Source organism: Myodes glareolus, chromosome 9 (assembly GCF_982192425.1).
Source record: "Myodes glareolus chromosome 9, mMyoGla1.1, whole genome shotgun sequence".
Classification (NCBI taxonomy): domain Eukaryota; kingdom Metazoa; phylum Chordata; class Mammalia; order Rodentia; family Cricetidae; genus Myodes; species Myodes glareolus.
Genome location: NC_142034.1, coordinates 23,386,774 through 23,528,656, shown reverse-complemented (window position 1 = coordinate 23,528,656; position 141,883 = coordinate 23,386,774). Strand labels below are relative to the sequence as shown.

At 44.7% G+C, this 141,883-nt stretch overlaps 7 protein-coding genes across 8 annotated transcripts in view; all 7 read right to left on the bottom strand.

Moving 5' to 3' along the window:
• The window catches only part of Krt24 (keratin 24), a 5,898-nt gene extending 3,951 nt beyond the window's left edge, over positions 1 to 1,947 (bottom strand). The window contains exons 1-2 of the mRNA XM_085695776.2: positions 1,200 to 1,947; positions 198 to 280 (exon numbers count right to left, since the gene is read on the bottom strand). Coding sequence (XP_085551902.2) covers positions 198 to 280; positions 1,200 to 1,895 — 779 coding nt within the window. The 5' untranslated portion in view covers positions 1,896 to 1,947. The remainder of the gene's footprint in view (positions 1 to 197; positions 281 to 1,199) is intronic.
• Positions 1,948 to 35,140: 33,193 nt separating this feature from the next.
• On the bottom strand, positions 35,141 to 41,486 carry Krt25 (keratin 25). Its single transcript, XM_087910012.1, has 8 exons — positions 41,016 to 41,486; positions 40,463 to 40,545; positions 39,805 to 39,961; positions 37,235 to 37,396; positions 37,024 to 37,149; positions 36,440 to 36,657; positions 35,837 to 35,904; positions 35,141 to 35,508 (listed from the first exon to the last, which is right to left on the bottom strand). Exons 1-8 carry the CDS (start codon positions 41,430 to 41,432, stop codon positions 35,399 to 35,401), a joined length of 1,341 nt encoding a protein of 446 aa, XP_087766138.1. The 5' UTR covers positions 41,433 to 41,486; the 3' UTR covers positions 35,141 to 35,398.
• A 7,405-nt stretch (positions 41,487 to 48,891) lies between these two features.
• On the bottom strand, positions 48,892 to 58,436 carry Krt26 (keratin 26). The gene is made up of 8 exons (XM_048450638.3): positions 57,994 to 58,436; positions 56,963 to 57,045; positions 55,856 to 56,012; positions 55,562 to 55,723; positions 55,353 to 55,478; positions 54,124 to 54,341; positions 51,656 to 51,714; positions 48,892 to 50,169 (listed from the first exon to the last, which is right to left on the bottom strand). The coding sequence occupies exons 1-8, from the start codon at positions 58,429 to 58,431 to the stop codon at positions 50,018 to 50,020; spliced, it is 1,395 nt and encodes a 464-aa protein (XP_048306595.2). The 5' UTR covers positions 58,432 to 58,436; the 3' UTR covers positions 48,892 to 50,017.
• Positions 58,437 to 65,488: 7,052 nt separating this feature from the next.
• On the bottom strand, positions 65,489 to 71,324 carry Krt27 (keratin 27). Its single transcript, XM_087910011.1, has 8 exons — positions 70,618 to 71,324; positions 69,856 to 69,938; positions 69,359 to 69,515; positions 68,874 to 69,035; positions 68,664 to 68,789; positions 66,744 to 66,961; positions 66,480 to 66,529; positions 65,489 to 65,812 (listed from the first exon to the last, which is right to left on the bottom strand). Exons 1-8 carry the CDS (start codon positions 71,029 to 71,031, stop codon positions 65,658 to 65,660), a joined length of 1,365 nt encoding a protein of 454 aa, XP_087766137.1. The 5' UTR covers positions 71,032 to 71,324; the 3' UTR covers positions 65,489 to 65,657.
• Positions 71,325 to 85,623: 14,299 nt separating this feature from the next.
• Positions 85,624 to 99,905, bottom strand: Krt28 (keratin 28). The gene is made up of 10 exons (XM_087910010.1): positions 99,823 to 99,905; positions 96,321 to 96,502; positions 93,894 to 94,466; positions 93,395 to 93,477; positions 92,591 to 92,747; positions 91,345 to 91,506; positions 91,140 to 91,265; positions 87,653 to 87,870; positions 86,211 to 86,266; positions 85,624 to 85,954 (listed from the first exon to the last, which is right to left on the bottom strand). The coding sequence occupies exons 2-10, from the start codon at positions 96,498 to 96,500 to the stop codon at positions 85,812 to 85,814; spliced, it is 1,698 nt and encodes a 565-aa protein (XP_087766136.1). The 5' UTR covers positions 96,501 to 96,502; positions 99,823 to 99,905; the 3' UTR covers positions 85,624 to 85,811.
• Positions 99,906 to 107,218: 7,313 nt separating this feature from the next.
• On the bottom strand, positions 107,219 to 111,449 carry Krt10 (keratin 10). Of its 2 annotated transcripts, none has more exons than XM_048450746.3 (8): positions 110,831 to 111,449; positions 109,910 to 109,992; positions 109,417 to 109,573; positions 109,165 to 109,326; positions 108,945 to 109,070; positions 108,481 to 108,698; positions 107,877 to 108,193; positions 107,219 to 107,596 (listed from the first exon to the last, which is right to left on the bottom strand). In XM_048450746.3, the coding sequence occupies exons 1-8, from the start codon at positions 111,431 to 111,433 to the stop codon at positions 107,490 to 107,492; spliced, it is 1,773 nt and encodes a 590-aa protein (XP_048306703.3). In that variant the 5' UTR covers positions 111,434 to 111,449; the 3' UTR covers positions 107,219 to 107,489. The 2 variants fall into 2 exon arrangements, with proteins under 2 accessions (XP_048306703.3, XP_085551904.2); XM_085695778.2 differs by having other exon boundaries at positions 107,897 to 108,193.
• Positions 111,450 to 141,159: 29,710 nt separating this feature from the next.
• Positions 141,160 to 141,883, bottom strand: part of Krt12 (keratin 12) — a 6,587-nt gene continuing 5,863 nt past the window's right edge. Inside the window, exon 8 of the mRNA XM_048450610.3 lies at positions 141,160 to 141,613. Within this exon, the coding sequence (XP_048306567.3) occupies positions 141,516 to 141,613 (98 nt within the window). The 3' untranslated portion in view covers positions 141,160 to 141,515. The remainder of the gene's footprint in view (positions 141,614 to 141,883) is intronic.

Sequence of the window (141,883 nt, the reverse complement as noted above, 5' to 3'; positions counted from 1 at the left end):
AAACCAAAGCCAAACCAAAACACGAAAACCCTTTCCAAACCAGGCAAATAGTAAAACAACTAAAAGAAAACCATCCAAGTTTACCCCTGGTTTCTTTGTGAATTTAGTTCGTGATCCCACAAAGGGCTTTTTCCTCGGCAATCGGGCTGTCTTTTATTCCCTATGATGCTTGTTTTCAAGTATTTCATGTTTCTTACTTCATCCTGAAGTCATCGGCAGCCAGTCTAGCGTTGTCCATCTGCAGAGTCCTCCTGGCATTTTCAATGATGGCTGAAATGACCTAGGAAAGAGGAAGGACAGACTCCTAGCTGATTTTTCTGTCTTTTAATACCTACCCAAAAGGGTAGACATCACCTATGTCATTAACTCTTAAAGGTGGCTTGGCCTGCAGACTGGCTCAGTAGTGGCGCGTGTACACTTAGCACCCCGTATCTCCGCAATGGGAAACTGCGTGCGTAGCTGTTGGGGTAGACACGGGACACTGTTTTACAGAATGCCATCCTCTGCCTCTTTCTGCTGTTCGGAAGATCAGCTATTTCCTCGCCAACTGAAGAAACTAATGTGAACACATAATTCCCCTTAAAAACATACGACTCATACGTAATTTCCCATTTCATGACATTATGCAATATTTTTACCAGATCCTGTAGGAAGAAAATAATTTTAAAGACGAATCTAGAAAGATGCAAAAGTATACTAACCAGTCAGAATGAGTCATGAGGTAATTAGGTCACCCTAATTATCATTCAGTATTGCCCCTCTTACAACCTGTCAGGTGGCTATCCGTCGTATGAACTCGATTCTCACGTTTGAGATTCAGACAGAATACTATTGTTGTATGTCATATGCAGGATGGCCACAATCAAGATACAGGAGGACCCATTTTGCACACAAACAATTCCTCGACTTAGCATTTCTTTACAGGGCCCTTGAGCTGGCTCAGCTGGGGCAGGCACTTGCTTGCGTGTGTGTGATGAGCTGAGTTTGATCCCTGGACTCACATGGCAGAAGGAGAGAACCAACTCCTATAAGTTGTCCTCTGACTCCGCACTTGGGCCATGGCATGCATGCCCCCTCTCTGTACATGTAAGTGCACACATGCACACACACACACACACACACACACACACACACACACACACACATAAATGTAAAAAGAAATTCATCATAGTCTATGACCCGGAACTATAGAGTCCCACCTGGTTCTTCAGATCTTCCATGACTGGCCAGTATTTGCTGTAGTCTCTTCCACAGTTGTCTTTTCCAGACCCGTTCTTGCTGTACCATGCCTCGATTTTAGTCTCCAGGTCAGTGTTAGCCTCCTCCAGGGCTCGCACCTTGTCTAGGTAGCTGGCCAGGCGGTCATTGAGGTTCTGCATGGTTTGCTTTTCAGTTCCAGAGAGAAGGCCCCCATCACTGCCACCGCCACCGCCAAGGCCACCTCCTATGCCACCAAATCCAGAGCCCCCACCAAATCCAGAGCCTCCACCAAAGCCAGAGCCTCCACCAAAACCAGAGCCCCCACCAAAGCCAGAGCCCCCACCAAAGCCAGAGCCTCCACCAAAGCCAGAGCCTCCACCAAAACCACAACCCCCACCAAAGCCAGAGTCCCCACCAAAGCCAGAGCCTCCACCAAAGCCAGAGGCTGCTCCAAACCCACCTGTTACCACGCAGCTACCAAAGCCCCCTCCAGCACCACTTTCAAAGCCGCCCTTAGGTCCCCCACTCAGGCCACAGCTGCTGCTGCTTCCCTGGAAGGCCCAGGAAGGACTTGCCCCAAGCCCACAGCTACTCCCATTGCTGAAGAGGCTTCCACCGGCACGCGCTCTGCTGCCTGTGGCCCCGGAGGAGGAGACTCGGGAGGAGCAGGACCATCTCTGAGTTGAGCACTCCATACTGCTCCTGCCAGAGCTGAGCTGTCTTGGGAGACTGGAGAAGGTGGAGTGAATTGTTCTTGCCTGCCTCTTGGCTCTTATATACACCCCAGCAGGGTGTTCCTTTTCTCTGTCATTTCCTAATCCCTGTTACAGTTTTGTTAATCCCTAATTGGATAATTTCTTTTCCATAAACCTACTCTACTGGCTCTTTTTATGAGACTGGGTCAGGCATTAGAAAAGATGAAGTGGAGCCATATTTTTTTCTTTTCTTTTCACAATTACTGTTCTAATCTTGGAGAGGTTTTCATGACTGATAATTTCTTCAGAAAATACAGTTCCATTCCATTCAATTTGCTGCATGATTTCCCAACATCAGAGCGTATCCCTGATTATCAAATGTAATTAAAACCCTCGGTGTGATGAGAGGGAATGTTCCTCAACGTGTAGTTTTTTGTTTGAATTGTTATCAAAGTCATAATTGGTGATAGCATTAGAACTGATTTCGCCTTTAATGGCTCTTTCTTTAATTTGGTAATTTCTTTCTTGCTAATTTAAGAGGAACTGTTTTTTTTTCACAGTTAATAGGAAAAGTTAATCATATACTTCCCATGAGTATTGTTGACATGCTCATTCAGGTAGATACTGACTGAGAATGATACAACAAGGTTTCGGATTGTTCTAGCATGAGACCCGGGCAAGGCTGCCAATGCCTTATGCGTGTCTTTCCGATTGGATTCTGCTTCTTCTCGCCCCACTTCCCACCTTGAGATAAAGTCTTGTATAGCCTAGGCTGGCCGAGGACGCACTGCGCTTCTGGTCCTCCTGCCTCTACCTCCGGAGGTTTGCGACTGTAGTCATGTACCACCACACATAGTTTTATACTGGTCTGGGGACTGAACCCAGGCCTTTGTGGTCTCCAGGCAAGCAAGCTATGAGCAAGCATGCTACCAATGGAGAGACACCTCCAGACCTCTGCTCTCGTTTTAAAGTAACAGCAAGATCTAAGTCTTCAGAAATGGAGAGGAACCGAGGCTTACCATCTGCTCTGTTCTGAAGGCCACTGGGAAGAGGAATCTGAAACCGCTGTTAATGCGCAGAGGAGTAATTTACACCTGGGGAGATCTGGAATTGTTCCAATCTGTCCAGTCTTAATTCAGGTTTCTGTTTCTGTCTAAAGGATATTTAGAAAAGAGGACCTTGATTTCTTTCTTCCCCCTCTCTCTCTTTGTTTTTTGAGACAGGGTTTCTCCGTGTAGCTTTGGTGTCTGTCCGGGAACTAGCTCTTGTAGACCAGGCTGGCCTCGAACTCACAGAGATCCTCCTGCCTCTACCTTGCGTGTGCTGGGATTAAAGGCACGCGCCACCACCGCCCGGCCGAGGATTACTCATGCTATGATCAGGGTTATCATATCTTAGGATCTTCATTCTGGGACCTTCCCCATTCATTTTCAGCTTTGTGTTGTTCTGTCCTTTTGTGGTATAGATATTTCCTTTTATCTTGGCTACTAGTTCCTCTAGTTTAAAAGTATCACTTTAAAAGACTAGCAGTTCTGGGCAGTGGTGGCGCACACCTCTAATCCCAGCATTTGGGAGGCAGAGGCAGCTAGAGCTCTGAGTTCTAGGTCAACTTGGTCTTCCGACCGAGTTCCAGGACAGTCAGGACTACACAGAGAAACCCTGTCTAGAAAAACCAACAAGACACACACACACACACACAGAGACAGAGAGAGAGAGAGAGAGAGAGAGAGAGAGAGAGAGAGAGAGAGAGAGAGGGAGGCAATGGGGCTGGTGAGATGGCTCAGTGAATAAAGGTGCTTGCAGCCAAGTCTGACCACCCAAATTTGATATTTGAGCTCACATGGAAGGAGAGACTTGATTGTTGCAAGTTGTCACCTGACCTTCAGAGTTCCCCACAGCATGTGCACACTGGAGGGCATGCACAAACACAAAACAAATGTGCAAATTAAAAACCTAAAAGATCATCGACGTTCGACTCCACTTGCATTAAGTTCCTGGAGGAGTCAAATCACAGACATAGACTGGAGTGGTGGTGCCAGGGCTGGGCGGGGAGGGGAGTCCACAGCAGCTGTTGAGTTGGTAGTGTGTGAACCTTGCAGGTGGGAAGGCTTCAGTAGGTCACATGCACCGACAATGTGAGTGCATGCCACACTGTTGAACTGTATATGTCAAGTGATTACGACGGTAAACTTGATGTGTGTATTTTATCACAATTTCAAAAAGGTGTTGTTTGTGAAGGTTTACATGCTTATGAGCCTTCCTTGGCTTTATATTCAAGTGACTGGGTTTTCATATTTGAAATGTTCTTCCTTGATGGTCTTTTAAACCCTGGGTATGCTTTAATCTTAATCCAACTTTCTTCCTTCATTAGCTTTTCCTTAAGCTGACTTTATTGTGTGTTCATTATTAAATTAGGTGATAATTATCTTTATTATTTGTATGTGTGTGTGTGTGCACGCACACACACACACACACACACACACGTGCATGCACATGGACCAGACTTGTTGGCCAAAAAGCCTCAGGGATCTGTCTGCTCTGCTTCCCCTCCCTGTGCCTTCCTCTTTCACATGGGTTTTGGGAATCAAATGCAGTGGCTGACAAGTGAGCAAGTTTTTCTTCCTTTGTAAGTTATGAAGTGGAATCTTTCCACTCTAATAAATTGGGCTAAGGCGGTTTTAAGAAAGGAACAAAGGTAAAGTAGAAGAAATCTGATGGAACTGAGAAGCCAAAGAGCCTGGGGCAGAGAGCTTTATGTGAAAGACCAGGAGAGACAACGTTCAAAGGGGTCGAATTTCTCCACTGTGTGTGTGGCAGTTTCTGTAGCTGCCATCTGTACTGGAGGTGTTTGATGGCTTCATTTATAATGTGTTTTGGAATATCTGAACTTTCGGGTCTTAATCGAGGAAGTATGGGATGGTAGAGGTGTTCTTTTTAATTTGTTATGGTTTTTCTCTTGATATCTTTTATAATGCTGTTACCCCTCCCTTTCCCTCTCTCCTTCCCTTTTTCCTTCTTCCCTTCCTTCTGTGGGTCTCCTTCTTCCTTGGGATCTTTGGCACAATGGTCCACGAGGATGGAGGGAGCAGAAGTGAGGAACAGGGTTCTGATGGCTGTGGGTACAGCGGAGACAGGAGACAGCCCTCTGGGAGTCTCCTTTATCAAGTCAGCTCAGCTTTATTCCAGAGTATAGGGACTACACAGTATTGGGGAGCCTGGGCACATCCTAATTTTCATTAAGTGACACATTCCTATCATAAGGCTTCACATGTGGCCGCAGGGTCCTATAGCAAAGCTCCTAGTGTATATGTGTAGCAGGGGAAAGGCTTCTAGTAGCGACTGTGCCAAGGGACACCCTAGAGATAAATCAGGCATCCAGGCTTCAAGACAGCTTTCAGATAAGGTCAATCCTCTGGGCCCAGAGACATTCCCTAGATAATGGCAGGTAGAAAGTAGAAAATCTTGATTGGTGGGGGGTAGGGAGGGGAGTTCTCAAGTTGTCGAACTTTGGAGAAAGACGTCAGGCCATGAGAAACTGCACCCTCTGATCAGCAAGAAAGCCTTCCAACTCCTTCCTTCCTTCCTTTCTTCCTTCCTTCCTTTTTTTCCTTCCTTCTTCCCTCCTTCCCTCCCATCCTCCCTCCCTCTCTCTCACCCTCCCTTGCTTCTTTTTGCTTTGCTTATTTGTAATTCTGGGGCTCCAGCCCAGGGATCCAGGGACTTGCAAATGTAGGCAGTGTTGCACTAGTGATCAGCATCCTTAATTTTTTCTTTCTTTTTTTGCTGTTCCTGTCATTTTAAAAAATTTATTTATTTTCTATTGATATTTATTGAGCTCTACATTTTTCTCTGCTCCCCTCCCTGCCTCTCTCCTCCCCCTTTCAATCCTCCCCCAAGGTCTCCATGCTCCCAATTTACTCAGGAGATCTTGTCTTTTTCTACTTTCTACTTCCCATGTAGATTAGATCTATGTAAGTCTCTCTTAGTGTCCACATTGTTGTCTAAGTTCTCTGGGATTGTGGTTTGTAGGTTGACTTTCTTTGCTTTATGTTTAAAAACCACCTATGAGTGAGTACATGTGATAATTGTCTTTCTGTGTCTGGGTTACCTCACTCAAAATAATGTTTTCTAGCTCCATCCATTTTCCTGCAAAATTTAAGCTGTTGTTATTTTTTTCTTCTGTGTAGTACTTCATTGTGTAAATGTACCACATTTTTCTTATCCATTCTTCGATCGAGGGACATTTAGGTTGTTTCCAGGTTCTGGTTATGACAAACAAAGCTGCTATGAACATAGTTGAGCACATGTCCTTGTGGCACGACTGAGCATCCTTTGGATATATACCCAAAAGTGGTATTACTGGGTCTTGAGGAAGGTTGTTTCCTAATTTTCTGAGAAATTGCCACACTGACACCCAAAGGGGTTGTACCAGCTTGCATTCCCACTAGCAATGCAGACAGAAGTGTCCCCTTTCCCCACAACCTCTCCAGCATAAGTTGTCATCAGTATTTTTGATCTTGGCCATTCTTACAGGTGTAAGATGGAATCTCAGAGTTGTTTTGATTTGCATTTATCTGATGACTAAGGATGTTGAACATTTCCTTAAGTGTCTTTCAGCCATTTTAGATTCCTCTGTTGAGAGTTCTCTGTTTAGGTCTGTACTCCATTTTCTTATTGAATTATGTGATCTTTTGGTGTCCAATTTCTTGAGTTCTTCATATATTTTGGAGATCAGACCTGTTTGATGTGGGGCTAGTGAAGATCTTTTCCCATTCTGTAGGCTGTCGTTTTGTCTTGTTGACAGTGTCCTTTGCTTTACAGAAGCTTTTCAGTTTCATGAGGTTCCATTTATTAATTGTTTCTCTCAGTGTCTGTGCCGCTGGGGTTCTATTTAGGAAGTGGTTCCCTGTGCCAATGCGTTCAAGTGTACTTCCCACTTTCTCTTCTATAAGGTTCAGTGTGGCTGGTTTATGTTGAGGTCTTTGATCCATTTGGACTTGAGTTTTGTGCATGGTGATAGATATGGGTCCATTTTCATTTTTCTACATGGTGATATCCAGTTATGCCAGCACCATGCACATTCAAAATTCCAACCTTGAGTTTTCTTTTTTTGTATGTGTGTATGTGTGTGTGCAACCAGTTGTGCAGAAGGCTGACTTCAGAAAGTCTTTTTCTATCATGTCTCTACATCATCATCATCATCATCATCATCATCATCATCGAGGCAGAGTCCATTACGGAACCTGGAGTTCACCATTCCAGCTGCATCAGCTGTCCTTTGATGCCCTGGGGTCCACTTTTCTCTGTCCCCTCAGTGCTGGGGTTCCAAGTGTGCACAAGTATGCCTGGGTTTAGGGCATCTGAACTAAGGTCCTCATGCACATAGGAAGCTCTTTATCCATGGAGCCATATCCCCACCTCTCAAATTAAGTTCTTAGGAGATACGTCCCTGGGTCTTTTTGGAATGGACCAATGGGCAGGCAGTTACTGATTAAAACAGCCATTGTTGCCTCCAAAGCTCTGGGTAGTGAGTCAGTGTGGAAATGAACACACAGGCAATCTGCAGGGATTTCCCTCTCTTTGTCTCCCTTAGGTGCATTTTTGTGCTTTCTTTCGGTTGCATCTGTGTGGCTTTTCTTCTGCCTATGGCATCTATTCTGGAGACTCACCTGGACTCTGAGACTTGCAAACTGTCTAGTGTATTTAGTGGATTCATGGCCTTTAATCACATGTTTAAACACAGCCCCATTCTGGACTGAGGTGCTAGGATTTGCTAGTAAACAGTGCTCCCTCATATGGAGTGCTCCCTGGATCTGCAATAAGGACCTGCCAAAGACGACCGTTTAGTTCTCGGCGTCCCCTTCAACTGCAATCGGAAGCATCAAGAACCTACTGAGTTTTCAGTGGACTAGAACATTCAGAAGTGAGAGTTTGGGTGTCTGGCAGTGAGCCAGGGGTTGTCTGATCCACAGAGCTCAAAACAAAGAACCAAACGAGCTGTCAGGCCAGTGCTAGGCCTAAGTTGTGTGCTATTTTGACCAGTAAAGAATTGAACAAATGACCCTTCTTATAGGGTGTGCTCTTTGCAGAATGACTTGTAAGTAACAACTATCTTTTTTTTTATATTGTTGGCAAATAGATGCCAGGTATCTTCATTTTTAAATTTCAGATATTTATGTTGCATTTTTTTTTCTTCTGAGACAGGGTTTCTTTGTGTAACAACCCTGGGTTTCCCGGAACTCAGGCTGGCCTCGAACTCACAGAGATCCACTTGTCTCTGCCTCCCAAGTGCAGGGATTAAAGGCCACCACCACCACCATTTGACATGTTGCATGTTTTTAGATTAATAAGAATTCCACCTTTGGATGGGCGTGGTTTATTGCTCATGATGAATCTTTGCATTGTCGAGAATGGAACTCAACTTCTATGTCCTGCCTGTCCCAGAAAATATTCTAGTGTGTATTTTTCACACAAGACGCATGATCAAGGTAGGTACGGGGAGTACTGGTTCAGAGAATTTATTGACTGTCGCTAGAGCTTTTGGAGGCAAAAAGTACGGTGGAGGGGCGCGCAAACGGGACAGGAGAGGATGAGCAAGGTCACTGAACCACTCCTGTGCAGAGTCACTGTTTAGAATAGCTTTTGGTTGGTGTCTCCATATTTGACAGAACAAAATGTTTTTGTCACAGTCTAAGTCTGGGTGCTTAGAAGCCACTCAGGGGACCTAGCAGTGTCCGTCAGTTAATTTCAGTCCAGTGCTACTGTGGGGCACTAGAGGAGTTACGAACTACCAATAAAAGGAGAACAAACGGGCCAGTGAGAGGGCTCAGCAGTTAAGAGCACTGGCTGCTCTTCCAGAGTTCAATTCCCGGCATCTACAGGATTGCTCGGTGCATCTGTAACTCCAGTTCCAAGGGATCTGGTGCCCTCTTCTGGCCTCTTTGGGCAATGCAAGCCTGTGGTGTACAGACGTACAAGTAGACCAAATGCTAATATACATAAAATAAGAGAGAAACAGACATTATACCTCTTGATTGTTTCTCCTCTTTCACTTCTTTGCCTTATTACATTCTTTTTTCATTCTTTATATTTACTTGAGTCTTTTAAATTTCTCTTAGTTTGCCTATTTATTTGTGATTTTATTCTTCAAGAAATGGACTGTTACTTTGCAGCTAATACTCACTTATAAGTGAGTACATACCGTGTTTGTCTTGCTGGGTCTGGTACCTCACTCAGGCTGATTCTTTTCAAGTTCCATCCATTTACCTGCAAATTTTCTGATGTCATTGTTTTAAACAGCTGAGTGAGTCATACTCGATTGTGTAAATATCCATTCTTAGGTTGAGGGGCATCTAGGTTGTTCCCAGTTTTCTGGCCATTATGAATAAAGCTGCTATGAACATAGTTGTGCAAGTATCCTTGGGTAGGATGGAGTGCCCTTTGGTGTATGCCCAGGAATGCTATAGCTGAGGTAGATAAGTTCTCAATTTTCTGAGAAACCACCATATTGATATCCAGAACGGCTTAACAAGTTCTCACTCTCACCAGCAGTGGAGCAGTGTTCCCGTTGCTCCACGTCCTTGCCAGCAGGAGCTGTCACTTGTGTAAGGTGTAAGAGGGAATCTCAAAATAGTTTTAATTTGCATTTCCCTGATGGCTAAGGGTGTTGAATATTGCTTTAAGTGTTTCTTGGCCATTTGAGTTTCCTCTGTTGAGAATTCTCTGTTTATGTCTATACCTCACTTTAAAAATTGGATTATTTGGTTTGGATTATTTAAAAATTGGATGATTTGGGGCTGAAGAGATGGCTTAGTGATTAAGAGCACTGGCTGCTCTTCCAGAAGTCCTGAGTTCAATTCCCAGCACCACATGGTGGCTCACGACCACAGGATCTGATGTCCTATTCTGGCATGCAGAGCACTCATATGTAAGATATAAACAAATAAATAATTAAAAAAAATCTTCTCACAGCCCACTTAAGTGAGCCAAACCAAATAAAAAAAAATTGAATGATTTGTTGACATCTAGTTTCTTGAGTTCTTTATATATTTTGGATATTAGCCCTCTGTCAGATGTGGGGTTAGTGAAAATTTTTCCCTATTCGTCCTGATGATGATGTCCTTTGCCTTACAGAAGCTTTTCAGTTTTACGAGGCCCCATTTATTAATCGCTGATTTTAGTGGCTGTAAATTTGGTCTTCTGTTCAGAAATTTGTCTCCTGTGCCAATGTGTTCAAGGCTATCTCCCACGTTCTAATCCACAGAGAGGCTAAGTAACAAGGAGGGCTTAATAGGGGAATGCAAATATCTCCCCAGGAAAGGGAAATAGGATAGAGTTTGTGGGTGGCCTGTGTGGGTCTCTTTCCTCCTTGGGGATGGTTGACCCCCTGGCCTGCGAGGGAAGAGGGAGGTGAAGTGGCAAGCAGAGTTCAGAGAACTCTGTGAGTATGACGGAAATAGCCTCCCGGAAGTCAGCTTCAGTGAGACAGCTCAACTCTATTTCCGGGTGAGAGGAATATTTAGGATGGGGACAACGGCTGAGGCACCACCTCATTTGCATTTGGCAGTATGGTTTTATCACACAGCTGAAGCACAGCACCTAGTTATCACGTGGGTGGCAGGGATAGGGGGGAGCATTTTCAGGGAACTGTGTCAAAGGTCACACTTAAGACGAGTCAGGCACCCAAGCCCAAGGTCAACTTCCAAATAAGGTAAGGCACCGGGCCTAAAGACACTGTCCACATAGGGTAGAGAGGGAGTTCTGTGCAGGGGAGTCCTCCATGCTACACCGAGCTCAGAGAGCTATTTGGACATGGTGAACTTTGACCTTCAGCAGCAGGATCTTCCGATAGGATGGGCTAGGAACAGGAGGGATCAAATGGGGTAGAGAGTCAATGCTGGGAGTAATGACTGAAATTGTGGGGGCATTTGGGGAGCTAGTTGGAAGAGTAGTGCAAGGGAAACTTCATGGAATGTACGAGAGTAACCTAGCAAAGACTTCAAGCAATGGGGGACACAGAGCCTGAACTGGCCATCTTCTGTAACCAGGCAAGTGGAGAGACCACAGAACCTTCACCATACAGCTGGTCCTGCCTGCGGAGTGTTCTGGGACTGGAGCCTAGCAGAATCATCATCAAAGAGACCAGAGAGACTTCATCCAGCAGCTGATAGGAGCAGGTGCACAGCCTCACAGCCAAACACTAGGCAGAGATTGGGAGTCCTGGGGAGGAAGGAGAGGAAGGACAGGAGGAACCAAAAAGGAGGCAGGGACACCAGGAGAACACTGGCCCCAGAATCGATTGGCCAGGACTCATGGGCGCTCACAGAGATCAGGGACCTTGTAGGGGTCTGACCTACATCCTCTGCATATATGCTATGACTGAGTAGCTTGGTGTTCTTGTGGGACTCCTAACAGCGGGAGTAAGGGAGGTTGATGACTCTTTTGCCTCCTTAGGAGACCCTTCTTCTCCTACTGGGTTGTCTCATCCAGCCTTGGGATGAGGGTATGTGCCTGATCTTATAGCAGCATATTGTACTGTGTCTGGTTGATGTTCTCTGGGAGACCTGCTCTTTTCTGCGGGGAGACAGAGGGAGGGTGGATCTTGGGTAGAGGGGAGGTGAGGAGGTCAGGGAGGGAAAACTGATGTTGGGATGTAATATATGAGAGAAGAATAAAAATGAGAAACTGTAACACCCGATTTTGTGTTACCCCCTCGGTACACTGTACCGTTTGGGCAAGGGCCTGGAGATTGAAAGAACACACAAGAGACCTGGGTCATTCGAAAAGAGATCAGCCAAATGCCTGTGTAGTAAGGAGTTGCGTGCAGGCCTGCTTTTCATCCTGCCCAGCTCCCGCACGGCTAGCTTAGCCCTAGAAATAATAACACATAAGTTGTATTCATTTAAATACTGCCTGGCCCATTATCTCTAGAGAGTTAGTTACTGGCTTGATTAACCCATTTCTAATAATCTAGTGTAGCACCACGAGGTGGTGGCTTACCAGAAAAGATTCAGCATGTCTGACCTGGTGGCTGGCTCCATGGCTTCTGCCTCATTGCCCTCTTCCCAGCATTCTATTCTGTTTACTCCGCCTACCTAATTTTATGTCCTATCAAAGGGCCAAGGCAGGCTCTTTATTGACTAATGAAAATAACACAATAGACAGATAACCCTCCTCCATCATTTCCCCTTTTTCTGTTTAAACAAAAAAGAAAGGCTTTCATTTTAACATAGTAAAATTACATATAACAAAACAGTTATCAAGTAAGAATTACAGTCACAATATTTATAACTATATCTTTATCATAATAATGGAAAACTATAACTATGAGTATCCATTCTTCAACTCCATCAAAGACTCCAGAAGGATATAATATTACCTAAGTAACCAAGAAGTAAGCAACTTCCAAAACTCTAGAAATGACAGAGACATCTCGCTGTCTGGACAGTCACCCAAAGTTCCTCTGTATCATTGGGGCACCCATCTTCGGCCTTCAGGCCCATAATATCCAGAGACATTTCCATGAAGCAGAAAATTTCAAAGGCAGTTCAGTCACTATCTGCTGTGTCCTGCAGAATGTCTCGCAGACTCTTTCATGAATCAGGAACCCCGAAAGATCATCTCACCTTTAGGCAAGTTCAACAGTCCTCTCTCTGTGGGTTCTCTGTGTCCAGTTTATACAACAGTCCAGGCAAGAACAGTTTCTTGCCCAAATGGCTAACCAACTCCATAAGGAGCCTCTTCGATGCCCTTCTTCCTCTTGAAGTAGATTGGTGCTGCCAGGAGCAGATGTGTCTCATTGTCATGAAAAGTCCTAAGTTATTAAAACATTAAATGCCATGTTCTGTAGTCTTTGAAAGATATGAAAAATGCATATCTGAAATATATATATGCACCTCTAGAAAACCAAACTAACATTACTACAAGCTTGACTATTATCGATAATTATCCATTAACAACCTATATTTTCTAATTAGACATTACATTTTTAAAATGAACTACACAATCACAATACATCAATCAAGATCAGAAATATATATACATATAACAAAATTGACCTTAAAATCCATAACAAAGAAAATTATTCATATCTATACCATATCCCCCTTTAAATGTAAAAGAACATTTATAAACAATATCTGGGAATATGGACGTAGTTATTTCTCTCCAAACTTCTTCCTGCTGAATAGGGGCGCTGTTAATCAGGTCTTTCACAGTAAACCTGTTTGCTAGCTTCATCTCAGTTGACAGTTGAATGAAGTAATTTTTTGAGGGTGTTCACAGCAACCTTTCAGGAGGGCGTGGTCTATCATACCATATTGGGATAGAAGCAATCCACAGGGTCTCATCCTCTGTGAAAACAAAAGAAGAACCTCCTTTCCAAAGTATCATATGGCGGATGGCAGGGGTTTCAAACAGCTTGCTGGAACTTCAAAGGGAGCTTGCGCTGTGAGCTCTTTGACTCACGTTGCAAGGAAAAATTTAAAAATCCGTGCCGAACAGGGCAAAGTAAGCCGGCAGAGACTGTCCGGACCTGTGTATCCTGGGAGGCCGAGCTGGGGGTGGGGGGTGGGGGGGCGGTTCTTAAACCAAACGTTGGGCGTCAATTATCGGCGAATCAATCCCACACCAGTTATGTTTTAAGGGGTTATTTATTTTGGGGGGTAAAACTTACATACACCATAAACCATCAGGAAGGGAGCCTAGTCGCTGGAGCAGGAGCCGGGAGCAGGAGCCGGGAGCAAGCACGGGAACCAAGAGCCGGAACCAAGAGAGCCTAATCCGGATCTGCTTCTCTTTTTAAAAGAGAAATATACCACGCCCCAGTGGGCTGGTATTTCAGCAGCTATTGGCTGACGGAGCGGAAGTTGCTCCCCGCTGCACTGTGGGCTCATATTTCAGCGACTATTGGTTGAAGCAGCGGAAGTTACTCCCACAACATGCCTGCCGTTTATTCAACTTTGGGGAAATCCTATTAGACCTAGCTGCTACACAAGGATTTCCGCCCAGGCAGGTGGGAAATTACCATACCAAAGATGAAACAATACCCTCCAGCTAATCACCAGGGGAGGCAGAGGGAGCACAGGAACAAACCTGATGTTTTAGCTGGCTGACCAGAAACTGTCCTCAAGATGCACCCTAGGACCTAGGGTAGACCAGGGCCCTGCAAGAAATGGAGCTGCTAATTTTATTCATCTTTTGAAAAAGTTAATATCAATTAACTTTTTTGAGGTAGGGTCTCCTGTAGCATAGGTTGGCCTTTTCTAATGTAGCCACAGATGACTTTGGACTTCTGATTCTCCTGCTTATACCTCCCAAGCGTTGGGATGGTGGGGCACGGTCCCAGTTTGATGGCGCTCTGAGGTTCTAAGCCAGGGCCTTGAGCATGCTTGGCAAGCACTGTGCTAATGGAGCCCCATGGGGCTCTTGCTGATCGTCTCTGTGGTTTTCTAGTCTCCACTCCATATTTGTTATTTACATCTTCTGCTAACTTTGATCTTAGTTTGTTCTTATTTTACTAGTATCCTAAGCTGTGATTGATCTCAGGTTCAGTATTAGAGATATTTTTTTTCCAATTTTTAAACCAATTGGTGACCGAGTTCATGCACACGCAGGTTTGTGTGTGTTTGAACATCCATTTGCCACAGTATGTGTGTGTGTGCGTGTGTGTGTGGTCAGAGAATAACTTGTAGGAGTTAGTTTGAGTTTGGCCATGGAGCTCATGCCATCAAGCTTGGTGGCCCTTACCTATTGATCCTCTTTTAAGACAAAGTCTCACAGGATAGCTCATATTGGCCTGGAACTTATTATGTAGGCCAGGTTGGCCTCAAAATTGGCATGCCCAACCAGACCTCTTTATCTAGCTACTTGCCATTGTAAACTTTTCTCTTAACTATAGTGACATTTTATTTGTTTTAATAATTAAAGTTTGCCTGAAGATCTGAGTGCAAAGCTAGTCACACTAGTCCGCCGTGTAGGCCAGGCAGTGGTGGCACACACCTTTAATCCCCGCAGCTGGAGTTGGTTCTGATTTGATTGTAACTATGCCTTGGTTCTTCCTTCTTAAAAGTAAGACAGTATTTGACTTATTTTTTGATTTTTCTGGAGGCTACAGTTGAGAGATTTTCAATTTTAATACTTTGGATTATAAAAGAGATTGGCCATTTTTAAAGGGACCGAAATCTTAACGTGTTCGAATTTGTAGCGACCGTGAGTCTTTTAAAGTTATTTATGATTTTAATGTGAGCTCTTGAGGACAAATAAGAAAAAAGCGGTCGTGGCTTAAACAGTGATGTGTTCATGTGTCAAACTGACAAGGGTCACTTGTGCTGGCTGGTCTGTGTAAACGTGATGCAAGCTAAAGTCACCTACAAGGAGGGAACCTCGACTGAGAAAATGCCTCCATAGTTTCTGGCTGGACACAAGCCTGTAGAGTATTTTCTTAAGCAGTGATTAATGTGGGAGGACCCAGCTCCCCAGGGGTGGGGCCATCCCTGGGCTGCTGGTCCTGGGTTCTATAAGAAAGCAGGCTGAACAAGCCATGGGGAGGAAGTCAGTAAGCAACATTCCTCCATGGCCTATGCATAGCTCCTGTCTCCAGGATCCTACCCTGTTCGAGTTTCTGTCCTGACTTCCTTCCTGATGAACAGGGCTGTGGAAGTGTAAGCCAAGCAAACTGTGTCCTCCTCAGGTTGCTTTGGCCATGGTGTTTCATCAGAGCAATAGAAACCCTAACTGAGACACATGGTTTCTGGGGCTGCACTCAGGTCAAATCCCCAGGCTGGGGTGACAGTCTCCTGACTGCTGAGTCATCTTTCAGTCCCGTCATTCCTTTTGGCGTTTCAGGGATTCCTATCTGTATGCATCCTTCTCCACTGCAAGTCTGACCACACTGTTTTGACAACTTTCATTCTGGGAGAAAATGACTTTGTACTCCTTGTGTGCGGATGCTGTGACTGAGAATTCCTAGAGAGAAGCCGCATCTGCAAAGACTTCTGTGGTGTGGAGAGGTTGGATGTTGCTGGTCCAGCGGCTCATGACCTCATCCTGTGCTGGCTTCAGCCCTGACCCCTCAGTCCCAGCACATAGCCATCCCTTGCTCTGTGTAGGAACTAACATCCTGTGACCGATAGAGAAAAGCGTTTTTGAAATCTATTAACAAAGCAGATCGCTAGCTTCCATCGACCCAAAGCTAAGGACGTCATCAGGCAGCGCCTGAGGCCTCTAGGAGAGATTCCTTCATCTTGCTATGATGGCCTCTCTGATACACCCACCAATGCCATTTTCAAAGGCCTTGGTTTGTCAGCCTTGAGACCTGCTTCCTCCAGGCATGGTTGGACTATTATTGTGGATTAGCCCAACACTGGGGGTGAGGGAGGAGTGGGGAGAGGAAGCAGAAGGCAGATCCTGCGCACCATGGGAAAGGACACCGGGAGACCATGGCAGAGGACAGCCCATTTATTTGAAGCAGGCAGGGGATAGTTATTCTCTAGGAAGATTGGCTGGTGATGGTATGTCATTGGTCCATGTGGTGGTATGTCATTGGTTGGGACAAAAAACACTGAGGGTGCTTAATTTGCATACTCAAGAACAACAGGGGCCAGGGGAAGGAGCCTTATAAGGTCATATAGAAAAGAAAGGAAGTCCAGATTGGGATGTTACTGTGGTCAGATAAGTAGCAACCAGTTCCTGTAGCCTTGGAGATATGTGAATTTATCACTTGCTGTGTGCACTGGGGTATGTGTGCGCTCAGGGAAGCCTAACTGTGGGGTCTGCTGTCACCTGAGCAAGGCTAGGGAGCAGCCAAATTCCTGCTGCTCTCAGGATGAGAAAATTTCGGGGTTTTAGGCATGCTTTGCTCCCTTCTTAGCTTCAGGCCAGCCCCACATTAGTTTATGACTCTCTTTGCTCTGTTGCTATAAACCTTCATGAAACTGCTTCCATATGGGGACGTGGAACCTGGGTGACCCAGCCCTGTGTTACCAAGGCCATACTCACTCCAAGGAGAGGCTGCTGCTTTGGCCAAGCCTTCAGCCAGGGTTGGGAGCTGGCTCTCGGGTTAGGATGCCGGGCCCACCTGAGGGTCACCAGAATGTGAAGGGAACCAGGAAGAACATTGGCTGTGCAAACAGAGCCCTCCAGGAAGTGGGAAAAGGAACAAGACTCAGCCTCCAACCAATCCAGGGAGGAGCAGGGCCCAACAAGCAACTGTTCTCCTTTAGTGCCTGTCTCTAGAATAATCTAGAAAAATCTTGTTTGGAGCATTCCAGCTGAACCTTGTGCCTTTCCTGTAGCCGTGATCAGCAGCAAGTCTGAAGGTTTGTGGAGGCGCACAGGTGTGACCTGTTCACCTTGACTAGAGATCAGACACTTTGAGCTTATTTTCACTCTTTCAAAGTTGGCTACAAACAAGAAACCTTGACCTAGGTTTTGGACGTTAAGAGGGCCCATAAAGATGGATCTGCTCCACCCTGACCAAAGGTTAGAGAATTCAAGCCTATTTCTGCTCCTTCATTTTAAAATAGGAGGTTTGACATAGAGAGTGGCTACCTACAGGATACTTGGTCTAGGGTGTATTTGCTGCATATCCTGTCCAAAATATCAAAATGCCTTACTCAGGAAACAATGGCTTGATATCTCAAGTAATGAAGTACGTGACTGTTCTGGTTGTCCTTTGTGTCATGTTAAAGCTGTCTTTTGCCCTCTTCCCCTTCTTTTGTATTGGGGTATAAAAGCATATGAAAAATAAACATGGGCGAATTCAGTATTCAGTATTCACTGAGTTACCCTCCCGGTACTCTCCTGTGTCTGTGTATTTCTTTTGTATCTCTATCTGTTTTGCCCAGCACTTCTAATCCACATGCCCCTAACTGGGAACATACTAACTCGTCAAGGCTGGGCCACAACAAGGTTCACACTCCTGCAGAGAAGATGTAAATGTTTCTTTGGATGATAGGTATGGTGATCTGTGCTAGCCTGTCATCGTTACAAAACGTTTCTGCAAGTGCTTGACATGCCGAGTTCTGGGGCAAGGGGCCAACACCCACCCTACTCTTCCTTCCATGAACCCAGACCTAGCCACTTCCCCAGGACTAGCTCTTTTAGAACATGTTTCTTGTTCCCAGTTCAATTTCCAATCTATCAGTTTCCCCACCCTTAGAATTTTAAATCTTACTGTTCTTATAGCTATTTTAAACTTCGTTACTTATCGCTTGGTTATTCTTGTAGTTTGCTTTGGAAACAAAAGAAGTCCCCACCAAAATTCCAACACAAAAATTTTACAGACTTTGAAAGGACAATTCTCAACTTCATATGGAAAACCAAAGAAACCCAGGATAGCCCAAACAACTCTGAACAATAAAAGAACTGCTGGAGGTCTCAGCATCCCTGATTTCAAGTTTTTTTATTGGCACAAAACCAGACATATTGACGAATGGAAATGAATTGAAGACCCAGACATAAATCCACATACATACGGACACCTAACTTTTGATAAAGAACCTGGAAATACACACTGGAAAAAAAGACAACGCCTTCAACAAATGTTGCTGGTCAAGCTGGTTGTCTGCCTGTAGAAGAGTGCAAACAGATCCCTACCGCACAAAACGCAAGTCCATGTGGGTCAAAGACCTCAACATACAACCAGTTCTGCTGAACATGATAGAAGAGAAAGCGGGGCATAGTCTTGAATGCATTGGCTCAGGAGAAGACTTTCTGAACAGAACACAGTAGTGCAGGCACTAAGATCAACAATCAGTAAATGAATGGGGCTTCATGATACTGAAACTCTTTCATAAGACAAAAAACAGTATTAATCGAACAAAGTGGTAGCCTACAGAATGGGAAAAGCTTTTTATCAACTCCACCTCTGATAGGGAACTAATACCCAAAGTATATAAAAAACGCAAGAAACTAGAAACCAAAAATACAATTAATAAAATGAAAAAATGAGATACAGCTTTAAACTGAATTCTCAGCAGAGGAAATTCAAGTGGCTGAGACACAGTTAAAGAAATGCTCAACATCCTTAACCATCAGGGAAATGCAAATCAAAACTTTGAGATTCCATCTTACACCTGTCAGAATGATCATGCTGGAGAGGATGTACAGCAAAGGGAAGACCCTTCCACGGCTGGTAGGAGTACAAACTGTAATTAATTTCTTTTATTCTTAAGGGCCTTCCACCCAGCTCCCAAATAAATACACTGAGACTTATTCTTACTTATGAATGCACGGCCTTAGCTTGGCATTTTTCTAGCCAGCTTTTCTTTTTTTTTTTTAATTGATCTTTATTGAGCTCTACATTTTTCTCTGCTCCCTTCCCTGCCTCTCCCCTCCCCTTCAACCCTCTCCCAAGGTCCCCATGCTCTCGATTTACTCAGGAGATCTTGTCTTTTTCTACTTCCTATGTAGATTAGATCTATGTATGACTCTCTTAGGGTCCTCATTTTTGTCTAGGTTCTCTGGGATTATGATTTGTGGGATGGTTGTCTTTGATTTATGTTTAAAAACCACTTATGAGTGAGTACATGTGATAATTGTCTTTCTGGGTCTGGGTTACCTCACTCAAAATGATGTTTTCTAGCTCCATCAATTTTCCTGCAAAATTCAAGGTGTCATCATTTTTTTTTTCTGCTGTGTAGTACTTCATTGTATAAATGTACCACATTTTCCTTATCCATTCTTTGGTCGAGGGGCATTTAGGTTGTTTCCAGGTTCTGTCTAGCAAGCTTTTCTAACTTAAATTATTCTGTTTCTCTTTAACTACATTTTGCCTCTGGGCTTTTTACCTTTCTTTGTCTATATCTTTCTTTCTTTTTTACTCCATGGCTGGCCGGGTGACTGTGTGGCCAGCTTTTAGTAATCCCAGGCTGCTTATTTGTTTCCCGGCCTCCCAGACCCGAAATAATCACTCAAACTATATTAATTGCAACACTGCTTGACCTACTAGCTTAAGCTTCTTATTAACTCTTATATCTTAAGTTAACCCATTTCTATTATTTTATGTATTGCCACAAGTCTCGTGGTTTACCAGTAAGGTTCCAGCATCTGTCTCTTTCAGTGGCTACATGGCATCTCCCTGACTCTGCCTACTTTCTCTCTATATCTCTGGATTTCGTGCCTGGCTTTATTCTGCTCTGCCATAGGCTCAAAGCAGCTTCTTTATTAACCAGTGGTAATAAAACATATTCACAGCATATAGAGGGGAATCCCACATCAGCCCCTGGCATCCTCTTCTCCTTTTTTTATTCCTTGCTCTTTCTCCTTAGATTTCTCCTTCTATTTATTCTCTCTGCCTGTCAGCCCCACCTATTCTTTCTCTTGCCTAGCTATTGGCCATTCAACTCTGTATTAGACCAATTAGGCAGGCAAAGCAACACAGCTTCACAGTTAAACAAATGCAACATAAAGAATGCAGCACCTCTTTGTAGGGCTAAACAAATATTCCACGGCAGAAACGAATGTAACACATCTTAAACTAAGATTCCACAACATCAAACCTCTACGGTCACTATGGATATCAGGATGGCAGTTCCTCAGGAAGCTGGGAACCGATTTACCCCAGGATCCGGCTATACCACTCTTAGACATATAACCAAAGGACACTTCATCCTACCACATGGCTACTTGCTCAACCATGGTCAATAAAGCTTTATTCATAATAGCCGGAAACTGGAAACAACCTAGATGTCCCTTGAGAGAAGAATGGATAAAGGAAATGTGGTACATTTACACAATGGAGTACTACTCAGCTGCTTGAAAAAATAACATCGTGAAATTTACAGGCAAATGGATACAACTACAAAAGAATCATAATGAGTGATGAAACCCAGACCCAGAAAAACACATCTGGTATGACTCGTTTAAAGTTGTCTTCTTTTTCAGTGGTTGCCGCCATTTAAGCTCTGGCTCTCCCGGTCAGCAACTCCAACTCCGCCGCTCCCAGCTGCAGCCTGAGGAAATTCTGTTCTCTCAAAGCTACTAAGAAAATTTATCTAAATCTCTGTCCTGCTAAAGAATGCAAGGTTCAAAGGTTGAGGTAGAATCCTGCTTCCCAGAGAAGCTGACTGGCAAGCAGCTCACCCAACTCGTCTTCCTGGTACATAAAAAGACTCTCCGTTGGGAAGACATTGCTGCATAATGTTTTTGATTTTTATGAACCTGTGTGTAACATGTATGCAACTGTTTTCTTACAAAGCAGGGTCATACTGGGTCTCTACTTTTCATTTCTCAGTGAATGGCTACTATCTTTCTCACGTCAATGAATGGGCTTGGATATTCTCAGTGGCTGCACGATGTCCTGAGATGGACTTTTGACTGGTGCTTTCTGAGCGTACTTACTCGCTGTTGGTTGATAGACATATTGTGGCTCAGGTTTCCGTATGATAAAGCAGTTAGGAAGAATGGGCAGTCATTAATAACTGATTGGGTAAGGACAGATTCCTAGAAAGGCAACCGTTGGCTCTAGGGAAATGTGGAACCCGTCGCTATGTTGTTCTCCTGATGATGCTGCCAGCTCACCCTCCATCAGGCAAGGTGTGCGGGTCTTCTCTACATTCTCTTGATAAAATGGGTATTTACTGTTATTCAACGAATAGGGATTGTTTGATACTGAAAATAGCATCTCTTATTTTAAGTTGTCTTGCTTTGTTTCTTAGCCGTGCTGGGTGAGGGCAACATGCAATGCTGTAGGGTCATTCCTAGTCCACGAATTGTTCCTGAGCATCGTGGGTTCATCTCTGATCCTGACACCGCTGGCTTATAGATCTGTTCTCCAACTCACATACTGAGGAGTTCAGCCTGTCTATTTTCCACATATGACAAGAGTAACGAGAACCCTTCATGTCTTAGGATACTGTGGGGGAATTTAGACCTGCAGAGATAGTTTCTTAATTTTCATTCTGCATTCAACCCTAGAGATGATTCGTTAATGTAATTATATTTTTCAGGCAGCAGGTGGGGCCAAGCTGCAGCTAAGACAATTTTTTTTGTTAAAATTAATGTCTATTAATCATTTAAAATAGTGGATTTCATCATGGCATTTCCATTTTGTGTGTGTGTATATCTATATCTACCTATCTATATATAATATATAGTAAACTAATATATGTTTACTTTCATTTAATAGTCTCAATTCCCAACTTTTATTCTTTTTCCCTTTCCTCTCCTGCTGGTTCTCTTCTACTTTTATGTGTTTTTTTTTTTTTTTTAAGTTTAGTTTTGTTTTTCAAGACAAGGTTTCTCTGTGTAGCTTTGGAGCCTGTCCTGGAACTTGCACTGTAGACCAGGCTGGGCTCGAACTCACAGAGATCTGTCTGACTCTGCCTCCCGAGTATTGGGATTAAAAGTGTGTGCCACCACAGCCCAGCATACTTAACATGTCTTAACAGCTTACCTTTGTTAGTGTCTGTGTGTGTGTGTGTGTGTGTGTGTGTGTGTGTGTGTGAGAGAGAGAGAGAGAGAGAGAGAGAGAGAGAGTCAGCATCAACAAGTGTGAGTTCTTGGGTGTTGGTCTTCACCTTCTGTCCTGTTTTCTTTCAGACAGGATGTCTTGTTTTTCTGCTTCCTCCACCGGGTCAGCTGACCAGACCTCCCATCTCCTCCCAGGAGTGCCAAGATTACAAACGTGTGCCACCACCTTCTGCTTCATTTGGGTTCTGGAGATTTGAACTTAAGCCCTCATGCTTGTGTGGCAAACATTTTACCTATGTTGAGCCATCTCCTCAGCCCCTACTTTTTGATTCCACCAATGAGAGAAAACACTCGATGCTTGTCTTCAATGAGTCTAGCTGATGTGGCTTGCTGTCGATGTGTGATTCCACCCATTCTCCTGCAAAGGACACAGTAGCAACCTTTATGGCCAAATAATGCTGTACCGTATGTAGATGTCACAGTTCACTGTCCATCCTTCCATTGCTGGGCACCTATGCTGATTCCACTGATAGCCTGGGAGTTAGACAGACACACTGGTAGGCAGACAGACAAGGAGAGGGGCCACAATAAAGTAGATGAATTTACAATTTACTTCTTTCTCACCCTCCTGACTTGAGACAAAAGCCTGTCGGCTTAAAAATCTAGGCCGCTTTTGTCTCCCACCAGCAGGCCCTCTGATGATGGACAGGCTCAACAAGTTCAAGGCCTGCTGAGGCCTTGTCACATACAGTTCTGGGCCACTCAACCATGCTAGCTTTCTTCACACTGACTAGCCCTAAATTAGCAGAGGAAGCCTCTGCAGAGACTTTAGAGCCTCCGTCCTCCAGAAGAGCCCGGGAGTTTTGGCTTTCCAAGGCTCCCCTCTGCTTTGCTTTTTTCTCTGTGTGCCTGCTGTCTGTGTGTGTGTGTTTCCTCAACGCCAATCAACACCTTGCTTAACTGCTGATTCTGTCTGCTGCCGTCTGTGGTGTTTGAGATTTCGTTGTTGCCACCTGTTGCCGTCCAGATTTTTCTTGTTTTTTAGTTCTTTAACTGGAAGAGAAAACAAACCCAATCAACCCCACTAGATCAGAGGTTCTCAGCATCTGAGTCTCTTTGGCTGACTCTTTCACAGGGTTTGCCTTAGACCATTGGAAAACACAGATATTTGCCTTATGATTTGTAACAGTAGCAAAATTGCAGTTATGAGGTAGCAATGAAAATAATTTTATGGTTGGGGAGTCACCACAACATGAGGAGCTTATAGCATCACAGCAATAGGAAGGTTGAGAACCACTGGTCTATACTCTATCACCATGACCTTGCTTTTGCAAAGTGTGTCACAATAAACATGCATGTGTGGGTTTCTCTGCCATAGGCAGTCATAGTCATCTGAGCTTGTGCCCAGGAGTGGTCCAGCTAGATCTTATGAGGTTCGCCAAAGAACTAAAAATAGGACAAGATGGTTTAACACTGCATCCCTAATCTGGAGTTTGTTTTCTGGCTAGATAGAGTTTCCTTGATGTTGGACTACTTTCTACTATTTTCCATGGAGGTTTAAATGTTTCCTTTTAATTGTGTTCTCCTGTTACATATTCTGTTGTAGCATGATTAATAAAAACCCAGAGACAGATACTGGGATTCAACCCGAAAGCCAGAAAAGCAAAGCAACCAGCCACTGGCTCTTACCTCCCCCTCAGTCCGAAAATGGTGATCCTGCCTCCAGGAATCTTCAGAATGAGACTGTGAGAGCTGTTTCCTCCCGTCTTATAGTCCTCTTTAGGGCTGGGATTAAAGGCATACACCACTACTTCCCGGTTTCTATGGCAAACTAGTGTGGCTACTGGGATTAAAGGTGTGTGTCACCACTGCCTGGCCTGTAAGGCTGACCAGGGTAGCTTTTTCACTCTCTGATCTTCAGACCAGCTTTATTTATTAAAAAACAAATGAAATACCACTACATTCTGTTGACACAAGTCTATCTTCTTGCCCTTCATGCTCCATCATCCCTAAAACATAAACATTCTCTTCATGTGTGTGCTTGTATGTATGTGTGGTATATGAATGTATATGTTTGTGTGCATGGGTAAACACACACGAAGGTGGGTGTGTGGGGACCAGAAGTGTTTTTCTTGATCTCTCTCCACCTTACTCTTAATTAATTAATTAATTAATTTTTGGTTTTTGTTTTTTTGAGACAGGGTTTCTCTGTGTAGCTTGGATGTCTTGGAACTTGCTTATAGACCAGACTGGCCTCAAACTCACATATAAACACCGCCTGTGCCTCCTGAGTGCTTGGATTAAAGATGTATGCCACCACCATCTGGTCACCCCCCCCCCCTTATTTTTTTGAGACAGAGTTTCTCATGAAACCTGGTCTGGTGCTCATGAGGTGGTCAGCAAGGCCCAGGGCCTCTAGTTTCCATTTCCCCACTTGTTGTAGGAAGGCTGCTTGTTCGTTCCCAGCTGCCCAGATCCGAAATAATCACTCAGAAACTTTATTATTTAAATCACTGCTTGGCCAATAGCTTGAGCATATTGCTAGCTAGCTCTTATATCTAGTATTAACCCATTTCCATTATTTTATACTTTACTATGAGGTTCGTGGCCTACCGGCAAGGTTCTACCTGACAGCTTGCATCTTTCCCCTCTGGTGGCTACATGGCAACTCCTCGACTCCTCTCTCTCTCTCTCTCTCTCTCTCTCTCTCTCTCTCTCTCTCTCTCTCTCTCTCTCCCAGCCTGGCTATATTCTGTTTAAGCCATTGGCCGAAAGCAGCTTCTTTATTCATTAGCCAATACAAGCAGCACATACACAGAAGGACTTGCCGCACCACCCGTGCTGGGATTGCGACCGTGCTGCCGTGCCCCGCCTTTTATGTGGGCCCAGCAGATCTGAGTCCAGGTCTTTGTACACGTGTGTGCCAAGCAGTTCACTGACTGAGCCGTCTCCCCAGTCCCTGTGTAAATATTCTCTTTTTAAAAAAACTGAGGCATTTGAAAGTTTGCTTTCTCGCATTCCTGTCATCTTGGTGTGACTTATTCTGGTTTGTGAGTGACCGGAAATAACATTTAATTCCCTCTTCAGCCCCACCCCGCTTCTCAGTCCCTGTCACGTGGCCTTCCTGGAGCGCTCTTTCTCAGAAATGGCTAGAAGGGAAGCTATCTAAATTCTATTGTTGCTCAGGCTGGGGAACTTATGCTGCTGTTACCCTAAACCAAGTTAGAACTCAGAGCGCTAAACTGTCTCTGTGCTTGCCTGTCGTAGAGTCTCTTCAAAGCGGAGTGTGCATTTTTTGTAGTGTTTTATACACGCACAGGAGGACTTCTTGCTTGCATTTTCACAATATTGAGAAAGTGTCAGACACTCCCCGTGTCAGCCACATTCAGAGAATCCGGTTTGATCACGTGCTCATTCAGTCCCAGTCCAACTGACCTTGGTGAGCTCTCATTAGATCAGTCCCCTTGTATCAGTGGGTAAGCTCACCCCTCACGGTCCTGATTTCCTTGTTCATGTTCTCCCTCCTTCTGCTCCTCATTTGGACCTTGGGGGCTCAGTCCAGTGCTTCCATGTGGGTCTCTGTCTCAATCTTCATCCATCGTCGGATGACGGTTCCCTCTGATCCTGACTTCCTTGCTCACGTTCTCCCTTCTTCTTCTTCTCATTTGGACCTAGGGAGTTAGGGACTTGTTTCCTCTGCATGTACTGGCTTTTTGGGATCCTAGTCTGTTTGGATGCTCACCTTCCTAGACCTGGAGGGAGGGGGGAGGAACATGAACTTCCCACAGGGCAGGAAACCCTGACTGCTCTTAGGACTGGAGAGGGAGGAAAAGAGGGAGTGGGGGGAGTGGGAGGGTATTGGGAGGAGGGGCGGAAGTGGAAACTTTTATAAATTAATAAAAAAAAATAAATGATAAAAAAGAAAGTGTCAGAAGAGCAACCCGCCCCCTCCCCCACATAAGAAAAGGTGACTCACCGAGCGCTAACCTAGATGTTGTTTCTTGGATGCAGATGGCCAGTTTGCTAGCTCCTCTTGCTGACCAACCACTGCCCTAGTTAGAGACCCAGTTTCCGCAGGGCTGGCCCCAGAGGCTCCCCTTGCCACCCTACTTCCTAACTCCACACCTGCTGCCCCACACTTGCTGCCCCATCCAGTGACCCAGCAGCAAGTCACAGGTCTCTACTGCCAAGCTTTCCTGATACTCTCCTGCTGCTGAACCCAAGACCCACTGTGTCACTTGCCGTGAATGATTTGCCATCCTGTTGAAATTCCGTTTGCCATCCTGTTGAAATTCCGTTCACTACCAACTGCTGAGACCGGTCTGGGGAATGAGGAAGAGGAGGCTATGTAGGTTCGTGTCGCTATTTCTGTGTGCTCCAAACTCTTCTAGAGAGCTAACTCCTAACGGGGGTCTGTTCTGTGGCAAACTCAAAGAACACCACCGAGCACTTCTGAGACAGGTACCGAGCATGGCCATGAACAGCACTTCCACGGCGCTACAGAATTTCAGCTCAGCACCATGTGGTGTAAGTAGGCTGATATGGAACGTCATAACTTTATATAATTGTGTCCATGGGAAATATCTTCGGATTCCAAAAGGTGAGCACGGCGTGACCCATGAAAATCCTGGAGCTGTATTTTTGCTTTTCTGTTTCCTGATATACTTAGCTTTTGACTAGCTTTGTGGCCATGAGGAAATGTCTTAATGTTTCTGGACTTTCACACCCTGTCTATAAAACAACGACAGCAGTCCCAGCTTTGTAGGGCTACCATAAGGCATCCATACATTTAATCTGTAAGGACAGGAACAATGGCTGACATACAGGAAGTGTGAAGTGTGGAAAATAAAAACGTTTACAAATCAAGGTGTGGTGCCGCACGCCTTTAATCCAGTGCTCGGGAGACAGAGTCAGGCCTGTGAATTAGAGACTGGCCTGGTCCTGAAGGTCAGCCAGAGTCACATAGTGAGATCCTGCCTCAGCAATCATCACCATCACCATCACCATCACCATCATCATCATCATCATCATCATCATCACCATCATCATCACCATCATCATCATCATCATCAAACTACTCTTGGACAATATGACTCTCCTTTAAACTGAAGACTTTTTAAAAACGTGTGTGTGTGTGTGTGTGTGTGCACGCACGCACGTGTGTGCAAGTGTGTGCAAGTGTGCATGCCATATAGCACAGGTGGAGGTTAGAGGACAACTCTGCAGAGCTGATTCTCTCCACCAAGAGGTTTCTAGGGATCAAACTTGGGTCGCCAGGCTAAGCCACAAGCACCCTCACAAGCTGAGCTGTCTTGCCCTGCCTGGGCCTTTGCTTTAGTGATATACTGGAGATACGGTAACCATTTGGTCCTTTCCCACTTAAAAATAATTAGGGAGTTTAGACACTAGGGTATTTACCTTTAAAATAGTAATAATAATAAAAGGGTTGTAATTTTTAACTCTCTGGAAGCCATCATCTCTGGACCTCCCTGGACAGTCCCAGAAGGAGGGAGTCAGTGCTGAGTAAGAACCCCTGAAGTCTCACTGTGTGAGAATTAGGGAAGCTGTTTCCGGTCTCTCTAACATCTCAGTGCTAATCTTAAAGCATGAATGAAGCCGTAGATCCCTTTGTCAACTGTTTGGCCCAGTTGGTTCTTTTGGCAGTTAGGCGCTATTTTCTTGTATACTTAACAAATATATGTGGTTATATCTTTATGAAAAATAATTAAACATACCAATGTCTGTGCCTGGGTCACAATCCCACTGTTTGATGTGGTGCTGGCTGCCTGTTCACTGGGGTCTGAAACACTACACTCTTCAGCAACACAGTGAGTTCTGAGATTTGTGAACTATTTTTATTGCCCTGTTAGGTTTCTGGCCCTGACTGTTGTATTCCTTCATTGGCCCATCCCCAAAATAATAATAACAATAAAATATTTAATACATTTTAGACACCTTTGGCCTTTACTTGCAACCTTTTACATTTGGAAATTGCAAACATCACAGGGACCCAAAGCTGCTTTTCTGTAGCAACACAGAATAGCCTCCCCCTTACCGCTGCCTCCTTGTCCCGCGCTACTGTCTCGCCAGCAAGAACAACGCAGGGCACGTAGGATCCTTCTGCAGAACAGCTTTTTAATGCATCTTGAGAGCGAGAGCATAAGCCAACATGGCGGAGACCCAGAGCGAGGTGAACCCAGCCCTTATATAGGAAACAGTCCCCGCCTCGGACGTGTCACTCTCAGATTGGTCAGCTACCCATCATCCCAGATGACACCTCGGGAGAGGCAGGGACAACAGCGTTGGAAATTTACCAACACATGCGCGTTATCCTGTTCACCGGGTGGGGGAACCGGATGTCAGCGCCATCTTGCAATGGCGAATGTGGTTGTGGTCCTCTACATCTCCCCCTTTTTTTACTTCTTTGCAGAAAGGCAACTCCCTCAGAAGGCAGAGATAGAGGTCGCACTTCCCAAAGTGGAAAACATTATAATGGGCTTGCATGGAATCTTCCCCTAGGTTCATGACACCTGGAACTTATCCGGCCTGCCCTCTGCCATCTTTCTGGGAAAGGGAATATACGACAGGAAACCCTTATGCAGGGCGACATATCTCTCAGAGAGGGCCATTCTCTGTGCGATGCTCTTTAGCTCGACAACCTTCAGGGCTAGCTAAGCCAAGCACTCCACCCTGTGCAATGGACAGAGGTGTCCTAGGGGTGCAGGAGCTGGTTGGCATAAACTTTACTGCTTCAGCATAGATAACCACATCAGTAGAGGTTCCCTGTTCCAGGACAGCCAGCGCTTGTGCAATAACCACACTTTGTCCCTATGACTTTGGGATTTGAGTCAGCAGACCATCCAGAGGAGAAACACTGATCCACAGCATAGGGCTGTTCCAAACATTCCCACCCCCACCCAATCTTAAAGTAGGAGATGGACACAACCCAGGACTGGAATCCTTCGGCTAAGCTTATAAATAGAAGGTAGGGGAGCCCCAGAGTCTTATTGGTTGTAAAATAAAAAAAAAACGAGGAAACACTGCCACTCTATGGCTGACTGGTGTCGGTTTCAGGAAGGCTGAGAGTATCCCCCATCGCTGCTCCTTCGTAACCTGCTCCTTCGTAACCGTTGTCATCCATCCGCAAAATGGTAGGAGGAACAGAAGCCAAATCTTCAGGCGAGTCCGCGTGTTGTGGGTCACCCCTCACCGTTCGGGTCAGTCTTTCTGGCACCCAGAATGGATTTTCCTGGTCCTGCGGGAACACACAAACAGCTCCCCTGGATCTCAATAGGATGGGATCCGGGCCTTTCCATTCATTAGAAAACACATCTTTCCATATAACCAAATCCTTGGGCCGCTGCGGATCCGAACTATGTCGTGTTGCAGCATTCTGGCCATTATCATCCAGATTTAAAAAATTTATAGTGAACAGAGCCATGGCAATGGCTACTCTTGGTGTCGGGGGTAATTCCTTCAATATTCCCCCTTTTTGTTTAAGTAGATAAGATTTGAGTGTGCGATGTGCTTGCTCTACAATACCTTGCCCCTGGGGGTTATAAGGCAGGCCTGTAATGTGTGTGACTTGCATCTGTACACAAAATTGTTTAAACTTTTGAGAAGTATAGGCAGGCCCATTATCCGTCTTTAAAGATGTGGGCTTGCCCCAAGCACTCCATGCCTCAAGACAATGTTGAATGACATAAGAGGTTTTTTTCTCCTGTAAGTGGTGTGGCATGAATAACGCCAGAGCATGTGTCAATCGACACATGCACATACTGAAGTTTTCCAAAGGCAGTGATATGAGTCACATCCATCTGCCATATTTGCAAAGGCGCAATCCCTCTGGGGTTTACGCCAGTGTGTCTGACAGGGAGAAACTGGCAACAATTGTGACATTGGGTCATAATATCACAAGCCTCCTTTCTGGTAAGAGAAAAACGTTTACGCAGGGTTTCAGCTGTAACATGAAAATTATCATGAAAGGTTTTAGCAGTCTGTAACGGGGAGGCAAGAGCTACCGCAGCAAGCTGCGTAGCACTATCAGCCAGATCATTACCTAAACTCATGGGGCCTGGGAGCCCCGAATGTGCTCTTATGTGTGTGATAAAAAATGGAGCTCTCCTATTTAGTAAACAGTCCTGTATCCTCTGGAAAAGAACTGCCACTGTACTAGTAGGTTTTATAATTCCAGCGGTCTCTAATAATTTCTTTTCAGGAAGAATAACAGAACCTAAGAATTGGCCAGTGTCTGTAATCTGGACCTTCTCAGTGGCTATTTGAAGACCCCATAGCTGTAAACTCTTTTTTTTTTTTTTTAGCTGTAAACTCTTAACAGGGATAAATGAAAAAGTCTTTGGCCCAAGGTGTTCCTCATAAGGAGGCACCGAAGGGGCAGTCGGGCGAGGGCGCAGCTCGTAAGGAGGCGGATGGGCCCTTTGGGATGACCTCATGGCCCTACCGCTGGTTAATTCTGCCTCCTCCTCTGTATTTAGTTCTTCTACCTCTTCTCCTGAGCCAGAACTTTCATGCTCACTTTCATGGCCACTTTCAATTTGCAGAGCTTCAAGCTCCTGCAGAGGATATAAACTACTGTCCTTTCCTTTTTTCTTATTGTTGGTTCCAGAAATCTTTCGACCTTGTAAATCAGTCTTCTCCCCCATTCTTATTTTCTTAAAACCACGGGGGGGGGTCTTTTTTCCTTATTTGAGACTGTGCGCGCACCTAACCTCTCACTGTACTCAGTTTCTGAAATGCTATCCTGGACTTCCTCCGTTGCAGCAACCGCCTGGCAGGATTCATCTTTTAAGCAATCTTTGGCGAAAAATAAGAGGACTATTAAAAGAGGTAGCAAGGCCCCTACGAAACCTTCCCAATGCGGAAACAAGTCAAGCCCAAAACCGAAAAATCCAGGAAAAGCCATATCTCTCTGAGTATACAGGCCTGCAGTTCTGAATCCTCCTTGTGTCCAAGGGGTCTCCGGTGGTGCGAGCAGTTGTCAGGGTCCCTCAGTGTCCCGGGTTTTGGCACCAGATGTCCCGTGCTACTGTCTCGCCAGCAAGAACAATGCAGGGCACGTAGGATCCTTCTGCAGAACAGCTTTTTAATGCATCTTGAGAGCGAGAGCATAAGCCAACATGGCGGAGACCCAGAGCGAGGCGAACCCAGCCCTTATATAGGAAACAGTCCCCACCTCGGACGTGTCACTCTCAGATTGGTCAGCTACCCATCATCCCAGATGACACCTCGGGAGAGGCAGGGACTACAGCGTTGGAAATTTACCAACACATGCGCGTTATCCTGTTCACCGGGCGGGGGAACCGGATGTCAGCGCCATCTTGCAATGGCGAATGTGGTTGCGGTCCTCTACACCTCCTGGTTGGTTGGCTGGTGGATTCTGTAGCAACATAGAATAGAGCCTCCCCATTTACCGCTGCCTCCTGATTGGTTAGCTGGTAGGTTGGTTTTATTAAGACCCTTTTGGAGACAGGGTCTCCCCCATGGGCCCCAAGTCAGCCTTGAACTCTTGGTCCTCCCACCTTGGCCTCCAGAACCCTGGAGCTCCAGGTCTGAGCCCCATATCCAGCTGTCGCCTTCGTTTCTTACTATCAATAGAAAGCTCTCCAGCTCTCTGGGCTGAGCCTTGCTCCCTGACAGCTGTTTTCAGCCACATCCGTCCCTTTCCCCTCTCTGGGCCTTGCTTTTATCTTCTCAGGTAGTTTTGAAGCATCAGAGCACCTCCCAGTCACGCAGGGCCCTTGATTGCTTTGAAGATCACAGTGTGGCAGCGCATTCGCATCCGACACACATATGGATGAATGTCTCTCTACAAGAGCTGGATGTATAAAAACTTCAGTCCCCAAAGCGACATCCATGATCTTTGACAAGGAGATATTTCGCCAAAACAATTAGCGGTGTGCACAACAATTAGTGGAGTGCACACACTGATTTTAGTTATATTCCTCATAGACGTCATGGCAGAATAACGCCCCACTTTATCTGGTATTGTCATTCATTCATGACGGCAGCTTGGGTTGTTTTCAACTTTTAGTTATTGTGACTACCCCTGACCTCCACAGGGACCAAAAGCAGACTGCTTCCTTCTAGGGCTGAGGTACGAGCTGGGGACTGGAGTGTGAACTGATTAGTGGCAGACGCTTCCCTTACGGTGAAGAAAATGGTTTGGAACTAGACTGCAAAGTTGGTCACACGATGCTGTGATTGCATTCAGTGACAATGAAGTGTGCATTTAAGTGACATTTCACATTGGTTTTAAAATTTCTTTTTGAATTTTTAAAAATCATTTTATGTCTATGACTGTTTTGACTGCAGGGATGGTGCCCTCGGAAGCCAGGAGAGGGAGTTGGATTTCCTTGGACTGGAGTTATAGGCAATTGTGAGTCACCAAGTAGGGGCTGGGAATTGAACTCCAGTTCTGGAAGAGCAACCAGTGTCCCACTGAGCAATCTCTCTAGCCCGAGAAAACAGTTTGATTAGCCAATAAACATTAGGCAGTCATGTGTCACATGTCATACACAATCTTCTAGGAGATTACAAGCACATAAAAAATACTACTCTACCCAGCACTCAGGAGACAGAGGCAGGTGGATCTCTGTGAGTTTGAGACCAGCCTGGCCTACAGAGCAAGTTCCAGGACAGGCTCCAAAGCTACAGAAAAACCCTGTCTCAAAAAAACCAAAAAAAAAAAAAAAAAAAACCCCAAAAACAAAACCAAAAAACCAAAAGAAACAAAACCAAAAAAAGCTACTCTAAATTCTTTTAAATTATATTTTTTTCATTTTTATTTTGTGTGTATGCTCATAAGTGCGTGTGTGTGTGTGTGTGTGTGTGTGTGTGTATGTACGCACACATGTGTGCACCTTCATGTGCCACAGGTTCAACTTGGTTCTCTCCTAGGAATTGAACTCAGATCATTAGTCTTGGCGGCAAGCCCCTTTACTCACTGAACTGTCCTGCTGGCCCTGGAGCAAGCACGCCTTTTTATACAGCCAGGCAGATAAAACCCAACACTGTGTTCTCAAGACAAGCGATCCCTAACTGTCAAATAAGAAGACCTGAAAGATGTTTAAGGCTTGTGTCATGTGTTGTAGAAACCCACTGGAGGGTGTTCAGCAGGCTGAGATTTGTGTGCACGTGTGTGTTAAAGGCAGACAGAAGTCCTATTTTGTCATGTTTGCCAACTTCTATGGTACAAATACTTTTCAAGGGCTGATATCAAGCTAGAGAGCAATGGCACCAAAGGAGATGGAAAGAGACACTCAGAAATCTCTCAGGAGATGGCAAAGCTTTCTCAGCAGGCGTCATGCATAATTTATTTACATACAGTAGATATTTCCGACTTGGGGTACATAGATTTGTAACAATAAATGTATAGTTGAGTACAGGTTTGTGTTTGGGGGCATTGGTGTAGCCAGTGATGGAAGATTGGATGGAGGGTGAAAAGAGGGATGTGGGAGGGCAGAGAAAAGGGATGCGGGTTGCTTTCAGCATTTTTGACTATCATGAGATATTTTTTGAAGTGGGATTTTCTCTGCGATCGCAATGTTTTCTTTTCACATAACCTGGTATTCTGGCTTTAGTGGCCTCTAGCTAAGATCACATCAGATGATCACAAAAGCAATTCAGGGGTAATTACAGTGTTCTTAAAAGATATCATTATCTTTTCTGTTTGATGTTCCACATAGCGCTCTAAAGTAAAATTTCCCACATGGATTACAGCGTAGATAATTCGTCCACAGAGGTACTGGGTTCAGCTAAGTATAAGGGACTAGATCTGATGCAAGGCAATCAATTTACAGTTCATCTAACAGGCGTGACCAACCTGTGGCCCATGGGCCAATGTGTCAGGATAGTTTGAATACAGCCCAACACATTTGCAGATGACAGCATTGTGTTGCAATGTCCAAACAGTCAACACCCCCAACTAACATGCTTTTCTTTTTGGGGGGTGAAGAGTTATAAGTATTTGCTATGATATAACCTTAAGAGACAAATGGATGAGAGGCCCCATCTACTCCTGAGGATTTTAAGCAGTTAATATTTGCTGGGGGAGAGAGAGGCATTTTCTTTAGTGTTGTATTTATTGGTAAGATACTGACTTGCCTGTAAGCAACCTTAATGGTGAAACTCATTGGAACACACACACACACATGCACACACACACACACTTTATGAAAATAGAAGGAGGACTCATTGGGATTCAAGGAGTAGAGAGAACAAGAGAGTGTACTGGGGAATGAATATGATCAAAATACACCACACACAAGCATGAAAATGTCGTTGCTCAACACATTATAAAATAATATTGATTTAGGCTAATAAAGAACAATGGCAAAACCACAAATGGATGGTTCTATTAGTATAATTTGGGTTCTAAGCCAACTTTTGCTCTAATCTCTCTTATATTTGGAATATTGTTTTACTATATACTCACAAAGACAGTGATATTGAAATTGAACTAAATTACACTTCTTGAAAGTCTCTGTCACTTTATGATGATTTGTTTCATCTCTACAATAATTTTAAACAAACGCTTTCTTTATTCCTAGCTATCGAATGAAGACTTCGTCATGCATATATTTTCCTGTTCTGACAGGAAGTAGGCTTCTCATGTCAAAGTGAGGCCGACTAACATGTCAGCAGGTGTACGTTTATTCTCTCTGACCTTGTTTAGAGAGCCTTGTGAAAACCTAGGGGGACGACCTCTTAATTAGTTTATAAACTTTGCATGTGAATCCAAAGCCGCTAAGTGTTTATATTCTGTAGCCTGGCCAAGAACCTTTCAAAGATAAGACAATGCCAGCCACTAGGGATCAGTTGCTCAAGGGAGGTTTATTGACAGTAAAGAGCTGCCAACAGACAGCGGTGGGGTACTCGGGTGAGCCCTCACGTTTGCACATGACCTCCCTCCAGATGGATGGGGAGTTCGGCTGCCGATGGCTCAGAAAGAGAAAGGGACAGAAGGCAGTAGGACAGACATTCTTCATAGGCTTGCTCACTTCCAAAGACGTAGTTCACACCTCATTTTCTCCGAGGTTTTCTTTTTTTCTCTCCTTTGCTTATGTTCTTTGTTAATTGCTTTGAGATTTCTCTTCCAGGGAGTGGAGCCTGGTGGTAAGGATTTTGCTGCGCTGGTCCACCTCCTCTAGAACTTTCTTAACCACAATGGCTTTGGCTGAATCTGAAAATTCCAAGTTAAAAAAGGACTTTAGACAGCCAGAAGGAAACGAATAAGAAGTTACACAAGGGGATAAGATTCCCTCCCCTGCCCCCGCAATGTAGACCGGAGTAGGTAGAAAGCACAGACACGACCCAGTTTTGGTGACTTTTGACCACTTGGTTAGGCCAAATCACAGTGACATTTGACTTTAAAATAAGCACACAGGTCTAAAGTTAGACACCTAGCATGCAATGATATCAACTCTAAGTCCTACTGCAGCACAAAAGCAATGATCTGGGCACTGGACATAGGGTAGGCTGACTTAACAATGGAATTTTAGCTTCGTTACCTTTGATTTGATTGCCGGCATTTCCAGATCCATAATCTTTAGCCTTGTAACTGGCAGACTTACAAGCCCTGTGAAAACATCATAAGAGAGTGACATGGAGAGATCCGTTCTGTTGTAGGCCCAGTATGAGAATTTCTTTTGCTCCTAGGAGAACGTATTCAGTGGGTGACAGCGGAAACCACTGTCCTTTGACATTACCCATGGTAACAGAGGCAGTCGTGTTTGTTCATGGGCACAGTTTCAGCACAGATCAAATTAGGTGCATTTCGGGATGGCCATCCCCCAGCATCAGGGAGCTAGGTTCTATGACTGCACCAGAGTCAAAGGATGGCATTGTGTTTACAGAGAACCTGCACACGGTCTCCCCTGTCTTGGATCTCAGGGTCACTTACCATACTGACTCTAGTGCAAATGGTGTACAAGTAACTGCTGCTCTCTAAGGTTCAGGGCATGGGCAAGAGGGAGCCTGGGCATGCCCAGCACCAATGCAGTACTTTCTTTGTGCAGTTTTCCTGTGTGGATGTTGGAACCCACTGCCGTGGAAGAAGTGGACATGGAGGGTGGGATGTATATGGTTTTCCCCACATAAATCCCTTCACCCACCCTTCATCTCCTCCTATGAGGTGGCAGTAGGTCTCGATCTCCTTCTCCAGGTGGGCCTTGACATTCAGCAGCTGCTCGTATTCCAGCTTCTGGCCCTCGGTCTCGGTCCTGACCTGGTGCAGCTGCTCCTCCAGGGCGCTGATCTGAGCCTGGATCTGAGCCAGCTGTGTGCAGTAGTTGCCCTCGGTCTCGGTCAGGGAGCACTCCAGCGAGTGTTTCTGTCGGGAAGAATACAGAGCCATTGAAAAAGGTGCACAGATGTGCTTGTCAGCCAAGTGCCGGGGTGCGCGCCTTTAATGCCAGCAGTCGGGAGGCAGAGGCAGGTAGTAGATCACGATACCCCCCCCCCCCCCCCCCCCCCCCGAGTTCCAGGCTAACCTAGTCTACAAAGTGAGTCCCAGGACAGTCGGAGCCACACATGAAATCCTATCTCAAAAAACCAAACCAAACCAAACAAAAAAAAATCAAAAAACAAAACGAAAGCGTATGTGAACATCTTTTCAGCAGTAAGTGGGGTTTTTAAGCCAGTGGGTGGAAATTTAAAACAAACTTAGGAAGTAATAATACACTCCTTCCATATATACCGTGGCTAGGAGAGACTGGAGTTCAATTTCCAGGGTTTGAAGTGTGCGCTTCATTTCAGTCAGCTCGTTCCTGGCTGAGGTGGTGGCGCCCACATCCTCGGTGATCTGCTGCTGCAGCGAAGCGCTCTGAAATGCCAACCAAGAGGGACAGACAGATCTTAGCTTGGCAACAGCGCTAAAACCCATAGGGACGGGGTCAGGCGAGAGTTACCTTTTCCTGGAACCAGGCCTCGGCGTCCCTGCGATTCTGCTCAGCCAGAGCCTCGTACTCGGCTCGCATGTTGTTCAGCAGGACGGTGAGATCCACACCCGGTGCAGCGTTCATCTCCACGTTCACGTTGCCTCCCGCTGCGCACTGCAGAGCCTGCATTTCCTGGAGGCAAACAGGCGTTGAGCTGAAGTCCCGTGGAACTTTCAAGGAGTCTAGAAGCTTCTCGTCCTGGCATCCGTCCTTGCCTCTTCAGTGACTATCCTTCCACATTCTATAGCTCCCATCCACTTGGCTTACCTCTCAAGGTTGGTGAAGATATCCATCACCGAGTAGCCTGCTTCATTTGGGAAGACATCTTAAAGGCTCCAGAGCCCTTTATTGTTGTGAGTCTAACCCTGTTCCTTGGGCTGCAGGGCCTCACTTTTGCTCTGGTACCCAGAATAAGTCTTGGTTCCTTCACAAATCCAAGTTCTTAAACCCCTTAAAAGAATTGTCCTCTGACTCTTATTTGGATTGTTTAAATATGCACCCTTTTGGTCTGTCTTCAACATGTAAGAAATTACCTTGAATGCTTTCTCAACTCAACTACTCCCTGAACACAGCCTGAGCAGAGTCAAACGGTTGAGTTTAGATAATTGATGATATAAATAGATAAATAAATGTGTACGCTCATGCATGTGTGTGTGTGCAGGCAAGGAAGGATCCAGCTGTTAAGTTTACACAATGGTTACAGTGCTCTTTTGGATGTTTGAGTCACACACATCCCTTGTGATTTCTGGTTCTGGCAAGTCGTAACTGTGTTAATTTGGTGAACTTGCGATTAATCTGAAAATTGAAAGTAATTAAAAAAATCCTTCTCTGGGTGGTGTTAAGAGCAGAGGAAGGATTAATAATATCACCGTGGCTTTGCAATATTGTTTGACATGTGAGTGTTGGTTCTCATGATTCTTGTCATCGTGACAGCAGGAATCTGGGCTGCTGTCAACGATGACACAGTCTTCTGTCTGAACGGGGTGCTATTGGCTAAGTCCATTCTAAGTACGTGGACAGCAGGTGTCCCTGCCACGCTAGTACAAACTAAAACAGCACAGGCCGGCATCAGGGCAGCTTTCTTTCCTGCAGGAAGCCAATCCCCGGTTGGTCCTTAGATCAGTTCCTTCCTGATGTGAATTCACTGTACCGTCTCTGTCTCTGCAGGTGGCTTTAAAGACCACAGAGCTGAGTGAAAACTCGTGGATCTGTGGACCATCCTTAAGCAGAGTATTTTTAAAAAGCCAATCGCTCCTGACTTATGAACAGTTTTTTGAGTAACTGCCGTGGATTATAACCACACGTGAACTCACCGTGGCAAACGAAGGCTGTAATGCCAGCAGTTTAGTTCACAAGCTAGCCTCGTGACTAACCAAGTAGCCTGTTAGCTCCCGATTTAAGCATGTCTTAACTGTGGATATCTTTGACCATTTAAAAAAATACCAAAAAATTTTAAAGGCACCCCACCCCCTTTTATTAGAACAGAAAATACGGACTGTCAAAACAGTGGCTTCGTGGTCAAGTGAGCACTTCAGGAGGATACTACGTGCTGGCTTATGTCTATCGCGGTGTCTAGTAAGAATACATTTGAAGTGTTAAATGGGAGCTGTATACCACACACCTCCCCTCAAGGCTTAGGGATCATTGTGGAAGAGGGGGTAGGAAGATCAGAAGACTTGGAGGTGGCGCACAGTGCCAAGGAAGCCGTGATTTCTGGACACAATAGGGCAGCTGCATGTACAAATTCATGGCGGTTGTGACAGCATCCGCCGGACGCGCACAGGCTCAAGCCAGACAAAATTCAAGCAAGGAATGGGGGAGTTGGGCACAAAATCCTCCATCTAGAGGAGGCACAATTGGCATTTGATAGTTGCTGGGAGCAGGAGAGTCAGTTTTCTCTAAGGATGTGACCCCTGGGAGTGACCTCACTACAGGGCGGACCCCATTTCCAAGAGTAGTTAAGCCCTGAAAACTACTCTTGTGGATAGGAGCGAAGAAAGTTCAAAGTTGGGTGGGTAGGGAGGTGAGGGGTGGAGAGGATGACTATGGAAGGGCTTGGGGGAGGAAGGGTGATTATGATCAGCATCTATTGCTTGAAAGTCCCAAAGAAAGAATTAATGCAAATATTATTAAAAAGGGTCTTAATATTATGACTCTATACCGTCTGTCAGAAGTTAATGTGCGCTACTCTTACATAGAAATTAAGATCCAGTTTTCTCAGAATGGCTTTCAAAGCACATTCATTTTGTTTAATTAGGTATAATTGTCTAAGTAGACCACTTAAAAGCTATAATGACAGTCAGCCACTGATCTTAGAAGCGGTCTGGAAAGCAGGGTTCTTCCACCCAGCCGTGGGAAAGTGGGCATAAGAATAAGAGTGACCATATACAGGCCTCTCAGCACCTACAAAGACAAACTGGCTTCCTGTGGGTTCGACAAAGAGCCTTCAGACCAATTGCCTACCTGTGAGGGCCAGTGGGGGCATTATCTGCTGCGGGCAGCGTGGAGAAGCGCAGAGCCGCCCGCCCTCCCGCCCTTACCTCTTTGTGGTTCTTCTTGAGGTAGGTGAGCTCCTCACTCAGGGTTTCGTACTGAATCTCCAGGTCAGTTCTGCACAGTGTTATTTCGTCCAGAACTCTGCGCAGCCCGTTGACGTCAGCCTCGACGCTCTGGTGGAGAGCCAGCTCGTTTTCGTACCTTCAAAAGTACACCGTTTGGAGATGGTCACCAATCATGGGTATACGCCAAACTCGGGACTTCTGAAGTGGCCAACTTGGCCACTTTTGTGACTTTTTTGAAGTTTATTGTACACTTACCATTTTTTTTTTAAAACATGGGAGAGGTATTTGGCAAAAAAAGAAGTAGGTTATTGGGCACTAGTTTTATAAGCAATCACTAAGAATAGCCAAGGTATACAAAAGCGATAGCATTCACTTTCTTTTCTTTTCTAAAAGAATTTAAGATGTGTCTTGGTCATACCCACCCTTTCCTGAGCTCCCTGCTTCCACTCCCCTTGGGTAACCCCCAACATGGCCCCTTGCATTTTCAGGTTCTTTTTTTGTTCAGGTAACCATAGCTTCACTGAGGACAGGAATACGTGTTTCAATGTTGGAATGAGAGTGGCTAGTATCTGATGGAGCGATAAAAAGAAGTTTGAATTAAGGCCGCACGAATTCCCTTCACTCTGGGACAACTTACTTAAGTCTGAAGTCATCAGCTGTCAGCCTGGCGTTGTCAATCTGCAGAACAGCATTGGCGTTGCTGGTGGTCGAAGTGATGATCTGGAAACCAGGAGTGTGACTTTTTAAAAGGCCATTTATCGCAACAGTTAAAAAGGCAAAGGGTTATTATTATTATTGTTATTATTATTATTTTGGTGTTAGAAAATGCCAATGATAAAAATTAATTAGGTAGGCATGCCTTTAACTCCAGCACTGGGGAGGCAGAGGCAATCAGATCTCTGCGAGTTTAAGGCCAGCCTGGTCTACAGAGAGAATTCCAGGATAGCCAGGGCTACACAGAGAAACCCTGTCTTGAAAGACCAAAATAAAACAAACGAAAAATATGAGGCTATCATCAAGGGCATTTTAAACATGAGGTTAAACACTCGAATCTACTTCCTGACTATTTCCATTGCTAAAGTAATATGTCACTAGAATTACCACAAATAAAAATGTAGCAGGTCTTTTTCAGTAAAGAGAAATCCACATAGTAAACTACATAATGTGACTGCAAAAATATAATTTCTTACCTGGTTTTTAAGGTCATCAATGATCGGGAAATATCTACTATAGTCATGATCGAGACCCCGACAGGAGCCTGGTCCAAACTTTTCGTACCAGCTCTTGATTTTCTGCTCCAGGTCAGCGTTGGCCTCTTGCAGGGCTTGTACATTATCCAGGTAGGAGGCCAGGCGGTCGTTGAGGTTCTGCATGGTCACCTTCTCATTGCCAGAGAGAAGGCCCCCCTCATTCACTGTGAAGCCAGCGCAGGAGTTGGCCACCCCCGTGTTTCCTCCTGTAGAACTGCTCCCAAAGGCGCAGGAGAAGCCACTTCCAATGCCTCCTATGCCACAAGCATTCCCAGCCCCAAAGCTGGTCCCCCTGAGCGATCCTGTGCTGGGACGGGCATAGGACCTCCTAGATCCGCTGGAAAGACGAAGAGACATGATCCTGGGGCAAGCGGGTCACAGAGCTGTGTTCTTCAAAGTCAGAATGGAGTGCCTTCTGACCCTGATGGCTTGGTTTGCCTTTTTATAGACAATCCTCAAGGGTGTTCTACGAAATTCTGCCTACATAGAGTAAAGCTTGGCTTGCCAGCCTCAGCAAGTTAGCATAATTGGATGATTTTTTCTAATTAGTAACTAACTTTGCTGGACTCGTCTCTGTAGAAGGATGGTTGCCCCTGGGTTGGTGTTTATCTGAGAAATGGATCCGGGTGGAGTAATGTCAGGCTCATTATTACAATTTAAAATTACCAGTGAGTCATAGTTCTCTAGTCTGAGTAGATAACGCTTGGGGCTCCGTCACAGAACAGGAATCTGGCATTGGGGGGGGGGGGTTCTGGGTTCTTTCACCAAGGCAGCTTTTGATGTTTCCAAGACTCCACTTAGTCGTTCCAATCCTTCCTACATTGCTTGAGAAGAGCAGTGGCCACGATTCCTCTCCTTGCCCCTTCAACCATGAGGCTGTGGTTCGTTCATTTGTTCCGAAGTCCTCTTGTCACGGTGTCTGATGGGAAATTAGCTGCCATTCTGCTGACAGGTGCAACATGCTTTGTTGACTCTTATGAGCGAGCACAGTTGTCTCCTCCGCTCATCCATTTTGGTAATTAGGAACACACCTCTAATTGCTGTTATGTTTTGTGGGAGCTTGGAAGGACATCAATTAATTTCCTGACCCCACAAAATTTGAAGCCAACTTAGAAGGAACAGTTTCATCTTTACGTGATTTATTTAGCTCGGGTAAAAGCCATGGGATGGTAACTATTCATTGGGCGGGGGTTCATATATATTAGTTGGAAACCCTAAATATGAAAAGCCCACATGTAAATGAAATTTGAATTACATATACCCATGCACATGTGTAGGATATGATGTTTCGTTACGCACACACGGTGGAATGACTGAGTCTAGCTAATTAACATATTCATCCTCTCACATAGTTTTGCAGTGAGACACTTAGAATACACTCAGCAATTTTCAAGCAAAGCATGCGTTATTAATGCAGTCACCTAATTGTGTAATGCCTCTCCTGAACTTGTTTCTCCTAACTGAAATTTTATGTCCCTGACCAACGTTTCCCCCTTGTCCTTCCATGTGATTATTGAGGCTGAATATCTCTCAAAGACCCACCGACAGTTTCTGTAAAGGAAGGTCTTTTAAATCAGGCTGTTTTCTTGTAATTTAGTCAAGTTCTTTATATACTTTGAATACTAGCGATCTTATTAGAGACTGGGTTCGCAGCGTTTCCTCACTGTGTGCGGGTCAGTTCTTTACTCTGTTTCATTTTTATTATTTTTTTTTGTTCTGAGGAAGCTTTTTAGGACTTTATAGTTCTATGTTTCTAATGTTGCATTTGATGACTGTATTTAGGTTTTCTTTTCTCCCCCCCCCCCCTCTTTTTTTTAGCATTTGCCATATTTCCAGAGGACTTAAGTTTAGTTTCCAGTACCCACATCAGGCAACTCACAACCACCTACAACTCCAGCTTCAGGGGATCTGATGCCCTCTTTTGGCCTTCATGGGCATTCACACACACACATATGTGGCACACACACACACACAGATACACACACACGTACACACACACATATACACACACGCATATATAATTAAAGATAAAATATATCTTAAAAAAGTTTATCCAGACATGTTGGATAAATTTTTTCTTATGTTTTTCTCTAGGAACCCTAATTTTCAGGCCATATTTTTAGCAGTTAAATCCATTTCATGTTGGTTTTTGTATGGAGGTAAAGTGAGGACCCAAAGTCTTCTCTCCATTTCCTCCACATTAACAACTGAAGACACTACCCAGTGTGTAGTTTGGGGATTTTAAAAGAATAAATTGATTGTAAATGCGTGGGTTTATTTCTGGTCTCTCTTCTTCCACCATGTTGCTGGTGTGCTTTTGTGTTGGTACATGATACTTTAAATTACTGACATTGGTAGTGAATTTTGAGATCAAGTGGATTGATGCCCTCAATCTCATTCTTTCCTCTAACTGTTCAAGACGATCTGTGATTCCACATGAACTTTAAGACTGTTTTTTTTCTAACTCTGTGAAAAGGTGTACTTAGTTTTAATAGAGATTTTATTGACTCTGTGTATAAACATTTTAATCATTTCAATTCTTATCCATGAACATGAGATACATTTACATTTAATGTTCTTTTTGATTTCTTTCATAATGTTTAAAAATGCATTTATTTATTATTTTGGGAATTTTATATAATGTATTTTGATATTTAACCCCACAACCTCACCTCACACCCTAACTTTCCAATTTTGTGTTCTCTTAAAAAAATAATCCCTTGGCTACAATTTATGCTGCTAATTTACTCCCAGGAGCATGTCTATGAATAGATTGCCTATTGTATAACATACCAGGAGCCATACCCTCAAAACAAGATGAACTCTCTCTCCCTGGAAGCTGCCAAAGGTCTGCAGCCCCTCCAAACTTCTACCTCCCCCTCCCCAAACTCCTGCCCACCCCCCAAGCTGCCAAGGGTCTGCATCTGCTCCTCGTTTGGGGAGTTATTAGTGTAATGATCCTTTACCTCCCGCACTACACTTTTCTCTTAGGTATTTTTGCTCTATGGTAGACGAATTGCTTTGTTCTGTGATGCTTTGTGATTCCTGAGTAGAAATGCCACTGATTCTCACTTGTGGATATTGTTTTCTACAACTTTACTGAATTCATGTATTAGTTCCAACAGGTTTTGATAAGGTGTTACAGGACCGCATGTGTGTGTACATGTCAGAGGCCAACTTCTTCTATTGTTCCTACCTGTATCTTTAAAAAAATGTTATTATTGTGTATCCATGTGCTTTTAATGTATTTATGATATGTGTGTATTCCACAGGATGTGTATGGAGTCAGGGACAACTTTGGAGAGTTGCTTCTCTCCTCCTATCTTTATTTGGATTCTAAGGATTGAGCTCAGGTCCTCAGAGTGGCATGGCAAGTGCTTTAACCACTGAGCTGTCTTGCCACCCACCTCTACTTTAGTTTTTGAGATAGGGTCACTCACTGAACCTGGAGTTCACCATTTTATCTAGATTGACTGTTCATCAGGTCCTTAGGATTCTCCTGTCTCTCTACCCCAGCCCTGGGATGGCAGACTAGGTGCCAAGTCTTACTTTTACCTGGGAGCTGGGAATCTAAACTTTGGTCCTCATGTTTGCACAGCAATTCACCCACAGAGCCATCCCTAACCCTATGGAAGATTTAAAAAAGAATAGCAGTAATGGGGCGTATGTAAGGGCTTAGTGATTAAGAACAAGTACTTCTCAATTCCCACATTCACAATGAGTGAATGAACAGGGTTCACAGCTAAGTAAGATGACTGATTAGCATCGTTGCTATTATTGTTATTATTTATTGTTATTATTTTGTCCCAGAAGCCTGCATAACAGTGCTGAGAGCTAGTCAGGAGGGAGGACACGTTCTGAGCAATCATTACTGTGACTTCTCCATATCATAGAGCCAGTGTGTGTGTTGTCTTTAGCCATAGGTCTGTTAGGAAAAATCTTAAGACGAGCCACTCCCCCAACACAAAAGAACTCCAACCAGAGCAGATTAAACCATATTAAATGCTGTGTTTAATAGATGACACACTCCTGGGTGGCCGGGAGGGCATGGTGAGGGAGAGGCAGAGGGAGCACACACGCAAACCCAAAACCACGTATTTCTCTTTTCCATGTGAGCTTAAATATCCTGTGGGGGGTCAGTGCTTGGTAGGCTGGGAGTTGGAGTCCAAGCACAAAGCGCTTAGCAGGCTGGGAGTTGGAGTCCAAGCACAAAGCGCTTGGCAGGCTGGAAGTGACACTTCCAACTCAATATTACAAGGGCCTTATCATCAAGTTCTGGTGGACAACCAAGAACGATGGCAATAGTCTGTATTGTTGAGAGTGTGGTGGTTTGAAAGAAAATGGCCCCCAACTGGGAGGAATAGCTCTGCTGGAGTAGGTATGGCCTTGCTGGAGGAAGTACATCACTGTGGGGGTGGGCCTCCAGGTCTCTTATGCTTAAGCTTCGCTCAGTCGACCGACTTCCTGTTGCCTGCGAGATATAGAACTCTCAGCTACTTCTCCATGCCACTGTGCCCCCCCCCCTCCCCCGCCATGATGATCTATCTGCCTCTGCCTCCAGTGTACTGGGACTGAAGGCCCGTGTCACTGTGGCCCCTACAAGACTGGTCTTTTGTTCCATCGTGGCCTTACTTTGATCTGCCTGCTGTGTATTCACCGTTATGTTATTGTTAGTTCACTGTTAAGAAAGTCTAGTCAGGTTGGGAGTTGGGGAAAGAACATGACAAAATTGTATGTATGAAATTCTCAAAGAATAGATAATAAAATCACAAAAGAGCAAAAGAATGTCCAGTGAAAATTTTGTACTGGGGAGACTTATTTATTTATTATTGTAAATATTGACTTTTTGGAAACAAGGAAGACTGCTAAACTTCCTTGTCTCCATAAGGAGTTGTTTCCATCAAAGGCCTGTACTACTTGTAAATCTATCAGGGGGACAAACAAGCCTGTCTATCTGCTTAAGAAGGAAAGCGTGAACACAGAAAAGTGGTAACCAGCTGATTCTTGGAAAGAAAGGAACTCTATTGTGAATAAGGAGGCATCATATGATTCCTGGTAGTCATAAGATGAAGAGGGTCCCTTGCTGGGATTTCTAAATAGTAAGTTTGCCATGTGTTTTGAGTAGAGTGTCTCTACTCTTCAAATTTCTAGGAACCAGCCTCTAAGTGACCCTAACAATCAGAAGGAGAGTTAATGAAACATTTGGAGGAAAACAGTAGCCTCAGGTAGGCAGGTGTCCAACAACCAGACTTAACTGGGTGGGGTTCGGGGAGGGAGGTACTAGGGAAGGACCTGGAGGTAAGCTGGCAGAGAAGAGAGCATGGGTAGAATGTACCCCAACTCTGTTAGTAGCCCTGCTCTTTGTTGAATCATTGGTGACTCCGCATGGAAGAGCCTGCCTGTTTGTGGGCTCCCCAAACAGAGGAATCTTACTGAGAAAATAGAACGTGAAATTCCTATGCTGATTCTATTTTGCACATCAGGACTGTGATATTTAATCTTGGCTTGTCAACTCAATTAGAGTCAACCAAGAGACCTGCCTCTGAGTGAGTCTGCAAGGGTATTTCCTGGAAGGATTACTTGAGAGGGGAAATTCTTCCGGCTCATTCTAGCAGTAGCCTAGGTATAAGAATGTCTGAGGGGGAAAGCTGTTGCTGTTTTGCCTGCTCGCCTTTGCCTCTTGCTAGCCTGTGCATCTCTCCTGTTGCTCCTGCAGCTTTTGCTCCTCCTGCTGTCATCATCCTTTGCTGAGATCAGAACCCAGCTCCTTTGGCCTTCCAACATGAATTGAAGGCCAGTGGCCCCCAGGAGTCCTGCACCCTGTCAGCAGCAGATTGGGACGGCTGAGGCATCCAGCCTCTTGGACTAAGTAGTTACTGAGTTCTTACCCTCTTCAGCGTGAAGATTGCCACAGCTGGACTACCTGGACTGTACTGTGTCAGATGATGAACAAATTCTCTTTGTATATATACTTATTCAATCAGCTCTTCCCCTCTAGAGATAAATGCAATACCTCTGCTCACCCTGGGTATGGAAGAGATTTGCATCTGAATTTAGGTCCCACTATATATCAGCCCTGCAGCCTTTGGGAAATTCCTTAATCTCTTTGAATATATATTTGAATATATATATATGTATTATATATAAACTGAAGATAAAACATGGAACTTATAATTTTTAAAGAAGATGAAATTGGTTAATGCATTTAAAGTATATTTAAGCACACTCGATAAATATAAGCTATTGTCACTCTAGTTCTGCACCCAGTAGCACTTCTAACCTGACTTAATCTAACTCACACTCTGAAATGATAGCTTCGAGCATCACAACTGGGGACATTCATGACAACAGACCCTGCCAAGGGAACAATCAGCTAGGTCAACGTCTTGGATCTGCAGGTTCATCCCCTTCAAGCTACGTCAGCGTCTTTAGCAAATGTCTCTGGGTCATAGTCATTACACTGTATGGGAGTTGGGAGAAACAGCGGTCAAGACAGAGATGCACCCTCAGAAGAGTGAGTGCTGCTGCTTTGAATTCCATGTGGTCTATACCCCAGTTCATCGAAGGCCTTCAGCGATGCCAGCCATGCATGTTGGAGAACCAGGTTATTGCATTGCTGCCTGCTTTATTTGGCCACAGTGGAAAAACTTCCTTAACTGAATGTTCTAGTGATTTTTCAACCCTGGCTGCACTTCCCAAGAAGGCTGGGTCTGATTTTCAGGTACAATATTATTTTTTATTATATTATTTCCATTGCTTTTAATTCTTTGGGAATTTATGCACTCACTGTATTTTGATCATATTCACCCCTATTCTTCCCATAACTCCTCCCAGATCCGTGCTCCAGCCCCCTCGCAACTTCATATCCCTTCCATTTTTATAACCCATTGACTCCATCTGATTTGTGCTTCTCATATACACATGGGTGTGGAGCCACCCACTGGAGAATGATCTACCTAATAGGGGTCACACCCCCAAAAGAAAACTGACTCTCCTGCTCCTGGAAGCCATCAACTGTCAGTAGCACCTCAGCTAGGGGTGGGGCTTATGAGCCCTTCCCTGTTTCATTCGTGTTTGTTGGTTGGCCTGATGTTGTGTTCATCTTGTATGGGCAACCGCAGCGGCCAAGAGCTCATGAGTGCTGTGACCCCGTTATGTCCTCAAGACGTGGTTTCAATCTGGTCCTCCATGGCTTTGACTCTGAAGAGTTTTTTCCCCTTTCCTGAGATGTCTCCTGAGCTTCGAGGGAGGAGGTGTGCTATAGATATTCCGTTTATGACTGAGGACTGTGTGGCATGAGCGTTTATTCTCTTCCCTTTGATGAGTTGTGAGTTTCTTGGCTAATGGTTGTCTACCGCACAGGGTGAGGCATAGTTTTGTACTTAGAGGATGCCAGTAAGATTTAGAAGCCCTGTCCTGCTTGAGTGGGGACAATTCTAGGCTTGCTTGGTTATTACCATGGGGCTGGGGAAAAGATACGCATATTACAATGTGGAAAAAGAGCTAGCTAGGTTCACATTTGAGAACATCCCTGGATCATTCATCTAAGCATCAGAAGAGTGAACAGACCCTAACGGTCAAAGGATACATTAACTTCTGCATCTCTAGAAGGCCAAATAGGTCACTGAACAGTTAACTGGGATTTGGGATCCAAGGTTAGGGATGGTGTCCTTTCTGCTTTTTACGTTTATTGGGGCAAGTGTGACCGTGAAGTGAAGGACAACATTTTCTTAGTTCACCCTTGGTCTGGTCATGTGAGAAGCAGCTGTGGAAATTAAAAAAAGGCAGATATATAAAAATAATTTGTTCCAGGAGGTGGTGGTGCATGCCTTTTATTCCAGCATTCAGGGAGACAGAGGCAGGTGGATCGCTGTGAGTTCAAGGCCAGCCTTATCTACAGAGTGAGTTCCAGGACAGAGCTACACAGAGAAACCCTGTCTCGAAAAACAAACAAACAACAAACAACAGACAAACCAACAAACAAAATTTGCAGTAGAAGAACTCTTCATGAGATGGCTAAAGGTTCACAAAATAAAAGCAAAAACTACCAAGACTGTCTCATTTCCTGGAAAGGCTTACAAAAGTATTGGGGCAGGTTTGAAAGATAGGAACGTTATGGTGACGGGGAAGGAAAGGCTTAGAGTATGACCTGCCTTTTCTCCTGAGAAAGGTCAGAAACTTCAGAAATCCCTGGTGAAGCCCAAATGGCCTGAGAGACACTACACGACTTTCCCCAAAGACACCTTGTCTAGCTAAACTGTACATACTTATAACCTCCATCCTCTTCTCACGCCTAAATCTAAGCAACATCCCCATTGATCCATCTTCTACCCTTCATTACAGAAGGAAATACTTCTAACTTTTAACCATGTTACAAGCTGTGCCCTTTGAGCAATGTTAAAGAAACAAGAGGGGCGTTTCTTGTAACCTGTGGAGAGATAACTTGAGAAGCAGCAAACTCCTGCATATACCTGTGGTAGAGACGCCTAAGTGTTTGCCGGGAGGCAGAGGCAGGCAGATCTCCATGAGTTCGAGGCTAGCCTGGTCAATGAAGTTCCAGAGCTGTTAACACAGAGAAACCCTGTCTTGAAAACCAAAAAAAAAAAAAAAAAAAGGAAAAAAAAAGCCCATGCTAGGGTATACTTCATTCCTGCCCTATGGACCTGAGTTTCAGATTCAAGTTAAAAATGTCTTTTAGTAAATCCCCAACTCTGCTTCATATTGGCTTCATAATGGCTTTCCACAGATTTCTTTTCTCTGTCCAAGAAGGGTCCCAGCACCTCCATCTGCATTACCCATGACAGTGTGAGAAGTGGGGAAAGGAAACCTGAGTCTAGTCCTTTGAGGAGTTTTAAGAACAGGCACACATAATTTTCTTATGTTACTTGATCACTGGAATTTTGCAGGGACAGCCTTTTGTTTTAAGGACGATCTTTCAATCACTACAGGGCTTTGGAAGGCACTCGTTGCTCCATGGTAATGTTGCTGATTTTAGAAGATTTTTCTTCTACCGAGTGCACTCTCAGGGAAAGGAGGCTGCCGAGTTGATCTAGCTCTTCAGCCACTGTTCTGGCAAACGTCTCTTCTGTTGAGTCTACAATGAAATCAGGGAAAGGTCAGTGCTCAGTCTTAATAGGGGAAAAGTACTTAGTCATGGCAGGTCTGTTTTTAAAAACTGGTTTTTGTAAGTTTGAAGACAATTGAGATACAACGCTGTGTTTAAAGTCAGCATTTAACAAGATCCATATTGATTGCTTGAACTCTTTCTTCTCTCTCTTGTTCTCTCTCTCTCTCTCTCCTTCTGTCTGTCTGCCTGTCTCTCCTATGTCTTTCTCTTTCTCTTTCTCTGCAATGGGTACTTGAAAGTACAAAGGAAGTATGCATTAAAACATCAGGCCTGGAACAATCAATGCCCTCCCCTCCTTCCCTCCCTCCCTCCCTCCCTTCCTCCCTCCCTCCTTCCCTCCCTCCCTTCTTTCCTTCCTCCCTCCCTATTCTCCCTCCCCCCTTTCCCTTTTAGAACTAGAGGTTGAACTCAGGGACTCAAAGCATATAGGCCAGGGCTCCATTTCTCACCTGTATGCCCAGCCCTCATTTCACGCTTTATTTTGAGACAGAGTTCCATTAAATCGCTCAAACCGGCTTCTGCCTCACTCTATGACCAAGACAAGGGTAGAATTTACAGCCCTCCTACCGCAGCCTCCCAGCTACTTGGGATTGTAGGTCTGCTTGGCCAGGTCTGGCTAATGCTTTATTTAAATACCAGCTTGTCTTAGCTTAGCAACTTAAAAGAAGCTCTTTTATTATGTAGTAAAACTAAAAAATAATGCATTCTAGGCACTAAAGATGTTGGAGGGCTTATTCTTTATGACAGCGATTTTATAATTTCATCATATCTATTCTACAGGGATATAAGATATAAACATTAAGGATTGTCAGGTGGGTATGGTGGTACAGATCTGCAATCCTAGCATGTGATAGGCAAAGGGCAAAACAAGAAACAAAACAAAACAAAACAAACAAAAAACTATGTGTTCCAGGCCAGTTTGAACCACAAAGCAAAACTTTAAGAAAAATAAATAGACAGATAAGAAATAGATAGATAGATAGACAGATAGATAGATAGATAAAGCCACAATAACCTTACTGGTTAATTCACTAGATCTAAACTGAAAATCAAATTTAGTTAACAAAGAAGTAACTCATTTGATAACACTGAGAGGTTTATGAAGAATCACCCAGGGCTGCGGGGATGGCTCAGTGAGAGACGCTCTTGCTGTATGAGGGACTGAATCCAGTCCCTAGCAGGCAGGTACAAAAGCCAGGGTGGTGTGCAGGCTTGTAATCCCAGCAGGGGGGAGGCAGACACGGGGCACTCACTGGCCGGCCAGCCTGACCAAACTGGCAAGTTCCAGACAATCAAGAGCCACTGTCTCAAAGGGCAAGGTGGAGAGCAGGCACACACGCGCGCGCGCGCGCACACACACACACACACACACACACTCACATGCACACACACTCACATGCACACACACTCACACGCGTACCCAGACAGAATTAAACTGAAATCCCGTCCATACCATTGATTTCACTGGCAGGCTTGCCATCCTTTGCTCTGTAGCATGTGGGCTCACTTCTTCTGTGAAGAGAAGAGTAGATTATTATCCTTTTCTTCCAACTAGAACCTCATAAATGATTGTGAATTGGAAATAGTGGTTTTTTAAAATTAAAAGTAACTTATTGCTCGCCGCCAGCAAACAGAGTCTATTTGAAACTATGCGGCTACCAAGAAGCTGCACTTGGCTCCTGTCATATATGTGCACGAGTGTGTTATCTACATATATGCAGGTGCCTGTGGAGGCCAGGAGAGGGCATTAGATCCCCTGGATCTGGAGTTACAGGTGATTGTGAGCTATTCGACATGAGTGCTGGGAATTAAACTCGCTTTTAACTGCTGAGTCATCTCTCCAGCCCCAGAAATAATAATTTTGGAGTTCTAGTTTCAGTAAGTTTTAAATTGTTCTATTTAAAAGGGACTTTAATAAGCTGTTTGTGACTTCAGCATCGTGAAAAGAAATTAGATGGCTGTTTATGGCCAGACATCCTCTTTTCCATCTAAAACCATCTAAAACTCAACAGTTCAGTGCCTGCTTGTAGAAGGAGCTGGACCAGGTTCTGTAGAAAACAGAGATCTAGTCAGGCACGGTGGTGCATGCCTTTAACTCCAGTACTTGGGAGGCAGAGGCAGGAAGAGCTCTGTGAGTTTGAGGTCAGCCTTGTCTACAGAGCTAGTATCAGGAAAGCCAGGAATCAGTTACACAGAGAAACCCTGCCTTGAAAAACCAAAAACCAAACCAAAGCCAACGAGCATAAACCCCCCACAAAACAAAACAAACAAACAACAACAAAAAACAGAGTAGCATTTAATGTTAGAAAGACAACACATTCATGTAAAAAGTTATGTTTTATTTTTATTTTTTTTCAAGACAAGATTTCTTTGTGTAGCCTTACCTGTCCTGAGACTCACTCTGTAGACCAGGCTGGTCTCAAACTCAGATATCTTGTCTGCCCCTGCCTCTCAAGGACTGGGATTAAAGATGTGCGCCACCACTGCCCGGCAAAAAAGCTATGTTTTTAACATTGCTTGAAAGGTACTGTAAGTTAAGTGAAGACTGAATGGCTTCTAAACAGATCTTTACGGCGACTGGGTTGCCTTGGCCAGCCCTGACGTGAGGGTTTGTGCCTCGTCTTATTATATCTTGTTATGCTGTATTTGGTGGACATCTCTGAGAGGCCTGCTCTTTTCTGAAGGGAAACAGGAGGAGGAAGAAGAGGAGGAGGAAGAGTGGATCTTTGGGAGATGGAAGGTACCAGGGTACTGGGAGCAGTGGAGAGGGAGGGGAAATTGAGGTTGGGATGTATTGAAAAAAAAAGGCCAACATCAACAAAAAACAAACAAACAAACAAAGAATAGTCTGAAAAGACCCCCTCACCCCGACTTCAGAGACTGCAGAAGAAGGCCGTTTATCCAGTGTGAAATGGGCAACCGTTTAGTAGCAGCCGCTGATGACCAAGTAGGTTTTGAGAGTCAGCCTCTCTCAAGGCACTGTAGCTTCACAGTGAGGTGCTGCCGCTGAGAACAGCGGTTTTGCTATATTTCCAGCTTTACCAAAGAGGTAACTGTGCTTCAAAGAGGCTTAATCTGAATATATTCAGATTCACCCAGGATGAGATCCACACCCAGGACTGCGATTCTGGGGCTTTTGGGGTCTTGGCTAACAAACTCTGATGTCTCTCTATGCCATCTCAGGAGGTAATGTGCTCACCACAATACCACCAATGCAGTGAAATCTTCTTAATCATCATTCTGAACTAGGACAGAGTGTGTGTGTGTGTGTGTGTGGTAACTAGTGAGGTAACACAACAGACTGAGTTATGAAAAAATGTATTTGAACAACAAGCATAAAAGAAAGCAAATTTTTCCTTGGACCAGAGTACTGGAATGACTGAGGGTTTTATAGTTAATTGTTCTTCATATAATTATGCACACAAATGGTTTCCATACGTAGATTGTTGATTTCTAGGCTATGTGTGGGGCCCATGCCTGTAATCCTAGTACTCAGGAGGCTGAGGCAGGAAGACCACAGAGTTCAGGGTCTGGACTACGTAATGAGACTCTGTCTCTAAAGGTCATCATCAACAGCAATCACAACACTCAAGCCAAAGAACCCCGTGAGTTTTGATTTCAAATTTCTGTCTGTTTTTGTTTCATTGAATGCAATATTGTACACACACACACACACACACACACACACACACACACACACTTTCATTGAATGCAATATTGTACGTACACACAATTTTAAGAAGTTATGGGATGCAATATGCTATATATCATAAAATAAACAGAACATATACTAAATGTGTAATATATGCTACACTTTTGTATTAAGCACATAATACACTTCGACAATATGTGACTTGTATAACAATTGCATGCAAAAGCCCAGTCACTTTGCGCTGGGTCGTTTTGCACGCCAGCACTCACCGCTCCTCTCCATCTAGTAAGTTGCAGTACATGCCAATCTCCTTCTCTAGACACGTTTTGATGCCTAGCAGCTGCTCATGCTCCAGCTTCTGCCCCTCGGTCTCCGTTCGGATCTGCTGCAGCTGCTCCTCCCGTACCCTGATCTGCTCCTGGATTTGCTGGAGCTGAGCATAGTAATTCCCTTCGGTCTCAGCCAAGGAGCTCTCGTAGGACTGTTTCTGAAAGCAAAGCAGAGCGACGTGCTAGGAGGGGGGCGACATAACCGCATGTGTACGAGAGGGGTACGTGTTCTCAACCGAAAGTCAAAACTGGCGGGATTCGTGGAGAAAAGAACGTTGACATTTGGGATTGGTCGTGTCAGAAGTAACGCTTGTGGATGCAATTCCTGTCACTTAATATATTGTAGTCACTTAATTATGGGATTCATATTACTTAATATAGCACATTCTAGTCATTTATATATATTACATTCAATGTTTTAAACATTCGTCTTATAGGGGCTGGAGAAATGGCTCAGCAGTTAAGAATACTTGTTGCTCTTGCGGAGGACCTGGGTTCCCAGCACCTTCATGGTGGCTCTCAAGCATCTGTAACTCCAGCTCCAGGGAATCTGACATCCTCTTCTGAGCCCACAGGCACCAAACACATACGCAATATGCATACATACATGCAGGCAAAACTCTCATAGACATCTAATAAAATATTAAAAATATCCAGTGTACACATGTATTTACTTACCTATGCACATAAAATGTTAGGTTTTGGATGTGGTTTGAGTATGTCCCCTCAAGAATTTATGTATCCAAAACTTGGTTCCAGTATGGTGATATTAAGCTATGTGGGGACCTTTAAGAGGTTGGGCTAGCGGAGGTGGTGATGGTGGTGTTAAGAAGTCACTAAGGGCTCTGCTCTTGGAGTAAGTTGATTTGGTTCTAGTCAGACACTAGTTAGTTCTCCAGAGTTATTTTAAGACAGTTGAATTCTAGCTTTGTGTCTTATGCTCAAACTTTTGTAATGATGCCACTCACCATGATGTGATGTAGCTCGGGAGGGCCTTGCCACACTCGGGGAGTCGGGGCCATGCTACCTGGATTTGCAGCTTCCAAAACCGTGAGTAAACAAACCTAACCTCCCCGCCCCCTTTTGTAAACAAAATATCCTGCTTGGGGTGTTTTGCTGCGGCAGTAGAAAGTCAGGAGATGGACAGCTCCGGTTCCGTTCCTACGTACTATCGCTGAGATGGACTGAAGTTCTATTTCCAGAGTCTGCAGGTTGCGTTTCAGCTCCATCAGCTCATTTCTGGCCGCCGTGACTGCTCCTGCATCATCTGAAATCTGTCGCTGTAGTGTCGCGCTCTGAAGAGGAATTGACACAAGGGTTAGTAACCCGTTCGACTGTTCACCCAACGAGCCCTTCCGTTTCCTGGCCGCGGATATACCTTCTCTTTAAAGCAGGCCTCGGCATCTTTGCGGTTCTGCTCAGCCAGATCTTCGTATTCAGCCCTCATGTTGTTCAACATGGCGGTTAGATCCACGCCGGGGGCCGCGTTCATCTCCACATTGATGGTCCCCCCTGATGCGTTTTGCAGGACTCCCATTTCCTGGAAAGAGGTAGTCATTAATACCCAGGGGAGGATTTTGATCGACACCCACACCCTGGTATGGACCAGATAGTGGGCGTGAAGAAGGAACCGGTGTGTGGGTGTGTGAGGCTGTTCTGCAGGCTTCCTTACCTCCTCGTGGTTCTTTTGGAGATAAGTCAGCTCCTCGCTCAGAGCCTCACGCTGGATTTCCAAGTCGGTCGTAGAAAGCGTCAGCTCGTCCAACACTCTGCGAAGACCGTTGGTGTCAGCATCAACACTCTGGTGTAGAGCAAGCTCATTTTCATACCTTGAAGGGTGCAAAGGTGTTTTAGGATTGTGATTACCAATGGATATCACGTGTAAAGACACTTGGTATGCTGAGGGGTAGGTGTTCTGATTCTGTGTGTATTTCTGAGGCTTCGTGCCATGTCAAACTATTGATAGTTTGAGATACCTATTAGTTTATAAGTACTTTTTTGTATGTGTGAATGTGTTTGCACATGCGTGTGCATGTGGAGGTCAGAGGTCAATATCGGTGTCTTTCTCAATAATTTGCCACCTTCTTTTGTGAGACAGGATCTCTCTGTGAACCTGGAGCTCACCAGTTTGTCCAAACTGACTGGCCCTCAAGCCCCTCCTGTCTCCACCGCACCAGCATGGAGTCACACATGTGTGTTGCTATTCCCTTCTTTTTATGTGGCTGCTGGGGGTGTGAACTTAGGTAGACCCTCACGATTTTGTGGCAGACCCTTTACCCACATCCCAGCCCCTAAAAATGCATTATTTTAGAGGTGTTACTTTTTCCCAGTTGATCTTGGTCATCCAATAACATATCAGAATAAAATAGTGTCAGATTTTTAAAAAAAATTATGATAGATCTTTTTATAAGGATGTATTAAATTCTACTTCTTTGTTGATCTAGAATGGCTTCATTAAAATTGTTCTTTTTGGGAGGTTAGAGAGGCGGCTCAGTGGTTAAGAGCACTGACTGCTTTTCCAGAGGACACACATCTGGTTCCCAGCACCCATATGGTGGCTAACTACAGGCTGTAACTCTGATTTCAGTGGATCCGATGCTCCCTTCTGGCCTCCAAAGGTACCAAGCACACAAGTCATGCACAGTCACACATGCAAAACACCCATATGCATAAAATAAAACACATAAAAAACAGGTTTTCAAAGCAAAAGATACACTCTCTAGTGCGACTGTAGTCTTTTAGCCATTATTAATAATAATCTTTCCCCACTTTCACCTACTTCATCTTGAAGTCATCGGCTGTGAGCCTGGCATTGTCATTTTGAAGAATAAGGTTGGCATTACAGGTGGTCATAGAAGCAATCTGGATGGGACAGATCAAAGGACATTCCAACATCAGTGTGAATCTCTCTTAGATATTTATATTGGCATCTTTCTTTGGACACTCAAAGAAACTTGGTTTTGGGTGTAACTCAGTGGTAGAGATCTCACCTAGTGTATTAGACAACACCACCAACAAAAACCATGGATAAAATTCATATAATAAGGAGCCCTGCAGATAATTTCATTGTTACTCATTGAAAAGTAGGAATTAAATATCAAAACCAAAAAAAATTAATGCAGCGTCCTCGTGGCTCTACATGCTAGGCGAACACTCTGCTACTGAACTACGTCCCCAGCTCTTGTTTCAGTTTTGATTTCGAGGCAGGATCTCATTAAATTGCCCAGGTTAGCTTCACACTGTGATCCTTCCGCTTCGTCCTCTGGGGCGGCTAGGATTGCAGGACCTTATCTCCAGGCCTGGTTCAATTAGATTGACGTTGAAGCTATTTCTCTTTGACTATTTGATTCTACATTTTTGAAAAATTATTAAATAGTGTACTTAACTCTGGGAACAAAGTGTGGGCAAATTCCACACCCCATACAATGGCTAAGTACATTTGAAATGAATGAAAGAATTAAGCTTGATTATGACGAGAGTCACAGGCATGCTGGGCCAAAGCTCCATTATATATTATATCTATTATATTATACTATATCTATTATATTTCTATTATATCTATTATATTATATATCTATTATATTATATAAATCTATTATATTTCTAGCTTTATTTCTTTAAATTGAGATAGGGTCTCTAAGTTCCCAGGTCAGCCTCAGCCCTGTGATCCTCCGTCGCAGCCTCTTCAGTAGCTATGATTAGCGATGTGTGCCACCACACCCCACTGCTGTATACTTTTTAGGTTTCCTTTGCTTTGAGTTGTGCCCGCCCCATGCCTATAGCTACAGTATGGGAATCAGCCGTTCTTACCTGTCTTTTCAGATCCTCGATGACTGAGAAATACTTGCTGTAGTCATGGTTGAGTCGACGACCACTGCCAGGCCCAAATTTCTCATACCAGTCCTCGATCTTCTTCTCCAGGTCAGCGTTGGACTCCTCCAGGGCACTCACGTGGTTCAGGTACAATGCCAGGCGGTCGTTGAGGTTCTGCATGGTCACCTTCTCATTCCCAGAGAGAAGCCCAGACTCGTTGTTAAGGAAACCAGTGCTGTTCGCCCTTCCTGACACCTCGTTGCCATTGCCAAAGCTTCCTCCAGAAGAGATGCCCCCAAGGGTGCAAGAAAAACTGCTCTCTGCTCCAGGCCCAACACACACATTCCCAGCCACAAAGCCTGCCCCTCCCCTGGACAGCCTGACAGACCCAGCTCGAGAACAGACCCTGGAACCCCCAGAAAATCGAAAAGACATGGTGACAGGACAACCCAGCGACCTTCTTCCCGAGAGAGGTGCAAAGTCAAAGTCTATCTTCCACGGGGTGGCAACCCCACTGGCTTTTATAGGATTCAATCTTAGCCATGCTGATCTGTAATAAAACATTAGTCGTATCCTAATTGCTATTTTTCATAATTGGGTGATTTTTAATAGTGTCCAGTAGGTGGCAAAGTGCCCCAAGGATATTTTTTATATATGAAGAAGGTGCCAGGTACGGTGATCCTAATTCATAGCCTCGCAGTCTTAGTAAGACTAAATCATAGGCCCGTAGATCACAGCGAGGAAGCCATCATTTGTGTTACCAAGATGAGAGTTTACATCTTTTGACCCCTGGAAAAGAGCAGAGACCCTGCTTCCCACCAAGAACAAAGAAATATTTGCTCCCTGTGGGGGTAGAAATGCACTAAAGTATCTCAGTTGACTTGACTGGGCATTCTCCTTCCTACTTGAGACAGAAGCTCTCCATATTTAGCGATCTCTTGCCAATAAGAAATCTTGACCTGATCAGTTTTTGCACATGCATATATATATATATATATATATATATATATATATATATATATATATATATATGCATATTCACCGGTGTCTGCATGTGCTGGTGCACATGTGTGTGATTGTATGTGCACACAGGTCGGGCGGCCAGAGGGCAACTTCAGCTGCTGTTCTGCCATCCACCTTGCTTCTTTTTTGAAGATGGGGGTCTCCTTGGTTTGTAACTTGTGATGTAGGCGAGGCTTGCTGGCCAGGAAGCCCCAGAATCTGCATGTCTCTGCCTCCCCAGTGTTGGGATGGTAAGTGGAAATCCAAGACACCCCCATTTTTTTCACAGTCCCTTGGGATTGAATTCATGTTCTTATACTTGCATGGCAAACACTTTATTTACTGAGCTCTTTCCAGCTCCTTGTGCTTGTTTGCAATCAGTTGAAAATGAGTAACAAGCTCTATAGTAACTTTTGGGATGGGTCTCATGTAGCCAAGGCCTTTGAACTCCAATTTTCCTCTCTCAGCCATCTGAGTCCTGGGATTGCAGACACTTGCCACTGAGCCTGGCGAGAGTTTTTTTGGTCTAGGAGCAAAACATCAATTCACTGGCTACCGAGACTCCAAATTGTTTGCCTTTTATCCTCAAAATATACTTTTTGAGACAGATTCTCACTATATAGCCTGGGTTGGCCTGGAGCTCACCATGTAGAACAAACTGACTCTGAACTTCTCTTATCCTCCTCTGCCTCTGGCTCCCCAAATGCTGAGATTTCAGGCATGCACCGCCCCACCCCATATTGGTTCTCTAGTTTTCATCTATGTACGTAAAACACTGTGACGCTGAGACACGAGTTTCACGTTGATCAGTGGGGAATGAAATACACGAAAGAGGGCGCTGTTTCCATCACTCCCTAGGACATTCACAATGTGGTACCCAGGCCACTGGTTGTCATGGGCAACAGATGCTTTCTTCTTTTCCACAGAGCCCTGTCTCTTCCTGCTTCGCTTCTCTAGGAACAGATGAATAGAATCACACCCGACAGTGCCAGTCAAAGGCTTCAATGAGCAGCTCCAATAATGAATGTCTGGAAGATAGTCCGAAGGGCACAGACCCTTTATAAATGTTAATTATTTGTATTATTATAATAAGGTGGACACATCAGGCAGGGTCAGGTTGCTGTCACTTGCCATGGGTACAAACTGATTGGCCGACTGCTAACAGGTTTAGTTCTGAAAACATGAATTCTTTCCCCAGTGAGATTTTTCAGTGTTATAGATACTGAATTTTGAGAAATAGCAGACTTTTGTCACTACAGTACAAGAGCTGTTCAGTGGACTATAATGTCTGCATTTGGAAAGCACAAATATTTAAAAATAATTAACACAAAACTGTAATTCAGACCATACCAGTGTTCTCTAAGATTTCTAAATTATATCCAGAGAATTATTAGTGATTTTGCTGTGGCTTGGCTAAATTTTTACATTTTTGCCAGTGTTTCCCACACATGAAAGAACCAAACAGTGTGTTGGCAGAGTAATAGTTTGTAAGACTGACTTTTTTTTTTTTTAGATAAGAGTGCTAATGAAACTGCAAAGTATTATTAACCCAATCTATTTATCTCCAGGTAGCTTATAAATACCAATTAACTTATCTTTTGTAGAATACGTTAAGCATATATTATTAGAACCATTTTGGAGATGAGCTGGCTCTGGAAATAACATGTCCACACAGATCACAGACTTCTCTGTCAAAGCAGGCCGTATGATGCTTAACTTCCGGAAACACATTCGGTGTTTCCACATAGGATGTCTCTTTACGTCTCTTAACAGATTTCCTGTAAACTAAGGGTTTTTTTTAAGTTTATTTTTTTGTGCATATATGAATGTTTTGTCTGCATGTATGTCTGCGCAACGCTTGCCCGGCTCTGGTGGAGGTCAGAAGAGGGTGTTGGGTCTCCTGGAACTGGAGATACAAATAGTTGTGATCCACCCTGTGGGTGCTGGGAGTTGAACCCAGGTCCTTTAGAACCAGTGCTCTAACATCTCCCTAGCCCTCTGAACTAAAACTTTAAGAGTATAAATATACTTTAGTCCTTTCTGGAAGTAGAAGATGACTTGAGCAAATCCCCCAGGTCGCTTCTATCAGTGTCTTTGCTTCTTCAGGTTACAGACTCATGGTCAGAAAGCAGTGTGCAGTGGTATCTTTCTTCATTTCTCAAGAACCTACTAGGTACTCAAGTGTCATGTTCTTTGTATGTTGCTGGCCTCCAAAGGAATTGAACTGAATTGAACTTTAGCTTTCATGATGTTTTAATGCCTCACTTCAGCCTGAAGCTTTTCGTTGCTGTCTCACATGATGCCAAGCCTGAGGACTTGAGTTCGATTCCAGGACCCACGTGATAGAAGGAGAGGACTTACAGAAGCAAACTGTCCTCTGACTTTCACATGTGTGCATGGCATGCTATGTCTACATGCCCACGTCTACACCCACACAAAATAAATAAAAAACAATGTAAAAACTGTAAAGATGGATATTTTATATCTCTCTTGGGTATTTTAGAAAAGCATTTTATTCAAAAACTTTTTTATGTATGTAAATATGTTTATGTATGTAAGTGCCTGCATGCTGCAGTCTGTATGTGAAGATCACAGGATAACTTCCAGGTGTTAGTGTTCTCCTTCCACCATGTGGAAGATCCTGGGGATCCAATTCAAACCTTCCCACTGCCACCTTGCTTGCCTGGAAAACACTTTCTTGGATATGGACGAGGTTTATTTTGTCACTAAGAGTCTTTTGTTTCTTCTGAGAATCAGGCTGTGGTCTGTTAGTGCCTCGCCAAACGGCTGCTTTGCAAAAGAGATCATGACTAGAGCTAGCACCCCTTTTCACTAGCGGGAGGGTGGGGCCCCGGAGTTCCTGGTTCTCACCAACAGGGCATTAGGTTGCAGCTAAGCTCAGACCGTGAGTCAGTCTGTCTGAACTCCAGTGCCTCCAGTTATTAGTTGTGTGGTTCTGAGAAAATGACTCCGCTGCTCTCTGACTCAGTTTCCTTACTCATAAAACGATGATGACCACGGCATCCACCTTATAGCGTGGTTGTGGGGACCAAGTGGTTTCTAGACTATACCTTCCTATCCTTTTAGCCTGGTTCCAGTAGAAAGAGTTTATTCCCTTAGTTTGGATGGTTTGATGATCAGACATCCAAAATGCCGAAGGAAATCTAAGCTAACTATTGAGTCGTCGAAAATAGGCTAAAAAAGAATTTTTGAGAGTTGGTTTTTTTATGATTTTTTTTGGTGTTTGTTTTTGGTATGAATGCTCCATCTGCATGAATCCCTGCATGCCAGAAGAGGTCATCAGGGCATTAGATCCCATTACAGATGGTTGTGAGCCACCATGTGGCTACTGGGAATTGAACTCAGTACCTCCAGAAGAGCAGTCAGTGCTCTTAACCACTGAGCCAGCTCTCCAGTCCTGAGAGTTGTTTTAACTCACAATAAAATTCAGAGGAAGGTGCAAAGGTTTCCCACAGACTTCCCACCATCATGCATTGCCTTCCCACTGGTCCATGTGAGCAACCCTCTCTGGAGCAGAGGCTGTGTTCCACAGATCACTGACTGACACGCCATACTCACCAGAGTCAATGGTTCACGTTGAAGTTCACTCTTGGTGAACCCTGTTGGCTGGACAATTGTGTGTTGACCCATGCCTGCCCTCATGGTAGCATCTAGACTACTTTCCTTGTTCTATGAATCCCTTGACTCCCCATTTATCCTCCCTTCTCAGACCTTGGCTACCACTGATCAATGTTACTGCTTCCGCAGTTTTGTGTTTCCCAGGATGTCAGAGAATTGGCCTCCTACATGATGTAGTCTTTTTAGATTGGCTTCTTTCACTTAGTAATAGACATTAAAGTTTTCTCTCTGTCTCTTCATGGCATGCTAGCTCTGGCTAATGCCCCATTGTAAGAATCTGTCATCATTTATTTGGTCCTCTGGAAGAGCAGCAAGTGCTCTTAACCACGGAGCCATCTCTCCAGCCCCTCCTGTGCAGATTTTTGTGTGGCGATGTTGTCATCTCCTTTGGATAGAGGAGTAAAGGATCCACTGGTTTCCAGTAATTGCTGGATCGACTGGTCAGAGAGTGTTATGAAGTGTTTAGCTTTGTAAGAAAGAGCCGGATGAACTGTCTTCCACAGTGGCTAAGTATTTCTGACTGTAGAACTATATGCAAGAGATCCTCTCCGCCCCGGTTTTGATATAAGAGTAGAGGATGTAAAAGTCAGTTATTCAGAAAATGAAGTGAGTGTGTTTGTCTTAGCCTTACCTGGGTATGTTGTCTTAGTTGTATTTTTGAGGCTAGGCCTCGTGTAGCCCAGGCTGCCTTCTGTCTGTAGCTAAGAATGACCTTGAGCTTCTGGTCCTCCTGCATGCACCTCCCAGAGTGCGGATACAGGGATGTGCCACCACACCCAGGGTTTATGTGGCCCTGGGATAGAAACGAGCCCTTTGTGCATGTTTGGTTAGACTCTCCAGACTAAACTACACGTCAGCTCCTATTTTCAATTAATTAATCAACTTTAATTTTTCTTTATTCTTGAGCATTTCATACAGGGAGATAATGAAATATGATCATATATTCCCTTTCTAATTAATTGAATGAGAAAGGTTTCCTGCAGTCTGGGCATTTGAACTCTTGATCTCCAGTTGATGGCAGTGGTTTGGAGAGGTTTAAAAGGTATGGCCTTGCTGGAGGAGGAATGTCTCTGGGGCCAGAATTAGAGAGCTTAGAACTTACCACTTTCAGTTCACTGTTTCTGTTTTATGCTTGTGGTTCAAGATGTCATCTGTCAGCAGTCTGTTCCAGCCACCATGCCTGCCTGCTAGCTTTGCCCTGACATCATGGACTCTGACCTTCTAAGCCAAAAGAAATTCTTTCTTTTGTAAGTTGCCTTAGTCATGGTGTTATATCACAGTGACAGAAATGTAACTGATATGTCTCCAATATATGCCCCTCCCAACTTCATAGTTTTTTTTTTCTTTTATAGCTCACTAAGTCCAGTTAGTGCTGCCCATATGTGCATGGGTGTGGGCCATCCATGGAAACCCACCGGTGGTCATATTTTCCACAAAGAATTATTTTCTTCTCCCCAGCAGCTATCCGCTGCCAGTAGCTCCTTGATAAGGGTGGTCCCTGAAGAATCGTCTACTCCATCTCTACCAGGATGTAGTCTATTTGATCTTGTGTAGGTAGCCACATCTACCTCCATAACTCACAGCTGTGAGTTCTCAAACACAGTAGCCATTTCAATTCCAGAAGACAGCATTCCACAGCACTCCTCTGGAGGTGGAATTTTCTAGCCCACCAGCCAGTTCCCAAATAACCGCACAGAGACTTATTCTTATAAATGCTTGGCCAATAGCTTAGACTTACTACTAACTAGCTCTTACACACCAACCCATATTTTTATCTATGTTCTGTCACATGGCTCAGTACCTTTCCTCAGTATGGCATATTCATCTTGCTTCTCCTACTGACTTTGCCCTTCTTCATCCCAGAGCTCTCTCCCTGTCCTGCATGTCCTGCCTAACCTCTTCCTGCCTAGTTATTGACCATTTGGCTCTTTATTAAACCAATGAGAGCAACATGTCTTCCCAGTGTACAAAGATTATTCTACAGCACCCTTCCCCATTCTCCAGATCTTATATTCTTTCCACCTACTTTTCCACCTCATTCCCTGAGCTGTGGACTCTCACTCCCCTATCAGCATCAGTCGCCATCAATTAGCTCCTTAGCTAGGGGTGAGACTTCACCAATTCCTTTGCCATTGATGCTGAAAATTTGATTGGTTTGGTATCGTGTGGGTCTTGTGCACAGAGTCAAAGCTGCCGTGAGTATGCCATGAGCAATACAGCCCGGTCATGTCCAGAAAACACTGGTGTTCAGCCCTCTTCCACTTCTCTGGCTCTTGCAATCTTTACCCCTCCCCCTTATGCAACCTCTCTCTTCTCTTAAAAAAATCTACATGTATCATTTTTCTTTAGGATGTTCCTGACTCTTCAATTTCCTATTTTCACTTCCATGAGTCTACTATATATACAAGATCATTTATCTGTATTTTATATGTATGAGTGTTTTGCCAGCCTATTTATGTGTTTACTGTATTTGTACAGTGCCCAGGGAGGCCCAGAAGGGGGTGTTGAATCCCCTGAAACTGGAGTTGCAGGGCATTATGAGTCTCCATCTGGGTGCTGGGAACTGAACCTGGGTCATCTCTCCAGCTCCAGGAACTGGTTTTTATTTTTAATTTTTTTTAGTAGCTATTTTATTTTCACCGCCTAGCACTCAACATATATATACCCAGTATGTGTGGAAGGTTGGGAAATTAAAATTTTGTAGACACACGAAAAGACTACAACCATTACATATTCAACCAGTTCCTAACTTGCAAAGAGCCATGGATTAAACAGAGGAATTTAAAGGCGGAGCTTAGCTCCCAAGGGAGGGTGTACTTCAGATGCAGTGATGAACCAGAACCAGGCAGGATAGCTTGCAACAGGAAGACATTTATTGAAACACCATCAGAGAGAAAGCCAAAGAAATGTCACTAGTCTAAAAGGTTTGTCTTCAGTCACTGGGAGAGAAGCAGAAACATAAGAGGGTCCTATTTTGGAAAACCGTTTAGATTTGGTATTTTAAAGTAGGGCTCTTCATTTTAGGCAGTGGAGTTCAAGAAGGCATCCTTTCTTTGCTCATTCTTATTAACTTTGGTAGATTTTTCTTCCAGGGTATGAATTCTGGAGGAGAGAACCTTGCCACGGGGATCTAACTCTTCAACAACAGTTTTAACGATGGCGGTTTTAGATGGCTCTGAAATGACACAAACCATGACAATTTTAATCCACAGATGGGAAATAATTCAGCATTTGAAAGATATAGACTATGCTGGGTGGTGGTGGTCCTGGCACTCAGGAAGCCAAGGCAGGTGGATCTCTGAGTTTAAGGCCAGCCTAGTGTATGTAGAAAGTTCCAGAATAGCCAGTGCTACACACACACACACACACACACACACACACACACAAAACCCTGCCTCAAAAAAAAAACAACAAAAGAAACATATATAACAAAAAAGACAGAAGATAAGAGAAAAGAAGACTTCAGAGATGGCTCAACCTGTGAAGTGTTTGCTTTGTATTGATGAGAACCTGAGTTCCATCCCTAGAACCCACATAAAACAAATCACTTGTAATCCTAGGTCTGGGGAGGTGAGACAGGAGGATCCTTGGGTGCCACTGACTGGCCAGCCTCACCTACTTGGTGAGCTTTAGGTCCATAAGAGACCCTGTCTCAAACAGAAAGGTGGGCCTTGGATGAGGAGCACTACTTGAGTTTGCCCTCTGGTCTCCACCTACAGGTGCACCTGCACACATGCACACAAGAGGAAGAGAGGGTCCAGGGATGGAGGAGGAGGAGGAGAGAAATAAGCAAAAAGAGGAGAGAAGAAACCAGTGAAAGTTTTGTAGAACTTTTTGTTTACCCTTTGTCTGATTTCCGGGTCCTCCTTGGCCTTTTGACTTAACACAAGAACTGTAAAAATAAAAAAGATAGATTTTTGCATTATTTACCTCTCTGTGTTGTGCTAAACAACAACTGAGAAGCAGAGATTCACAGTTCACTGGCTGCTGAAATAATGTCAGGGACTGTGCATTTATTCCCCCATGGTCTGGACTGCAGAGACGTGCCGCAGCTTCAAGTGACTTTTAGAAACCTTAAAGAGAGTTCTTAGAGGAAGAGTGCCTACCCCTCGTCTCCGTCGATGAGGCGGCAGTAGGTCTCGATCTCCTTCTCCAGGTGGGCCTTGACATTCAGCAGTTGCTCGTATTCCAGCTTCTGGCCCTCGGTCTCGGTCCTGACCTGGTGCAGCTGCTCCTCCAGGGCGCTGATCTGAGCCTGGATCTGAGCCAGCTGTGTGCAGTAGTTGCCCTCGGTCTCGGTCAGGGAGCACTCCAGCGAGTGTTTCTGTGGTTTGGAAAGATGGTGTTAGAAGACATCACTGTACCGACTCAGAAGAAGCCTCTTAGAAGAATCATCCTTCCACAAGGCGATCACTCCCACCCAGGGCCATGGAGACTGCTGTCGGGGAAGTGCTTGCCGTGCAAGCATGTGAACCTGGGAGCCATCCCCAACACCTACACAAAAAGTCAGGTACGGCTGCGTGCATGTAATCCCAGGGTTGGGGAAATGGAGACAGGATGTCTATGACCTGATAATCAGCCAGCCGAACCTGTGAGCCCCTTAACCAGGTTGAGACAGGTGAGAGACCCTGTCTCCAAAAACATGGTGGAGAGCTCCGGAGGAACAGCACCTGAGGTTGACCTCTGGCCTTCATACACGTGAGCACACATGAACACCCACATGGGCACCATACACACGAACACACACTGCACATATACACCAACAGCCATTTTCATCCAGAAGATTCCATTTGCTCAATATTCATGATGCACGCCATACTAGTCTATTTGATAATGATACAGATGGTGGCAAGTGGGCCTTGTCAATCCAGAACGGTGAGACTGTTTCTCTTTAGGGTTCAGCCAAAAGATTCCTACCATATACACCGATGTATGCTGCACTTGTGGGGTGTGGCAGTTTCCAATTTTCTCAGTAATGAAGGCCCCCCTACATTTTGCTTCCTCATCGTCAATCTGTCTCCTGCCCATCATTGCTTTTCTAGAGTCAGTTATAGAAACAGTGTATATAGGGGATGATCCAAAGAAGAGCCCCAGCCCCTTATACTGTTGACAAATGGAGATGGCAGTATCTCAGTATCTTTCCCCCCTCTCTCTCTCTCTCTCTCTCTCTTCTTTTCTTTCTTTCTGAGGCAGGATCTCTCTATATAGCCCTGGCAATCCTGGAACAAGTTATTTAGACCGGATTGGCCTTGAACTCACAGAGCTTCCCAGTGCTGGGATCAAAGGCATGCACCACCATGCCTGGCTAGGTAACAGTATTTACTGACCATTTTGAAGCCAGGTATTTTCCTATAAGCCCTGGTTTTTAACACATTTACATACAGCTCATGCATTCTTTTGTGGGTCAGTGCTGTCGGTCTCCTAGCCATAGGAGGAAAGGTACAGACTCCGGTTAGACAAGTGGGAGGGAAGTCCCATTCTTTGTCTCCTTTTGTGCAACTCTGGGAGTCACCTCGCCTCTTTGAATCTGATTCTTCTTCTGGAGATAATGATGTGAGCTGTGAAGACGGCCTGCCTACGCCTCAGGGGGCATTGCAGACTAACCTGTCGGTGAGCGACTGGGCAAGCCCTTAATGAAAAGGGTGATTATTACTGTCATTAGGCACGTTTCGCTTTAGACTCAACCTTCACACCTCTACTTTGCTTCTTATTTATGCCACTTAAAAGGAACGTAAGTGCTCTTAATTAACTGACCAACAGGAAGGCCGGGTCGGGAAACCAGGGAGATATTTCTGCTCTGCAGAGATTTTTGATAAAGGTAAAATGAATTTTTTCCGGGGCATGTCAAAATAATTGTATTTGCAGGTTTTCAGGGCTTATTGATATCTAGGCATGACTTTCAAGCAGATGTCAACATAGTCATCAATGGCTAAAATCCCAAGTGAATAACATTACGAGGATGAGAATTCTTAGGAGGTTTTGTTTTTCAACTTCCAAAGCAAAGCTGCCTTGATCTTCATACTTACCATGGCCAAGAGGGACTGCAGTTCTATCTCCAGGGTTTGGAGGGTCCGTTTCATCTCAGTAAGTTCGTTCCTGGCTGAGGTGGTGGCTCCCGCATCGTTTGAAATCTGCTGCTGCAGGGTGGCGCTCTGTGAAGGCAGGAGCTGGGGTCAGGGTGGGGACAGCGGCATCCACACCTGGTGCCGGGTGTGTGCCTGCCAGCCTGCCTTTACCTTTTCCTGGAACCAAGCCTCGGCGTCCCTGCGGTTCTGCTCAGCCAGAGCCTCGTATTCGGCTCGCATGTTGTTCAGCAGGACGGTGAGATCCACACCAGGGGCCGCGTTCATCTCCACGTTCACATTGCCTCCCGCTGCGCACTGCAGAGCCTGCATTTCCTGGAACGGTTTGTTCAGCCACATCAGGCTCTGACTGTGAAGGAGCCAAGTGGACAGGATCCACACGGCTCAAAGTTCTTTCTGAGGTTTGTTGCTTTTCCTCGTTTGAGACAGCCTCACTCTGGAACCCAAGCTGCCCTGGACTCAGCCATCCTCTTGCCTGAGATCTGGGATGGTAGCTGGGAGCTACCATCCTGGACTGGTTTGTTTCATTTGAGAAGGAATAATAGAAATAATAGAAGGGGGGAAATTAAAACCGTCTTGATATGAAGGTATTTCGGGAAGGAGGCAGGCTATGAAGACAGGGAAGGTTGAGAGCCTACCTCCTCATGGTTCTTCTTGAGGTACGCCAACTCCTCCGTGAGTGTTTCCAGCTGAACCTTGAGGTCAGTTCTGCACAGGGTCAGCTCATCCAGGACCCTTCGCAAGCCATTGATGTCTGCATCCACACTCTGGTGAAGCGCCAGCTCACTTTCGTACCTTAGAGATGTGTTGGAAAGGTTCATTTTTTCCCATCAGATTTGAGTCACCCCACTTTCAGTCATCCTAAAACTTAGCCTAGCACAGCCAGCTTCAGCGAGACTACCCGCATGGAGCAGACACACTTCTACGAAGCTAGATAATGGGGAGTTCTCTTCCCTTCTGACCTCAACAATCATTTGTGTTAGCTCTGAATTTTCTAAGTTAATTAGGTGAGTTAATTAATGCTTTAAAATGAACAAAGGGACAAACAGCAGAGCAGAGAAGACTCCCAACGACGCCAGGAAAAGAGGGAGGTCCTGGGATAACTTTTGGTCTGCTTTCCTTTGGCTCAACTCACTTCATTCTGAAGTCATCAGCCGTCAGTCTTGCATTGTCGTTTTGCAGGACGATGTTGGCGTTGTTTGCGGTCGCGGAGATGATCTGGTGAATGGAGAGGTGGGTGAGAGTGAGGACTCAGTAAGACAGGCGCATTTCCTTGCAGTCCAGCAGCATGTGGAAATCATAGGAATCCTTCTCGCACCCAGAGCTGATGATCAGGGGTTATAAAGATGGGAACTCGAGATACAGTCAGTTTTACTTGATATTTTAATTTCTACTTCACCTTTAAAAACTTTCCTCTTACACTTATAAATATATAGTTGGAGACACTGGGCAGTTTTTTATATTTTCATTTTAAGAAAAACATGCTTGCATTGCCTAATTTCAGATGGGTGGGTCATGCTTAAAGATTATAATTGGAATATAAATTGTTATTGTTGTTGTTTTTTTTTTTTAAATTCACTTCTTTTATGTGTATTGGTGTCTCGACTGCGAGTATGTTTGTGCACCATGTGTATGCCTGGTGCCCCCAGAGACTGGGAGAAGGCTTCAGATCCCCTAGAACTAGAGTTAGGTTGTGAGCCACCATGTAGATGCTGGGAATTAACCCCGGGTCTTCTGGAAGAGCAGCAGCCAGTATTCTTAACTGCTGAGCCCTCTCCCTCTTTCAAATTATCAATTTGAAATATTGATAATGAAGTTCTAGAAGCTGTGCTCCATTTCCTGCTGTGACCCCTTCTATTTTTCTTGTCTATATGTCCCATGTCACTGTACTTCTTACCTGGGATCTGAGGTCATCAATGATGGGGAAGTATCTACTGTAGTCATTATCCAGACCACGGCATGAACCAGGTCCAAATTTTTCATACCAGTCCTTGATCTTCTGCTCCAGGTCAGCGTTGGCCTCTTCTAGGGCTTGTACATTCTCCAGGTAGGAGGCCAGGCGGTCGTTGAGGTTCTGCATGGTCACCTTCTCATTGCCTGACAGGAGCCCATGCTCGTTCGTTGTAAAGGCCCCACAAGAAGCACTGCCCAGACCAAACCCTCCTGCCGAGGAACTACCTCCAAAGGCGCAGGAGAAACCACTTCCGATGCCTGGCACTCCGCACGCATTTCCAGCCCCCAAGGCAGCTCCGGTGCCGGAAAGCCTCACGGAGCCCAGCCGTCTGGATGCGGAGGAGAAGCGAACGGACATTGTGCTTACGCGGGAGTGTTGCTCCGAGGGTGAATGCCCTACTGGGTGAGGACTGGTTTATATATGCGACATTAGGGTGTCTCTAGGGGAAACTCTGCCTCTCCTAGCAAAACGGTGTTTGCTAGCTCATTGAGAATTATCCGTAAGTGGGTGACATTTTCCCCTAATGAATGTCTTTACTCTGCCGTGGCCACTTCCGTAGGTGGATAGTTAACCTTGATGTTTGTTGTCTTTGGGAGGGAGCAGGGTGGAGTATTATCAAAGTTATTATAGTGATGCCTTTCAATTTAAGGTGAGCAACCCTTCCTGCCTCCTAGGCTCCAGGAGTATACAATTCCTTAAAGAATTAAAAAGCAATGTGGTAAATACAATTCTCTTTCCCTTGCCCAACAACACCTGCGTGTCTCTGGCAAGCCATTCACCATCTGCCTTGTTGGTGAAGGCAGAGACGTTGAAAATGATTTCAAGACCAAGAGCCTTGGATTCTAGAGGAAGAAAGCTGAGTTTTAAATGAAAGAAGTAAAAGTCCTTTTTTGGAAACAGAAAGTTTTCCCTTGATCTTTTATCCTTCGTGAATTACCATTTAATCTGAACAGGTTTTTGCCTGAGTCGTGTTGCTAGGCAGGTCATAAAGGGGAATCTATTAATCTCCATGGCCTCTTAATTTCTTTTTCTTTCTTTCTTTCTTTCTTTCTTTCTTTCTTTCTTTCTTTCTTTCTTTCTCTCTCTCTCTCTCTCTCTCTCTCTCTCTCTCTTTCTTTCTTTCTTTTCCTATTATATTTTTTATTGATTTTTTATTGAGCTCTAAATTTTTCTCTGCTCCCCTCCCCACCTATCCTCTCCCCTTCAACCCTCTCCCAAGGTTCCCATGCTACCAATTTACTCAGGAGATCTTGTATTTTTCTACTACCCATGTAAATTAGATCCATGTATGTTTCTCTTAGGGTCCTCATTGTTGTCTAGGTTCTCTGGGATTGCGATTTGTGGCCCCTAATTTCTTTAGCTGTAAATGAAGGACCTAGTTTACAACTTCTTGTTCCCTTTCTGTCTGTAGGTTTCTAGTATTTTTATATATCTTTCTTTTCTTAGAATATTTCTGTACCTGCCTTCTCTACTTTTCACCTCCTATTCCTTCCTGAATTTTGGTTCTATTATTTTAGAGACTTCAGGTTTATCATGAATCACTGCACACCTCCAATACAGTCTTCCCGTTCCCTTCCTTTCTCTTCCCTCCCCTCCCCTTCCCTTCCCTTCCTTTCCCTTCCCTCCCCTTCCTTTCCCTTCCCTCCCCACTTCCTTTTCTTCCCTTCCCTTCCCTCCCCTCCCCTCCCCTCCCCTCCCCTACCCCTTCTCTTCCCCTTCTCTTCCTCTCCCCTCCTCTTCCCTCCTCCTTCTTTCCTCTTCCCTTCTTCCTTCTGACAGGGTCTCACTATGTTGCCCAGGCTAACTTTGAACTTGTGGTCCTTCTGCCCCAGCCTCTGGAGTACTGGGTCATAGTGCCTGCTCAACCATTGTTCCTTACGTTTATCTTTTATGCCTCTTGGTTCCACTAGTTACTGATCACTTCAGTTAGACTGAGTTTTAGACAGCTGCTGTCTGAGGACCACCTCCACATCCCTGGATGTGCCCCTTCCTCGTCTGTTTGTACCTTATCCATCCCGCATTTTGCCACTGTGTGGCTCACAGTTTTGGGCTTGCCCTGTAAGATTTCTCCTGCTGTCATCTTGCTAGCTTGTCATCCTGCTTCATGATGCCCCTTGCCCATCTCATTGCTTTTGTTCATGTTGCTCTTTTCTTCAATTTTTCTTGTTTTTTTAATTGAAAAAGTTACATTTTAATTTTTTAAATTTAAAATCTTGCATTTGCCAGGAACAACTGGCATCATTTTCAGTTGTGAATATTTGAAACAAATAACCCAAGAACATAAGATTTCATAACCTAGTAGGTAAGCTTGCAGAGAAGAAAGTCAGAAAATTTGAATCAAGAAGTAATGTTCAGGGGGCTGGAGAGGTGGTTCAGCAGTTAAGAGCACTCGCTACTCTCCCAGTTCAATTCCCAGCACCTGCACTAGCAACTCAAAACAACCTGTAACTCCAGTTCCAGAAGCTCTGGTGCCCTCTTCTGGCCTCCATGGTCGCCTACACTCACATGATCAAACACATACACATCATTAAAAATAAAATAAATCTGTAAAAAAGAAATAGTGTTCATATGGAAAACTACCGCTTCACAGTTAAAATAAAATAAAAAAGAAATGTTATTAAAACATTTTAATAACCTACTGCAGTACATAAAATGATGATGTGATATCATTTCCTGCAGCTGTAAGTTTATGCTGTTATATGTATAGTGTCATTATCCCTATTATATATTATAAGTAGAAGATGTTTTTAAAAGATAAGTTTTTTTTTTTTTTTAGCTTTTGAACCTGTCCTAGCACTCTCTGTAGATCAGGCTGGCCTCGAACTCACAGAAATCTGCCTGCCTCTCCCTCCCAAATGCTGGGGTTAAAGGTGTGTGCTACCCCGGCCTGGCTAAATTTTAGTATTTTTAACTGAATGTTTCCCTACTTTTGAACAAGGGACCCACCACATTCATGGTCCATTGAGTTCTGGAAACTGTGCAGTCAGCTATAATTGCTCTGTTTTCTAAGGAAACTGAAGGATCCTATAACAAGACCTCGAGATGCATAGATCTGCAAACCCCTCATAAAGGAAGCCTACCCTACAATGGTCCCGGCCACAGATAACATCTCTAAATATTGAGTCTTCCCCTTGAAAATAAACAGAATCTAAAAATCACCTTATACTACAGTCAATCCAGCCTGATGGGTAGGCTTGAAGTTCCAAATGAGAAATGATAACCCAGGAGCAAGTATGATAAAAAGAAAACAAAGAGAACTTTCAGAGCAAACCACTTATAGTTATTAACTTTTAGGAGAAAAAAATATTGCATATTCAAAGGATGGCTAGAATTTACCAAACTGAACAGCGAACACAGGAAAAGCTTTTAATTAAAACGTGTGTGAGGGTTTGGGGTGAGGGGATGTCATTCCTCATTCCTTCTCCAGCTTATTTTTTGAGCCAAGTCTTTTACTGAACCTGGAGGTCACTGTTTCAGGTCCTCTGACTGCCAGCAAACTCTGAGCATCTACCTGTCTCTGCCTTCCCAGTGCTGGGACTACAGACACGCACTGCTGAGCTGGCTGACAGGTGCTGCTGAGGTGGGGGGGGGGATGATTGACAGGTGTGCACTGTGTGCTGGAGTGACGGGCACTCGCTGCATCCACTGAGGGGTCTCTCTAGCCCGGGAAAGACTATTTGAGTTCAAAATGAACTTGCAGGCCTGCGGCTGTAGCTCAGTTGGAAGTGCGCTTGCCCAGCACGTGTGAGCCCAGAGCTCTAGTCCTAGGACCACACAACCTGGATGTGGCAGGACATGCCTGCAGTCTTAGCACTCAGAAGGTAGAGGTTGGAAGACCAGAAATTCAACGTCATCCTTGGTTTCACAGGGACCCTGAGGGTGGGCTATATGTGATCTAGTCTCCCCAAACCAAACTGAAACACTAACAAACAAACAAAGAAATGAACAATTTTCCCCAAAATAAAAAAATTTAAGAAGCCTTTTAAGAATGTGAGCTGGCCAGGCATTGGTGGTACACACCTTTAATTCCAGCACTTGGGAGGCAGAGGCAGAGGCAGACAGATCGCTTTGAGTTCAAGGCCGGTTTGGATCACAGAGCAAGTTCCAGGACAGCCAAGGCTACACAGAGAAACCCTGTCTCCAAAAACATAGAAAACCCAAGAAACAAACAAACAAGAACATAGGCTCAAGTTGGAGGTCAACCTGTCTCAGTCAATCAATCAGTCAAATCAATAAAACACAGGCCTGATTGAATAGGAAGGGGTCAGTGGTTCTCAACCTGTGGGCTGCAATCCCTTGGGATCAAATTACCTCTCACAGGGGCCGCCTAAGACCACCCTGCCAATCAGATATTTACATTTCAGTTCATAACAGTAGCAAAATTATAGTTATGAAGTAGGTCACCTTAACATGAGGAACTGTATTAAAGGGTCACAGCATCAAGAAGGTTGAAAACCACTGAAGGGGGCGCTCTGAGAGTGAAGCTTTTAGGGGGAGATGGAGCCTCTGAGTAGTCCCAGCTAGCCTGGAACTTTGAGGTACACCCAGGTCTCAGACTCACAGAGATCCACCTACCTCTGCCTCCTGAGTGCTAAGATAAAAGGTGCATGCCACCACTCTTGGCCTGATAAGAATGATCTTTAATGTCATGAGTGAAGAGAGCAGTCAGGAAACCAAGTTAATACTCCCGTGGTCTGAAAAAGTCCAGTACAGTGAGTTAATTTAAAATCTAAATCAATAGGGCCGGGGAGTTGGATCTTTGGGTAAAGTACTATTAAGGCCTGAGTTTGGGCCCAGCACCCATGTGAAGACGCCAGGGGCGGCCGCACGTGCTTGTAACTTCAGTGACGGAGACAGAGACAGGTGGATCCCTTTGGCTTGCTGTCCAGACAGCCTAGCTGAGTGAGAGTCCTAGGCCCATGAGAGACTGTGTCAAAAATATGTTGGGTAGTGTTCCTAAAGAACACACGTAAACACCTGTGTACCCGCACATGTATGAACATGCATGCACATGGACAAAACAAACGAGTTAGTGATACTCTGTACTACCCAAGGGAAGCCATTTCAGTGCAGGTCCCGCAAGAGCCCTAAAGTTATGTTTCAACCAAACTAAACAAACAAATGAAGAAACAAGGGCATATGACCAAGAGTCAACGTTAACTACAGCCTGTGGAACACGAAAGACCAACAGCCATGAAATTACAAGGAAGTGTATGCAACACACACACACGTGGCTTTAATGTATAGGAACGAAGATGCTGGAAGTGTTGTCAATGGACAAGGGACTATCAGAAGATGAGACCACTCCACAGGCATGAATTCATTCCTAGTGGTGCAAATCCTCATGCCTGTTCTACAAATCCAGTCAAGAGCCTGTGGCTGGGGAGGTCACAGGCCCTAGGGCAGAACCTACTTCTGTGGTTTTGCTAAATGGACGGTTGTCAAACTGCCCTCTAAACACCTTCATTTATACCCATAGATTAGTGTTCTCAGCCTTCATCAGGGCTCGTGTATACAAGGTGTGACAGCTGGTCAAAGTGTTAATAGTCACTGATGGTGGGTGCTCAGCTTCTAATACGACATCTCTATCATCATCATCGCCTTCGAGGCTGAGGGGACATCCTGGGAGAGGGGGCGGAAAGTCCATGTAAGCCAGATGACGGGGAGAAGTGCTGGGAAACTGTCCTCCATACACGGCATGGTCACGTACCCATAAAGTCACAGTGGTTCTGGTTACTCCCACAAGAGTAGAACAAGCCTGGGCCAATCAGCATTTCATCATGGATGAGGCTCATCCCTCCCTAAGGGATGGTTTCTGAAGTGGGGTAGAGACCCTTAATTCAGTAGTGCAGCCATGCTCCAGGAAATAACCCTTCTCCCAGGCTCATGAACGCAACCTAGATTAAACTCAGTGGGTTACAACACACACACACACACACACACACACACACACACACACACACGAGACATCAAAGGTGGAGGGGCACCTGCTGGGAAAGAGAAAGGTCTGAGTGCCAGTGGGATGTCAGAGGGTGATGGAGGGCAGAAATAATAAAAATTTATTAGATACATGTGTGAAATTTCACTTCCCCCATGTTCAAGCCCCAAACTTCTAAATTAAAAATTGTAAGTCCTAGTTTTTTCCCCCAGCTTCATCTAGACAGAGTCTCACTGTATAGCCCCTGGTGTTCTGGAATTCACTTTGAAGACCAGGCTGACTTCAAACTTACAGAGATATATCTGCTTCTGCCTCCTGAGTGCTGGGATTAAAGATATACACCACCATTCCTGGTCCATCCCAACTATTGATATATGATCTTTAGCAGGTACAATCTGCTGCCCTCTGTATCTTTTAAGATCAACTAACCTGTAAAATTTCAAGGACTTTGTGTAACAAACAGATTAATGGAATAAAATCAGATTTTAAAAGATTATCTTAAAAATGTGAGTGGGCTGAGGAGATGGCTCAGTGGATAACAATACTTGCCATCAAAATGTGAAGACCCAAGTTCAAATCCTATGTAAAAGGCAGACTTGCAGAGCAAGTGTCTGAAATCCCAGCGTCTGTATTAGGACTTGGTGTGTGAGACAGGAGAATCTCTCCAGCTCTTGGGCCAGCATCTTGGTGTGCATAGTAGCACAGCAACGAAGAGATCCTGACTCAAGGAAGGTGGAACTGAAGGGATGACACTCAGGGTTGCCCTCTGACCACTACACATGTGATCACGGCACCTGCATACTCTCCCTTACATATATGTGGTGCACACACATGTATGCACAACACACGCAACCAGGTAGACCTGAAAACCACATTAAAATATAATAACTAAATTGGAAATCTAGCTGTTGAACTGAAGAACAGATGGGGCACAGTTGAAGGGGAGGAGGAAGGAAGTCAGCTGAAGGGGAGCTAGGGCACTATTCTATCTAATAGCATACATTTCTACTTATTATGCATTCTACTTAATATGTATAAAAGCACAGTTTCGTTATGATGTTTTCATACACATATATGGCAATTTCATCATATTCCCTCCCTGCTTTCCTTTTTGGTCTTCTCTCTTCTTCTCCTGGTCTCCCTTTGGCCCTTGTATATTTTTAATAAATATAGACAGAAATATATTATTCTAAGTGAGACAGGAGAGGGGAAGAAAGAGGGAGGGACAAGGGGGTGGATGAAAACGATGGAAGAGAGATTAAGAGAAATAGACGATAATGACGGAAGTTCTTAAAAACATTTCACCAGAGCTCAAGCAAAATTAATAAAGACAATGGGGCAGAGGAAAAGAATTTCTAGAATTCTGAAAAATGGTAGTAGAATTGCTGAATCCTTACATAAAACTCAAGCAGAACGTTCATATCACAAAACCAAAGCCCATGTGCTGTGTTTCTAACAGATCTAAGGGTAAACAAATTGGCATGAATCCCAACAAGTAAACATATAGAACAGACTAGAAGCATTCCAGAGGGAAGAGGAGGAGACACAGAGGCATCTGAAAATTCTGATAAGACAGTTCTCTCCCAAACCGAGTGGAAATAACAGCAGAGATCTGAGAGGAGGAGGGGAGCTGGGAGAACGCAACTTCCTCCTCATGAGTGAAAAGATCTTCTATGAGGTCTGAAGGGAATGAGACTGTACGGGCTTGTGAGTTCTCAGAAGTGCCCAGCTGTCTACTTTTTCCAAGAGCAGTCCCGGGAGAGGAGCTGCAGCTGAATAAGGGAGTCAGCTGACCATATCACAGAGATGGAGGAGGGAGCCACTGACCAGATTATAGAGACGGAGGAGGGAGTCAGCTGACCAGATCATAGAGACAGCAGGGAGCCACTGACCAGATCATAGAGATGGAGGAAGCAGCCACTGACCAGATCATAGAGATGGAGGAGGGAGCCACTGACCTTATCACAGAGACGGAGGAGGGAGCCACTGACCAGATCATAGAGATGGAAGAGGGAGCCACTGACCATATCACAGAGATGGAGGAGGGAGCCACTGACCAGATCATAGAGATGGAGGAGGCAGCCACTGACCAGATCATAGAGATGGAGGAGGGAGTCAGCTGACCAGATTATAGAGATAGAGGAGGGAGCCACTGACCATATCACAGAGATGGAGGAGGGAGCCACTGACCAGATCATAGAGACGGAGGAGGCAGCCACTGACCAGATCATAGAGATGGAGGAGGGAGTCAGCTGACCAGATTATAGAGATAGAGGAGGGAGCCACTGACCAGATTATAGAGATGGAGGAGGGAGCCACTGACCAGATTATAGAGATGGAGGAGGGAGCCACTGACCAGGTTATAGAGATGGAGGAGAGAGCCACTGACCAGATCATAGAGACGGAGGAGGGAGCCCCTGACCAGATCATAGAGACGGAGGAGGCAGCCACTGACCAGATTATAGAGATGGAGGAGGGAGTCAGCTGACCAGATTATAGAGATAGAGGAAGGAGCCACTGACCATATCACAGAGATGGAGGAGAGAGCCACTGACCAGATCATAGAGATAGAGGAGGGAGCCACTGACCAGATCATAGAGACGAAGGAGGGCAAAGTACAAGAGGGATGGAAGAAATGAGATGGGAAACTTTAGAAATCAAACAAACACCTTGTTAAAACTAATGTCTTTTAGTTAATGTGCAAAATGGTTCATGGCCACATTTCATACATGTATGTTATGTGCTTTTATCATGTTCTCTCCCATCTCCCTCTCTTATTCCCTTCTTCCTCTCCACTGCACAGCCTTTTCCCTCACATACTTCCTCTTCTGCTTTCATGCTTTGTGTTTGTTTTTGAAATCTAGATGCTACGTATGAAAGAGTATGCACTATTTGTCTTTTCGAATCTGGTTTGATTTGTTTGTTTGTTTATTAATATGATGAGCCACGTTCCACCCATGCTTGTGCAAATGACAAGATTTTGCTTTTCTTTCTTTAGTTATCTACAGTGGTCTGAATGAGACATTCCCTGTAAGTCTTGGGCATTGGATTACTTGGTCCCTGGTTGGTGTTTGGGGAGGATTAGGAGGTGTGGTTTTGCTGAAGGACATATGTCACCGGGGCTGGGCTTTGAGGCTTTTAAAGACTCCCCCATTTTGAGTTATCTCTCTCTCTCTGCTTCTGGTTTGTGGGTATAGAAATGCGAGCTTTCAGCCACTGTTCCAGCATGATGCTTGCCTGCCTGTGCCATGCCTCCTACCATGAGAGTCTGAGACTCTAATCCTCCTGGAGCTATACCCTCCGAATAAAGGCTCCCTTCTATAAGTTGTCTTGGTCATGGCATTTTATCACTCCTGTTGATGGGAATATGGGTTGATTCCTTGTCTTGGTTATTGAGAACAGTGACTCACCAAACGCGAATGTGCTGATTGATGTCTCTGTGCTATGCTGACTCGGGTGGGTCAGGCCCTAGTTCTGTTTTTAGTGTTTGGAAGAATTTCCATTCTGATCACATGCTGCCACGCTAATTTACACCCCACCTGCAGAGTATGAAGGCTCCTGCCTGCCACACTCACAGCAACATTGTTGTTGCTTGTTTTCTTGGTGAAAACCATGCTGACTGGCGAGAAGTGGAATCCCAGATGTAGTTTTGATGTCAAACACCTTTCATCCATATACTTTTTCTTTACTATTTATATTTCTTCTTTTGAGGAATATGTGTTCAATTCATGTGCCTGTTTATTGATTGGGTCTCTCTCTCTCTCTCTCTTTATATATATATATATATATATATATATATACATATACATATATACACACACATGTATGTAGATACACTCACACATATGTTTATGTAGTGTATAACATGTGTAGGTGAACTTTTCTGTCCTGTCAGCCAGTTCCCAAATAACCTCACTGAGGCTTATTATTAATTGTAAATGCTTGGCTAATAGCTCAGGCTTATTACTAGCTAACTTTTACCTTTTAAATTAATCCATATTTCTTATCTACATTGCTGCAATGGCTTGTACGGAAAGTTCATCTCCTTTGCTCTGAGTCTCCTCATGATTCCTGAGACTCTGTTTCTTCTTCTCACTCACTTTTTGTCTGCCAGTCCTGTCTAACTTCTACTTGTCCAGTTATTAGTTCATCTGTTTCTTTTATAACCCTTTCACAGTGACATATATTCACACAGTGTGAAGGAATATTTCACATGTATATGTATATACACAAGGTCTCACTATGCAGCACTTACTGCCTGGAACTTGCTATGTGGACCAGGGTGGGCTTGAACTCACAGAGGTCTGCTGCCTCTGCCTTCAGAGTGCTGGGATTAAAGATATGTATCACCATGGCTGGCATTTGCTTTGATTTCTTACATTATTCTTTCTGAGTTCTTCACAGATTTTAGATATTAATCCCCATTCAGATGTACGTCAGGCAGAGGCTTTCTCTGGTTCTGTCGCCTGTTTTTCCTCCCCTTTCTCTTTTCTCTGTTATACAGCAAGTTTTGATTTCGGTGGAATCCCATCTGTCAATTGTTTTCTGAACTGTTGGTGTTTGATTAAAAAAAAAAAAAGTCTTTCCCCAAGCTTAGATTTTTAAGATGCCTCCCCTGGACATTTCAAAGTTTTAGGTCTCACATTCAGATCTTTGCTTCATTTTGACTTGATTTCCTTCCCAGGGTGAGACATAGTTATCTAGTTTTGCGCTATTAGTGGAGACCCAGTTTTCCCAGCACAATGCACTGAAAAGACTGTCTTTCTTCCCATCTGTGTTGCTGGTACCTTTGTCCAACACCGAGTGGCTGGAGCTGTGTTGGTGTATTTCTGTGCGTTGTATTCCATTGCTCTATTTGTCTATTTTTATGCAGGGTGGTCTTTTTTTGTAAAGATTTATTTCTTTCTAATCGTGTTGATATGTGCGTGCCTGTGTGAGTATGTGCACAGGAGGGAAGGTGCTCTTGGAACCCAGAAGTGGGCGCTGGATCCCGTGGAGTTGGAATTATAGGTAGTGGTAAACCACCCCACAGGGGTGTGAGGACTGAACTCCGGTCTTCTAGAAGAACAGTATGTGCTTTTAACCATTGAGTCATGCTGGAAGGTGGTTTAGTTCCAACACTTGGGAGACAGAGGCAGGTGAACCCCTGAGTTTGAGGCCAGCCTGTTCTATCGAGCAAGTTCCAGGACAGCCAGGGCTACACAGAGAAAACTTACCTCAAAAACCCAAAAGATCCTAACCCAAACCCAAACAATAACAACAACAACAACACCCCAGTGAGCCATCTCTCCAGCCCCAAGGCCAACAATTTTGAAGCCTGTGTTTAAGCAAGAGAATAGGAAACACTGAGAAGCTAGAAAAGCCGTTTGGAATGGCTCCTCATGTTAGAGAACAAGAGAAGCGGAGTAAGTGAGCGAAAGAAGCAAAGTGCGGTCAAAGCCCACAAAGTGTTAATACGTGTGCCTAAGGAAATGTTAATACGTGTGCCTAAGGAAATGTTAATACATGTGCCTAAGGAAATGTGGAAAGGGACGGTATTCCTGTGTAAAACGGAACATTTTGTGCCTGCAAACAGATTAAGATATCATCTGCCACCTCAAAATCACCTAAAATGCTTTAAAAAGGATAGAAGAAAAAACGTAGAAAAGCTCAGGAATGAGTTGCTAGAAATGAGACATAGTCGCAGGAAATGTGGAGGTTAGAGAAAACCAGTGTCCAGAGGAAAATTATATTCTGCAGCCACACAGTCTTGAAGTATCTCTGAATATGATTTGGGAGCACACTAAAGAGAATACAATGCCCCAGAGACGCTACTCACAGGAAGTCGGTGGTAATTCACTTCCTGTAAAAGGGTTCCCATATATTGTGGGCATCTGTGGTTTCCCTTCCAACAACTAAGTGCTGAAAGCCACATGTAATGGTTCATGCCTGTTCTGCCTATTTTGAGGCAAGGGGATTGCTGTGAGTTTGAGGTCAGCTTAGGTTATATATTGAGTTGTAGGCAGGCCTGGGGTACAGACTGTGATCGTGTGTAAACAATAACAAAAACAGTAACAAATCACAAAACAAAAATGTGTGTGTGTGTGTGTGTGTGTGCAATCAACCAACTAACTGTCCAAGCAAAATGCTTCAATTCCTTTTCCTTCAGATGGCTATTGACTCATCGGGACTTTGAAGTATTCAAAGTCCCCTGCAGTAGAGAGAAGTGGGGTTCTTCAGAGACTGGAGAAGAGCATGTATCCATCAGAAGAACTTCACAGCCCAGGTACCCTAACTTCTACTGAGCACAGAAAAATCTCAGAACTGAATGGCAGAGTCATTTTCTGGGAAGAACAGACTACGACTCTGAAGTCTGAGCATGGTGTGTTTCCTTCCACTCTGTGAACTCCACAGAACTTAAAGGAAATTCACCCTGGGGTTAATTCTATAGCCATTGCATTGTGAATAGACACCTGGGGGATTCTGGGTTGTTTCTTCAGCTAAAGGTGCAGCGTTAGTTAGAGTTTTGCTCTCTTTTGAGTCTATCTGCGCTGGCAGTACCCTCACTGTAAAGTGCCTGCTGTACTCCTGAGCCTTCCCGGGGCATTCTTTTACAAAGGGGATCCCACGCAGACAGTGTTTGCAAAGATCATTGGCCTCCGAGCACTCCCGCAAGGCAGGAGTTGTTCAGCAGGCTCCAGATACAAAGACTCTGTTAGAGGAGTCCTGCACTTGGTCCAGTGCTCTCTGTGGCTTACCTGAAATTCTCAGTAATTGTGTCTCCAAACCTGTGCTCTGTAAAGTGAGTTCTGATTAACGGTGGCGCATGCAGGTGTGCAGGGGAGTGTGCAAGCCGTTTGTCTGTAATGGTTTATACTGTCTCCGTAGCACAGAGCATAAGCAATGCCCTCGTGCACTGTGTCCTGGTTAACAGCGGTGCAAGGGAGTCCATCCGTACCCAAAGTGGGGAAATGTTTGGTCTGCAGCCTCCAAGATGGGATAAGCTGGGTCTCTGGCAATCCCAGGGAACCAGGTTTTCCATGCAAACCAGAACTTGCTTCAAATGTCATGGATGTTCCAAGAAGCATGAATGACTGAAGGATCCAGTCTTCATAAACTTTTCTGAAGTCTATAACTGGGTGTGGTGGTACTTGACTTTAATCTCAACACTGGAGAAACAAAAGCAGGTACATCGCTGTGAGTTTGAGGTCAGTCTGAACTACATAGTGGGTTCCAGGATAACCAAGGCTGTATCTAAAACAAAACTAGACTAAAAAAAATAAATCCAAACAAAATAAAACAACAACAACAATAAAATGAAATAAAAATAATTGAGTTTGTTTTGTTTTGTGTTTCCAGTGTTTGGTAAGAGCAAACATGTGTGTGTGTGTGTGTGTGTGTGTGTGTGTGTGTGTGTGTGTATGTAGCTACAAAATAGAGATTATATAGTTCTGGTGTTTTGATTCAAAACTAGGGTTGCATGTTATAAAAACAAGTGGTAAATGTATGAAATAACCTAAAATTTATTTTTTCTCTTTACTTACAATGATATTAAATAGCAAAAGGCCATAAAACAAAAGCCAAAACAAGAAAAAAAAAACCTCTTCAAAACAAAATCACAAACTATCCAGGATAAATCAAGAACATAATTGAAGATCTGGGCATGGTGCTGCACGCCTTTAATCCCATCACAGGCAGACACAGGTGGATCCCTGAGTCTGAGGCCAGCCTGGTCTACAGAGTAAGTTCCAGGACAGCAAGAACTACATAGGGAAACCCTGTCTCGAAAAACAAAACAGACAAAACGGAGGAAGGGAGCAAAGAGCATCATTTTCCAGACCCTTCGATGCCGTGACTTTTGGACATGGAGACTTTGTATTTTCATTTTTGTTTCAGAGTCTCTCAAGTTATGTAGCTGGCCCTGCATGTGTAGAAGTCAGCTCCTCATGACTTCTAGAGCTTGCTTCGTGTGATGCATTTGGGCAGACCTTTTGTAAGTGTTTGAGTATTTTCTCCACTTCTTTGAACTCAGTGGAGCTGTTGGATGTTGGGTGGGATGAAACTTCTCAGTGAAGTCAGGGAGATACTGAGAAATAAAGGAACAGCTTTCTTAAGGCAGAACCATCAGAGCGACCTTGGAGATGACACACTTTTAATTCTCAGCACAAGTCTTGGTGCAGGGAGGGTTTAAAAGCTGGCATGATGTGTTTTTTGTACAGTCCTGAGGTAAGAATGGTGTTTACATTTCATGTGCATGGGTGTTCCATCTGCATGCATGTTTGAGCACCACATGAATGCCTGGTGCCTGAGGAGCCCAAAGAGGGAGTTAGATCCCTTGGAACTGGAGTTATAGATAATTGTGAGCCATGTGTGGGTGCTGGGAATTGAACCCCAGTCCTCTGGAAGAGACGCCAATGCTCTTATTGCTGAACCGCCTCTTTAGTTTCTGGCTTATACGTTTTAAACAGTTGAAAACATGGAAAGAATAACTTTTCATGAAACGTTAAATTATTTGCAATTTGAAAATTTCAGTGCCTCTAAATAAAGTTTTATTCAAAGTAGCTGTGCCTATCAATCTATGTTTTTTTCCCTTAACAGCGATTAAAAAGACCTATGGTCTGCAGTGCCTAAATTATGTCTGTCTGGGCCTTCATGGGGAAAACCTTCTATAATCTGTTCTGGAAAAGTCATCAACACATGCTTCGTTGAGGTAATCTTTTCAAAGATTATTTTTCCAGATAGACTGGGAATGGTACCCTATTTTGTGAGTAATCTTGAGGTAGGTTGACAAAAATACCAGACACGCGCCATCTCGTGGTGGAGTGTGTCAGTTGCAGGAGAATTTCTGACCGTTCTCAGATAGTTTACTTGTGCAGATGTGGTGGGATTTAAAAGTTATGCCTAGCGAATATCTAATATTTAAATGCCACATGATCATATTGATATTTATTGAAAAGTAGAGTGAAATTCAGCAAAAACGTTTTCCAGAAAGATCTTCAACTTAATATTAACCACCAGCAAATGGAAGCGTGTGCCCATCAATTCTTTTCTTTATTTGGAACAGAAACACCCGATATCATGCGAAAGTCACCAAGAAAAGAGACATTTTGTCGAAGGTCACTTTGTCTGTAATAGTAGAAAGCGTTTCCATTCTCCCTGAGATTTAGACTAGCGTAGCTGCGCTGGCTCCGCCCGGTTATTCTGCCCCCTAGCGTGGGAGCTAGAAGGGAACCCTCTGCTCGGCCTTGCCGTTGCTTATCTTAGACATCTTCTCCTCGATGGAGTGGATCCTCGAGGACAGGACCTTCCCACGCTGATCTATTTCTTCAACCACCGCCTTTACCAGTGTGGTTTTGGATAGTTCTAGAGAAGAAAACACAGGTGAATGCATGAATCTTTCCCAAAAGATTATGTGAGGGGAGCCCAATCTGTTACGCTTTTCGCACTGCATCGCATGCCTTGGGAGGGAGTGTTACGCGTTTATAGTAACATTTTTTTGGGCGTCTGGGAAACATTTCCAGTAGTTAAAACCACTGAACTGTAGACTTGGCTACCATGTGTGAGTGTTGTTGATGGGAACGGAGTTTCCGCTACAGAAATGAAACGAGGTTTTCGTTACCTTTGGATGAAGTCCCCGAGCTTCCAGATTCAAAGCCCTTTGAGCTGGAGCAGGAACTGGAAGAAAGAAAAGTTTATTATTTTAATATTGGTGTTTCTGATCACTTTGGAAACTTTTCATTGAAACACTGGCTCAGCAGATCTCAGTTTTTACTATTGAAGAAAATATTACGATTTTGTGTGCAGGAGCAGGAAGTGATTACAAGTTATTTAAAGAGGATTTTTCTTTAAAAACATCTTATTTCCATTTGATATTTTTCTTTTTGGTGGTGGTGGTGATGGTGTGTGTGTATGTATGCATATGTATGTATGTATGTGATGTGTGTATGTGAGTATGTGAGTGAATGTATGTGAATATGCAAATGTATGTATGTATGTGTGTTTGTGTCTGTGTGTGAATATGTGTCTCTGTGTGAATATGTGTATGTGTGAGTGTTTGTGTGTGAGCCTCTATGTGTGTGAGTATGTGTATGTATAGGTTTGAATGTGTTTGTGTGTGTGTGTAGGTTGGCATCAGGAATCTTCCTTTACTGCTCTCAGCCTTAGTTTTAAAGAGAGATTTATTTATTTTTATTTTATGGGTATAAGTGTTTTGCCTGAATGTCTGCATGTGCACCACATGCTTACAGTGCCCTTGAGGCTAGAAAAGGGTTTCAGTTTCCCAGGAACTGGCGTTACAGCCTTCTGTGAATCCTGCGGGTGCTGAGAACAGAACCCTGTCTTCTGTAGGAGCAACAAAGGCTCTAAACCTCTCAGACATCTCTTTAGCCCCTCCATACCGCATTTCTTGAGAACCTACAGCTCACATATCAGCTAGATTGGCTGGCCGGTGAGCACCTAGCATCCAGTCTGCAGCAGATCCATCCAGTGAGCTCCCCGCATTTACATTCTGACCCCAGGTATGGAGTGACAGGCTCAGACCACTATACTCAGCATTTACACAGATTCTGGGCCCCAAAGTTGGGTTCTCATGCAACAAGCACTTTACCCACTGAGCCAGCGTCCCCGTCCCTCCCCTTGGACTTTTTTTTTAAGTCCAAGAATTAAAACATTAAGAAAGAAATATGCGTTAGCTTGAGAAAGATACATATAAAATATGCATTGTCGTAGCAGCCACACGTACATATAGAACATGTCTACATATGTCTACATATATACATATGTGTCCTGAAGGCATAATCAGGGGATTTGGGAAGGGTCAGGGGTCAAGAGAATCTTGAAAACCCAATGCTTGACATGAGCAATAGTGAGGAATTGTGCAGGAATGATGGGAGTCCTCCGAGGCGGATAAGGGGGTTCTCACGTACAAATATAGAGGAACTGATTCTAGAAGCAAGCGAAGGCACGCACTTGTACAGTGGGAGAGAAAAGCAGCAGGCTAACAGTGTGGAAGGCTAAGGGGTAGAGCCTGGCTGTTGTGGGGGGACTTCCCAATGGTCTTACTTTTCGTCTCCGTCGATGAGGCGGCAGTAGGTCTCGATCTCCTTCTCCAGGTGGGCCTTGATGTCCATCAGCTGCTCGTGTTCCAGCTTCTGGCCCTCGGTCTCGGTCCTGACCTGGTGCAGCTGCTCCTCCAGGGCGCTGATCTGAGCCTGGATATGAGCCAGCTGAGAGCAGTAGTTGCCCTCGGTCTCCGCCAGGGAGCACTCCAGCGAGTGTTTCTGAGACAGCCAAGATCATAGCAAGGGATGAAACCACCAGAGAATCTAGCCTTCGGTTTCTTAGCATCTGCGGGACCACCCCCCCCCCCCCAGGCAAGTAGGGGCCTGTTACAATAAGACAGTGGAGCTTGGCATGAACCAGGTGGTGAACAGGCACAGGATGACCTGACATGGGATAAATGATTGCCCCGCCAAGATTTTATTTTAACATTCACTTAGGGGTGTGTGTGTGTAGTAGGGGGCAGGCATGTGGCACAACAAACGTCAGAGGATAACCTGCAGGTGTCGGTTCTTTCCTTGTCCCATATAGGTCCCTGGGATCCAGCTCTGAGTCTTGGCAGCAGTACCCTTACTCTCTACGCCATCTTATCAGATCCCTGTACGGTATTTGACCGTTAATATTTTGGTAACAATTTCTGTTAAGACCGACATGTATCTAAAAGCACTTTGGGGGGACGGAACAGTAAGAAATCCACAAGGGGTGATTCATATTTTAAAATTGCTGTTTTGGGGTTGTCTGGTATTTCGAAGTCTTACTCTTTAATGCCCTATATTCATCCTACTTCCAGGCCTGCTGGGCTCTTGTTTCCTTTTCTGATCCATTCTGGATTTTCTGCCAGTCACCAAAGTCCTCTTTTGAAAGAAGCTAAGACTGAATGAATCCTTTAACAGGGTGGGCTCTGCAGGCCAGCGCTCACAACACGCAGGTCACGGTGTCCACACCCTCCTATGAGAATCCTACTTCCTCTAGCTTTTCACAGACTGTAATTTGTCCTGCCACATGGTCCCTGCTTCAATTACGGTAATTTCCCCCTTTAGCTTATCATATGTAAATATACGCCTGGGTAGTGATTACTTTGGGTACCAGTCATCAGAATGTCCATCACCTCTGCCGCTCTCTCATTTTCCTTCCTCTCGTGTGGTGTGACTGCAGCTCTTACGTCACAGGAAATAAGGTCTCCGTGATAAGGAGATGCAAGGCTCTGCCTGGCATTTTTTGCAGGCAGTTTGGCTCGGTGTTTACATCATAAATGCATTTTTATCTTGAAACGCGTTCTTTTTATCTTTCCATATGTGTATGTGTGTTTATGTGTGCGTGTGGTGGCCAGAGGACACTCTTGGGTGTCATTCTTCAAGTGATACCTACTTATTTATTTAATCGTTTTTAAAGGCAGCCTATGGCTCACTGATGCAGTTAGAAGGGCTGGTCAGTGAGCTCCAGGAGTCTTCTTGTCTCTACTTCCCAGCACTGGGATTACAAACTAACTCATGCCTTCATGCTTAGCTTTTTTTTTTTTTTTTTTTTTTTGCATGAATTCTGAAGATCAGACTCACAGCCTTGCATTTCCCTGGCAGGTGCTTTACCAGCTGAGCCGACTCCTGGCTCGTCATCTTACTTCTTTATCGCAATCGCAGCATTATAATTTCAAGGATGATTTTGTGTTTTGCCAAATATATGATGTACTGACTCACTCCTAGAATCACATCTAATGGGCTAAGACCCTTAGGACAGAGACCGACACTGGCTGCTGCATGTGGAGAGAGGATGCTGGGCTCTCCACGAGCAGTCAAGTGGAAGGTGACCAGAATGGTGATGAAGAAGAAGAGGTGACAAAGAGCAAGACCAGAGAGAAAGAGAGGTGTACCCATCATCCAAAACCTTAAAGCCTCACTTTCCTGCCTTGGTATTCCTTTATAAGATGGCTAATATCCTGGGAAGTCAGAGCAGGCAGAAGCTCTCTTAACTGCCTCCACTGGGAAGGCTGGGTGCTGATGAGCGAGAACCAGTTGGACTTGGAAGTTTGCCTGACACAGGAAGCAAACATACGGATGTTTATATAGATAACTTCCAACCTGTAATTGACTTGGTGTTTCACCTGTGGGAAACTGACCTTGCAATTTATTTTGACCAAAGTATCTCAAGTGTGGAAGCTCAGGTACCAGCATTACTCTGTAATTTGCTTATACTGCAGTTAAATGGATTTGAGTGGGAGGGTGAGTTATTTCCTGATCCCAAAGCATTTCTTCTGGAATGGGTGATCTGAGCCTTGAATCTTAGTGCTTCGTGATTTTGTTGTTTCTATGAGAAAATGATTCTAATGGGTGGTCTGACCCTAGACTCTGAGCCCTGATGTCGTTGCTGATATGGGAAAATGCTTCTGATTCTGATGAGGGAATTTGAGAATTTACTTCCCACCCTGTTTTTCAGAAACATAGGGAGAATTCACCCCTGCAGCGGGACAAGATTGTACTTAGCGAGAGAACACTGCATCTGTGCTTTTAAGGTTGCTAAATCAAAAAATTTTTCTAGTGTACTGAGTCTTGGCTTCCTCTGTGACAGGCTTGCTGTTCTCAGCTGCATAGTAGCTACTTCTTTTTGTCTATACGACACCCCATTGTCCTCAGGGATTACAGGACCTCTTGTGGATATGGGGAACCCATGGGCCACATGCTCTCCACAATTCTCAGAGTCAAGCCTTTTGGATACTGTCCAATCATAGTCCTGAGCTGAAGCAGGGTTTTGAGCTGGGTTGTTTCCATGGTAACCATCGAAGTCTTCTGGATGATGTTCCCACCTGCCATGTGCCTACGAGGCTGAGTACCAGGCTCTGTGGGGTGTTTGCTGTGGGACGAGAGCTTTTCTATGTAGGGTGAGAGGACCAAGAGGGCCCTTGTCAGAGTTGCTGTGTACCTTTCTTTAAAAAATATTCTATGTGTATGGGTGTTTTGCCTGCACGCATGTGCACCCCATGGATGCCACATCTGCAGAAGACAGAATAGGGTATCAGATGCCTCGAGGCTATAGTCAGTTGTTAGCTGCCCTATGGATGCCTGGGATTGAATTTGGGTCCCCTGGAAGAGTGGTAGAGGCATCTCTCCAGCCCCGTGGACCCTCTCTTACTAAGCTTTTCTCAGTGTTAGGAGAGGTTGGTGTGCCCCATCCTGGCCTGTGTGGCCAAATAACGCTGGTCCTGTCCCTTACTTTTTTAACTGGAACAACACTGCCCAGCATGCTCTATGGGCTGAATGAACAATGCTCAGGGTGGAACTGGGCACCAGACTAGATATTTTCACTAAACCAACCCTGGGCACCATCCAGGAAGGAAATCGTCTGGGTGTCAAGAAGTCTGCGAGGAAGACAACGCCTCTCTTTCTGTCTCCTGGGATGCTTTCCCTCCCGTCTTCAATGGTTATAGGAGAGAAAAGAAGGGCTTCTCATAGGTTTTGGGGAAATCAGGGGGCGCAGGCGAACTGGTGTCAGCACCTACCGTTGCCGAGAGTGACTGCAGCTCAATTTCCAGAGTCTGCAGGGAGCGCTTCAGCTCGGTCAGCTCCGACCTGGCCGAGGTGACTGCGTCCATGTCATTGGAGATCTGCTGCTGCAGCGTGGCACTCTGGAAGGCAGGTTACACAGGGTCACACTGAGTCTGGCTTGCTAGGGCGGAAGAGGACAGCGGGTCTGGCTCCCCTCACCTTTTCTTGGAACCCTGCCTCGGCGTCCCTGCGGTTCTGCTCAGCCAGGGCCTCGTACTCGGCTCGCATGTTGTTCAGTAGGACGGTGAGATCCACGCCCGGTGCAGCGTTCATCTCCACGTTCACGTTGCCTCCCGCTGAACACTGCAGAACCTTCATTTCCTGGAGCGAAGTGCAAGTGACTGTCCTTATGCCACCCGAGAAGGTTTTAGAAGTCCCAAAGTTTCCAGAGGAATGTGTAATTTCTGGGTCCTATCTAATCTGTGTTCACACCAGTCATCCATCTTTCCTCCCTCCCTCCCTCCCTTCCTCCCTCCCTCCCTCTCTCCCTCCTTCATTTTCCCTCCCATCCATCCTTGTTTTTATGAGACAGGGTCTTGCTCTATAGTTTAAACTAAGCTGTCACTTGCTCTGTAGACCAGGCTGGGCCTTGAATTTGGGGATCATCTTGCCTCAGCCTCCCAACTGCTGGGACTATAAAGCTGAACCACCAGCCTGATGGTGGTGGTGCCCACCTTTAATCCCAGAATTTGGGATGCAGAGACAGGCAGATCTCTGTGAGTTCAAGGCCAGTCTGGTCTATGAAGCAAGTTCCAGGACAGTCAAGGCTAAAAACCCTGTCTCAAAAACCAGAAAAGTTGAACCACCACACCAAACCCAAACACACACACACACACACACACACACACACACACACACACACACACGTTGCCCTTCAAAAGCTGCTACTAACTTATTTCTGTACTTTGAAGTTTTCTATGTAAGATTCCATATAAAGGAAAATCCTTCTTGCTGTGGAGTTTCAAAATCAAACCGCCTGCAGTTAGCCTACACCCACCAGGGAGAGTGTAGCAAATGCCCAGGGTGCCCCAGTGTGAGTGGCTTTTTACCCCACCTTCAGTACAGTCAAAGCTGCCTTCTGTGACTTTAGGGGGGACATGGATCCCATGTGCTTCAGGCCCTTCTCTTGGGTTTACTGTCTCTTCTCTTCCTTCCCTGGTTTTCACGTTTGGGGGTCACTCTCCTGCCAACACCCCCACCCCCGTGGCCTTATTCTTTCAGTGCTATGCTGTGTGACTCTCCTCTCTTCCTAACTTCCCTTCCTCTGACGTTCTCGTGGGAGGCAAGCAGATTTCGTGTGTAACTTCCCTGAGCACGGATTAGTGCTGGGATCGCAACGACTTCCTTCCCTCTCGAGAGTTTTCACGGGCAGAGCTGAGATGGGACTTAGTGAAGCTTCTCCTACCTCTTCGTGGTTCTTCTTGAGGTAGGTCATCTCCTCAGTCAGGGACTCATACTGCAGCTCTTGGTCCGTCCTGCAGAGGGTCAGCTCGTCGAGGACACGGCGCAATCCGTTGATGTCTGCCTCTACATTTTGGTGAAGGGTGAGTTCGTTTTCGTACCTGGGTGGGGAGAATTGAAATACAGTGCAAGTTAGCTCTTCAAGAAGTTCAAGGCGTCGACCTCAACCCGAAGTCAACAGGAAATCCGAAACCAAATCAGGACTCTCAATCTTATAAAAAACCACAGAAAAAGCCTTGTGTGGTAGCCCAGGTCTGTAAATCCAAAAAAACTCAGGAGGCTGAGACAGGAGGATTGTGAGTTCTAGACCAGTGTGAGCTACCCAGTGAGACTCTGTCATAAAACAAAACAGCTGGACACAGAGCGGGACCCTTCCCTCTGGTTCTGTGCAGGAGGGGCAGCTCACCAGTCACACAGACTCCAGGGCCAGCACAGTTACGTGAAAGCTCTGTTTTTGTAATCTTACCTAAGCCGACAATTTTATGGAGTGAACAATGGCCACGGAACGTTACTTTGTGCTTGGCATTCCTTTAGGCAGGCATGGAGATACGGGGGCAGTTTATTTCATGGATGTAGTGAATATGTTACATTTTGACTCAAGTTGACTGTCGTTTTGTGGCAGAAATCCTTTGATTCCTTTACTCTTTTGGGTTATAATTTATTTTACTTGAGATGAAAACGAAATTGTTTAGCAACACAAACAGACAGGAACTTCGTTTTGGGGCCATGACTGCCTTCTGTCACTTACTTTAGTCGGAAGTCGTCAGCAGCCAGTCTAGCATTATCAATCTGCAGAATTATATTAGCATTAGCAGCCGTGGAAGAGATAATCTAGAAGAAATTAAATGGGCATTAACAGAAATAACTTTGCCTTTGTTATTTATTATTTAAAAAATAATCAAGCCTTTGCATTAATTTTTAACTTATACAATTATCAAAATATTTAGAAATTAATTTTTTAAAAAGTAGCTATGTTTTAAATTTGTTCTCATATACTTGTCTTATTTTTAAAATAGAATAATTTATTATCTATAAATGTATTTCAAAATGAACAGTGGAATTAACATTTTAGCTACATTGAAATTCATGAATCGAGGTTCCTAATTTTGAGTAATGAGAATTATTTAATTAAGATTCAGTACAAATTAAAGAGCAGTCATTACTCATTTTCCTTTGTGATTCTATATAGCTTTGCTGGAAGTTATTAAGTTTTGAAAATTTGACTAGTTCCAAGTCTGTGATTTTACCTTGCTTTTAAGGTCCTCGATGGTCAGATGGTACTGGCTGTAGTCGCTGTCGAGTCCACGGCAAGAACCGGGTCCGTATTTCTCGTGCCAGCTCTTGATCCGTCGCTCTAGCTCAGTGTTTGCCTCCTCCAGAGCCTTCACGTTATCCAGGTAAGAGGCCAAGCGGTTGTTAAGATTCTGCATGGTGACCTTCTCGTTTCCAGAGAGGAGACCTCCTTCGTTCCCAGTGAAGCCCATGCCAGACGCATTTCCGAGGGCACCAGCAGCATGGCTCCCACCGGGGCCACCGCTCAGTGTCCCTCCTAAGGCCCAAGAAAATCCACTCCCGGCAGCCGAACTGCCACCCGCACTGCTGCCTGCAAATCCTGCGCCTCCGCTGGGTGGCCTGAGGGATCCTGACTGTAGGCCAACGTGCCTGGATCCGCCAGAAAACCGGAGAGACATGGTGCCGGAGCAAACGTTCCCCTTGTCTGTGGGCAGCCGTGACTTCAAAGGAGAACAAAGCATCACCAGCCTGTGGGTTCTTGGGGCTTTTATACACAGATATGGGGGGTGTCTCCAGTTGAGTGGTGTCTGCCGAGAGAGAAATGGCATCATTTAGATTAGCATGAAATGATGTATAATTGGGCGATTTAAGAAATAATTAATGCCTAACGTCCCCCGGTGTTGCTTCAGGATATATGTTATCGTAGATAAAGTACGGCTTGGTTCTATATTAAGTTCATTATTTTGACTTTTAATTTTGCGTGAGTAACCTTTTCTTTCATCTAGAGACCCCATGAGCAGACTGTTATTATCTGGCACAGGGGCCAATGGAGTGTTGAAGGCTGAGATAGGGCCCTGTCTGCCTGGCTTACCACACAGGTGCATGAAGGATTATTAGATACAGAAACAGGTATTTTATCCCATGAGAACCAAAAAACGTGTCATTTACATAAGTACATCCCTGGTAATTTCCCCTTCTTTCCATTGCTGTAACACCTATGTATTGTCTTGGCTAATGAAACAGTATATGGCCATTCATGGCTACTGTGTCTAGTGTGCTATGTTAGACCCAGAAATGGAAGAATGGAGTTAAATAAATGTAGAAATGAAAAGATACTTTTATAGTCTTTAGGGGATTGTTAGTTCCAGACAGGGGCTGGATCTTGTTCAGCTTTGTGTGCTAGACCAAGGGTTTGGGATGAATCTTAAGTAAAAATCAGGGAGAAATATTAAATTGATTCTGAGAGTAGAGGAAGTGGTCTATTCGCGGGGAGGAACCCTCTAATTGGTTGACCCAGTACCAAGTGGTCAGCCCTGAAATCATGTGCATGCAAGCTACACTGAGCAGACACGGCGGGTTGTATTTTATGTATGTGCGCATATGTCTGTAGCAATAACAATTAAAGAAGAGGAGGCCGGGAACTTGAGAGGGAGTGGGGGTGAGGGGTCGGGGCGTGGAGGGAGAGTTGGAGGAAAGAAAGGGAATGGAGGGAAATGATGTCATTATATTTTCATTAAAAAGTAGCAAAAGAACCAAGTTGAAATGAGTTGATGAGCAAACTGCAGGGGTGAATGGATGTTCCTGGTGAGGAAGATGAAGATGGTAGAGATGGTGGTGTATGGAGTAGAGAGGAGCTGAGAGGAAGTGGCGATTGATTGACATTTGAGGGTAAAGGAAGAGTTGGGATTTTTTTTTTCCCCTGACAGGATCTTACTATGGGCCAGGTTTGGACTTTGCTATTTAGCTCAGGTTTGCCTTTAATTAGTGATCCTCTCACCTCAGCTGGCCAAATACTGCAACACCAAGTATGCAGTGGCTGGGCCTGGCTCTGATAATTGATTTCAGATGCTGGGAACCATAATGTTAATTGAGAGAGGATTGTGGTGGGAACACCAAGATTCATCTTAGACTAGTTGAATTTGAGAAGTTGCTGGGATATCTCGGTTAAAGATGGCTGCTGATAGGAAAAAAAAAATCAATGTTTAGAGTAAGTTCACTTCTCTGGGCAAATGCCTAGCCAGCAAGGTGTAAATGGGTTGCTAGGCAGAACTGAGGGCTTCGTCCTCATTTCGGTCGACATTCGACTATGTACATGGAAGTAATTTCATACTGGAGTAGACAGAATGATGTAGGTTTGGGGGAATCTAAAGATGGGAGCAAGAAGGACAGTGCCCAGGAAATTCCCAGCGCCCTATGGGTGACTGACTACATAGTCACATAGAAAGAAGAAATGGTGTCAGAGGGACGGGTAGGACGAGGAAAGCGTCTGAGTCACTGGCTGTCTTTATGTCACGGAGGAGGCGAGAGTGACCGTGATGTGGACAGAGCCGAGAGATGGCTGGTTAAAGCTGCTTTGTTAATCTGTTTTCTGTTGCTTTGCCGAGACACCTGAAGCTGACTATATACATTTTTTATAAAGAAAAGAGGTCAATTTCACTGACCGTTTTGGAAGCCGAGAGTCCAGGACAGGGCAACACCATCTTTTCGGTTTCTGGTGAGGGTCCCTTTGTCCCATCACCGCGTGGTTGAGGTGTGGGAAGGGAAGCAGCCATGTAAAGAAGGGCGAGTACTTGTGGGTGGCCCGGCTTTAAAACGACCCTTTCTGGAGAACACTCCTCCATTGCTGCTGGGAGGGCAAACTTGTACAGTTACTTAGAAATCAGTACGGCGGTTTCTCAGAAAATTGGGGATCCATCTACTTCAAGACCCAGCAATACCACTCTCGGGCATATACCCAAAGGATGGCCACTCATACCACAAGGACATTTGCTCAACTGTGTTCATAGCAGCATTATTCATAATAACCAGAACTTGAATACAACCTAGATGCACCTCAACCAAAAAATTGGTAAAGAAAATGTGGTACATTCACACAATGGAGTACTACTCAGTGCTAAAAAAATGATGAGATTTTGAAATTTGCATACAAATGGGTGGAGCAACAACAACAACAAAAAAACATCCTGAGTGTGGTAACCCAGACCCAGAAAGACCAACACGCTATGTACTCATTCATAAGTGGATATTAGATGTGAAGCAAAGGATAACCAGCCTACAGTCCACGACCCCAGAGAAGCTGGGGAACAAGGAGAATACTAAGAGCCATATATATGGATCCCTCTGGGAAGGGGAAAGAGACAAGATCTCCTAAGAAAATTGGGACCATGGTGGGGGGGGGAGAAGGAAGGGCAGAATGGGGAGAGGGGAAAAGGGGAGGGAGGAGGAGAACATGAGGGAACAGGATGGTTAAGATGGAGGAAAGAAAGGGAGAGCAAGGAAAGAGATATTTTGATTAAGGGAGCCATTATGGGGCTAAGTGAGAAATCTGGCACCAGGGAAATTCCCAGGAATCCACAAGGATGACCCCAGCTAAGACTCTAAGCAATAGAGGAGAGGGTGCCTGAACTGGCCTTGCCCTGTAGTCAGACTGATGACTACCTTAATTGTCATCATAGAACCTTCATCTAGCAACTGATGGAAGCAGATACAGAGATCCACAGCTAAGCACTGGGCTGTGCTTCTGGAGACCAGTCTAAGAGTGGGAGGAGCAATAAGATGAGCAAAGGGGTCAAGACCATGATGCAGATACCCACAGATACGGCTGACCTGAGCTAGTGGGAGCTCACTGAACCTGCATAGGACCAAACTAGACCCTTTGAATGTGAGTAACAGTTGTGTGGACTGGACAGTCTGTGGGGCCACTAGCAATGGGACCAGGGTTCTTCCTTAGTGCTCGAATTGGCTTTTTGAAGCCCATTCTTCTTGGAGGGATAAGTTACTCAGACTAAATGTAGTGGGGAGGGCCTTGGTGCTGCCTCAAAGTGATGTGCTAGATTTTGTTGACTCCCATGGGAAGCCTTACCCTCTCTGAGGAGTGAATGGGGCATGGGGTGGGAGAGCGGGCAGGGGGGAGGGAGTGGGAGCTGGGATAAGTATGTAAAGTGAGAAAAGATTGCTTTAAAGTAATTAATTAATTAATTAATTAAAAATGTCTCTTTCTCAAGAACTGACTGGATCCCATGAGCAAAACTACATGAATCCTCTTTGAGGCAGGGTTCCTAATGAACAGTGAACTGACCATCTTCCATTGAGTCCAACCACGGAGAGGTCCAAATCCCTCAAAACCACCACCCCGGCGACTAAGTCTCCAGCACGTAAGCTTTTAGGAGACTTACATAAACTGCATTCAAACTCTAGCAATTGGAGAGTGGAGACCAATGTTCAGAAGTTTAAAGCAGGCAGAAGCACAGATGTCCAAATCCAGAGGCCAGTCTTGGGAACTGGATCAATTATCATTGGAATCAGAAGTCAGGAGGGTATTAGGACCCTAAGTTGTAGGAGGGAGGCTGTTTGTTCATCCCGGCTGCCTAGCTAGCTTAGATGAAGTTAAAAAATAGATAGCTATAGTTATAGTTTTCCTTAGTTATAATAAAAGATAAAGTAAATAAAATATTATAACTATAATTTTACTATATTAAGGTTAAAACCCTCCTTTTTATTTAAACAGAAAAGGGGAGGTGATGTGGGAGTCCCCTCTGTATGTTGCTTGTATTGGTTAATGAATAAAGAAACTGCCTTGACCTTATAGGGCAGAACTTAGGTAGGCAAAGAAGACAGAACTAAATTCTGGGAGGAAGAAAGCAGAGCAGAGAGACCACAGATCTGCCTGAGACAGACACTGAGAATTTTACCCGGTAAGCCACTGCCATGTGGCGATACACAGGTTAATAAAAATGAGTTAAATTAATATAATAGCCAATAAGAAATTAGAGCTAATGGGCCAAGCAGTAATTTAATCAAGACAGTTTCTGTGTTTTTTTTTTTTTTTTGGGTTAAGCTAGCTGGAGGGATGAACAAGTGGCTACACTTGGCTACTCCCTCCTACACTAAGTCATTGAATACTAGACCAGAGATTCCTGGACATAAAATGTCTTGTGATGCCTGGAGGTGGGAGGATGAGAATGAGGGGCTCAGACCGGGCGGTGGTGGCGCACACCTTTAATCCCAGCACTCGGCAGGCAGAGACAGGCGGATCTCTGAGGTAAGCCTGGTCTACACAATGAGTTCTATGACAGGCTCCAAAACTACAGAGAAACCCTGTCTTGAAAAACAAAACAAAAAAGACATAGATTCTCCTTTAAGTCTTTCCTTTCTTTTTTTTTTTTATCCAGTGAGACTTGCAGAAAAAGTTCAAATAAATGGTCAAAATGTGGTTTAAAAGTTCCCACCTCCTCAGTTTGTTTAGGTACCCGAGGGTGTGCTGAGCATAGTGCTTGGCAATGGCAACACTGCAATACATGGCAGCTGTTATCACTGGTGGTGGTGCTCTGTGTGTGTGTGTGCAAGTGTGCGTGTGAGTGTGTGAGAGTGTGTGCATGAGTGTGTGTGTAAGAGAGTATGTGTGAGTGTGTGTGCGAGTGTGTGTGAGTGTGAGTGAGAGAGTATGTGTGCATGTGTGCAAGTATGCGTGTGAGTGTGTGCATGAGTGTGTGTAAGAGAGTATGTGTGAGTGTGTGTGTGAGTGTGTGCGAGAGTGTGAGAGAGACTATGTGTGAGTGTGTGTGAGAGAGTATGTGTGAGTGTGTGCATGTGTGCGTATGAGTGTGTGCAAGTGTGTGAGTGTGCATGTGTCCATGTGTGAGTGTGTGTGTGTGTGTGTGTGTGTGTGTGTGTGTGTGTGTAAGAGCTGAAGAAGTGAAGCTGAAACTGAAGGAGATATGAGCAAACAGCCTTTCCTGAGGCAGTGTAACATGAGGGGCCGGCTTGTTGGGGTTTCTGTCCCGCCCGGGTACCCCATAACTGGCAAGCCCCAGAAAAATCAATCACACAGAGATCTCTATAGGTTATAAAGCTGACTGGCCCATTAGGTCAGGCTTCTTGTTAACTCTTATAACTTATATTAACCCATTATTCTCATCTATGTTAGCCATAATGGCTCCGTACCTTTTTCAGCTGGGCAGGTTACACGCTGTCTCTTCGGTGGTCTGCACAGGAGTGGCTGAGGAACTTCTCTGCTTCCCAGAATTCTCCTGTTCTCATTGCATCACCTCTACTTCCTGTCTGGTTTTCCCACCTATACTGCCTGCCTGGCCAATCACCATTTTATTAAAATATGATTGACAGAATACAGACAATTCTCCCACACCAAGGCAGTGTCTCAGAGGGTTGAACGGAGGGACTGTGGGGACTTTGGAGTGACTGGGTTCAGGTTCAGGTGAAGAAGGTGTATGGAACTGTGTCATCTCTAGGTTAGTCAGAGATGTTGCCAAGATAAGCCTGGTGCTGTGGTGAGCTGGTGCTGTGGCCAACATTGGCATGGTCTTTAAATGCATGACCTGGGCAAAGCTGCAGGATATTTTTAAAGTTATGAAGAGCTCTAGATAGCTCTTAGTTCAGTTCCTTATCAGCAGGTTAGGCAAATAAGACCCAGAATGCCAAACATTTCACTCAGGATTATCAGGCACATGCCAGGTGAAAACTTGTTTGTTCAAGGTAACCTGAGAGTCTCACGCTGAGATCTACTTATTCTTTGAGAATTTGATAGGTGAACGCAATGGAATTTTGATCACACTCTTGCTCCTTCTCAGCTCCTCCCGGACCTGCACCCACACATCCTCTTCCCAACGAGAGGGTCCAATTGCCAATACTCATATCACATGGTTGTCGAGCATGGACAGCCCAGCAGGGGCCACACCCTTGAAGAAAAATGACTTGAGGACACTGTTTCACTTATGAATAATTACTCTTTATGCATGCTGATTTGCATACTTACTTTGCATATTGCCACCCACAGTCTAAGATGTTTGTGCACTGTGAAGTCACAATGCACTTTCCTGTTCTCTTGATTGAGTTGTTGAAATTGAAACACCAGTGTAGCACATTAGCATATATTAAGAATTTAAAGTATCTCCAGTGCGTGATCATTCCATAAATGGCTTCCTTATTATCACTATTAGTTACTGCTAATTATTTCTTAAAATAATTATAATTAAAATTGAGCAACAAGCAGACAACTAATTGGTATAATATGGATGCATTTTCATATGTAAGTAAAATATTTCTAAGAGAACATTTCATGGCAAAGTACGGGAGAAAACAACAATGCATTTTACACAAGTAGATTTTAAGTGTCATTATATTAAAGGTATCTAGTTTAATGTCAGTTTAATTTAGTCATTTCATAAATATACCAATTCCAAGACATTATATTATATAAAATAAATATGTGTAAACATTATTTCTCAATTAATAATGCAAATGGCACGCACACAAATAAAAGCCTCTTAAGAAGTGTATAGTTGAATGTTAGATTTCCACGTTGATGGCCATACTTGCCCCTGCCCACTATTTCCACCAGGGGGCAGTGCTGGCCTTCAAATGAACGTCTGCTGCTTGGGCGTGTAGGGCAGAGCCTTGGCCTTCATAAAACCAGATTACTTTGTATTGATGGTGTGCTGTGTAGATTCCAGAGGAATTTCTTGTACATCATCTCAAGGACGCTGGAGATCAAAGTTTGGAAGGGAGAGATTATTTTGTGTAGTCTAGGATTTTTTTAATTTTTTTTTTTTGTTATTGTTTTCTCCTACTTGACCAAAACTCGTTCGTCTGAGAAGAGGCATCCTAAATTGAGAAAATACCTTCCTCACATTAGCCTCTAGGCAAGCCTGTGGGGCATTTTCTTTATTTACGAGTGATGTGGGAGGGCCCAGCCCACTGTGGGTGGTGCTGCCCTTGGCCAGGTGGTCCTGGGAGGTTTAAGAAATAGCTGAGTCTGAGTTTGAGAGCAAGTCTGGTAAGCTGCACTCTTCCACGGTCTGGGCTTCAGCACCTCCTTTCTGGTTCCTGCCCTGTTTGAGTTCCTGCCTTGGCTACTTTCACTGATGGACTGTAGTTGGGAGGTATGCGATGAAATAAACGCTTTCTTCCTTCAAGTTGCTTTTGGTCACAGTGTTTTTCTTACAGTAGCCCTGGATTTGGTTTCCAGCACCCACCCTGCAGCTCACAGTCTGTAACTCCAGTTCCAGTGTATGAAACGCCCTCTTCTGGCCAACACAGGTACTGCATGAGTGGAGCAAGGCAAAACTCCCATACATACAAAATAAAACTAAATAAGCCTTAAAATAAGAAATATTTAGCAAACACCTATTATATACCAGGCCCTATGCTGGAAGCAGGTACTACAGAAAGAAAAGCATAACATTCTCAATTCTTATGAACTTTTTTTGGGGAGGAAGGTGATGAGGAGTTTGTCCTAAGTAAATAATCATAAAATGGAAATTGTGTTAAAAGTTAGGGAAAGAAACAATCTACAACTACTGAAGAAGACTTAGTTTCATCTGGGGTACTCTTAAAGAAATGACATTAAGGAAATACAAGAAAGATGAAAAATTTTCTAGGTAGGGATATGAAGAGACATTCTTAGAGGGGAAAAGAATATTATTATGAATAAAATATTTATATTTAACTTTAGGAGTGTTAGATATTAGTTATTTTTATTATTAGTTATTAGTCAATCAATAGGATAAGTTACCAGAGACTGGATACTTTCTAATGAAAGAATTAGTTTTAGCTAACAGTTCTGGAGGTTCAAGACCAGAGCATTGTCCTCTGTTTTCGTAAGAACCTCATGAAGATGGCGCCATGGAGGGAATGTCAGAAAAGGGAGTGATCGGGACCACATTTAACTTTATTTTATGTGCATTGGTGTGAAGGTACCAGATCCCTGGGCACTGAAGTAACAGACAGCCGGGAGCTGCCGTATGAGTGCTGGAAATTGAACTCAGGTCCTCTGGAAGAGTAGCCAGAGCTCTTCGTCACTGAGCGGTCTCTCCGGATCAGTCTTCCACAGCAGTACTCTCAGACTGCTAACCCAGATCTCCTGAGCACTCCATTGGTTCCTTTCGAGGGTGGTTGGTGTTCACAAGGATCTAATCAGTTCCCATAGGAGTCCCACTACTTCTGAGCGCCGCCATACCAGTGATCAACTTTCCAATACGTGCACCTTTGGGGAGCACACTCAAACCATAACCAAACCATTGCTGGAAGGAAGAGTGTGGTGCCTTCCAGGAAGTGGAGGATGTATGGATGGTGGTGTGCCAGGAGGCGGCTGATAAAAGGGTGTATTGGTCTGGGGCGGAGACTTGAAATTTGATTCTCAGCGTGAAAGGTAACCATTGAGAAATTTAAGCAGGGAGCTTGTTTGTTTGTTTTTGTTGTTGTTGTTTTGTTGCTGATGTGTGGAGAGTAACCGGTGATAGACTAAGAATCAGTGTGGGAAATCATTAGAAAGATAGCCACAATAATTTGGGGGAGATGTTAACATACCCAAGTCAAGGCTGAGCTAGATGGTGTTGTGATAACTTTGAAGACAGTTTAAACAGCACTGGCAGTGAGTAGCTGTGGTAAGGGTAGGGGTAAGTGGAAGAGAGAGAAACCAAGAATTATTCTTGTAGTAGGAAATAGAATGGTCCCTCATTGAAGTCTCCACTGTAATTGTCAGGGGTTATGAATATATTCCCTTACACAATGGAAGTGGGCTCTCCAGATCTGATTGAATTAAGGATAAACAATCATGATTCCGAGGGAGTTTTCTTAGAGCAGCCATAGCATGGAGCTTGGGTGCTGTGCATTTTTAAACCCATCCCTGGCTGGTCTAGATTCCACATTCTTTCTAATTAGCTGTTTCCCGCCATCCCCAGGATTGGTCCAAGAGAGTCAGGTTTTCTAAAGACCTTCTCTGACGTGCCATTTTGAGTGCCTTGGTACCTTGTCTATGATCTTTGGTTCCTAATGGTCATATCTTCCGTGGTATATATGACAGGAAGTGATTAAGTCTTAATAATTTTTTTTTTTTACTTTCAAGATCTAGCATTGTGTGACATACTTTGCACAACTGTGCTTGCTGAATGCGTGGATGCATCTTAGCCACTGAATTATATTCTTGGGCACTCTAAGCTCTCTTCTTGGTAGGTTAAGTCTGGAAGAAACTCAGGACAAATGACTAGCTGAGGTGCCTCGTACCATATCCCAGTGGACACTCCTAGCACTGCAAGTATCTGTTATGGAGTCCTGGCTCACCCAACACTTCTCAGTCCTGCCCCCAGCCTAAACCTCCCCAGCCCCTGAGCTTTGCTTCCCTCTCCCCAGCTTCTCTTTCTTATGTAATTCAGCCAGTTTGGTCATACACTCTCTTGGTCGTTTTTGACTTTTGGTCTCTTTTTGTGTGCTTCTCCTGGTTCTCCCCCCATCCCCCCTCTTGATCCTCTCTCTTCTATTTGTCTCTCACTCTTCCCCTTTCTCTTTCTTCTCACGGTCTTGTCTATTCTGCTGGCTGTGCCCAGTCTGGACTCTTCCAGATGGCTGTATTTTCCCTCGTACCTACAAGGAAAACCTTCTCGACCACACCTAAGAGTAGTCAAGTCTTCCTTTTCATTTAGCAGGCTCCTGGGATTGGTTGTGAAAAGATTTTACCATTGATGCTCAAATGTACAGCAAACCCTTGATATGGTTCAGTAGCCTTGTCCTTTATCTGACGATTGTTTCTGCTGTCTCCATCCTCCGACTTCTTTAAGCTGGGAGGGTTCTCTGCACTAACGCTTACAGAGTTTCTTACCTCCTTAATGGGGCTGTTCACTTCACCCTTCACTTTTCCAGTGCCAGAGGAACAAGGAGACTGGGGGTCCAGGGCTTTGGTTGTTTGGCATTGGATGGTCTTCTCCACATTCACATTTGGTCGCATCCTCCCTGGGTCTGGTCTAGTCCCCCGAGCTTCTCCAGTTATCTGCTAGGGCTAGGCTATTGTTACTAGAGGAATGGGAAGGACTGGAGGCAGAGAGCTAACCAAGCTTCTAACACATGGAAGGCGCTGGGTCCTTTTTGCCTTTTTGGCTCAACTAAATCATTTCCATTTTGTTTACGCAGTGTTTAAAACGATCATATACTAATTGTACAAAAGAACTGGTCTCGTTTGTATTGTCATACAGTGGCAGTGAATATTTTCTTGATCCTTAGTCCCCAGTATTTCTGGGTTCATTTTGGGAGGTACTACATTTACTTATTTGGATATGACTCACTAATTTTGTTGCTCAACAAGTACTTATTGGGCTTTAACAATTGGTGTTGAAAACCGTGCTAGGGTGGGGTTTCCAGGGACAGACCCAGTCCTCTTCTCATTAGTATTATAATCTAGTTTAGATTTACACTGGGATACAATTTAGTAACCCAAAGGCGTCTCAAAGTACATAGATGGACAAAGGAATCTCCAAGTATATAGACTGAGCATGTGTCTCTTATACTCTTGGTGTGAAAAGAAAGCCTGGTTCTCAGTGTCTGAGGAGGGGCACTTCCCACTAGGGCACAGTCTAAAGTGTGGTACATATCAGGGGAGGGTTTATTTGGCAGAGTCCCACTGAAATGGCAAAGGATCAGGACTCAGATCTTGAGAAACACTGGCATTCAAGTCCAGAAAGATGCTCAAGTTGCTACTCAATGGGCATGGGCAATCCAGAACCACACCGTGACTTTCCCTTTCAGCACTTCCAAGTAGAGTATCAAGTAATGTCAGCTGGTATAAGATTCGGTGAGAGAGGGGTCTTTGCAGCGCCCCATAGCAAGTCGGGCCCAAAGCGCTGCGGGTGACAAAGTTGGCCACATGCAGGGAGCTTGAGTATGAAGTTTTATTAAAAGGGAGAAAAAATGAGAGAGGGACAGAGAGACAGAGAGGGAGGGGAGAGAGAGAGAGAGAGAGAGAGAGAGAGAGAGAGAGAGAGAGAGAGAGAGAGAGAAAAGGAGAGGAGAGGGGAGAGGAGAGGTCTGAGAGGGTTTGCTAAGGTGGGCAAGAGATCAGGAGTGGGTGGGGCTTGTCTCTTAAAGGGACCTTTGCACTGCGTACAGTGGAACTGCTTGCCTTAAGCCAAGGGGTGACTGTGCCCACGGGGCAGGGCCAAGGTGTGCCTGCGTAAAAACATTTCTCATTTCTTCTTCCTTCTTCCTCCTCCTCCTCCTCCTCTTCCTCCTCCTCCTCCTCTTTTTATTGTTGTTAAAAAAGGTGAGGAGTTTGGCAAGGCAGGTTAAGGGGATGAGGGCATCAAGTTTTCAAGACTGCTTCCTACTAATTTGGTACGGGGCACAGGGAGGCTGAGACAGCTGGGGTGCTGCATTGTCCTGGGGTAGCCGGTTGCTTTACTGCTGCCCAAGCTCTGTAGAACTGTCTGGTATCTCTTGGACCTGGCGAGGTGCTAGCAGAGCAGAGGACAAGGTTAAGTTTAGGATTTTTTTAAAAAAAATATTTATTTATTTACTTATTATGTATACAATATTCTGTCTGCAGACCAGAAGAGGGCACCAGACCTCATTACAGATGGTTGTGAGCCACCATGTGGTTGCCGGGAATTGAACTCAGGACCTTTGGAAGAGCAGGCAATGCTCTTAACCGCTGAGCCATCTCTCCAGCCCAAGTTTAGGATTTTTATTTTTTATTTTTTTTAGGTGCTGGCTATTGAAGGGGAGGGTGTCAGGACCAGGGAAAGGTGGGAGACTTGGCCTGCTTAGGGCCCGGTAATTGAGGGAGGAGTGCACCTGACCTGTTCAAGGTGAACCCCTCAAGTTGGGCCCGACTGGGATGCCGCAAAGGTCCCTCTTGAACCGAATCTTACAGTTGGTATCTTAGGGTTACTATTGCTATGATGAAACACCATGACCAAAAGCAACTTGAGGAGAAGGTTTATTTGGCTTAGGCTTCCTCTGTTCATCAGTGAAGGAAATCAAGGTAGGACCCACGAGGCAGGAGCTGATGCAGAGGCCATGGAGGAGTGCTGCTTATTGACTTGCTCCTCACGTCTCACTCAACTTGTTTTCTTATGGAACCCAGGGCCACTAGCCCAGGGTGGCTCCACCAACATTGGGTTGGGTCCTTCTCCATCAGTTATTAATTTAAAACATGTGTACAGGTCTGCTTATAATCTAAACCTTAGGGTGGCATTTTCTCAGTTGAGATTTCCCTCCTCTCAGATGACTCTAGCTTGTGTCAAGTTGACACAAAACTAGCCAGCACAGTTGTGGTCTAACTAGTTGAGAGATACAATTCAGTGTATACTGCAAGGACAAGGTCTTTCGTATCGTTTACAAAAGAATTGGGGAGAGCAGGAGACTTAGAGATGTCTGTTTGGACACACTGGCATCACCTGGCACACACAAAATAACTTCATTGCCTGTGTAACAATTTTGATTGTGTACCTCTAGAAGGTGTACCTTTGGGGGAAAGATGAACTTTTTCACCCACATTACTCATATTTGTCTGGGCACACACACACAATTAAATAAAAATTCTGACAAATTTAGATCATTTGCATCAGTAAGAAAGTTTATTGAAATTCATTAGTAAATGAGAAATTCATTAGTAAATGAGAAAGTTGTCTTCTTTTTTTCCTCCATAAAAGGACACTTTCTGATAAATGAAAAGAAGAAACACAGAAACCACAAAACACCTTTTAAACCCTTATTTTCAAGGAGGAAACCTATTTCCATAGACCACTAAGACAGAAGTGTTTTCTTGGACATTTTCCCACACGTCTGTGCAGTGGCCTGTGCAAAGAGACTCTTCTTTATGCAGCTTAATAGAAGTGTTTCTTGGTTTCTGATTCAATCATAGACGAAAGGACTCTACCATCAGGTGTCACCTCCTCAATAATCGTCTTGATCACTCTGGTTTTGTTAGTATCTGTGAACAGAAAAAAAATTTAGAATTTAGAGGAAACAATTTGTAGAGTTCCTAATAAACAAACAAGCTAAGGTTACAAAAATAAGATAATGTACATCTTTTCTGAGTTGTTCTAAAAAAAAAAATTCCACGCTGTAGAAGGCATTTTTTTCCAAAATTGACGTCGTCTATTAAAAACACAAATGAAAATCTAAATGGAGATTTTCATTGTTTTAAAATCAGCTCTTGAGTTTAAAGAGCAACAAAACCACTGGAGAAAGTTAAAACTAATTCAGATTACCCCAGCTAGTTTCTGCTGACCTTGGTCCTTTAGACGATTGGTCGCCACCGGACCCGGAAGAAGAAGACTTGAACCCTCCGCTTCCGCTCTGGCCGCCGCTGGAACTTCCGCCGCCGTAGCCACCGCCGGAACTGCCGCCGTGACCACCGCCGCTGGAACTTCCGCCACCGTAGCCGCCACCGGAACTGCCTCCGTGGCTGCCGCCGCCGCTGGAACTTCCGCCGCCGTAGCTGCCGCCGCCACCGGAGCTTCCGCCGCCGTAACTTCCGCCGTGGCTGCCGCCGCCGCGCCCGCCGCCGTAGGATCCGCCTCCGGAACTAAAGGGGGTGTGAGGGTCAGATGCGGTCGCTTCTAACATGGAAGCGTCGGCTTGCGCTCCAGACTCATGTTTTGAGAAAATACCATTCAGTCATGTTTGTCTATCAGTACTCAAACACTTGTCCATCCATAGATGTTTATACACAGCCCTGATTCCCGAAGACATCCCTGCCCCCTTCCCGCCTCCTCTGCCCCACCCGCTGGCGTTTCCTTGAGTTTGGGCAGGCTCGGCTATGGGGAATCCTGAAGGAAAGCAATCGGGGGACTTTGCAGGTTTCCATTATACCTTCCCTCTCCTTCGAGCAGGCTGCGGTAGGTTTGGATCTCGTTCTCCAGTCTGGTCTTAATGTCCAGGAGTTGTTGGTACTCGGCGTTCTGGCACTCGGTCTCAGCCCGAATCTGCTGCAGCTGTTCCTCCAGGGCGGAGATCTGGCCTTGGATCTGGGAGAGCTGCACGCAGTAGCGACCTTCTGTTTCTGCCAGGGAGGCTTCCAGCGATTGTTTCTGAGAGGAAGGTTTTATTAAGTGAAATTTGGAAATTTCTTCAGCAAGACGTCGTCACAGAAGGGAAGTGGCTAGGACTCGTGCTTAATGGCAGCCCTGCAGTTTGAGCACGATGCTAACAGTTCTCCCCGACCCCGCAAAGCTGTGATTTCTTGCCCCCCTCCTTATTATTATTATTATTATTATTTAATATGAAATGAAACATTTCAGGATAAAATGAAAGCCATTTTACAAGATTTAACATACCAGGGCCAGTTGGGACTGCAGCTCGATCTCGAGACCCTGAACAGTGCGCCTCAATTCAGTAATTTCACTCTTGTGGCTGGACATTTGTTCAATGTTGCTGTCAATTTCTGTGGTGAGTTCCTTGCTCTAAAAGATTCAAAACGGGAAAAGATGAGAACATCCTGGCATGATCACGATCACAAGATCTCCAGGAGCTTTGCTGAGAAGGGCAGTTACTTGCCTTCTCATTGAACCAGGCTTCCACGTCCTTGCGATTCTTTTCTGCAAGCTGTTCGTATTGGCTTCTCATGTTGTCCAACATTTGAGTCAGGTCAACTCCTGGAGCCGCATTCATTTCCACGTTCACGTCACCAGTGGTCACGTTTTGAAGGTCTTTCATTTCCTATTGGAGGAATAGTTAGATTTAATGAATGTGCCATGACCAAGATGAACCTCCCCCCCTTTTAAGGGGAGAAATGTAATTTTGTGTCACCTCTTCATGGTTCTTCTTCAGGTAGGCCAGCTCTTCTCTCACACTCTCAATCTGCATCTCTAGGTCAGCCTTGCTAAGGGTCAGCTCATCCAGGACCCTGCGGAGGCCATTGATGTCGGCTTCCACACTCTGGCGCAGGGCTACTTCATTCTCATATCTGAAACAAGGAGGATACAAACCCTGGATATACAGACCAATGAAGGAATACCTGGACAAAGACTGACGATAAATAGAGATTTGATTTCATATCCTGGCACCATTTGTTAATACACTAATTCATGTTGGAATAGTAATAGTTTGAGACAAAGAGTTAACTGTTACTTTAAGACCCATCTTTCTTTAAAGGTTACCCAAAAGATATTACAGTCAACACTTCAACAGCTCATAGCTATTTTGCTCTGGATGAGTTCAGGAAAATATAAACGCTGTTATGGGCATCCAAAGTCATTATTGAAAACACCGGCTTTCTTTGTACCACACCCACTGAGCTTACTTCAGCCTGAAGTCGTCAGCTGCCAGCCTGGCATTGTCGATCTGCAGCAGGACATTGGCATTATCAGTGGTCAGGGTGAGGATCTGGAGGGAGAGACAAGAGATGGGTTGATGACGTTTAGGTTAGCATAGGCGTTTTGCATTTTTATATAGTTCTCTTCCAGAATTTTGGAGGGAAGTAAAGTTAAGCATAGAATAGTACAAACTTGCCCATATAGTATTTTTTTTCTCCCACAATTTCAGTACTTTTGTAGCCATGATTCCTTTCTGAATGCCGGCTGGGACTATATGGGTATATTCCTGCAATGAGGACTCTTTCTTGTACATCTATGATTTTCTCATGTTGCCGCCAACTTTTGAGCGACTCACATCTGTATTTGTTTAATTTGTTGTAAATACTTCTAAGTGCATCTACCTGAATTTACAGATGTAGTTAACAGACTACCTAGAGACAAGGAGTATATCATTTATCTATTGGAGAGTTGGGTCTCCTGCAAATGTTGGTGCTGGATATGGCTTACTTGTTATCAGTCTCAATGACTGAGATAGATCTATCTATCTGTCTGTCTATCTATCTATCTATCTATCTATCTATCTATCTATCTATCTATCCATCACCATTTAAAATTCTTTTAGTTCCTACATTTGTACATGATCTAGCATATTTTTACTGTGAACTCATGTTTGTTAAAACCTAAAAGGTTCTCAGTCATATGTCATCCTGGAAGACCGACAACACACATTCTGGATGGAGATAGACATGCCCTGCCTTCATAAATATCTTTGATGAGACTTGGTTACACTAGATATGGAAAAAAATAGGTAGACACAGTGATCAGCCGTGCTATGCCTAACTTAGTTTCACCTGTCCCCGTTACGTGGGTAGAAATGATTTGAAGCTGGGATTTAAAATGCCCCTTACCTGGTTCTTAAGGTCTTCGATGGTTTGGTAGTATTTGCTGTAGTCCCGGGGCTCACGCTGGCTTGAGTTGCCATGCTTTTCATACCATTCTTTGATTTTTCCTTCCAGCTCGTAGTTCGACTCCTCCAGAGCCCGGACCTTGTCCATATAGGAAGCCAGACGGTCGTTCAGGTTCTGCATGGTTACTTTTTCATTTCCGGAGAGAAGGCCGCCACCATCTCCTCCATATCCACCGCCAAAGCCTCCTCCGAAGCCGCCTCCACCGAAGCCGCCTCCACCGTAGCTGCCTCCACCGTAGCTGCCTCCACCAAAGCTGCCACCCCCGAAACTGCCTCCTCCATAGCCCCCACCAAAGCTGCCTCCTCCGTAGCCCCCACCAAAGCTGCCACCTCCAAGACCTCCATAGCCACCCGATGAACCCCCAAAGCAACCTCCTCCAGAGCTCCCACGGCTAAAGGAGCCACCGCTGAACCCCCCTGAGCTAAACCCTCCACCATGGGAGCTTTTGGTGCTGGAAATTCTGAGGGATGATCCTCCACCACCTCCTCCTCCTCCACTGCGGGAGGAAGAGTACTGCTTGCTGGAGCTGTACCGAACAGACATGGTGATGTAGTGTAGCCCAGGGAGTGCCTGCTACCAAGGACAGGGACAAGCCTTTATATACTGAGAGGGCGTGGCTCACAGGTCCTCGGGTTTGCTTGCTTGGACAGTTTTCTTTTTGTTGGCTTAGCATCTTTGGCTGATGATTGCATAAATTAATATGCAGCAATAACCAATACCTTTTCAATGTGTTTGTATCTGCCCTGGGTACGACAGGAGACTTGCTGTGTTGAAACTGAAAATGGGTGGAGTTCAGATGAGTCCATTTTACCTTTGAGGACCATTGAGTAACACTGTTTCTAATGCTAACTTAGGCTGTATTCAGTATTTGCTAAGTAGGAAAAATAAAAGAAATCTGACTACAAAGTATAGTTGAAATAAGAATTTTCAGATTGATGTTTTAAACAGCTTTAAGAATTGCACTAAGTAGCGAGTGTGCTGGAATCATACTGTAATAAGGATCAGGAAACTAAGTAAACAGCAAGAATAGAATATGTTCAACTATTAGTGTTCAAAGCTGCCACATTTAAGAAGCACAATGTAGGAAATATATATAGAAAATATCTATTATATGTGCACATTTATATACATAATATGCATTAAACACAGCACACATATAAAATCTCTTATGTAGATGAGTTTTTATTTGGTGAATGAGAGTATATTCATATTTTTGACTAAGAAACTGTACACAAGGAACGACTAAGGAATCTTCAAATGTAATGATGCTACTATTTTAAATAGAAAATCATGAAGCTATTCTGGGTTATTTGATACTTCTAAGCTCATGGTTAAGGTCGTGTGAAGACCACCATGCAGAAACCCTAAGCCCCAGAAGTGAGGACCTCACCTGCAGGTGTTAGCTCTGACCGGTTCCAGAGGGAGAATTTGGGTCTGACTGCAAGTACAAGGTTTTTTTGTAACAGTCTGAGCCCAGGTTATAAAATGGTACTACTTTGAGACTTGTAATCCAGACTCTCACCTCTACTCCCAAACTAGATTTCCTTCTTAATAAACAAGCAAAGCACAGTTCCTTGGCTACACCATGCACAGATTTCAGTGGGACGGCATCCAGTGAAGTATTTAATTGGCTCTTTACAAGACTAAAATTGCTTCGTATCTACCCATAGGCTATGATATTGCTCTTGCTAAAATATGTTACACATGCGTTTATATGTGTAGATTCACATGGGTTTTAGAATTATGTGATGCTTTTTGAGACAGGACGACTTATAAATCTCTAGAGTCACCCACTGGCGCAGGGTCAGCAGCTACTGTCGATTTTGTGTCAGGAGGGCGAAGCCGAGGAGGGCGGCGGGTCTCCTGATGATGGCTGCTAACATGTGGCCGTCTTGGCTTTGCCATCTACTATCCCACCTTATGTATCCTTTCTCTGCTGTGGCGAATTTGATGTTCAACTCCAGTTCTCACCCCGTGCTTCTCCCCACGGGAAAAAGCAAAACCAAAAGGAGATGGGAGCAGGAAAATACCGAAAGCACGGGGACTTGGCACGATTCCATTCATAATTGCTGCTTCAAATGAAATCTGTAGCTGCACATACATCCCACGGAGCGAGAGCTACAGAAATAGTTTCTGCAGGGAAAGGGGACGTGGCTGAGGGCATTCACGAAGAGTAGCTTGTTAGGCTGCAGGTTACTACCAACAGATTGCAGCTCCCCTAGCTTGTCAGTACTTGCAAGTAGGGCAGCAACCGAAAGAAACAGAAAGCCCTAAGCATGGGAATTGATTCCTGTGAAGATAATGCACTGTAAATGGAGGCCGTGACAAATGGGGAAAAAGAGGACTCTGGCAGGTTCAGAGAGGGGAAGCCTGGCTGTTAAAACTTAGGGAAAAAGCAAGGAGCTTTTATTCTACTGATAACCACCACAGATTTGGGGTTTTGATTTTCCTAGATTTGCTTTAGTGTTAGCTTTTAATTTTCTGCGCCAGTGACAAGCATCAAGCCCCCAACGTAACCTAAGGCTGACTGAAAAGGTGGCATTGAGAGAGTCGCGCTTCTGCGGGCAAACCTTTGTCTTTATTGCACTTACTGGTCACATCTTGGGCGCGAGTGAGATCACAGAGGGGCCGTGTGGTAATTCCACAGCAAAGCTACTTGAAGATGTATGATTCTAGCCCTGCTGCCACTTGCATGTGATTGTCGTTGCCCACCTCACAATCGCTTTCTTCTTAACGTTGCCTACGTTTCTATGTAAGGCCTGTGGAGATGTTCCAAAGGATGCGGCTGAGATACGGTTCCTGTCCCCAAAGATCTCTCTAGTGTTGAAGTCTGATTGAAGGGAAATGCTAAGTGCTGCCACTTAAGTGCTACCTGATAGGTAAAGAAGTGTGGGTGCGGGGAGCAGCCCTCATTTCCCTAGCATGCCTGGTGTTCAGATGATTTCCCTTCACTCCCCCACCCCTGTTCTCTCAGAAAGATATTATTTGCCTACATTTATAGCTGAAAACCTCTAAACCTTAGAAATTTATGGAGTTATCCCAGAGGAGGACAGCTCATTGTGCTAGGGTCTGGTTTTGAATCAAAGATGTAGCGGCAGAGACGCTAGTCCCCATGCCATTGAACTGACACCGGACTGTTGAGGCCACTGGGCTGAATTTCACGGTTACAGGTGGAGTTGAGCTGAGTCCTGTGAAGGAGGGGTTAGAGTGTGCAGTGTGTGCAACAGCAGAGAGAGGACCGTTCTGGAAAGTGAGGACTGATAAACCAAGCAGGTGGAGACTCGAAGTGGACCAGTTTGGCTGGAACATGTCGTCCATATTCATATTCATTAGTTTATTCATGTCTTCAGCAGGTTTAGTGGAGCACCTGCAATATGACCTGGTTTACATAGGTGACCAAGATCTAATTCCTGCTCCTCAAGGGGTCTAGAGTGCCCCTGGAGAGGCAAACATACCCACAGATCAAGGAGAGTGATAGAACAACCTAGGCTACGTTTGAGGATCAGGACAGAACGCTAAGGGAGTGCAGCGTAGGATTCCGAGCGTCGTGTGAGAGAGGCGTAGAGCTGAGTAATTATGACAAACTATTGATAAGGTCCATGCCTGTTCTCGGGGAAACTTGCAAAATTCAATAATCTTCAATCTGCAGATCATCTTCCATCACCACCGCCCCGCTGTCTGTAGTGCGGTGGAAACTGCCCGGTGGCGGTTTGGAGGGCAGTGTAGATTCAGTGGGTAAGCTCAGAAGTCAGACGGCATGGGTCAGAGGCCAGGTTCACTGTTAACTGCGTAGCCCGTTTCCTCGCTCTAAAGTAGGAACGACAATTTTGCTTACTCTCTGGAGTTACCTTGGGACCCTAATGAGTGAGTAAGTATCAAGCATTAGGACAGCAGGTGGCAGGCATAGAAAAAGAGCTTGTGTTTCTTACAACCTAACCCACTTAGGGCTGCAAAGTATGAAAGAATGGGGAATGGGAGACAGCTTAGTTACAAACGTGCTTGCATTTACTGAGTCGGTCTCTCAGAATCTGTGTGAAGAAGCCTAGCACGATGATCCCGCCAGTGCTAGGAGACAGACGAGAGGATCCCTGAGGCTGGCTGGCCAGCCAGTCGAGTTTATTGGTAAACTCCAGGTTCAGTGAGAAACCCTGTCTCAGTGATAAGTTGGACAGTGAGAAAGATGCCTGATTTTCCTTTGATCTTCACAGGCTCAACCGTACACATACGTGTACACATGAATACGAACACACACACACACACACACACACACACACACACACACTGCAAGAATGAAAGGATAGGGTTAAAGGGTGAAAATGGCCAGAGAGGAGAGCAGAGGGGAAAGAGCTTTGATCCTGCTTACTTTATGACGAACTTGCCATCCGTTTTTCTGTGACTGATGCTGGTTTCCTTTTTTTTTTTTTAAACCCACTTTATCCATTTTTCTACCACCCAATAGCTGACGAATTTTATCATTGCTGCCAATGCTCTAAACTTGGCTTTCCAATATTTTCCCCAGGATGATTTCGCCAACATCTGTGAATGTTGGCTCCTTGGCTCCTCACTGTGTCAGTTGAGACCTAGTCTGTCCACTACGGCGTGACTGACGCGAAGGGAGCAGGGCTGTCATCACCTCGGCAGCATGCTAGAGCATTTGTGATGGATTAAGTCTTTTCTGTAGCCCAGCTCTCCCCTGTCCAGCCAGCCCCGTTCCCCCTGCGGTGAGGGTGGCAGGATGGCAGGAGAGCCACGTTCTCATAAAGTAATTACGTGGCCTTGGGCAAGACACTCAGCTTTTCTGTGTTTCAAGTTACTATTCCATAAAATATGGAGCCTGATGATACTTAATGTTAAAATACGAGTAATATATACGTCAACAGAAGCACTTAGCATTTCCTAAAATATTACTTAATCACAAGCAGGCCTTCTTTTCACTTTCAGCCGAGACGCTGTGCGTGGTTCCATCTTGAGGTCCTTGCTCATTGCTCTCGGCTTGGAGCAGAATTCATTCTTCCCTGTGGATGGCTTACACCATTCAGATTGTCGTACCTCACTGCAGACTGTGGCTGAGATGCCATCTCATTCACGAGAGCTTTCTCACGATTAGGCCAGCTCGTGACTGTCTCTCTCAGTTCTTATGTTACATTGAGTTTTGTGATATTGCGTGCAGGCCTCCTCATTATTTTCCCAGAGAAGATTGACCATTTGGCTTCTTTAGATTCTTGGCTCACCTCATAGAGACTCACTGTTCTCTGAGGGGTTTTCAGTGCCTCCCCCCCACTTTCTTTGCTTCTGTTCTCCAAGCATTTGTCCTGGACATGTTGACACTCTTGCAGGTTGGAAACCGAAAGGCTAGTCAAAAGTTCATTTTCCTGGTAAAAAGTTCTGACACTTGTGGGTGTGAAAATGTTTTGTAAGAATAAGAACTCCAAAATTCTACGTGACATTCCCAGGGTGACTTTGGGTGGTGTGTATCTGAGAAGAGTAGGCCTTGAACCTGCGTCTTCCGTCTTCAGTCAAGTCATTTGTTTGATCTGCTGAGACTGTCTTGATACTAGTAAACCATTGAGATAAGTAGTTGTGTTATGAAATTTGGATTTAGGGCACTCCCTAGCTGGCTTTCTCTTACCCCTGTGAGGATGTAGTAAAGTGCGATTAAATACGACACGACTTGGCCCTTACATTTCTCTTGTGTGTTACAGGATTTTTCTTTGGGTCAAGCTGACATGATTCTTTGACAGACAGCTGCCGACTATGAATAAGCTGCCTTTGGAGGGGGAACTGGCGACATAGAACAGAAGGCAGAAATGCAATGTCCCCTTTGGTTTTCATAAGAAAATAGAAAAGTTGGAAGAACCAAATAAACCAACCTGCACAACCTCCAATCGGAAAAGACCGCAGATGAAAGTATCAAAATTCAGCAGCTATTTTTCACTCTGATAAATCTACAGAATTCTTTTTTTTTTAATATTTTATTTATTATGTATACAATATTCTGTCTGTGTGTATGCCTGCAGGCCAGAAGAGGGCGCCAGATCTCACTACAGATGGTTGTGAGCCACCATGTGGTTGCTGGGGATTGAACTCAGGACCTTTGGAAGAGCAGGCAATGCTCTTAACCTCTGAGCCATCTCTCCAGCCCCCAGAATTCTTTTAGGAATTTTTTGTTGTTGTTGTTGTTCATCCATGTTGGTAATTTAAGGAATGACTGGGTGTAAGCTATAGTATCACTGAACATAACCTCTCTCTCCCTTACTTATGAAGTTTATGCAAATATAGATAGAATAGTGAAGATTTCGTCTTAGAGAGGGGATGTAGAGATTACACTACACAGTAATAATTCACTTATCTAGCTATTTTAATTAAGTACATAAAGTATAAGTCGAAGGGAAATCATATGGAGTAAAATTAATCTCTTAACGTTATTATTTAGAAAATTCTTAGATGACTGACTTAAAAAGCAGATGACTAACTTCATAACAAATGGAGTTCTTTCTCTGAGTCACGTCTTTCCCCAAGCAGGCAAGAGTACGGGGGACTGGACTTAAATAATGATTTAAATGTAATGCAGTAGTATGAAGGAAATTGACCATGACTGTTCTGGCTCTACAGGCTTGGAGACTGATCACATCCCAAGATTATTAATTCTTGGACTAAACCCACTTAAGAAGCATGCAGATCCTATTTGCAAAACAGCCTGGATTTCTGAGTCCCGGGTCCTGTGCAAAGCACCTTCTCTGCAATTCTGTTTCATTAAATCCTAATGGCAACGCTATGGAATTGGCTGCCGAGTCCCCCGTAAGGGGCTTTGTTGGAATTTCAGCGCATTTCTTTTCTTCAAACCCCCTTACGATGATTTCAAACTGCGTTTTCCAGCATTGTGGCTTAGAAAATTAATGACTTCATAGGGATTCTATCTTAGTTTTTCAAAGTAGACATGTCTCTTTTACTATTCCTCCTAGAAAAAGTGGCACCGTGGTGGGAAGAATAGTGATTTGGAGAGAAAGGGAAGGAGTGGGTGAGTGGTGCTGTCCCGGAGGTCAGCTTTCCAGGTCTCCTCTGGGCGCCTCGGCTCTGCCCGCACTTCCTGAGGGCCTCTTCTGTTTGGGTTTCTGAAGGTTCTCAAGTCTTTTGTCATGATTGTGCTCAGCCCCAATGCAGTCATTAAATCGATGCAATTAGCCACCGTGCATAATTGCAGTGTTAATCCTTTTATACTGCTGGTTTTTCCAGAAGCTTCTAGCTCCCATTATGGAGCTTAACCCCTTTCTTCAGGTTTTAACTCTTAAGTCTTGGGGACTGCAGTGCAATACTGGGTGCAAACCCGACTTAACCTGCTAGCAAACCAGACCGCGGAGTGCACCTATGGCTTGGAATTCCTCAGCTTGTGTAAATTTATTTTGGCTGAAAGGCGGAGCTAAGTAGAATTTTCTAGTTTTTTTATTTCTTTTAAAAAGGTTGAGTTTTTCCTTTGACAGATTCATACATGTATATAGTACCTTCCAATTGCTCTTATCCCCAGCCCTCTGTTATCTCCCCCCCATCCCTTTCCCACATCCATGCCCTTTTGCGTTGTCTTGTGACTTGCTGAGTTGAATTAGGGCTGTCCCTGTGCTATTGGTTTGGAACTATTCCTCAGAGCCTGGTGGGCTCAAGGTGACTCCTGCTCTTCCAGACTCTGTTGACAGCCCAGTAGGTCCAGGGTAAGGGGCAGAGCCCCGCAGGTCCCTCCCCTCCCCATGACTGACCGTTGATAGGGCTGGTTTTGGGCAGGCCCAGTGCACGAAGCAGCAGTTGCTCTGTGTTCCTGTTTGTGATGACTGTTGTGCCCAGAGGATGCCTCTTCACAGCGATTCTTCTAGCTATTTGGCTTTCACACCCCCCCACCCTTCTTCCATGGTGTCCCCTGAGCCTCGAGGGTTGGTGGTGGTATACATCATATCTTACTTAGGACTGAGCATTCAACCACTGCTTATTCTCTGAACTTTGAACAGCTGGGATTCTCGGCATTCACTGTAATTCACTGGAAGTAGAGGTGTTTTCTGGATTAGATAAATAAGTAGATATTTACAGAGTTATATACGATGTTGGATTTTGTTTGTTACGAATGAAGACCCTACAGCCTGTAATGTTGGCTGTTGTCACAGTCTGTCACATGGAGACCATCAAGTGTAAGAACAGGTCTGCTCTAGGCCTCGGGCTGAATCCCCAGCACTGGTGGCGGGGCTGGGTTTCAGACAAGCAACGGCTTTCGTTGTGGAGCTTTAGTCACGGAAGCCTACTCTGCTGGACAGCATCCGGTCTTTATGTACACTTTCTTCTGCAACCCACTTCACCTGGAGGTCAGAAACTGTTAGTCTCTGCTCACAGGGGAGGAAACGGGAGCTCGTGAGGATGGGACAAGTGATGAATTAGTGGCCTGGCTAGAATGGGCGCCAAGTCCGTGGCTAGATAACATCATCCTAAACCCGACCTTTCATTGCCAGACCCTGGATTAAACTTTGTGCTTTCAAAGTCTCTCCCGGAAATGCAAATTGCTGTGGCGAAGATGGAACCTTTCTTATCGTCACAGGCTGTTTTAGGAGAGGATGACATTTGCACCTATAACTGAACTGAGTGAGTTTTTAAGGCAAGCAGGTTTGAAGACTATGCCTTTGGCTGAGCTGGTATTTGAAGGGCAGTTTATGGGGGCTCTTCTGGGTCCTGGTCATGTGCGCTTGTCATGCATGCTTCTTCATCACCGTGCCCACATCTTCCTGGTTCACATCTGCGCACACAGTGGTTCTAGGTATCCAGGTGTACTGCAAACTAGCATCTAAGTGTACTTCAAACTGGGCCAAGTTGCCTTTGGACAAACAGTGAAGTTATGCTTGGTCTTTGGCATCTTCATCCTGGTCTTCCTTCTTCCTCTTCCTGGTGAACTCTCTGTACCTCCTTGGGCGCCTGGGCTTTCTTGTGCTTTAGCTTCTCCTTTGCCTAAAGGGCCGTGGAACTGCTCACTGGCACTGATTAAACCTGGCCCACTTGCCGTATGTAGTTCAGAACTTCAGCCTTCGCCTCTCAAGCTCGTTTCTTTTAATTGTGAAATGAAAGACTGTTCCTTGAGACAGGAATTTCAGATCTTGCTGAGAAGCAGCGGGGAGATGTTGGGTAGAAGTTTGCTGAAATCTCACTCTGCCTACTTAAAAGGCCAGCCTGGAGCAAAAGTGTGATTCTATTTTTCAAGAAAGCATATGGGTGGACTGGAGAGATGCCCCAGTCTGAACAGTGCTTGCCATGCAAGGATGAAAATGCAAGTTTGGGTCCCCAGCATGGTATAAAAAGAAGGGCCTGGTGGCACATGACTGTATTGCAGACTGTGAGAGGCTGGTGGCCAGAGATTCCATTGGGCTGGCAATCTCCAGGTTCAGTGTAACCTTGTCAAAAAAGACAAAAAGATGATTGAGGAAGACACCCTCACATACATGTGTGTATTCATACACACATGTATACATACACACATGAGCACATATACCACAATACATACAATGCACTTTTATTCAAATAAAAAAAAAAGACAGAATGTAAATGGTGGAGTAGATAGAGAGGGGGTATACATTTCATGCATTTGTCCCTCCTACTCCACACAGACCGCTTCAGGCTTCACGGACCAGTCCCCGGAGTCAGCACCCAGGCGCTCTCCTGAAGTTCAGGAATCTGTCTCCTCTTCAGATTTCTTTGCCTCATTTCCGTTTCCTGCTTCCCACTGAATCCGAAATGCCTGCATCTAAAGGCTCACTCCACCTCAGTCCTCCGAGGCAGTCCGTTCCTGCTGCCGGGGCATTGCTCTGCCGTTCCTTTCTCAGTCTTCTGTGGTCCTATGAACCCATGTCTTTGGCACAGGAGTCAACAAGACACAGAGTAGCAGCTGTATGCACGGCTCATTCCCCCAAGGATGAGGGAAGAAAGGCAGGGAAAGACAGCCAAGGCTCAGCTTACGTCAGGTCTTTGAGAGAGACGCTGAGCATTGGAAGGGATAGTCAGGACATTTGTCTTTTCAGCGCTGGCGCATGTATTTCTGCAGAGGAGAAACCTGTATGCACTGGAAAAACCTGTCAACAAAGCCGCTAATATTATTCCTTGAGAACTGCACAAACGCGGGGAGAGAAACCAGTCGCCAGCATGTAGGCATCCTGGTGTAATGTAAGAGGTAGTGAGCGCCCACTCCCCAAGATGGCTGACCTTTCACCTTTCTCCACCCCATTTCCTGCTCCAGGAAGACCACTGCACCCTCTTGCCTTATGCATGATGTTCACTCAGTTTGGATCCCGCTGGGGAATGGAAGAGGGAAGGGTGAAGGTTATAAGAATGCGTTTGCCTGGCCTCCTCTGAGCCTTGGCTATATCCTGTTACTGAAAGCTGCATCCTGGAGGTGTGAGAGCCAGCTCTCCCTCCATAAGAAAAGTGTGAGGACCTGAGTTGGATCCCCAGAACCACGAAGAAAAATACCCAAATCTGAGTAGGTGGCACGCCTTTGTAAGTCCAGTGCAGAGGAGGTACAGGTAAATCCTTGGGACCCCTGGCCAGCTAGCCTAACCCTTTGCTAGCTTTATGCCAATGAGAGACCCTGTCTCACAAAGAAAAACACCTCCCACTGGAAAAAAAAAAAGACCAAAGGGTGGATGGCTCCTGAGGACTAGGAATCACAATACCCAAGGTTGTCTTGTGGCCTGTGCTCATAACACACACACACACACACACACACACACACACACACACACACACACATGCACACACACACCCCTCTTCTCAAGAAGGCCATCTCTATGTGACATTCTCTTTACTGGAGATCGTAATGCCCATGGTAGCCCACTATACCCTACCTACACGTTGTAAATAGCTCTTTAATTTTTAACGCCTTCTTGGACACCCTCCATGTCTGTATTCCAGTTGGTTCAAAAGGACTGGAACCAGTACTGAAGTGTAGGCACACCACTACGACCACAGGTGTGTGTGTGTGTGTGTGTGTGTGTGTGTTTGTGTATGTGTGTCAGGGCAAGAGAGTGAAAAGTTTCTCCAACTTGTCTTCTTGCTGAGTCCATTTCATTGTTAAGTAGAAGTTGCTCTCCTTGATGGCGAATCTCATGGAAAACTACCCAACTCTACCCTAGGAACCAAAGGTCAGGATGGCCTAGCTAACTCAGCATTTGTTAATTTGTGCAGACCCCCCTCCAGTGGGCTAACAGGTCATTTTAGCTTCTATTAAAACTCTGTTTCAACTGCTTACTCCTAGAAAACCTCCCTGCAGCTGCCATGAGAGATGCCTCAATGAGGTCTCTACCCTTGAATAGCCCCCTCTGTGTTCTGGTCCCAACAAGCTGGAACAAAGACATTCAACTGACTGTACACTGTGTTTGAGTGGTCATCTCTGGTGAGCTCCCTGTAACACAGAAAAAGAAAATCTGAAAGGTTTGGGGGCTTCAGGGGAACACTGGGATGGATTGTCTTTCTGGATAAGAGGTTTATTAGAAGGGCTATTAACACCACATGAAGACAGACACCATAATAGTCTAGTAGCACAGCGAAGAGTTACGGGGGTACTAGGTGGAGTGTGAGTCACTTCTGGGAGGTCTTAGAGGAAGCGGGAGGTTGCATTCTGCATGGTTGATGGGGTAGCCCACAGTACTGCTTATGCCAGACCGTCTCTGCTGTCCATCTGCAGGGCATGGGTAGGGGGAGGGGAGTTCTTGCATTCCCAGGAAGGAAGGAAGGAAGGAAGGAAGGAAGGAAAGAAGGAATCATATTAACATGTGACTTGGAGGATATGGGGGAAGTGAGTAGGAGGGATACATTTAGCCCCTAGCTCCAAATGTCATACATAGCGCATCAACAAAAACAACAATGAGTTTCCTGTTGCCAGGGGACTGGAGCAGACAGGACCAAGACCATGCGGTTTCTCTGCGGACTAGCAAAGTCTGGAATGGCTATGGTGAGATATGCTGGCTTCCGTTCTTGGTGTTGGTGGTCGCACATTTTCACAGCTTGGCTTGAGTTTCTCGAAGGTGTGCTTGCACGGCAGAAACAGCCCTGGATGCACGGCGGCGGGTTTGTTCTTTGGAAGCCCCGCCTCCTTCCTTCCCTCGGAAAGTCAGCTCTCAGGTGCAGTTGAGGTGGGAGATAAGAACGTCTCAGGTGGGAAAGAAAGGGTTGAGATGGAATCGCCTCTGTGACTGACGTCTTGGGACTGTGGAAACCAGCTCACCCTCCTTTCTGCACCTCCTTACCAGATGAAAGGAGAGATAATGGGGACAGGGGGTGGAAACCACCATGAGGTTCCAGGAGTTTAGTAACAGAGGACAATGAGCTCTTCCCCTGCAGAGCCAAGCCCCAGAGTAGAGGCGGGGCTGCGCTGAGTGTGAGAGAGGGTGTTGTTCCCTGCTCTGTGAAGGGAAGGAGCTAGCAGCAACCTGTTTCCATCACTGATTTTAGATATTTGCTTTGCTGACTCCTTCTTTCTACAGACCCCCCTCTCCCCGCCCCACCGTCAGCAGTTAATCCTGTGTTCTGAGGTCAACACCCCAGGGCCACATCCCAGTTTAGTTTGTCCTCGCTGGTCAGCTTCCACTTCCCTGTAGAGGATGCCGTGAGAATAGGTATTAGGTGGATTATCATCTGTCTGGTCTAATTTAGGCTAAGGCGTGATTTACTGATGGGAGAGGGGTAGGAACGCAGAGGTCGTCACCCAAGCTGTTTAGATGATCTCACTGAAGCTGTTTAGATTAAAAAAAAAAAAATCTACCTTTGATCTGAGTGGAATTTGGGGCACTGTGGGGGCGAAAACTTGAGAGATTTTTCCGTATTGCTTTGGTTATTAATACAACTTGGTCATAAGGTTTGCTGTAACAAGAAAGGTAAGGAAAACCCTTTGGCGTCTCCAGCCCCTTGTCCCGCAGGACAAGGACAGGAGTCGGTTCTGACGTCCTTATATTTGAATAGTAGTTATTCCCTGTTCCCTACCTGTGCCATGTTAGACGCATTACTTGGCTCCGTAGATGCAAAGGTGAGAGAGACACGGGCATAGTCCTGACCCTTAAGGAAGCCAGCTCTTCCGGGGGTGGGGGGGTGGGGCGGTTCAGGGAACGAGGCCCAGAGAGATGCCAGCTTGACAAGAACTTTCTAACACAGATTTGTATAGAATTTGTGAATTGCAGGCAAATGAAAACCAGTTTCTGTAGGACTTGAGGAAAAGCCGCGGAGCTGCACCTTCAGTATGAGTGGGAGGTCATTGCCTAAAACAACACCCTAGACAAAGAGGCCTCCGTGTGGAGAGGCGTTGGAAACACACAGGACGAAAACCTGAAAACTTTGGCTTGGCATAAAGATAACGTGCGTGAGTGCCAAGAGATAAGCCTGAAAATCGCCTGGGGCCACGTTGGGAAGTTCCTTTCACGCCGTTTTAAGGAATTTGGACTTGATTCCAGAGTCATGGAGTGGACAAATGAGAGCCGCCAAACAGGAAGCCAGAGGAAAAAATAGCCATCAAATGAACACGGCCTTAACATTTAGAGCCTAAGTTTGGGCTAGAAGGATTTTAGGGGAACTGAGGTAGGAAGACAAAGTAGGATTTTCAGGGTTCTGAGGTGAGAAAAAGACAACGAGACGCCAAGAAGATCACAGTGGTGTGGGAAGGAAGGAAGGATAAGGAGTAAATGGTGGCATTTGATTGTGGCTGGGTACAAGTGGATGGTTGGGGTGTCAAAGATAGCCAGAAGTTTCTAGGTTTGAGCTCAAGGCATATCATTAATTGACATGAGTATCAAGGGATGGACAGGCCTTGTAGGAAAGGCAGTGAACTTGGGATAGGAAGACTGGCGATGGGGCACCCAGTGAACACCCAAGTTGAGCTAACCCACGGCCGTGTGTGTCTTGGGATTCAGGAAAGTGTGTATGATTGCGCTTGGAGGTTACTGGAAGGGAAAGCATGGATTTCAAGATAAGAGAAAAAAGACCAAGGATATAAAGCATGTAATATGGAAATGAGGAAATGAGGCTGATGGGGAGAGAGAGAGAGAGAGAGAGAGAGAGAGAGAGGAAGAAGAAGAAGAAGAAGAAGAAGAAGAAGAAGAAGAAGAAGAAGAAGAAGAAGAAGAAGAAGAAGAAGAGAGACAGAGGAAGAGAGAGGGAGAGAGGGGGAGAAAGCAAACCGGGAGTCAGAACCTAGAAGAAAGCAAGAGAGAAAGAGAGAAGAGAATTTCCAGGAGATGGGCTGACCTGAATATGAAAGAGGCTGTTTTGGAAGAATCCTTTAAGTTACCATTGTCTCTGTGACTAGGGAATGAATCACTCCTTAGGTGTTAACTAAAGCTACACTCAGGGCCTCAGTCCTCATAATTTATAAATCATTTAATCTGACCACTTAAGCAAACTAAAAGGAACTCTAAGATTGATGGGTGTTTAGGAGACAGCTGAGGGCTAAGTGAACCCTCACTGAGGCAGTGGCGAAGCCCTTGGAACACTCGAACTGAAGCTGAAGACTGAGTCGGGAGGAGACACTCAAAGTTAGGCTTGGCTCAGAGGACGAGCACCCAGTAAAAGAAATGAATAAGGAGTGGCTTGGAAGCCTGAGAAAGCTCAGGAAATCAGTCTGGATGGAAGTGTGGTAATTCACCTGGCAGTATCCAGACGGAGGTTATTTGAGGTTGAGTTCCACATTCTGCAGAGAGAGACCACAAGATCCTTGGAGATTCCAGAACAACAATTTTCCAAATAATTTAGGGCACAGAAGCCAGATCATTTATCATTAGGGAAGCAGAGGGTGGAGAGAGAGTGACGTCACCTACATCTTGTGTTGCTAGAACATTCCAAGTATACGACAAAGGAATGTCAAGGAGGAAAACAGGACAAGAATGTATGGGACACACTGACAGATGGAAGTGGGCTGGGTGTTGGAGTCTTCAGAGGTCTTTAGGAAATGTTTCCTTCCAGGAGGAAAGGAAGGCAGACTCGGGGATCCCGGGAGTGAGGTAGCACAGGCAGGAGCCTGGAGAGTGAAGAACATTAGGAATAACATGAATAAGGAGCCTTCAGTGGGGGTTTGAAGATTTAAGTCTGTATTTCCCCATCCTGTGTAATGATGTGTATCTTATTCTCTAGCTTCCAAACTCTCAAAGGCGTGGCTTCCTGCAAGGACAGGATGGCATTTTATTGCTCTCTGTATCCTTAGAACAAAATTTTTGATGAGTAATTTAAAATCTATAATAGGGAATTTTTCAAAAAAAGACATGTGTTATTTAAAAAAAACCAACTGTGGAGGAGAATGGGGCAAGGGTGGGGAGGGGAGAGCAGTGGGGGAGGCACTGGGAAGAGGGGAGGGAGGGGAGACATGGATTGGGATGTAAAAGCAAAACAAAATAAACAACAACCACAAAAAATTAAAAAAGAAAAGAAAACCAGCTGTGGTGAGTGTTGGAAACTGAGTTCTCAGGAAAGTGTTCTGGGGTGACTGGGGAAATACAGTCCCCTTCGTTCTACTGGAACGGCCACCATCAGTACCATGGGAATGCAGTTGCCATAGCCTGGCATCAATGTCAGGTGACCTCTACGTATGGCGACATACAGTTTATGAACCCGAAAAGCTTAGGAACAGATTATGGGCCATGACAAATTTTCCAAGCGATTCTAATTTGCGTCTTAAGAAAATGTCTTGATCTAGGCTGTGGACAACCCTTTGCTTTGCTTCATCTTGTGTTCCCCATACTTCCGTTACTGGAGTTAGGATTAATATTAGTAAGCGTTAGTTTAACTAGCTAGTTGGCAAAGCAATTTATTTCCTGCATGCATTCAAGAACTGGTGATAATGAAAAATAGAAACAGTTTTAGGGACTTTATAGATAATAAGATAGCTCTCATGTAAATGCAAAACCGATCATGAAAAATAGAAAAATAGTTTTAGGCGCAGATCAGAGCTAACAAATGCCAAAGCTTCTCAAATGTCTCCCTCCCTCCTTCTTTCCCTGCTTCCCTTTCTCCATTTCTTCTGAGACAGCCTCACTGTATGCTCAGGCTGGCCTCGAACTCTCCATTCTCCTCCTCCTCGGCCTCCTGAGTGCTGGGGTTATACACATGGGCCACGGCACCCTCAGGAAGCCTCTTCGATGCCACTCTTCCGTACTCAGAGCAGACATTACTAATTGATAATGACACAGCTTCCCGACAAACCGAAGTCTGCCTCTGTTCTTAATAAAGTTAATCAAGGAAACTGGTTTTCTACATTTGATCTGTGTGAGTGAAAACCATCTCCACTTTCTAGCTTCGATTATTTGTCAGCAACTATGTGTTCATGAAAAATACAGATTTGGCTGGAAAGGTGTAGCGCAACACATGCTCTACGTGCTACACGCTACGGTACAGTTCGTGAGTCAGGCAAGGGCCTGGAGATTGACACACACACAAACACAGAGACACAGGTCATCCTTGAAACAAGAATGCCAAGAATGCCCCCTTGAATCAAGAATGCCAACTTTATTGTGTTCCGGGAAAGTTTATATAGGGTCTCATTGACTAATGGCCATGCCCTAACTCTCAGCTGCAAGCCCGCCAGAAACCACTCCCATGTTTCAGAGCATCTGCAAGCACAGGGAAACAAGTTACTTGCTCAGAGCAGCTACAAGCATAGGAAAACAAGTTGTTTACAGGAAATTCAGGGTCTGGAGATTCACAGTCCCCAACAGAAAGGACCCAAGGCATGGTCTTTCTTTTGAGTTTAGTGATATGGAGAAAGCGAAAACCTTCCTCCTATTATTTCTATAGTTTAACAGAAAGAATACCAGAGTGGACAGACAGATCTGACCACCAACATATTCACTATCATGGCTTTAACTGTAACAGAATTTGCAAAGACCTCAGAGGCTGTCACCATGTTTCAAGTTTCAGTTGTGTCTCCTTATGGGGACTATGCTACACGATACAACCTCGCTTAATCCCTGCAAAAGAGATTCTATCCAGCCCGGTATTTAATTCTTAAATTTGAGATCAACAATTTAGACAACACAAAGAATCAGATCCTGGGACAGAGAGACAGGGAGATGATTCTACACTCACGTACACACAGTTAAAAACAGACACAACTCTTAAAAATCTTAAAAAAATACATTAAAAAATAACTGGATACCATAGCAGGTATTCTCAAATGTTACTAATTTCTTCTTCCCCACCCCTCTTTTCTGGTCTTGTTAACTGCTCAACACTAAGAAGAACCCCTTATCCAATACCTGCAATGTCTACTTGAATATTTCTGGTGATAGGAAACCTCACTGACTTGCCTGGGTTCCTCAGACGCTGCAAATGATTTCTTAAAATTGTTTTTATCTTGGTTTGAAATCTCCTAGACAGAAAGGCCATTCAGCTGGAGAGTTCTTTGTCTCCAAAGTCTTTCCCTCCAGTTCCTTCACCTGATCCTCAGATAACATGGTTTCCCCCTACAGCATCGTGGGAGCTGATTTTACCTGGATCCCTTGTAAATCTGTAGTTTTAATCTGTTATCCCCTTTTCTGTTTGTGGTATTATCTCAAGGAATACTGTTTGGAGAAGTGTGTGCTGTGTTTAATCCCATAGTGTTCATCTCCAGAGCAACACTGCAGCCCTCTGAAATACAATTCAAAAACAGTGTCTCTCATTTTCTTATCTAAACCCGTGGAAATTATTTAAATGTAATGATCATTAGGAACATACATGCACTCCCCCCATGTTGGGGCGTGGCTCTAGGGTGGCTCACGTGTCTTGATCGCATTTGTAATAGGAATTTGCTTTACTCACTTGCTGGGTTCACCCTTTTTTCTTGGGTGTGGGGCCCAAGTTTGTCACTCAGGCTTCTCTGATTGTGGTGCTGATTAAGTAGTTGGCTCCTAAGCTGCAATTATCTTCCTCTTCAATTAAAATCACATTTCTTTATTGCAACACAGCCATTGCAAAATCTAATAACACATATTGGGTTTTTGTTTCACTCCAAACAAACTTTCCCTGAGTTTTCATATTCTGGCCTTTTGAGTTGCTCTGCTGTTAGACATTGCTGTTCCCCTTACTAGGCAGGACACTCTTCCCAATAATGCTTGATCAGTAGGTACTTTATAACACGATTAATTTGACTAGCCCTTGCTATAGAGTTCTATACAGTCATCTGCTGTAGAGTAGTGATTAAAACATTATGATTGTTCCCAGATTTTATAATTTTGGTGACTCATACACTAGAGCTGTACATATATGACAGCCTAATTGGTACTAAGATGAAAAATTCAATCAGCATAAGCTTTTATTGGAAAATATGCCAAATGACAGACTAAATAGTTTTCACTGTACATTAGCCAATTTTGTCCTCTGACCAAAAAAAAAAAAAAGTTTTGATTGATGGATTGATTTAGGGAATTGTACATGGTATGTATGGGTGCTGTCAGGGAACTGAGCCCCAAATTCATTTTCCTTTGAGTTTTTAGTGGCATGGAAAGGATGGATCAAGCTCATGTGATATTTCTAAACATCATTCCATCTCATATGTGTGTGGTCTATCCACCTTCTCCCGGATGCTGCATTAAGTGCTGGGGATTTGTTTCTAGATGTCCACATTGCATGACTTTACCTTTGGGTTGTTCTTCAAGGACAGAATTATGCCGTTTGCAGGAAAATGGGTGGTACTGGAGGCCGGCATGCCAAGCGAAATAAGTCAGACTAGAAAGATGGAAATTGCATGTTTCTGTCATATGCCAAATCTATACTAAAAAGATACAAGGATTACTTGGGAAGAGGAAGAGGGTCCAGAGGAGTGGAAGGGAGATAAAAGAACATGAGCAGATACGTGAGTACGAACAAAGCAGCTTATGTAGGTATGAAAATTTCACAATGAAGTCCTTTACATACACTGGATGCATGCTAGTAAAAACCTTACAGAATTGGCGGCAGCTTCGCGGGTTGAGCCTGGGAATGCTCTTCTGAGCCATCTGTCTGTGTCTTGTCTCTGTGCTGTGACATGATGTTTGTCACTGTGGCGTGGGTGGGGCAGTGCTTCAGCTTCATGCTTTCTGGTGAAGATAACTCTGGAGACTTGAGTCTGTTATGTGTCTGGATGAATTCAGAGACTGGTTTCTCTAGTCCCCTGGAAGACTTCATTGGAATGTCATTGGGGATGGCATGGCATATCTAATCGTCTGAAAGAAGAAACTATTCAAGTAAATGCTGGCATATTTAAAAAAAATCATTGTTTTTTTGGGCTGGAGGGATGACTCAGCAGTAAAGATCCCTGGCTATTCTTCCAGAGGACCTGGGTTCAGTTCCTGGCACCCACATGATGGCCTATGACCATTTATAACTTCAGTCCCAGGGGATCCGATGCTGTCTTCTGGCCTCCATGTGCACCAGGCATACACGTGACATAAATCATTTTATTAAGAGTTCATCTTCTACGACTGAAGTCTAGATTGCAATGGCCAAAGAACTTGGGGTTCTTATGGGTCAGGCACTTTGGTTTCATTTTGCCCATTGCCTTGCACTCCACACCATACAGGGAAATGCTCCACAGTGTTTTATGGTCCTCTGCTTGGGTATACGGATAGGCTCTGCTCAGATCCATTCCACCGCAAGAGTGGTTCTCTTCCTCAGCCCTATGCATTCCCCCCCCTCTCCATCTCGCAAAGGTCTGCAGCATCCTGTCTCCATCTTTTCTCCTAGGCAGGTTACTTTATGCCTCAAGGTAGGATGACTGGCAGTCGTGTCTGTGGCTGCTCACAGTTACCTCCGTAAAGTCAGGTCAATATTAATTTGAGAGAAAAGCAAATTTTAGAAGACCGCTGATAAGGGCTGAGAGACACGTGTTCTATTTTGATCTAGAATATAGGACTATTCTGATATTCAAATCATGTTTCTTCCTCCTTTCCTATAAACCTAGTCTTCCGCCAGTTGCTTTAGGAGAATTCTTTTATACCCATAGTTAGTTGATTGTACTCTCTATGAATGAGTTAGGAAATGCCAATATTGCTTCTATAAGTGGAGGTCTGTGGACATATTGTTACTTGATAAACACTGAATACAAAGCAAATTATTATTGTTCTTAATACGCATGGAAGAAAATCTTCAGGTTGATTTCCGTAGAAAACAGCATGAGCTGAAGAGCGCTTTCTGCCGAACCGCCAGATGTTGAGCGTCGTGATTTCTATCCGTAAGCTTATAAAACGACCTAGCTTAGGTTTCCATGCTGTAGGTCCGTTTTCGCCCCCACAGAGTGCAGTGAGAATATTTACCGAATCCAACAACTACCCCGGTAAAACGGAAACACCTGTTTCAGTGCTTTTCCTCAACAACACCCAGTCGAACTCTTTTATTAAGAATTAAGAGCAAGGGCTGGGCAGTGGTGGCACACGCCTTTAATCCCAGCACTCGGGAGGCCGAGGCAGGCCGATCTCTGTGAATCTGAGGCCAGCCTGGTTTACGAAATGAGTTCTAGGACAGCCAGAGCTGCTACACAGAGAGACCCTGTCTCGAATCCTCCCCATCCCCGCAAAAGAATTAAGAGCAAAATAGGAGTAATTCATTTTCGGGGGGACTGAAGCATATTTAAACAGAGTGATAACAGATAATAGATCCAGGTGGAATATTTTCAGGGCACCCTCTTGATGCCTCCTCTGTGTTGGAAACTATTTAGCTGTTGTGTCTCGATAAGCGTGGGTTGGCCTGTTCAGTATTGTCGGAGAGGAGCAGTGGAAAGCTGCGAAGTAAACACAGGTGCTGTGAGTTCATGAGCCCTGAGCCCCATGGCTCTGTTCGGCACACAGCACATTGCCGCATCTTCCAGCTCTTACATTCCTTATGCCTCTTCTTCTGTAATGGTCCCTGAGCCTTGGTGGTGGGGTTCGTATGTCCCATTCAGAGCACATGGTCTCTTGGTGTCAGCACATTGACCAATCGGGCATCTGCACCGACTGCTGTCTATTTTAAAAAGACACCTCTCTTGACCAAGGTTGAGAGCAGCCCAGGTCTCAGTTCAGCTGATGATCTGATGGATATTTCCAGAAAACAGTACCTGGGTTTATATAACAAATGTTTATTGAGCACTTTTAACCTGGTAACTGCATGCTAAGTACTCGAGCTGCCTAGAGAGCGACAGGGGCGTTACAGCTTTTGTTCAGTATTTGAACACTTGTACGTGCACCTCTATCCAACAAGTACTGGTCACCTCCTGCAGTGGGCTAAATGTGATGTTTTATTCACTTTTCTGGATGCTCGGTATTGTGTGCATGTTTGTACATGTGTATATTCTTGTTCATGTGAGTGTGTGTGTATGTGCACATGGACATCTTGTTTTTGAGACACGGTTTCTTACTGGAGGTGAAGTATCTTGTATGATAGAGCTGTGTCTATTCTCTTAAAGATTTATTTCTATTTGTGTGTATGGTTGTATGAATGTATATGCACAATAAGTGCAGGTGTCCTTGGAGGCCAGAAGAGGGCAGTATATCGCCTGGATTGAAAACTGACTTGTTCCACCCCTTCTTAAAAAACTTGCTTACATTATTTCAAATGCCACGCAAATAAATACAGAACTGTGAACTGTGCTAGGAGGTAAAGGGGGGAAATGCAATATATTATGTGTATATACTTCTAACAAGAGAAGCAGCTTTGGTTAATGGTGGATGGGGGCAGTATTTCCAGGAGAGGTGACCTTTGAGCAGACCTGACTGATGGGTCGGGATTAGTTTGACCATGACCAGGCAGGAATTACCCTCTTGGGAAAGGGAAATGTCTGAAAGGAAGCTGAATGGGAAGAAGAGGGTTAAATTTTAGTGGACTGGCGCAATCACTGTGTGTATATGTATGTGCACGTGTGCAGCTTGAATACACATTTGTGTGCACTGTAAACTCACTACACAAGGCCAGTGGGACTGGTGAAGACGGAAGAGATTCACAGTTTGAGGAAAGTCAGACTTGGCCATACTGTTGGTGTTTATTCCAAACTTCTGAAGAGCTTTGAGCAATGTGGTGATGAGATCAGCTCTGTGAGGGGAGAACAGAAAGAGGTGGGTGCAAGTGGAAGCTGTGTGGGGTTGTGATGGTCATGGCAGTGGGGGAAAATAGACAGATCACGGCATTTAGGAGACACAGAGGCAGATACGCCCACGATGGGCTTAGTGTACTGTTGAACAGAGGAACCCAGAAACCTATAGTTTCAGGGAGTATGGAGCTTGGTCCAGGTAAGAAGCCTCAACAGAGGAATTTTAGAGCCACATCGAGGGAAGAATACTTTTTCCTGGATAGCTTAGCTCAAGCTCAATTTCACCGAAATATAAGGATTTGTTAAAAACATGTTTTCTTGTTTGATGTTTTGTCTGAGCCAATCAAGCACAAGTTTAACAACCATTAAAGATACTCACATAATTGTGATTCAGAGATAAACTGTCATGGTAACATAAGAGGTTTGGCTGTGTGTATATGCCACAACGTATAATACACAGCACACATATGTTTTATGATACACAGCATATAATTTTGGAGTGTGGTTTTACATGATTAAGTTTTCAGGGTACCAATACTTTGGAAAATGCAGCTTCAATGTGCCCAATGAAAATACATACAGATCTTTGAATAAAGGCCCTTTTATATAACAGCATAACAATAAAATAGCTCCTGTCTAAATTTTACTGACAAATAATTGTGTAACTTGCTATTTTAGTGGCTGTTGGGAAATACAACCTGACATGTATTGTCCCTTCACTCTTCAGAAGCCTTCCCCTGTCATGCAACTGTTCTCGGTGTACCCTCAAGGTGACAGGGAGTCATGACAGTCATGACTAATGCTCGCATGGGCTCTCCTCCCTGTTGAGCCAGACCTTCCCCTTGAGCGACTCTCAGGCTGCTGCTGGCGAGCCTTCAACTTTCCAGCTCCCTCACTCTGCAAGCTGTGCAAACACTTTCCAAGGTCACATGAGGGAGAGAGCTGCCACTGGGGATGCCAGTGGGGAGCCCAGTCATGTTTTCCTACTGTCCTGGACCCTCAGTCTCCGAACAGCCAGAACAGGGAGGCTAGATGCCATTGCTGTGTTTTTAATGTATGACCTGGCTGGTGAATTCTGATCAGTGTGGACGGGATTCTGCAGATTGTGTTCCAGGGTTATCTCTTGATTGGGTGTTGACTGCCTATGTTTTCCCCCTAAACTGATAAGAATTTATCTACCACCTTACCCAGCTGTTATTTGATAAGATAGGACATTTTAACATCGGGATTACTCTGTCATCCAGAATCAGCCCATAAGACAGCTTAGAATGGATGTCCCCAAACGTAAAGTGAGCTGGAAGTACTTACATATAATGCAAAATGTAATAAAATATTTAAGAGTCTTGAAGCATTAAAAAACATGCCCCAGGAATATCTGTTTAATAGTTGCTCCTTTTAAAGCCAATAAAAAAGGAGTGAGGACCGTATATCTTCCACACAAGTGCCTCCTCCGCCCACCTTTGTTAAACAATCGTGTATATTATCTGTGGAGCTGTAACAACAATGAAGTCATACACCACCTGCACCAATCTGATAAGGAAAGCAATGTGTGGTCTGCGTCATGTAGCTGCATTTAGGCCATACAGATTGACACTATTATATTTGCAGATATGTGATGGTGGATGATTCTGTTGGATCAATATGCAAATAAAGGAATACATAGTTCTATATAAAACAATACCAATGACATATTTCTTAAAAATAAAAGTTACTCTTGAGCTGCTTTAAACATTATATTTGCAGCTGGTTCTCTTGAAAAGTGAAATTTTACCCACCCTTAAGTGATTTCTTTAAATCCCTCAGTAGTTCCCAGTAAATGAAATATTTCAAAACACGCACACTTTCCTTGATAGAAACTTCATGTTTATGTAACTGTAGGTGGTGAGTTCCAATGAACATGCTGACCAACCAAAGTCATAGTATCCTGGGTGTGTGGTGTTTTCCACCGTTCCGAATGCTGAACTCCTATGAATATACACGATATCATGGTCATCTTTTTGTAATAGGTGAGCCAGCTCAAGTGGAGTAACTTTCTCAAGAGGACAATCACTCCCTGAGAAGAGTCTGAAGTCCCACCTGCTCTCAGTGTTAGAACCCAACACCCGTTGTGAATTGTTTCATTTAAACAAAGGTCTGCTTCAACATCATACATTTGTTTCCATGATTTTGAGGAAGAAAACAGCATCCTGGGAGTTAAGAATGTATGTATAGGGGCCTGGAGCTAGCTGAACAAAAAGAACTTGCTGCAGAAGCATGAGGACCCGAGCTTGAATTCCCAGCACCTATGTTAAAAGCAAACATACAAAGCAGGATGTGGCATCCTGCACATGTAAGCCCCAATGCCTAGCTCCAGTTTCAGTGTAGAGACCTTGTCTCAAAAATAGTAATAATGAACATAAAAAAATAAGGTGGACAGAGACTGGTAAAGGGAGACATCTGACACCAACCTCTGACCTCTGCACAACACGTAACAGCATGTGCACCTGCCACACGTGTGCACACACACGCACCACACACACACATGCACACACACACACACACGGATACACACACAGAGAGAACATGTGTAACACAACATCAACAATGACATCTTTTTGCAACTAAAATTCACAGTTGAATTTTAGGGAAGACCTGAGTCCAGAAATTATTTCTGAGATGCTCTATGCCCACACTTTTGCTTTCTGTGCGGCTTGCATGTCTACCATGAGTTTTGCAAACACACCGTTGCATGCCTGCAAAGCTGTGGGTTTATTCATGACTTTTTTGTAAGTTATACTGCGAGCCCCGGTGTCACAAGAGTGAAGCTTTGAGCATGATAAGATTCCCTTGGTCTTATATTTTATAGGTGGCAGGGGGTTCTGTGTAGAGCTGCGGAGAGCTGTCATCTTACAGTGCTGAAGGGCTTTGCCACTCAGGAACTCTTGCACGGGAATTGGCTTATCTGACGCTGAAGGTTACCTGCTCTCCAGGGAGGAGAGTAGGGTTGATCCCCTGCCTGTGTGTCAGGTGAGAACTATTTCAGATGAACGCTTGCGTATTTCTTTACCATCTTTCAAATCATCTAGCAGTGCCTATGAAGGGATGGAAAAGAATAGGGGTCAAGGGGACCATATGCAAATTAGCCGATGTTTTGAGTCGCAGAGTGATTTTGTGTTTAATTTTCTAACTGATGATGACTGACGTTGAGTTAGTGCCGTGAGTGAGTTCACTCCTTCAATTCTTATAATTGTGTGAGGTAGACGCTTCATTTTTTTTTCCTGGGAGTGGGGATTGAACCTAGGACCTAAGACTATGCAAGAACTCTCCTACTGTGTGACACCCCCAGCTTGGTAGGTATTAGTTTACAATGAGTTTACAGATGAGAGTGGTAAATAAAACTATTAACAAACACTAGAGCTGGAGCCCGTCTCGGACTACCAGCCTTTGACTCTGCCCTGACCCACCGTGCATGGTGGGGAGCAGGTGCCCGAGAGCTCTCTGAGGACATGCATGAGGAACCCCGGGCTTGTGCTGTAATGTTCCACACCCCTGGCTATTTAACAGTCAGTGCTCAGAGCAGGTACTGACTCATTCAGCCATCCCCCTGCTGATCCACGTGGCCCCATGATTCCACTGCGTGTCATCTTAGAGGCAAAACAAACCCCTGTCCCGATACTATCATTTTAAGATTGTCTTTGCGGAGATCTACATACAAAGCAATGGACCTACTCAAAGCTCACAGCCTGAAGAGTCCTGAGGATTAGCTACACCTGTGTCACCATCCCCACAGTCAGCAGGTCCTTCAGTTCCAAAGGCTGTCTTGGGACCCTCCCCAGTAGGCCAGTTCATTTATTCTCCCTCATCTTCTACGCCAGGAGGCCACTGACCTGCTGTCATTGAAGAGGAAGCTTGTTTGCCCTAAAGTTTCACATAACAGGGGTCACAGAGATGTATTCTCTTGTGCCTGGCTTCTTTAGCTTAGCCACTAGACTGACCTCAAACTCCTGGACTGAAATGATCCTCCTGTCTCAGCTTCCTGACTGAAATGATCCTCCTGTCTCAGCTTCCTGCGTAGCTGGGACTCTGCTTGCTTGGCCCTTGTCCCCGCTTCCCATGGGGTTTCTGTATCGGCATTTCTGTGCTTTATAAATTGACGGGCTGCGTTCTAGCGTGTGGACTTTATCAGGTGATTAGGGTTAGGACCGTGAATTCTGATCTTAACGACCTATTCTTGATATGTTGCTAAATGGTGCAGCCACAGCTTTTGGAACCAGCTGCAGTGATGAAAATATATAAACAGCTGGGTTTTTAGCTTGATTTTTGAGTTCACGATACTAATCTCCCCCCACTCTGGTGTGTGCTCACATATGTTTTGTACAGATGCATGAGCATATGTATGTCTACCTGTAGAGGTCAAGGGGCAGCATTAGATGCAGTTCTTCAGGCTCTATCCCCCTTGCTTCTTGAGACAGGGTCCCTCTTTCGGCTGAGGCTCACCATTAATTTAGGGCTGGCTGATCAGTGAGCCCCAAAGATCCACATGTCTCAGCCTCTGAGATTCTGGGAGTCAGACTCAGGCCTTCATGCTTATGTGGCAAATGCTTTATTGAGTGAACCATCTCTCCAGCCCATGATATTAATCTTAATAAAATTTAAGCGTATATTTATGTCTAGCATTTAAGAAACATTTACCCTACAGAAGATCATTTACTCAGCTGTATGAATACATTTTCATTTCATTCAATATTTGAGTACATTTTGAAGAGCTCAAGATGATCAGATTGCCTGCCTGGTATTCTAAACATTAACTACCAACTTTGTTTTCCCTAAGTGATCTGGTAGACCTGCAGGGAGTGATTACTAGTTAAATAAGACAGTCTTATCTTACTAAGTTCATAGTGAAAAGAAATATTATCTTCCTCCTCCTCCTCCTCTTCTTCCTCTTCTTGCCTTCCTTCTTCTTTTCTAACTAATCTGATATTCTAATCTCAAACGATTTGAACAAAGGAGGTAGTTTTTAAAGGTTCTTTTCTGAGGTTCCAGCAGGTGGCGCTCCACCCACGCTGAAAGAACTCTTGCTTTGCATCCTAAGGGGTTCTTTCTGGGTGGTTTCCCTTCTGCTAACCTTTCCTCAACCACATTTGTTTGGATGACTAAAATCTATTTTGTCCTTGATTATTGGAGCAATACACGGTGTTTGTTAAACTTTTAAGACACAGAAGGAATAATAGAGCATACTTGTGAAGGCCCTTGCTAGTCCTGTGAGATTGCTGTAATAATTCAATATACAATGCATCTTCCAGGCCCTTCTTAGCTTAGACAAAACAATAACTGCATATATAAACAAGAACTTAAATTTGCAAAATTTTAGAACTTAACGTAATTTTAAAAAAGATGCTTGGATTTTGCTGTTTGAGCTCTTACCCCCCCTCCCCCCCTGCATCCCAGCGACTTATTTCCCCTAAGGACATTTTCACAACTTGTGTCTTGCAGAGTGGAGGGCCTTTCACAACTGCGCTGAACCAGGAATCGTGGTCTGGTGGCAGAAGCTGGATTCTCATGAGGTCGTTGTTGTGGCCCCAAATTTGTATTCTCCCCAAATACGTATATTAAAACCCAGTCGCTAGTGTGGTGGCATCACAAAGTGGGACACTTGGGAGGTTCTAATGGCAGAGCCCTCGCAGATGGGACCATGGCTTATGGAACAGAGGTCCCAGGGAGTGGCTTCCATCCCCTACCGTGTGCCCGGGCAGTGGGCCCTGAGCAGACACCCAGTCAGCCTGTTGAGCCGAGAGAAACCAGCTTCTGTCATTTATGCCCCTTCCTGTGGTCTAAAGCATGTTGTCACAGCCGTCCAAGGGGGCTAGGCTGGGTGCTGTGCTAGCTGACTCTCTTCCCAGTGAGGATGCGAATTTCAGACTTCCCATGCCAGGTAGAGACTGGAGAATATCCCAGAGATAGGGTGACAAAAGGACTGGGATGAAATCCCAGCCGTGGGAGCCTCAGTGGGAGAATGTGTGAAATCACCATTTTTAGACAACTGCCCTCCCTTGTAGTATAACCTTGTAGGCATCTGAGATTCTCTGACAACAAAACACAGCAAACAGCATTTTGATCCCTATATATTATATACACTAACCAAATCCACCTCCATGGCTGCCTCCTATGGCCACCTCCCTCCTTCTGCCAAGACAGCTTTGTACTATTTAGGTTAGGGATAGAGTTAAGTTCAATGTTGGGGAGAGTTAGGATTCTGTTGAGTAATATTAGGGGTTGGGGTTGTCCTTGGAGGTCCTGTTCTGTCACTTCCTTCCACATTCAGGTCAGGAGGTGAGACTACCTGAGATCATTATGGAGGCCACCCCAAGAAGTAGATGAAATATAGACAACAGTTGAAAACACAGGGCTAGATGAGGTTAACCAGGGAGTGGGTGTAGAGGGAAGATGGGAGGATGGAGCCCGAGGTTCATAGGGAAAAGCCCTATGAAGAAGCTTCCAGAGGGAGTGGTGTCTCTGAGTCACATTGCAGGGCTGGGGGCATTTCCAAAGGAAGGGAAGGCTGGGAAACCAAGCTATCTCAGGAACAATCATTAGGTTTGCATTGATCAGACCCCTTTGAGGTCCTTCAAGTCTACTATCGCTGGGCTAGTCAGATAATGGGGGCTGAGGATCTTGCTCAGGAACAGACCTAGGACCTCTCTTTGGGTCTGAAAGGTCAGGTTCATCTATGACAGGTGCTGGAAGAGAATACTAAACATAGAGAGATGAGTGCACGCTAGAAGAAGAATCTGAAGCCACTTGTTTAAGTGGCTTAAACATTAAGAGAAAGATGACTTCAGGAAATTGAACACTAAATTCAACCAGCCAAAAAAAAAAAAATGGAGTAACCCTCTGAGATTTTTCTTAGCTGTAGAAGTCTTCCAGGCTTCCTCTCTCCTCTGCCCACTTCGTTATTCCTTACTCATCTTCCCCAGAATTTCTCTATCCCATTTTGCTTCCAGAGAGTGGACAATAAAAGGACACACACTGAGCATTTTGAGGCTGGGCGCACAGCTCAGTAGTAGATCCCTTGCATAGCATCCTGAGATCCTGAGTATTGCGACAAAGAAAACATGCTATTCCCTCCTCTGCCTCAAGTGGGTGCTGTCTAGGGCCAACACTCTCTTGGTTTCTGTTTTTTTATGTAGACTGCACTGGGGAGATGGTACAAGGGGTAAAAAGAGCCTTCGTTCTGCAAACATGAGGAGTTGAATTAGAATCCCCAGCACACACACGAGAAGCAGGCGAGACAACATACAATCCCAGCGCTGTGAGCCAGGGAACTCCCTGGCAAGCCCACCTAGCTCCGTGAGAGGGCCTGTCTCAAGAGGAAGAGCGACAGAGGAAGGAGCCCAATGTTCTGTTCTGGCCTGCACATCCATGGCCGAGGATGCGTGCACCTGCAAGGTCATGTGCACAGGTGGAGACAGAGGCACACAGAGAGGAGCTGCTCAAGATTATGTAACAGAACTAGGATTCGGACCCAGTCTGACTTTGGAGTCCTGGGTCTTCCTCACTGAATCCCACCCTTGTTTTTGTTCAGGGCCTTTGGATTTGACAACCTGGATCAAACCATTGTCTGCTCTGGTTTAGACTTTGGTTACCTTCTATCTCAACCCAGAACCTGACTTCTGTCATTGACTTTGGCTCTGACCCCTTCTCATAAAAAGCCCCACCCTAGGCTTCACCACTCCCAGATAGGAGAAAGGAGAACCAAGCAAGGGAGGTCTCCACCCTTGGATCTTGTTACAGGTATGCGCTCTGTTCTTTTTTCTCTCCACTCCCTGGTTGGCTTCTGAATGAAACATTTAGTTGCCCCGAAATAACTTGATCCCCTCTTCTCCCATGCATCCTTGGACTCCCGTGAGCCCTTTGTCAAAATGTCACCTTGCCTGGTAAATGTCTACCTCTGCCCTCGGACAAGGACTGAGTTTACCGCTGATTCTCCTATCTTCCATTCTACAGGGACTCATTAAGGGTGGAATTAAGTGTATAGGGACTCATTGCCTGTATGAAATAAGGCCCTAGAAAACGAATCGAACAACTGTCCTCTCCTACAGTGGAAATTATAAAATTCCAGCAACCTCAGTGGGCTGGCACGGAGGACAGCCCCTTAAAATAATCTTAATCTACAACTAATTTTTTTTTTTTTTTGGTCTGAGCGCTTGTGTACTTTATTATCAATATCGAAGAAGCGTGTGCCTATGCCCTTGACATTGCTGTTGCAATCAAGGGGCCACACACTTCATTTTATTGCCATTAATCTTTAATCAAAGTTAGTTCTGTTAAAACAATGCTATTCCATCAAAGCTCTTGGATGAAACAAACGGTTCTGGTGACCAGAAAACAGAACCTCCTGGAAAGACTCCAGGAAGGTGTAAAGGTGAAAGGTGAAAGGTGAATGAACAATGAGAAGCAACACAGCCCCGGGGACTTGTAATTGGATATCATTTCAGACATGCTAGCGAGACCCAATCTGAACAGAGAATCCAAAGAAGGGGAAATCGGCCAAAACAGATGCAGCATTAATGTAGCACACGGAAGCCGGAACTTCTAGCTGTAAACTTTGCCTTCCTAAGGAGCCGGGGTGAGGCCTTACATTGCTTCTTCAAGTTCCTGAACTTGAGATGAGACCACTTCGCCATTCACTATCTCCTGCACAACGGTCTTGATTTTTCGAGTTTTATTTGGGTCTAAAGGTGAAACACAGAAAAGGGTAATGATTAGTACTAACCAATTATCAACCCAAAGTTTATTCTTGTTCAGTCTAAGCTTTTCTTCAAACTTAGACTTTCGGGGGTGACTTCCATTCCAAACCCAGTGAGTTTTATTCAGTGGAGATTCATTCATTCAATACTGTCTTGTGCACCAATCAAGATACCCAATCTCTCCTTCCATCTCTCTGTTTCCCCCTTCCTTTCTTTTTCTGTCAGCTCAGGGTCTTGCCAAGTAGCTCGAGCTGG

Excerpts from the sequence above, each read along its gene's own strand:
- Krt25 (XM_087910012.1), bottom strand. The coding sequence starts at position 41,432 with ATGTCTCTTCGTCTTTCCAGCGGATCTAGGAGGTCCTATGCCCGTCCC. Across the intron at positions 40,546-41,015 it reads TTGATGACCTTAAAAACCAG|ATCATCACTTCGACCACCAG; the intron begins GTAAGAAATTAT and ends CCTGGTTTCCAG. Across the intron at positions 37,397-39,804 it reads TCAAGAAGAACCACAAAGAG|GAAATGCAGGCTCTGCAGTG; the intron begins GTAAGGGCGGGA and ends GTTTGCCTCCAG.
- Krt26 (XM_048450638.3), bottom strand. The coding sequence starts at position 58,431 with ATGTCTTTTCGATTTTCTGGGGGTTCCAGGGTCTGTTCTCGAGCTGGG. Across the intron at positions 57,046-57,993 it reads TCGAGGATCTGAAAAGACAG|ATTGCTTCTATGACCACCTG; the intron begins GTAAGAACGGCT and ends TGTCCCATCCAG. Across the intron at positions 51,715-54,123 it reads TTACTAGATGGAGAGGAGCG|AAGAAGTGAGCCCACATGCT; the intron begins GTGAGTGCTGGC and ends TTCTCTTCACAG.
- Krt27 (XM_087910011.1), bottom strand. The coding sequence starts at position 71,031 with ATGTCCGTTCGCTTCTCCTCCGCATCCAGACGGCTGGGCTCCGTGAGG. Across the intron at positions 69,516-69,855 it reads GCTGATGACTTCAGAATGAA|GTACGAAAGTGAGCTGGCGC; the intron begins GTGAGTTGAGCC and ends CACATCTCTAAG. Across the intron at positions 69,036-69,358 it reads TCAAGAAGAACCATGAGGAG|GAAATGCAGGCTCTGCAGTG; the intron begins GTAGGCTCTCAA and ends AAACCGTTCCAG.
- Krt28 (XM_087910010.1), bottom strand. The coding sequence starts at position 96,500 with ATGGAGGAGTGTTCTCCAGAAAGGGTCGTTTTAAAGCCGGGCCACCCA. Across the intron at positions 94,467-96,320 it reads GACTCTCGGCTTCCAAAACG|ACACCACTCAACTGGAGACA; the intron begins GTCAGTGAAATT and ends CTCTCTCGGCAG. Across the intron at positions 85,955-86,210 it reads CTCGGGGACTTCATCCAAAG|AACTATCCAAAACCACACTG; the intron begins GTAACGAAAACC and ends TTTCTTCTCTAG.
- Krt10 (XM_048450746.3), bottom strand. The coding sequence starts at position 111,433 with ATGTCTGTTCGGTACAGCTCCAGCAAGCAGTACTCTTCCTCCCGCAGT. Across the intron at positions 109,993-110,830 it reads TCGAAGACCTTAAGAACCAG|ATCCTCACCCTGACCACTGA; the intron begins GTAAGGGGCATT and ends CTCTCCCTCCAG. Across the intron at positions 109,574-109,909 it reads GCTGACGACTTCAGGCTGAA|ATATGAGAATGAAGTAGCCC; the intron begins GTAAGCTCAGTG and ends TCCTTGTTTCAG.